The 128,286-nt window shown below is 33.5% G+C and overlaps 3 protein-coding genes across 6 annotated transcripts; 1 reads left to right on the top strand and 2 right to left on the bottom strand.

Annotated features, from left to right (window-relative positions):
- Window positions 1–10,100: 10,100 nt before the first annotated feature.
- LOC124359121 (homeodomain-only protein-like) lies at window positions 10,101–19,847 on the bottom strand. The gene is made up of 3 exons (XM_046811585.1): window positions 19,710–19,847; window positions 14,648–14,829; window positions 10,101–11,205 (listed from the first exon to the last, which is right to left on the bottom strand). The coding sequence occupies exons 2-3, from the start codon at window positions 14,819–14,821 to the stop codon at window positions 11,134–11,136; spliced, it is 246 nt and encodes an 81-aa protein (XP_046667541.1). The 5' UTR covers window positions 14,822–14,829; window positions 19,710–19,847; the 3' UTR covers window positions 10,101–11,133.
- A 13,225-nt stretch (window positions 19,848–33,072) lies between these two features.
- LOC124359120 (FACT complex subunit SSRP1-A-like) lies at window positions 33,073–66,047 on the top strand. Of its 2 annotated transcripts, none has more exons than XM_046811583.1 (5): window positions 33,073–33,295; window positions 37,624–37,833; window positions 39,643–39,754; window positions 52,348–52,527; window positions 65,057–66,047. In XM_046811583.1, the coding sequence occupies exons 1-5, from the start codon at window positions 33,164–33,166 to the stop codon at window positions 65,794–65,796; spliced, it is 1,374 nt and encodes a 457-aa protein (XP_046667539.1). In that variant the 5' UTR covers window positions 33,073–33,163; the 3' UTR covers window positions 65,797–66,047. The 2 variants fall into 2 exon arrangements, with proteins under 2 accessions (XP_046667539.1, XP_046667540.1); XM_046811584.1 differs by having other exon boundaries at window positions 33,076–33,295; window positions 37,624–37,814.
- A 9,787-nt stretch (window positions 66,048–75,834) lies between these two features.
- On the bottom strand, window positions 75,835–122,035 carry LOC124359119 (putative aminopeptidase W07G4.4). 3 transcript variants are annotated; one of them, XM_046811582.1, is made up of 13 exons: window positions 122,014–122,035; window positions 117,304–117,377; window positions 109,734–109,872; window positions 106,613–106,755; window positions 103,569–103,677; window positions 99,542–99,666; window positions 98,426–98,604; window positions 96,131–96,321; window positions 93,000–93,182; window positions 91,934–92,038; window positions 82,094–82,220; window positions 79,319–79,431; window positions 75,835–76,632 (listed from the first exon to the last, which is right to left on the bottom strand). In XM_046811582.1, exons 2-13 carry the CDS (start codon window positions 117,312–117,314, stop codon window positions 76,507–76,509), a joined length of 1,551 nt encoding a protein of 516 aa, XP_046667538.1. In that variant the 5' UTR covers window positions 117,315–117,377; window positions 122,014–122,035; the 3' UTR covers window positions 75,835–76,506. The 3 variants fall into 3 exon arrangements, with proteins under 3 accessions (XP_046667538.1, XP_046667536.1, XP_046667535.1); XM_046811580.1 differs by lacking the exon at window positions 122,014–122,035 and adding an exon at window positions 121,834–121,971; XM_046811579.1 differs by lacking the exon at window positions 122,014–122,035 and adding an exon at window positions 121,641–121,703.
- Between the last annotated feature and the right edge of the window lie 6,251 nt (window positions 122,036–128,286).

Below are 128,286 nucleotides of genomic sequence, written 5' to 3'. Positions count from 1 at the left end.
ACTGTTAATAAATGAAAACATAGTACTGTACTGTACTGTATTTATAATGTACAAACCCCTACGCAAGGCTTAGCAAATAATTTGTACTTTAACTTGGACACAATAAGGGATAAAAAACGTAAAACAAAACACTGCAAAACCCAACACTTTCTTAAGACTAAAGTCAGTGATCTTCTTTTGACGCAACACACTAAAACGACGACTGGACGATGCAATGTTGTTTCGCCAACGCCGAATGAACATTACGTCATTGGGAGAGTAGCAGCGGCATGTTGCTCGACGTAGCGTTTAGAGCGAGGTCAAAGGCACTTGCAGCTGCGCTGTGTGGAACACAATATCGGTAGTTTGGGCGTCTCCCTCATCCTCACTGCTACATGAGTCATCAGCTGGGACTCCTTGCACCTGTGCCACGATGTCTTCGTCTGTGTACTCCTCGAAGCCTTTGTCATCTACAGCCGTCCACTCATCAACACACACTCCTTCTCTACATTTTCGCATCCCGGTATTTTTTTTACAAGAGGAAGAAGTTCGCATTCATTTACCGGTGGAACAACCTCTTCAACAAACTGCAGATCAGGCCAAAGATTTTTCCAAGATTTCTGCAGAGCTCCTACGCTTGTGTTCTCCCAAGCCTCTGCCACCCAGAAAAATTACATCTTTGATCGTGATTTTCTTAAGCTTTTGGAGAATTGTGAGGTCTTCATTTTCCTCAAGCAGGCTTCGGAGCAGCTTTTTCCGATAATTTTGCTTCAACGCTTGTAGAAACTCCTTGGTCCATTGGTTGTATGATCGAAGTAACGTTCGGTGGTAGAAAAAATGGCTTTTATATCACCAATAACCAGCTCTAAGTCATCCGGATGGGACGGAGCGTTATCTATGAGTAACAACGCTCTATCAGGCAGTCCATTTTCTTCATTGTAGGCTCTCACGTTGGGCACAAATTGTTTCTCAAACCATTCTTGAAACAAAGCACGATCCATCCAAGCTTTCTTTTGGTTTTTATAGTAAACCGGCAGAGCGTTCATATTCATGGTTTTTTAAAACATCGAGAGGTTTTTTGGATTTACCGATAACCATCAAAGGTATCTTATTGGTGGCGGAAGGGAAGCGTTGCTGCATGCTAATACGGTTAGTCGTTGCTTATCCATTTTAAATCCTGGAGCGGACTTTTCTTCCTCTTGAAGCTAGGCTCTTTGTTGGCAACGCTTTGAAATTTAGCCCCGTTTCATCAGCGTTGTACACTTGCTGGGGTGAGTAGGAGGATGTAATTTCTTTGAACTCCTGAAGATTACTCTGCGGCTGCGTTGCTGTCTGCAGGGACATCTTTTCGCCAGTTACAGTCAGTTGCCTGATACCGTGCCTTTTTTTCCACCGATCTAAAAAACCGCAACTAGCCGAAAATGACGGATCGCCTCCCATAAGGATGTTTAGTAGAAGCGCCTTTTCTTTAATAAGAGGGCCGGTAATGGGAATGCCTTTTTGTCTCTCTTGAGAAAACCACAAGTAAAGTGCTTCATCGAGTTTGTCATACGATGACACAGTAGTAGTTTGACGTTTTTTCTAGAGTGTTTTCACTTGTAACAGAGCAAAATTGTTCGATTTTTGCCCGCTTCTTTTTCCAGTCACTGATCGTCGCTTTACCGACACCAAATTCAATTTGAAAGTTGAGTAGCACTTTCACCATTGTCTAGTCTTTTGAGAACTTCGAGTTTTTCTTTTAAACGTACACGAGTTGTGTTTTACGTTTACTAGCCATAATGATATCGGATATACGCACAGAGCAGAGCAAAGAACAAAACAAAACTGCAAACCACAAACTACAGAATACACAGTAAGAGCACGTGCTGCACGTATGGAAGATTGCACTAAACTGTCGTCTCGCCACTCGTCACCGGGGTGGGTGGTGGAGGGGATAGGGGTGAGGTAGTGGCCAGTCCAATAGTTTTGCGCGCCACACTGTTTCAAGGTCACCGACCAACTCGCCCCGCCCACCACAGACAGGTGGCTTCTACTAGATTCATTACGCACAAACAATGGCACTCAGTTTCGACCACGCGATGTTACGTACAAAGACAGGAAGCTGTAATATTATTATTACGTTTAATACGTACTTACTATTGTTTATTGCATTTGATTATTGTATGCATTTAATTGTTTTAAAACCACGTAAATTGCACTTGAAAGTTGATAAATGGTACTATTTAACAAAAATCCGCCTACCTAGTCCGAATTTCCCGTCAAATCGAACAAGGTTCGGTCCCAATTAGTTCGGATTGGCGGGACTCTACTGTAGTCACGAAGACATCAGTCAATCAAATGACTGTATTTGTATCATATACATAATGTACAAAAGGGCGAATGACATGACATGAGGGACAACATATGTATTAATAGACTATTGTCATCAAAATCTGATGCTAACATTAAAAAGATTGGTAACCTTAGTCGACTACATTACCGATAATAGTCAGAATTACTACATTAGCTGTAGTGACTACTCTACGTAAATCTGTACAGAGAAACAGAACCATTTGCGGAAAAACCCGTCATGGGTCCTTCACCAGTACAGTGCTCCAGCTGATAATCAAGACGTTTTTGGCCATAATATTCAGCCTTATTGCATTCATTCTGTGGCTCCGCCAATACTAATCCTGTTATTTTCTAGCCACACGTCATAGTTTATATTCAACAGCACAACACTGAGCCATCCCTGACCAGAAGAGTTGATATGTGCATGATGCATCACTGTAGTGACTGGCTGGGCAAATAACGTCCTTTAGATGAGTCACCCTTCCTTTCCTTCAATGGGGCGCGCCAGCCAGCCGCTATGCAGCACTGTGGCCACGTCAGTGCTCGCTGCTGTGCTGGCTGACTCATGTTGCTGCTAGCCATCTCCCTCGTTTCTGCCACTATTTCTAAATGCATAAATTACAAAAATTTTTTGTACATAATTCATTTACTCTATGCCTCCATTCTAATTGGTTGTTTTTAGATGTAACTCGGTTAACTGAAAAATGTGTTATCCAAAATGGCTGTCCCTTCCGCTTTATTTTGGTTAAAAGGGTTTTACTGTACTTGAATAATTTATAGTGTCTGTCAGATGATATTTGTTCCAAAAATTATTAAATTTAGTGTGGTGTAATAATTTATTGTAGAATATAAGAGAATTAAGAGCACAAAAACAATTATTCTTTCATTAATTGTCTCAACACAATCTATTACTTCATAATAATTAACAAAGAGAACGGTCATAATTTATTTAGGTATTTTTTATTGTTTTCCTTTTATATATAGTTGTAATAGTGATAGTTTAAGTGGGTTTTTTTTATTTAGAATTCTGTGATAACTTACATTTGGTATAACCATCTCATTTTTTTTTAATTTTAAATTTATTTTTGTGTACTTTTCTTACTACTAAGTTGATCTCATTAAATAACTGTAATACTACAATTTAAAACGTTAATTAAGATCTATTATGCAGAGATTGTCTATTGTTTTCTCAAGACCACTTATCTCATTTTCCGTTAACTAATGTCTAATATAAAAATATAGTTGTATGTGATTCAGTTTATGGAGCTTCATTTATACAATCTTAAAATTAATTCAAGCAAATATCAATGACACAACAGTTAGCTAAGAAAATCCATTGTTTGGGGAGAGCGTGGTGAAGTTGAGACAAATTTTAGATTTATACTTTTAAAATTGTTTTACAATCCTAGGTTGAAATTTTTCTTAATGGAAAATTAGCAAAAATTTTAAAGTGAATTATAATATTGATGTTATACACTTGAAGGATCAAATTTTTTATCATAATGTTAGAATCACAGATTACAAAATAACATGAATACAAGTACAGATTTTATTGTTTTTTCCGCATTCAATGTGGAGCCATTTTTGCATGACCGGATATGATCTTGATACGACTTGGATTTGGAGGAAGGCTCCAAACATATGAGACACAAGTCATCGTCCCCCTCCTCAGACTTACATTCAATCTTCACCAGAATTAATTATTTTTTGTGTAACTCATATTTAATCTTCATCATAGTTAATTTTTCTTTGTGTAATTCCCGATTATTTTATCTATCCTTCTTTTTTAACTTTTTCTATCTAGGCATTCTGTTTGGCTTCTTTCTCTTCAGCTTTCTTCTCCAGCCTTACGGGTGTGCCTGTAAGGATAGTAGATTTCATGGCTTTCTTTTTTCTTATTTTTACACTCTCCAAATATTTCTGGAGGACTCATCATGGATAGGCTTAGGGAAACATTCTTATTTGTAAGAAGAAATTGATTTTGTTTTAATTCTGTGTACCTGTGTCTTCAGCGTTGCTTGTTCCATTCTGAGCAGTTTCGACTGTGTTGTTTTGGCAAGTCATTTCTCTAGTCATAACTGATCTACATAAGAAGTTAGCGTCAGTAAATATGCTCTGTTGTAGGTTTGTGATTCTTGTTCCTTAAAATTCAGAAATAATATATGTAGGATTTATCGCTTTAGGCAGTGCCAATTTTACAATGCCAAGAACACAATAGTCAGTTTTTTACCTGAATATCCATAAAATCATTGACTGCAGTATAATAAATCTTTTTCCTTGGAAATCTAAACAAAGTCATCTTGTCCGTCTCGAAAACAACAGCGGCTTCTTGCAAAGACAACAATTGGGCCTTGCAGGTTTATAGTCTATTCAAAAATTCTCATCTGGAATTCTTCCTTCATCCATCTTCCTAGTATAGTTACGCACATTTTTTATATAAGATCATAATTTTCACAATATTGGGGTAAGTTGATACATCATATCAATATTTCCCTAGCTAAGTCTGAACTTACCCCCAAAGAATATTTGTCTCGCAAACCAAACTAACCTATAAATTAAGATGAATAGAAAATTGAAACTAGCACAAAACACTCACGTTTAGATTTGCAGTAAGTTATCCCAGCAGTGAACTTCTTTGCAGATATCCTCTTGATGGTGTATTAACTCAAACACGACAGACAAAAATTACTTGGAACTAATGAAAATAAACTTACACATGTGTTTAGGCTCACAGCCCCATCTGTACCAACTTGTCCCACTCTCCCCCACTTGAAATATTTTATTTTCTTCCCATAGTTTTCAACTACCGTAATATAAATCATAATTGGAAGCATTTAATTCTTGTTGAATAAATATTTTTTATTTTTCCTTTGCTTCACTTCCATTCATTCCCTTGTCTCCTTTGCTAAGTTGTACCTAAGGTATATATGTTAATAAACCAGTGAAAGTAAATCAATTTGTTTTAATTATTATTGTTGGAATATTTAAACACACAAAATATTAAAAGCTACTACTTCTATGGCCTGTTATTTTTAAAGTGTTAAAGATCTCACATACTTTTAAGTTAGTTATAATGTTAGCAATTAGTGTACAATAAATAATTATTTATGTTGAAAAATATATGCACTTTTTGAGGCACTAAAGTAGAATGTAAAAAGGAACTTCAACATTCTGGTTGTACAATCATGTTATGATCCGTCCATTTTAGATAATATTGTTTTAATACCTTTGTATTGTTAAAATATAGTTGAATATTTCATTAAATGTATTTTTGAAACTGTAATTTTGGCTTTCATTAAACATGGCTTACTTTAATATTTATTAATAAATTTAAGCCTATACTAGACATTCTCAAACTGGATATTCTAGAAATTATGTCTGACAGAATGGCAAAGGTTATGGACTGGGAAAAACCATTTCAAGTCAACATTGTTGAAAGGAAGGAATGGTCAAAAGGTGAGCCTGACTACATGAAGAAGGCTCTAACCTGGTACACGGACGGGTCAAAGACTCTGAAGGGTACTGGGGCAGGGGTCTGGGGAGTCAGACCTAGTGTTAACTTAAGCTTAAGCTTTAGCCTAGGTAAACTGGCAACTGTCTTTCAGGCTGAAGTTACAGCCCTTGCAGAATGTGCAAGAGTTAATGTGGAAAGGGGCTACAAAGGCAAAACCATCTACATTAACTCGGACAGCAGGGCTGCTCTACAGGCCTTGGCCAACCATGACTGTAATTCGAAGACAGTCTGGGAATGCCGTAAGGTCATGAAATTGCTGGTGAAAACCAATAAAGTTATTCTAACTTGGGTGCCTGGACATAGAGGAATCACAGGTAATGAAGGGGCAGACAGTTGTGCTAACTTGGGAGCCAACTGTCCTCTTACCGGTCCTGAACCAACGTGTGGGGTCTCATATAACTTAGCACGTAGATCAGTTACCAAGTGGATGGCTAACAAACACCTACAACATTGGAGAAATACTGAGGGGAATGTACAAGCAAAGCGGATGCTCAAGGGACCATCAAGGAACATTGCAGCAGATGCCCTTAGAATGAGTAGAACGGAGATCCGAAAGGTGACTGGTTTTATTACAGGTCATTGGATATTCCGAAGTCACCTGAACAGAATAGGTATTCCAGTTCAGGAAATACTGTGCAGGAAATGTGACGAGGCTGACGAAACAGCCAAGCATGTCATATTTGAATGTCCGGCATTACAGAGCAAACGCTCAAGATCCCTAGGTGTTCTTATGCATACGGAAGAGGGGTTGGAACAGGAAAGCATTGTTCAGAAGATCTCATGGTTTTGTAAAGGCCTGGGATTTGATACAGCTTAAACCTGGGAGAAGGTGCACAATAAGCCTATACTAGGTTAGTAGGCAATTTCGACATTCTCACTATAAGTTTTTGTGTACAAGGCACGTTTTTAAAGTAAGTACCGTTTTTGTGTATAAAAAAATCAAGTAAACTTTTTGTAACAATTTTATTTTGATATGAAATCCCACACTTTAATTTACTTTTGTACATAATTGTCATCAATATTTAATATACAAATATTAAATATTGTATATTTAATATACACCTACTGTCGTCGGTGCAGTGCTGACCTTCAAAATGCTTCTTCTGATAAAACCATGAATGGTAACATGGGAGCTAAATTGGGGATGTTAGGAAGATTAACAGATTGTTCCTAGCAAAATACTGTGATAAGATCTCGAGTTTATTTTGTCGCATGTGGATAGACATTATCATATAGGAAAACATGTTTTTCAATAAACATGTCATACAGAACACTTCTTAAAAATTGAGTAAACTCTTCTGATAATGAAGAAATTGTGAATGTCACTTCACTGTTCATTTTAACTTTATCATTAACTTTCTAAATCAATTCGTAGGTGATAATAATTGAGGGTTGTCCATTGCATTTCTCTTCATGAATACTTTTTGTTGTCATATTTTAAAGTTCTTACCCATTATAATGCCATTTTATCAATCATAATGTTTTCCCATACACTTCACAGTTCTGACAGTGAATTTCAACTACTTTCATGCTGTTAGTACAAAGAAAACAAATAATAGCATGTACTTCACAGTCTGCGGGATTCTTAATTGAAGGGGGCATTTTAATCATGCATTAAGAGAAAAAAAATCTATCGATTTTTGCCGTAATTGCGTCTAGGGCTTGCTAACAGAAAAAGGTAGATAGTGTACTGACCGTAGAGCTGCAGCAGCAGAATTTTAAAACAGTACTTCCTTAAAAAAATACCTCATAGTTTGTGCCATTATTGGTCTGCCTTAACATGCCAACTACATTTTCAAGGTAAGTCCTTGTAGCAATAGTACAATGCCATGTACCAGGCAGAATATTGGAAATCAGAAATGTGGTGCGACTGATGTTTCCAGACTCAGAAAGTACTCGTAGGTATTACATTTAAAATATTCTATCAGTTAAGGATATGAGATTGTTCATTAATTAATACAATGTAAGTTATTGAAGACTTCATACATTCTTAGCATTTTTTCATTTTTCAGATACAACTTACACAAAAATAGTGCTCATAATATAAAAAAGAAAACAATTTTAGATATCTTCCAGTGGTTTGAACCTAAGACCCACCTATGTTCTAAATTTAAAATCTCTAGCTGTTCATAAAATGGCCAAACATTTTTGTCATGATGATGATAAATCTAACACCTATACATTTTATTTTATCTCAACAAACAGACCATACATAACTTAGAAGGATACAGCTTAAATTTTAGTTATATTTCATTACTGTAATCAAAATTAGGTAATGTAAAATGTTTATATTTAAATACCCAAATATTTTTTATAATTTACACTGAATTCTTTGTTTAAGTTTGTTATTGACGATGGAAGGTTTAAAGGATAACAGGATTTCGGACATTTGATATCGTTATGTTACAAAAGGTATAACAAAACTTTTCGAGGACTGGAATTTATCCTCTTCATCTGGTGGGGGAGGTATTAATACATACAAAAATCAAGAACAGAAAAGGGTTCAAACCAATCGTCAAAACTTTGTTTTATACCTTTTGTATCTTATAACGATGGCAAATGTCCGAAATATTTTTACACTGAATTATTATAGTTTTAAATTAATACTCATGTTACTAATATATTTTTAATCATATATTAATGTAATGAAGCATGTAATAAACTATTTTATATAAAACTGGTAATTTCATACTTTTAATTTTCTGCAATGATATTGATTCTAATTTTAACTGGTTCATAATCTGGTATACATTAGAAGATTTAAATACCAACTTAACAATTTGTAAACAAACATAATACAATAGTGTTGACTGTGGGTGGTGTCACCTGCTGGCATTAACTGTTGGCAGGAGTGAGAAGGTCAGAGAGAGGCTGCCAACTGGTCAGGAATAGCTATCGTAACAAACTTCGTCTTTTGATATGATAACATAATTTGGTTTGAGCCTCATAAACGGTTGATCCACTAATATAAATAGCAGTATCCAGTAACTCTAGTGTTTTATCAGAGACCATAAATACCACTTGTTTTATCTACTTACTACTTAATCCAAACTGTTAAACTTGAAAAAGAGAATAATGTTTTGAAGAATATATACTTGTTTCTCTGCTTTTAAACTCTGATTTAGGTAGACATTATTATTTACACAGATAAAACTGATGTTAGATTCACTAGTTCATCAAACAAATAATTTGTGTGTGTTTCAAGTCATTGTAGACTGTCAAAAATGTTCATTTACATAAGTACAATTATTTAGAGAAAATAATATTTTGATAGACTAAAGTATGTTTTGTAGTAAAAACATATTTAATGTTTTGATTAAATATAAAATATTATTTTTAGTTAAATCTTTTTGTCTTGCTTATTTTAAGTTTGGTAATGAATGTTTAGTTGGCATAAACAAGATGTATACTACTATTATTGGCATTGTTAATCCTTAATTCTGGCATTTTGAATAGGAATGAAAGTAATGTATATGTGAGGTGGAATAATATAACTAAACTATAATAATTGAGGCTGACTGAAAGAAATGCAAAACAACATTAATGCTGATACTACCTACTCCTCCCTCAGTCACATATGGCTTCCTTTGTTGTGGCTTCTGGATAACTGCCACTGTCAACGTTGTCATTCTCTACGTAAATCTGTTAACACGTTCACAACGATGGCTTATTTCCGTATTTTTTTATTTGCCGTTGAATTTTTCAATAAAGTGGCAAAAAACTGATCTTTTTATGCGTTTAAACGTCTAAGTATAATGAAAAATGTATGTAGGCTTCACAATTTCACAAAAAAAAATTATTTCAATATGTTTTTCAATGTTCTTCTTCCGTGTTCATAAAAAATTAATTCACCTTAAAAATTAAGCAATCGTGCACCCGACGGGGTACACAATAGTCTAAGGTATTTATTTATTGAAGTACAGGATCACATTTAACCAATCATCGGGACAGGCAAACAATAAAAACGCTATAATGAAATGCATAGCAACGTGTATCTTATCAAGTACACAACGCGCTTTAAGAAAGCCCGGTGTGTACCCAATTGGGTATACAATGGCAGTTGTGAAAGATCGCGTGTACCCGATGAGGTACTCGTTTGGGATATGTGTCATTGTGAACGCATTAAATGTGTATTGGGAGAAAAATGAATTCTGTGTTTTAATAAAATAAAATTTTTATTAAATACCAACAGTATATAGTTATTTACATATGACTATAATAAATATCTATTACAAATGGTAACTTATTATATTTTTTGTTTAGCTTACTAATATAAATAAAATAACATTCAGTACTGGTTAGTGGAGCAGTCGTATGTAATCAACAGCATCTGAGATATGGGTTAATGATGGTGCAATAGATTTTTAATTGTGATACTTTATCTTTTTAAATCAAGATATAAAAAGTTAAAATATATTTTCTTGATCACTCTTTGAGAAATTACAGTCATTTAAAGTAAGAAATGTTGGTAATGTCTTAATCAAGCCAAATACAAATGGTTTAAGATAAAAACGTGTTTATATAATACATACATAAATTATAGCTTTGGGAGGTGACAAGTGGTTTGATGATTTGTGACATAGAAAACTATATTTTTTATAATGTATTATTGCATGTTTTAATAGAATCTTTCTTTAGGAAATACATTTGTTGTGAAAATTTAAAACATGCCATTCTCTCCAGGCATCTTCCACGTATATTCTGTAAAAAATGTATATCTTTAGCTTTACCGATTGTGTCTTACTATAAGGTGCCCCTAAATTCTGCTTCAAATGTTTACCTTTTCTGGAACTATCAAAACATTTTTTCTGTCCAGAAAAATTATCTTATAGAGCTGTGACCAACATTTTTTAAGAATTTTTTAAATTATCCAACCGAAAACTAATAAATTGCATTACCTTAACACATTGACTACGGCAGATGCCTTAGGATGTGCCAGGTTTTTAGAGTACTTAAGATCATTCAGAATAAAGCCACAGTGAATGCATTAAAAACAAGCTAGACTAAAACATTGTCTTTTTCATAAATCTAAATTTTATTATCCTCATCTATTGAATTTTATAAATAAATGCTAATGAATATAAGGTTGCTTTCTTTAATTCTGAACAAGAATTATACTCATTTGTCAACATGTTCATTGCATTCTTTGATGAATAAAAATGTCAGACTTGTTCTGTAATTGAAAGGAATTATAAATAGTGTAATTATTAATACTGTTAAAGTGGATAGACAAACTTGAGGTTATGTTTAGTACAACAATGACTAGATTTAAAAGGAACATAATGGTTATAGTGTAAGTTTCACAGCACCTAGATCTGCCCAAAACAGTCAGACAAGCCTTGCTCTCTTCTCCAAGCTGCAACCCTCTGAGTGTACCAAGCCTGCAACATTGTGTCACTGTACTGAGAATAATTCCTGATTCTGTTCATGATAATTAGATTATCAGATTACACCCTGGCATAGATATGGTTTTGGTATTTTTTTAAAACTTGAATATTGGGGAATCATTAAACATAATTTTTTAAATGTCACTGAAATAATTATTAGAAATTCCAAAAATGATAGTTATGACTTATTTGCTGCAAATGGGCACATAAGAAGAAGAAAATGTTTCCTGCTTTAGGTAAAGCTTTGAAGATCTTTTTTACTGAGATCTCACTTATGATACATGAATTTTCAGCAGTTCTAATATCGTAAATGAATTTTTTGAACTGCTTTTCATGAACTTTACTTATGGATTTGAGTTTACTTAAACAAATTCAACACGATACAATAGTTAATTAGTTAAGTAGCGTATTTTAAAATTATTAAAAATAATGTTATACGAGGGGTATTAGAAAAATAAGGTTCCCTATGCCGCCGACACAGAATGCGATATGTTGGGAGTAATCTGGCAACACTGTCTTACTCATCAGCTGTCCCTCTCTCTATCCATACCACTCGCGCCTCGCTACTTCCAACAGTGCAGACATAGCTGCCTTCGAAGATGGAGCTCCCTATCGTTGTTACCGCCAGATAAGAAATTCGTGCTGTGATACGTTTTTGAAATGCAAAACAGATTTCACCTATTGAAATTCATCGTCAGTTAATCGAAGTTTATGGGGAAACATTAAGAAAACTGAGACGCGCGATCCAGAACCCTCGGAGAGGAAGATTGTCCAGTGATGTAAGGCTTCTCCGTGACAACGCTCGACCTCATGTTCCACGTCAAACTCAAGAACTGCTGACAAATTTTGGCTGGACTATTTTGCCCCATCCCCCTTACAGCCCAGACCTAGCCCCAAGTGATTATCACTTACTCCCATAATTAAAGGAACACTTGGGTGGCCAACGCTTCAGCACCGATGATGAAGTCAAGGAAGAGGTTAATCGATTCCTCAAAGGATTGGCGGCAGAATTCTACAACATGGGGATAGAAACGTTGGAGCATCGTCTACAAAAGTGTTTGGACAGAAACGGCGATTATTTGGAAAAATAGCTTAACTTTTAAGTTTTAAATTGATGTATAACACTAAGTAAAAATATAGAGCTGTCTATTTAAAAAAATTAAGGAAATCTCATTTTTCTAATACCCCTCGTATTTTTCACTATTATAAGAAGAGAATAGGATTTCGAACATTTGCCTTTGTTATGTCACGAAAAGTAAAACACCTAATACACAAACAAGTGATTTTTTCCACATAGATATAATTTTCCCTCCATTCGTCTACCATGGGGCTAGAAGTCCAAAAAAACTCTTTTCTGGATGTGTTTTGTAAGGAATAGAAACATCTTTAAGACAATACTTTATTACAGAATACACACACAGGTCAATATCTAAATTTTCAATCAAACCATAAAATATCTCTCAAAGAAGGAGTTGCATACTCTTTGTTTAGCAGTCATATTCATAATTTCTTTATTTTTAAATGAGTACAGAGTTGAAATTAGAGCCACATAGCTCTTTCTTATATTTAACACACAAAAAAACTACTAAATAGATACATAACTCCGGATAAAAAATGATCCACTTAAATCTGGCTACTGTTTTTCAATCGTTTAAAAATTCAAATAAAATCTAAAACTAATATTACTTTGCATAATAACATATATTACATAACAAACAAAAATGTACTTTTAAACTGATTCACTCAGTCATCCATTCTGTCTGTTTAAACCCATGTCAATACCATCGGTTTCTGCAGCCACGGTCCGATCTAAGAAGATTTTTTCAAAACTGAATTGAACCCCTCTAAGCAAAGAGCTTGTGGTCAGACAAAAATGGGTTAAAACAAGAAGTAAAATCTTTTAATCAGATCTTATAAAAAATGGATACTCTCAGTCTGTAATAAAATAAATAATTGTCAAAAACACAAGAATTAATACAAAACACCCTGGGTCAGAAAATAAAACAAAGAAAAATTCACTTACATGTAAATCCCTTATTTGCCAGTATTATCAGATAAAATTAGAAGAGTAGACAGAAAATACAATATTAGGGCCAATCTTGTAACACAAAACACTCTTAGGCAGTTTTGTAAAAAACAAATAAAAATGGCTGTGATACCACAAGAAATGTAAACATTGATTTTCTCTGCAGTCTTCTACCTCCAATGGTATACATGATGTGATATTTATGCTCTTGCTTCTGTGCAGTGACATCAACATTGTGTTCATTGCAGGAGAGGTGACTGGGAGCCATGCCCCCCTCATAGATTAAAAAAAGAATTTTATGAAAAAAATGAATTGTTTGCACCTAAATTTAAAAAAATGATGTGTTACAATTAAGTTAATGGTAAATTAACTCCCCGAAAATTAGTACTGGGTCCGACCTTGGTTTATTCTGTCCAGTCTGAACTTCCTTCCGTTAGTGTACCAGTCAGGTATTATGAGAATATTTGAGTACAAGGTCCATTGCCGTACTTTATGGTTTTTAGTCTTTTTGTGCATGTTTGTGTACAAGAGATTTTTGACACCTGAAGAAGATATTATATTTTAATCCTCAAAACATATTGTTATATATTTTTTACATATTGTACTGTATTGTGTTATTTCATATATTTATCCACCAATAAGTAAACAAGAGCTTTAAATATGAACTTTTTACAGAAGAGTGTTATATTAAATTTTATATAGTAGAATTTGAGATGTAAAGTTGACTTACCAGAAGTCAAAGAATGGTACACATGACCAGCAAGATAAGTCTTGTTCTTTTTATTTGAAAGTGTCAGCAAGTTAGGCCTATCTCTTGCCCTCAGAAAAGGTAAATTGTGAGATAATACATATTTGAGTCAGTTGTCATGTGTATCTACTAAATTAAAGTAAATAGGGCCAAGTTAAGGCAATTGGGCTAGTTTTAGAAATAGTTATATCAGCAGATTTTACAAAAACTTGTATTTGACTGTGCAGGGTTATTGACAGGGATGAGTCATGGGGAGATTTTAGGATGGGGTTTAAAGTACCAAAATTATAAAAATATCATATTAATAGAAGAGGGACAACAAAGTTTCAAAAGGATTTTTAGTTAATATGTATTAATCATTATATTGTTTGTTACGTCGGTGAGCTGAGTTGGAAGTTGATTTAAAGTTATTCTAATTTATTACATTAATTTAAATCTCATGTGTGTTCACATTCAAAATTCTCAACTATTAAATTTTAGTAAATAATTAAAATAGTAGTTTTATGTGACATGATATCTAACACAGAAAAAACAGGTTTGGTTCTTGGATACAATATAACAATGGCAAATGTCTGAAATCCTATTATCCTTTCAAACAAAGAACTATACAATTTTAAACCTCGTAAATCCATCAGGCTGAATTATTTTCACATCTATTTTACCTGTACATCCTTCTCATTGACCGCCATCTCAGCAGCCAGCAGGGAAAGATCTGTAGAATGTAAAGTTTTGACCTTGGTGAACTCTGCCTCCAACATTGCTACCTGCTCAGGAGATAGACGGCCAGAGTACACCAAGGGCTGGACCACAGAAGATTGTTGAGCAGATCTCAGCATCCTGCAGCCTATACAGCAAGCAACAAAGATTGATAATTTAAACCTATCTGTCTCATTGTAGTCAATAACTAGAAACAACATCTGGAAAGTTGCAGAATGTTTTCTAGAGACATCTACTTAGCGCAATTTATTTGTGAATATAATACAAAGATATTGTAAAATATGTTAAAAAATAACATGTTTGTTGTTTAAAATGCAACAGTTTGATGTTAAGAAAAACAATCTCAATTCTTTACATTGCACATATGCGTATGTTATCATATTTAAACAAAAATCAAATTACTAATACCCCGCCTTTTAGTTTCAAAGCTTCAACATTTCTTCTTATTTATAAGTTTTTGGATTAAATGAATAAAACCAAAACCATTAAAATTAGTTGCTGTTTTCTCAAATTTTGTACATTGATGAATTCATAAATCACAATAGTAATAATATACATTATTCAAATATTTAATCTCAATTAAATAAGAAATTATATGTAACAAAAGAATTACTTCTTTTTTTCACAGCTTTTGAAATTAAATAGGAAAATTCTACCCTTAGCTATACTACAATAAACTTTTGTCGCAAAGTAACCCACATTACTAGTCATATTTTTTATTTTGTAATGACTCATTTCATACACCCATCTCACATTCATTTCAATATTTAATTTAATTTAGAAATGTATTAGTAATAATAATTAAATAATTAAGGAATAATTAATTATAAATTGTCTCAAATTTTAATACAAACAATAATAAATACAAAATTAAACATATAAAAATTAATCAAAATTCACCTTATTACATATAAAACTCAAAAGTTATAAAGTGAACTAAAGTCAGTGATACAGTGTGCAGAAATGATTGTTGAGTGAAGAGAGCAGAGGTTTAAAAGTTTAGAGGAGAGAGGGATATAGAAGAAGTGAAGCAAGATTATTATATTAAATAAATAAACTGGTTACATTTTTATTCAGCAGTATTTGTTTCAAAAGAAAGGTTAATTTATTAAATTCATATTATCACTGAAGTACAGAGAAGCAGAAGACAGACATTGGGTGAGAAAATTCCTTTTAAGTTTAACAGTGATCCATTGGAAGAACATAAAACCTAGGAACATTCGATTTGGCTAACAATTCAAAATTAATATAATTAAAATTTAACAAAATTATTTTTCAAATTACAATATCTTTTATTAAAAACAATACCTAATATTTCTATTTCATTAAGCCAGCACGACCACCCTGCCCTAAAATTTAAGAACTGTATTTAAAAAAAATTTACCATTATTGTATCCTCCATCTTGTTTCAAAATTCAAACTTGTATGTCAATTAATTTATCATCATTAAAGTTCACATTTGTATCATACTGAGTTATTTATTATTTCTAGCTATAATCATCAGAATACAAATTAAGTTTAACCATTTATTTAAAGTGTGTAGTAGTAGTTTATTAAAATTTTCTCTATAGTAACTAAATCTAAATTATAGTACATATCAACAACATTCATAACACTAACTGCTGTCTCTGTGAATAAAACGATTGTATTGTATTAGTTAACACATTTAAAAAAAATATATAAATATGTGAAAATGCTGTATTGAATTTTCTTTAATGTATATAGTAAAAGCTAAATGCTCATATAATAAGAGAGCTGCACAGCAAAATGTATAGTACTATAAATCTGGTTTTACACCAGGAATATTTAGATATGCATGGTTGGTGACAAATCTGTGTGAAAGGAAACAGGTCAGATTTGTTGTGTGAAAATAGACTTGGCACTGACATCAAGTAAAATGTCAAGCTGTGGAATTGTAAACCTTTGTTACCTACTTTTATTTAGATCATGGGCACAGAATGGGTTTATGAAAATCTGCCTTACATTTGTATTAAATGTTGTTTTGTTTTACATTAAAATTGAATTTGTTTTAACATTTTCATTGTAAACAATTTTTAAAATAGGCAACAGAAATGATCTATCAATAACTAATATAGTTTTAGTTAATATAGTGTGCTGAATATAATTTTAGACAGTAATTTCACTGTTTTTTTTTTATAAATAGTACTGAACGTAGAACTTGACTCATACTCTGAACCCCAGATGACAATTTCTTGGTACAGTACAGTAAATGCTGTACAAGCTTGTCTGTATGTTTTATAAGGTAAAAAAGAAAAGAAAAGCAATGTGGACTTTTAGAGCAGTATATTTAGGAACGAATTTTAAGGACATTTAATTAAGAATAGTAGCTTAGAATTCAACAATTACATAAAGTTACTGGTCACATACTTTTAAGTTGAAAGATAACATTTTTATGCAAGCTGATTTGATTTTTATTTTATAATCACAAAATAAAAATTTGTATGCCAGCTCCCTTACATAGTGTAAGGAGTTGAATAATTCTTCTAGGTCAGTTGGAAGAAGTAGGTAGATTTTGTAATGACTTAAATATATATATATTTTTTAAATATTATTATTAATAAATATTAATTCAATCTCATGGTATTTATATGTAAGTCGATATCTTGAAAGCTATTCGAGATACAAAAACTTATTTTATTACAAAAGTTTAGAAAATATAATAAGCATTGCAGGACAGTTTTATCTCTTATTAAGTTTATAAATACCAGAGTTGTGAATTTTCTTAAATTTGAATGCCAATCACAATTGAAACAAAATGGTGTACTAAGCTGGCCAAGACATTTGTATGATCTTAATTTTTTGTACCAAGTTTGAACTTGTTTTAGCATTCCTATCACTAGTTGTTGATGATAGCACAATTCTGATGGGACTTAAATAATCAATATCTCCATCATTTATGGACTTAGAGAAAAAACAACAGTTCTGGAATGCCTATAACATTTCCTATGCATTCTATAATAAACAATTTTCATGTATCTCAAATGGTTTTTGAGATATTTCTTATAAGTAAATTCCGTAAGATCTTTCGATCACCAAGGACTTGCAAAAGGAATGCTGAAACAAGTTCAAACTTTATAAATGATTCATCTTATAAATAAATCGGCTATGTTCATTGGTGAGCTTAAGTGTGCTATTTTTCTCTTCAAACACTTCAAAATGTCACAACTCCGTTATTTATATACCTAGATAAAAAAAACAAGCATTGTTGTCGAATTTTTATAGCATTTCTTAAGCGTTTTGTTGAAATGCTGAAACAAGTTCAAACTTCGTAAAAATATTGATTTTATAAATATTTTTGGTAGTCATTGGCCTGCGTGGTTCACCATTTAGTTTCGATATGCGGCCTATTAAATTGAAAATTATTCTTAAAAAAAATGTGTTTCGAACGGTTTGCTATCAAATACCCAAAAACTCCATGAAAAATAAATTATTAATATTTCAGTTTCACAAAATCGACCTACTTCTTCTGTCTTGGCCAGAAAAACTATTTAAATATGGAATGCATAATTTATATCAGATCATCTAAAGGCAATAAAAACAGACAGGCAATGGACGAGGACACATCTGCCGGTGTTTGGAGTGATCAACTCAGGTGGCAGGTTGACGTGTGCAATCACATTCATTGCAAGAACGAGTAAACGAGCAGATGATTACAAGAGAGTGGGAAAAACAGCTCTTGGAGAAAAAAATTAATTAAAAAAATTACGATAGATATTATTACAACAAAATTATATTATTTAATATAATTTTAACTAACCATTTCATTGAACCTAGTTTCCAAAAAAATATATTGTATGCTTTTGTATTATATGCTGATGACACAACAGTGTATATAAGTACAAACACAACACATTATTTAGAAATAAACATTTTTCATGAATTGAAAATTTTTACATATCTTTTCCAGAGTTGAAAAATTAAAATTAAACTCGTAAAATGAAGTGCTGTAAACTTTTGTTTTAACTCATATACCAACCAGCTGAACGAAATAAATGTTATGGTTGATACCTTTGTAGAAGAAGTGACAACCGTAACATTTTTAGGTAGTACACATATAAATAAATTTTTAAACTAATCAATTATCAATTAGTTATGTTTGTTCCGATGTTTCCTCTATATACTATATGGCCTAAGAAACCCTGCAATAATCACCAAACAGATCTTTGGAAAATAGATTATTATCGATTAATATATTCCCACTGTTTGAAAGAAACCAGTTTACAACATTTTCGTAATGCATTTTGTGCATTTTGAATTTTAACAAAATCAAGAGTCCCATATTCGGATATGAATAAAATTAGTCTCATAAATTCATCGCGTCAGAATCATAAAATGTTATTAGTTAATGAGGAAATAACACAAAAAAAACCTCCCAATTGTGCTTGTTGGGAATAATAAAAACCCTGTAGTAAAATGGTATAAACATGAAAGAATATACCTATATAGTATATAATAATCATGTCCTTAAATTTTAGTGATAAGATCAAAACGCATCAAATATTTCTAATTGGTATTAAACAAAATATTTATCATGTAACTACCTAACCCATGAGCCCATTTTTGTGGACAACCGAGAAGAACGAAGTTACAGAAAACGTTACTCATATCCTTTCGACTTGAATAATTTATGATTTTGGAGTAAAATTTCTGATGAAATTAGTAGATACAACGTATAACAACAGTTATATCTCATTATTTTCTCAAATTGTTTGATAAATTCATGTTTGGAAGTGAATTATTTTACACTTTTAGCCAATTATTATCAGCTTAATGTAAAATTTGTTATTCCCTATTTTCTTCACCTTATTGGAGTGAAATAAAATAATAGTCGTAAGATAACAATTAGTAATATTTTGCATTGAATGTACAGTAGCAGTTTATGTCACAGGACTATTGATAATAATTTCATGTAAAGATTTTTTAGTTAAATTCTTGCCCTATTATATAATTAATAAATAATCATGGTGCAAATATTATAATACGTACTAAGAGATATAAATAAATAAACGGAAACACTATACGAAGACTAGGAGAAACTCCAGCAAAAGCCGATCACACTCGCGCAGACAAACGCAAACTAAATTTAAGTATCTCTGCCACCGCGGATCTCCGTTTATATTCTTAACTGCGCATGCTCGCAAATGTTTCATTTCTTTGATTCGCTTTTGAAAACTGAGAACTCTTAAGTTGTGTCAAAAAAAGTGGTTAATACAACGCTTGAATAGTTTTGATCTGTTTCTGTTCGTTGTAGTAGTGACGAATTTGACTTAAGCCAGCTAAGCTTATTACAAGTATACATATATGTATTCTACAGTATATATATATATATTCATATATGTTTAAAAAACATACACACACAAACAGTTAAATACAAAATAACTGAATCGTAAAAAATAAAAAATAAGAGCTCTGTGTTATAGAGGTAACATGTTCGCCCGGCAAGTGAGTACCCGGGTTCGACAGAGGGCAGGGGAAATCATGAGTCCAAATTAAATCGTAATAATATGTTCTCAGAAAATACCATAACAGTTTCATATCAAGTAAATTATACATTATACAGTTGGTTTCTAAGTTCACATTCACTCAAATCCAATTTAAAAAACATTTTTCCTTGACTTCAACTTTTCTATACTGCAATACTTTGATCAACAAAGCTCTTATTAGTTGTTTTTATTATTCTCTATTATGGTCACTACATCAAAATTAACGTACATGTAAAATATTCATAGTACAACATTACTGTCTCTATGAAGTTATGCCTGAATATATATTTAGGTATAACTTTGAATACGGTATGCTTAAAATAAACATACTACTAGTATGTAGAGTCAATTACGTAATTACAATATATTACGTAATTGTAATTTTGATCCAGGAAGTTTCACTTTTGGCTGTTTTTACCTTCCAATAGAACTTATAATATGAATAGAGTTCAGCAAATACTGTGTCATTTAAATCAGGGCAGTCCAGTGGATTACAAGAGCGGCACATTACTAACAGTAAATGTCGCGATATAGGGGTAAAAAGGGTTGGAAGGATTTGGTGTGAGTGGGTGGGACTCATTTTATGTTAAATGTTTTTTAAAGCCTGAGCATAAAGGAGTAATCCAAGATCTTCTGTCCGCTTTGACTGGAAGAGGCTAGAACAGCTAAACTCCCATTCTTCTGATGTGACAAGAATAATATGGTGCCCGTTTTCTCTCCTCATGGGATCTCGACTGGAGGTGGACCTTGACCCCAACCTTACCAACTCTATGAATATCCTGTCGCTTTGGATGCAGCGCAAATGTATTAGAAGGCAGTAAGGTATTATTAACCATAACATTAGTTTCGTTTCATTTGTTGGAATGCGAGTTAAAAGCCAATGTTTATAAATCTAATTTTTGCTAGTTTTTAAAATACATTTCTGTAAATATGTGTATATATAGTAAATCTTGAAACATATGGATTTCTAGTAATTATAAGAAATTTCATATCTTTGTATTTATAGATATATTGCTGTGTTATCAGCATATTGAATCAACTTTCCAATCTTTGTGGATTAACTACATTGATTAATATTTAATTATAAATAGTATTAGACTAGTCATTAGACCTTGTAGAACTCGAAAGTGTTACTGATTCTAATAATTTTAGAGATATCAACTTTTTGAGTTCTGTTATTAGTAAGAAACGATTCTAGTGATTTCTGTCTTAGTGCACAAACCTATATTTGTAAAGCATATACAATTTTTTAATTGTTGTCAATAAAGTATTTTGGAGGAGATCTAAGAAAATTCACATTGTAAACAGATAGTTTTCCAATACAGTTATCATGAAATGTATTATACAGAAATCTCTATCAACTTTTGAGCTTCTTTTTTTCTAAATCCTTTTGGAATAATTGATAAATAATTATTATATCTGTCAATATAACGCATTACAGACAAAGAATAGTTTCACTAATTACCAGTACAGATACTGGGCGATAATTCGCAACGTCCATCCAACCTCCCTTGTAAGTATTGCATTTCACAAGCTTTCACAAGATTAATAAAATTTGGAAAAACGTCTACTCTAAATTACATGTTTATTAAAGTTTGAGATTCAGTAATCTGCCTTGAACTTAGTTTAACAAGCCATATAAAGATGCTATCATATAATATCTGTTGATTTTATAAATTCGTATGTTTAACAAATTGATAATAATTGAATTGTAGTGACTTGTAATTGGTTAAGCGTCTGCGAACTCCCTGACAGGAGAGATAGCCTACCTAGCTGGAAAACATTGTCTTCTGTCTGTCTGACCGTCCGAGAGAACGATATCTCAAGAACGAATTGGACTTTAAATTTTCCACCAATATCCATTTCTATACAGGGAAAATAAACATCCATGATGGTACATGTCCATGGGAATTGGTTGAGCGTTCGCGAATATTTGTACATAGATCTGTAGGTAATCAAGATGGCAACGAGAAAATCATAGCATAAACTGAATTGAAAACAAAATACAATCATATGACATAGTCACATAACCATGCAATGAAGTTAATTTGTTAGGATGGTTGGTAAGACCCATTACGTTATATTGAATGCTTTTTATACTCTGGTATATCGGTTATTACTATATAGACAAGGTAGAGTTTCATGGATGTGCAAGTCCCTTGATGAGATTTGGCTGAGAGTTACAAAAGGCCCGTTACTTTCTATTGGGCGTTTCTTTTTACTCTGGTTTATCGGTTATTTCTATTTAGACGAGGTAAACTTTGATGGATGTACATGGCCCTTCGTGGGATTTGGCTGATAGAAAAAACTCAGGATCGAGTAATTTTAGCTATAAACTTAAGTTTTGATTTATTCTGCCATCACTAAGGGTTCTGGCCAAATTCTCATTCAGTCTGTCTCTATGTCTATCTGCCTGGGTGTCTGCCCTCCGTTAGTCGATATCTCAGGGACAAATTAAGATATGGAATTGAAATTTAGCATATAACTACATTCTATACAGCTATAGGCAACACACGCAACGTCGTGTTTTATGATAAGCGTTGTTCTATGTGATTTGAATGAACACTTCTTTACATATCTCGAGAAAGAGTTCATCTGTAGGCTCAATTTTGCATGAAACTTCATTTGTACATAGACAAGAATGATTTAAATGATGGTAAATTTCCATTCTTGGGATTTCGCTGGTATTCATGAATCTTATCACTCAATGGGCTGGCAGAATACTGTACCTCTTCCGTTTGCTTTGGGCCTTGATTATGGATCCTTCTGAGTGATCAAGGCTTTGGGGGCTGTAAAATGTCTCTTCTATCTGACTGTCTATCTGTTTATCCGCTGAACAACTCGAGAAAGAAATGAGCTAGTCTTAAGGTTTGCAACTTCAGCGAAATCTTAACGTGAAATGTGATCTAGCGTAGCCTATTGTAATTTGGAAATCCAAATTTAAAGCTGGGTTTTTGTAAAGAAAATTTATCAGGTAAAGATTTTAATGATGTTATTTGATCCAGTACTTGAACGAAATAAATGTTGAAAGCATAGACAATATTTATAGGATCTTTAAATGTATTTCCATCTATATATATATCGGAATATATTATATATATGAACTGGTGGATGGCATTTAGAAGTATCCTGTATTTGTGCTTATGACATTTCGATAACTCTTGGGTAAATTATTTGTAGAGATGTTTTTCTTTATCATACGACGGTGTTGCTCTGACTACATTTCTGGAAATACGTTTGTAAGCGTAATAGATGACTTAAAAATCATTGTTTGTTGTGGGTTTTGCTCTGTAATTCAGTTTAACATTTTCTTACGTGTAAATTTTGGTTAATAATATTAAGTAGTTAAACTGTAATACAGTTTTTTTTTTTAATAATGTAGGGTTTCTGACTTTTTATTGAGACTAATTAAAAATATTGGGGATTTTTGAGAATTTTTAATCCCAATAGATAGCGTATTCTAAAACATAAAATAGTTAGCATATAAGTTGTATTGGAGGATTAATAAATAAAACAAATACGTTATAGTGGACAGGTGTCATAGTCATTTTATTCCTGAGATGTATCCATAAGCTCTATCCAAGTATACATTATATCCCATTTGTTCCTTTTTACTCTTTAGCACTATAAAAAAATATAAAACGCAGAGGGAAGGAGTACGAGCTCCTTATGGGCCACCTGCATGGACTGATCATACACCTCGGAGAGAATGAGTGGTGATGGAGGGGCCCCTCCTGCCAATTACAGATATCCCGTGTATTGGAATAGTGGAATGAGCAGTCCGCGCGTTCTCGCTTCATGCTATTCTGGATTTAGTTTAGTTCAGTACCTGGCAAACCTATTAAAATGTGCCACTGTGTTTTCAGCTTATACTCTGAGTTGAACATTTTTCAGTAGTTTGGTACAGCATACATATATTTAAATTACATTTTCAAGCTGAATGTTGAAGGATGTAGTACAATTACATTTATTTAATCAAACCTTGATCTTAAAACGTAATTAATATTTATAGCTTTAGAGATCAGTAGGACTAAAATACTTTCACCATACATATGGTGAATATATTATAATATATAATACATATTATATATATATATATATATATATATATATATATATATATTTCTACGTAACCATAAAAGTGGTGTTCAAAATATTGCAAACCATACTCATACTCGTATATGTATGATCTTAAACTGAATTTGTCAGTTATATTACTATAATCTAATTAGAAAAATGTTGCATTTATTAACGATGTCACGTGCTATGTTAGGTATTTAAGTTAGGTAGTTGTGATTGATTTTCATATTTCTATATATATGTTTTCGTTGAACATGTTCTCGCAAGTTTGTTTTGTAATCCACTTGGTTTGGTTTCTAATTCTTAACACATCTACTGTGATAACTTTTTATTACAGCTTTTGTAGCGTAATTATTAATGTATGTACTACCAATTAAGGACTCTATATTAAAATATGTTACAGTTATGCTTATGAATGTGTTGCTTTGCCCTATTAATTTTAATAGCTTTCCAATTAAATTAAAAATATATATACCGTCGTTTTAAGCCTATATGTAAAATATGATGATATTATGACAGTATTCGTTGTGCACAATGTCACATTTTGTCAAGTGTCTTTAGAGGTATAAAGAAAGTTCAATATTAATATAAATAATTGAATAAAAATTATTGTTATTTATTTATTTATTTCCAACGGACATACTCCATTTTTACATTCAAGATCCATAATTCAAGATCAATAATTACAACTTAACCTAAACCAAAAAATTACCTCAACAAAAACATGTGAATGACTGAAAGGAAATATTACATAATACTCTAATGCAAGGCATGATATATGCTAGAATAAAAACTTATTTAAATGTTTTAAAAACTATAACAATACCATAATGAAAGAACGCAACAATAAATAAACTATAACAATAGAAATAACATAATAACAGAAATAACTTAATAACAGTAACAACAGAAAAAACATAATAAACTATAAAATAATATAACAGGGATATTCGTAACAGTGTTTCAAAACAGCAGACAGTAAAAATAGCAATGGTAAATAGACAAACTATGACATACAATAAACCGAGAAAATGAACAAACATAGACATTAAGTGGAGGCATTTACGTTGGCAGCACTGCACCTTTCACTTTCCACTTCAATGATATTGTGGTATACGTTCTATATAATTTCTATGTTTTTCAGATATGTTTGGATACAAAACGACTCATTCATTCTAATAGATCATAGAAATCATAAACGTTCCGAACTGAGGTCGCTGATCAGCCGTATGTTCGGTAATTGTCGGAGCTGCTCAGCTCAGCCCCACTCTTTCTCTCCGAGGTGTATGGTGTACAAGTATGATCAATGAGTGTATGATCAAGTCCATGTAGGTGTCCCACGAGGTGCTTGTGGGGAGGGAGGAGTATAGTGTTATACATAGTGAACATCGGGTCTAAATGACAGGGGGCAGCTCTTTTACTCTACGAATCGTTGTCTCAACGACCCTATTTTTATATTTGCAATATCAGTGTTGGGTCTTTTACACTACTAATCGTTGACTCAACGACCCTTTCTGAAAAAATAACAAAATAACAGAGGGTCTTTTACTCTACGAAGCGTTTGTGACAACGACCCGATTTACTAAGAAAACTAAAAGTTCAATCCAATGGTTCTTTGTCACAACGACCCATATACCGAATATAAGAATAGAACTACAAGTGGGTTCGTTGACACAACGACCCTTTTTCTATATTTTTTATCTAATTCATTAAATTGGGCCGTTTACAACTACGGATCTTTGTATCAACGGCCCAAATATAAATTAAAAGTTGAAAAGTAGAAAAAAGGTTCGTAGAATCAACAACCTAGTTTTCAGAATAAGTTGAAATATATGTATTAAGGGGTCGTTGACTCAAAGACCCTATAATGCATCTAACCTCAAATAAGACATTCTAGGGCGTTTACTCAACTGATCGTTGTCTCAAACGCCCCTCCGTCCCAAACAAGCACTTTCAAAACGAAACAGGGTCAATCAGTCAACTCCTAGCCCGGTAGGCATGGAAGGCGCTGCGTCTGTGCCGAGTTTAGTCCCTAACATCTGATATAAGGGTAAATACTTTGTATAAGTATTATATCTAAATATTTTGTTTATTATACGTATATATATTATTAACTAGATTTAAAGTCTGGTAACAGTTGTATTTATAAAATATAAGAAATATTTTTAAGACATACATTTCTAGTTATGATTCCCATTTCTTGTTTATTGTATTAAAATATATTTTCACTCATGTACATAAACTGAAATAATGTAACTGTCATTCATATTTCTACTTCTGTCGGAAACAGGTTGAGGTTTCTAATTATTATTAAATGGTTAATCAAACAGTACCCAACGTTCAAATTAAAGTTAAAATGAAAACATTGCAAACAAATGAAAACACTAATACTAAATTTTGACAACTACAACTCCAAACATGCACTATGAGGAATTCGATTGACAGTGCCGAAGCCACTCATCTGAGGAAGGACGAAAGATTTAATTTCTGTATGTCTGTATGACCGCACAATATATCGAAAACGAATTGCTGACTTATATATGGTTACTGATTTATAGCGATCACTTTTAAATTGCTATTGCGGTTAACCGTACAGTGACGGGAAAATCGCAGAAGAAATAAATTTGTAAGCAAAACTGTGTACAGTCATTATGACATTTTTAGATGTGGCATGGTAACACAAGTACCCTATCCATCCGCAAGATATTTCTAAAAATGTCTTTTTTGTGTGCTTTAAATTTTATATGAATCTTTTATTTATACATAGACAAGAAGGAGCTCCATTTTGGCGCATGTATACTCATTTTTTCGGCTGAGCGTAATATATTAGGTATATTGTAAACATATACGTACTTGAATTCTGTGCGCTCCACTACCCGTATGTTATTTGTATTATATCTGATTGAGTTCATTTATAAGTCTAGGTGAGTTACTGTAGTCGACACTATATACATCATCTGATATCAAAACTTTCTTACCACTCAGTAGCTAATCCATCGTGTAACTGTAGAATATTTAGCGTATCAACTATACCATGTAATCGATTTGTTAATTACATGTATAAGTTGTTAAAAGAGGTTTGTTTGCATTGGATAGTTTTAACAGTTTAAATTAATCTATGGTCAAATATCAATGGAATGAAACTTAAATATTCTAACTACAACTACAGAAACAACAGTGAAGGTAGTCCCTCAGGTAAAGGCTCGGGTGAGGTGGTTCCTTCCTCAAAATGGTGTCGTTAGCAGACAATGCAATAGTTTTATTGGCAACCGGTCTCGAGTTTTACGTATATAAAATATACGTACATGTATATTTTGGAAATTTAACATCAGAGACACACCTTTCTATAAATAAGTTGCCTGGTAGCAAAATAGTTAAACAAATTATTTAAAAATACTAATATTAAAAGGAAGTAGTTTTGGTGAAAAGGTTGATTGGCTTGCCGCAACATCTCCCTTTGATATATATTTTTCATATAAAGCCATCCTATAATTGACAACAATGACTGTAATTCTAAAAATCTAATATACCAAATAAATTGCAAGTAATGCTCCATACAATACATTGGCCAAACATCTAACCATTTATGAATCCGTATGACAGGGCATAGGTTTGATATATTCATAAAAATAAAGAAAAACCATTAGCAAGACATGGTCTAGAACATAAACAAGAGTGTTTTACATTAAAAGGAATACACCAAACTACCACCATTCCCTGATGAAAAATTACAACAGATTAAAACTAAAGCACGTAGAGCAAACTCATTAAATCATGTTGAAGACAAAAAAAACCCATTTGGTCTAAATTTAATACAAATTTTTAAAGACATAAATTTAAATTATTGTTAAAGATTAAAAAATTTGTCAAAATTAAAAGTTTTATTCCATCCTTTCTAAAAATCAACTGTTCGAACAAGATTAAATAAGAAAAATTTTACGTCAGCTGGACTTTATCAAATGTTATGCACTGTGTTTAAATTTATCATTTCCATGATTCTTGTTTACGTTTTATAGATTTGTATTAACTTAATTTAAAACTTCCTGAAGACGGTATTAAATCCCCTGAAATATAAAAGTGAAAAATGGTTCTTTTATTTTCTTCTATTTAACACAGTGACGATAAATATTATTGAACACTGCATAATTTTGTTATAGGTGAAAAGGAGATTATATATTTTACAGTATTTCTTTAAGTGCAATAGAGTTTTTTAAGTCTCCTAAAAGACAAAATTATAAGATGCAGCCTATTTTAGCTTTGTGAAATGCAGCCAGAATAAGAATGTTTTGTAAGTTTTATTGAACATTAAAACCAGCTCATTCACAATAGTGTGTTATCTTTTTAAACTATTACTAAGGATTTTTATCGTTCATTGAAATAAAAAGAAATATTTTCATATTCATTTACAACTTTATTTCACAATTGACCCTCCGCCACCCCCCCAAGTACAGACAGTACCTGAGACTACTAAGCTGTTATAGAATTTGTAACTACTGTAAGTTGTTTAAATTCAAGAATTTGTCAGATCCTACAATGTTCAAGTAAGAAGGAATGGCCGGTATCATTTATAAGGAATTATTTTCTTCAACTAGTAATTTCAGGGTCATGGCTTGCCATCTCGATTGACAGGGAACTGTGTTGTGCAATCCGTAATAAGATTTCTTCCACTGAGATCTTTAATGGCGGTATTTCTAGATCTTATAAGAATGTGGTCGACAAGGAATTTTCTTCAACTAGAATTTTAGGTCATGGCTTGCCATCTCGACCGCCGACAGGGAACTGTGTTGTTGGCAATCCATCAATTTGATTTCTTCCTCGGAGATCTTTAATGTCCAGGCTTGACATCTAGACCGCCGACTAAGGAATTTTGCTGTGGCAGTCCTTCAAAGTTGTTCCGCCTCGGAGAATTTCAGGTCCAGGGCTTGACATCTAGAGGACAAGGAATTTTGCTGTGGCAGTCCATCAGAGTTGTTCCGCCTCGGAGAATTTCAGGTCCAGGCTTGAAATCTAGACCGCCGACAAGGAATTTTGCTGTGGCAGTCCATCAGAGTTGTTCCGCCTCGGAGAATTTCAGGTCCAGGCTTGACATCTAGACCGCCGACAAGGAATTTTGCTGTGGCAGTCCTTCAGAGTTGTTTCCGCCTCGGAGAATTTCAGGTCCAGACTTGACATCTAGACTGTCGACAAGGAATTTTGCTGTGGCAGTCCATCAGAGTTGTTCCGCCTCGGAGAATTTCAAGTCCAGGCTTGACATCTAGACTGTCGACAAGGGAATTTTGCTGTAGCAGTCCATCAGGGTTGTTCCGCCCCGGAGAATTTCAGGTCCAGGCTTGACATCTAGACCGCCGACAAGGAATTTTGCTGTGGCAGTCCATCAGAGTTGTTCCGCCTCGGAGAATTTCAGGTCCAGACTTGACATCTAGACTGTCGACAAGGAATTTTGCTGTAGCAGTCCCATCAGAGTTGTTCCGCCTCGGAGAATTTCAAGGTCCAGGCTTGACATCTAGACCGCCGACAAGGAATTTTGCTGTGGCTGTCCATCAGGGTTGTTCCGCCTTGGAGAATTTCAGGTCCAGGCTTGACATCTAGACCTGTCGGCAAGGAATTTTGCTGTGGCAGTCCATCAGAGTTGTTCCGCCTCGGAGAATTTCAAGTCCAGACTTGACATCTAGACTGTCGACAAGGAATTTTGCTGTAGCAGTCCATCAGGGTTGTTCGCTCGGAGAATTTCAGGTCCAGGCTTGACATCTAGACCGTCGGCAAGGAATTTTGCTGTGGCAGTCCATCAGAGTTGTTCCGCCTTGGAGAATTTCAAGGTCCAGACTTGACATCTAGACTGTCGACAAGGAATTTTTGCTGTAGCAGTCCATCAGGGTTGTTCCGCCTCGGAGAATTTCAGGTCCAGGCTTGACATCTAGACCGTCGGCAAGGAATTTTGCTGTGGCAGTCCATCAGAGTTGTTCCGCCCCGGAGAATTTCAGGTCCAGGCTTGACATCTAGACCGCCGACAAGGAATTTTGCTGTGGCAGTCCATCAGAGTTGTTCCGCCCCGGAGAATTTCAGGTCCAGGCTTGACATCTAGACCGCCGACAAGGAATTTTGCTGTGGCAGTCCATCAGAGAGTTGTTCCGCCCGGAGAATTTCAGGTCCAGGCTTGACATCTAGACTGTCGACAAGGAATTTTGCTGTGGCAGTCCATCAGAGTTGTTCCGCCTCGGAGAATTTCAAGTCCAGACTTGACATCTAGACTGTCGACAAGGAATTTTGCTGTAGCAGTCCATCAGGGTTGTTCCGCCTCGGAGAATTTCAGGTCCAGGCTTGAGATCTAGAACCGTCGACAAGGAATTTTGCTGTGAACAATCCATCACAACTATTTTCTTCCACTAAATTTTTCATACTTTTGAGTTTAGGTTCTTGTAATGAAATCCAGACAGCTAGCAAAATATTCAACTATTAGTTTTCAGAAAACGTTTATTTAAACTTACGGTTTCAGGTACTTAGGAAGATATCCTGGTCACCGACAAGGATTCGGAGAATTTTATCCTTCAAAACTTCTGTTCCCACTGATGACTTGGTCCTTGGAAGGCATTGTGGCAGCCGGTACGGATTTAATCATAGTTTTGTTTCCTACTGAAGATTATGACTATTGAGAATGACATTCTTGTTTAAACAAGATTTAAAGTTGTAGGCATGAAATTTTACTTGATAATACATTGATCCACTGTTTTTATTTAAAATGATGATTATTGAAGTGCAGTTTTGAAAATTTTACAGTAGCTTGGTCTGACTTTAAATTTGAATGAAATTACGTTTCACTTTCCATAACCATAGTTACTGATGTCAACAATAAAAAATTAAGAAGTTTGACTATCCTGTTAATTTTAGCACCTTTATACCAATTGCTTGCTAAATAATCTTTAGTACTACTATCGCTAGCCAGTACACACTATGGTGTCACCCACAATCAACATTTTAAACGTTCAATAACTGTCCACTTTGAATCCGTGTCCACAGTAATCCGAACGCACGCTAGTCCGAACGACCTTCAGTCTGTATTTTTAGATTTTTTATGTTACAATTTTAAATCCAGTGTGAGCCACCGAGCATTATATCATTAGTTGTAGAGTGTTTCTGATAGTTTATTAATATTTCCTCATATAAAGCAAACAATCGGATCAAAGGCACGCCTTTACAAGTTGCTAACCTTTACCTTCAATATACTAAATTATTTTGAGTACTCCCAATGTCACTCGCAATGTCAGTGTATCTCTGAATATCGCCATAATTTCAATTCAACTGCCATTCAGAAAGTATTTTTTGTAACGAAGTTATATAAAACTCGAAAACTTTATGTACATTTAAAAGATTAATATAATTATCTTTGTAAATAATAAGGCAATGCTTTTATTTTCGGAAGTTCTTATCTCCCTATAAATTGTATTTGTATTTTTATCAAGCCGCATATAAACATTGTCCCGTAACTCTTTTTGCAAAAGTGTTCTACCAACAGCACAGTAAAACTTTATTTCAAAATTTAAAAATTTTCAAACCAGATACAAATGTTTGAAAATTTGACCAAACATTTGATACAAAATAATAGAATACAAAATGGTGGTAAGGAAACTTTTAGGTGCATGTAATAATAAACAGTTGCAATTTACCTTATGCTGGAATCTCCGGGAGATATTTAGGATTTTCACGATCACAACCCCCAGAATCCATAACCACTACAGACCAAAAATGTATGTAATATATATATATATATATATACATATATATGTGTGTATATACATATATATGTGTGTATATATATTTATTTATATATTTTATATATATATATATATATATATATAATATATATATATATATATGGCTATTTTAACAACTACCAACCATAAATAAAAGAAACAAGGTTTTTGTTATTCCAGGTTTTTATCTACTATTATTAATTTGATCTATATTCTTGATATTTAGAATTGCTATTTATCGTTACAATTTCCATTTTTAATATTTATTTGCATTCCATTTTTATCACTCTTACTTGGTAATGTCTTATCATTACTGCTTATAAAGTATATCTGTATCCGGTTAAAAGGGGTTTATATTAATATAATTTTAAATGAATACAAAACAAATTATTACATTTGTAAATTTATAGTGGCAAGAGAATAATGTACGCTACATCAATACGAGCGCAACATTCAGCGCCGTACGACTGGTGCGCAGTAACATCTCGCCACAATGTCCGGCTGCACGCAGTTGACACAAAGACCCTAGTAGACTAAAAGAACCTCTGAACAGTTTAAAAGTAGGTCGTTGTCTCAACGACCCTCTTACTATATTTTATCCATTGAGTTAAAAATGGGTTGTTGTCGCTACGACCCTTCTTCACAATTGCTTATACATTTCTCCATTTTGGTCCGTTGACACAAAGAATGGTTGAGTAAAAGACCTGGTTCTTTCAATATAAGCATTTAATATAATTTAGGGTCGTTGAGACAACGGACCCATCTTTTGAAATATTAAACTAAACTGGCAAAAAGTGGCGTTGTTGCTACGAACCCAGTTGAGTAATTGACCTTTTCATTCATTTTACTGGGTCGTTGTCACAACGAACCTATGTAGAAAATCTTAAATATCAAAATGGGGTCGTTGTCTCAACGACCTGTAGACTAAATGACCCTGTCTTATTTGTTATTTTCTCAGAAAGGGTCGTTGAGTCAACGATTAGTAGTGTAAAAGACCCCGTCACCAAATGACAAAGTCATAGCCTTTAAAAAAAAAAGGAGTATAGTGGAAGGAAGTGGACTGTGAAATGTGAACTGATAATGTTGTTGAGGTTAGGTTGATTAAAAATTTATATCTCAGATTGTCAGTATGATATCTAAAAATTATACATGTAAACTCCCAGTTGAAGGGAGTGAGTTTTTAGGTATTTTGAATTCAGATTGGACAAATTCAAATATAAAATTACTGTTGATACATAACAATCAAGCTTGGAATGGAATGGTATGAAGTTTAGTAGGAATTATTTACGAATGCTTTTGCCTTGTTTTTTAACGCAATTTAATTATTGATATCAGTAGATACGTAATAGAATATAATCAACTGTAAGATTTTTTCATTTGCAACAAGTTCTTAATTATTTTATCAAGTAGGTAGGATAGGTTATGTTGTATCATGTCATTAATTAAATGAGGTTATGTACGTTGTCAACTGAAATAGATTATCTCGCCTATAGACTATCATTATCAAACTGTGTTGTCAAGCAGTTGAGAAAATTGATCACCAAAATAAATAAAATTACACAACACAAAGGAATAAATATAAACAAATACAAGCACAGAAACACTCAACACAAGAAAGAAATAGGATTATAATTTAGTTTACACATTATCTGATGTGATGCTTTTAATTAATGTGAGGTCTAAGTTTAAAACACCATAATAAATATTTGTAAATTGTCTTAAATTCATGGATCGTTGAAGTGAATATAGTTTGAATATTCTACTTAGTACGAACAAGTTCAACTTAAGTAGATTAACACCATCATGAAAATGGGATGAATAAGAATAAGCTAATAGGTAGTTTGAACTAAGGCTGGTCGGAAAAATCTAGTATATATGTACGTTCTAAGCCGTTAGAATATTCTAAGATGGCTATATGATAAACGACCACCACTACTATCCAGTTCGCAATATTCATGACTAGGCTTATCTGAAATTACTGAAAACAAAATGTCGAACCCAAGTATGTGATAGGTATTTCGAATACCATAATAGTTCAGCTCGTTTTACACCTTAAAATTAATATATTAGCATTTACATAAAAAAGGGTAGGGTACGATAAGTGGATCCGGTTTTTTATATCGATATTGGCAAACGATATTACTTAATCATAACCATCGATATAATCAATCAATACTGATTAATTATTTTGAACTATTAACAAATAATCTATATCAACAGCTGTAAACACTCTAAAATAATACACATAGGATAATATTTCAATTTTACATAAGTAATTCTGGTTATTAAAAATGGCAGTCAATCTTAGAAAACTACATGCCGTTGCTTTTTCATGGCTTCAACGTGTGTTGGACTCGTACCGAAAAACCCATTATGTGAAATTTGTGGGAAAGAAACAACTGTACTGTGATAGGAGTAAATATGGTCGTCTTCAGTTTTCCTAATTTTGGTTATAATAATTTGTTTGATCACTGTAAATATTAAATTCATATTTTAATTAAAAATATATGATTGTTATTGAGGACTATAGGTACTTTTATATCGATTGATAGTCTAGGATTTGAGATGCGAATATTAGGTATCGATGACTATATTCTTCGATATAAAAAACCGGGCCCGCTTATTGTACCCTACCCCATAAAAAACTATCTAGAATATATAATATTTATAAAATTGTATTAAAAAAAAATTTACTTACTTTTTACTATTTTCAAGAATAAATGTGTCTGACTCCTTGTGACACAAAAGAACACATGTACATCGCCATTATAATTACAGAGGGACAGTATTTTGTAATAGATTATTTACAAATAAATAAGTATTTCCCGTTTCTAGTGGCCATTACTCAAATACCATACACATGATTTAACTTTGAACTAATTTGGAACAATAATGTTGAAATGAATTATGTTATAGGCTTTAAAAATTGCATTATAGTGAGTCAATATTTTTATATTTCAAAGAAATATACGCATTTTAGATTATAGAAAATAACACAACTTTAGTTATACTGTTTGAACAGCGTAGTATTTACAATTATTATTTTACAGGTTAAACATGGCTGACAGTATTTAAATCGTGGCTGCTTATTATATTGCAGCCTCTAAAGCTATCAAATTACGCTTATTGTCTTCGTCACAACAGGCAGTCTTTGTCACGTCCTCGTCTCACTCTGTTATACTTATCTTTATTTGTTGTGCTATTCTATCTTTTATATGCTCTGTTAGGTTTAAGAATTACTTACAGCATATCAGTTAATTATTTGCCTGCAAACATAAAGAGAATTTTTTTCATGTGTTTAGAAGTTGATCATATGAACATGTATATGTTTTTAAATTATGGGCGCATTTGCCCATGTGTCAAATCTTTTATTTTTGCATTGTTTAGTTTGATTTTGTGTTCAAAGTTGTCTTTTTTATTTTCTGAGATAAGTTGGAATTGATAATAGGTATGTACTTTGCTAATTTTTGTGTATTACATTTTTCTCTACAAATGTGATGCATCACATGTATTTACATTTACATATTTCTCTTTTCAGTTAAATATTGTAACACCTCATTGCATTTCATTTGTCCTCATTCACGTGTGGCAACAATTTTGTTTTGTCCATGTACATTTCCATTTTTGTTTTGTTTTCTACCTTATATTCGTCCTCCTCAAGTTGATTGTTAAGGTGTTTCACCACATTATGAAGCACTGAATAACTTGATCTGTGGAATGTTAACTAATGATATGCCAACACAGTTTGTTAATATTGGACACCTTTACTTGACCTGTCCATGTACCGTTTCAATTTTGTCTCAAGATCAAAATCATTTCTTTATTGCTTTTAGACAATATATAACATTGTATAGCAGTCGTCATATATTCAAACAGCAAATACTCTACACATTCACACACAGTCAGACTTACATTTCACTCATTCACACTATCTTTGGATCCAAATTTTAAATTTTGGTAATTTAAGATATTTTTAGATATCCCAGCTACTCATCATAAACTCCTCTAGCGAATAAAATGCTTTTGACACCAACAGGCATTTGAGACGAGTTTTGAATTGGTTTTGATTAGTTGCATTTTTTACACTTTCAGGGAGCTTGTTGATTAAGCTGACGCCAACCTGATGCGGTAAATGCTGAGATACCGCCAGTCTATGACTATGGACTCTAAAGTTGTCCCTGGCTCTAGTTTCATACTGATGAAAGTCCCTGCCCCGGACTAAAGTGCACTTCGATTGACAGTACAGGATCACATCAAACATATAGAGACAGGGCAATGTCAGCAAACCTAGCTCCCTAAAAGAGTCCCTACACGACTCTCTGTAATTCAACTTTGCAATAATTCTAGTTGAATTATTGCCTTTAAAGATAAAGAGGTGCTGAAAAGGATTTATTAGCCCGGGAGAAATGTACTGCTGTAATGAGAAATAACATTTCTGATAGTGCTTCTTCTTCAGATTCTGACATCATGCACACTGTACAATCACTTTGCTGAGACTTTTTTTTTTTTTTTTTTTTTTTTTTTGTATTACAAGTTAATTGTATTGTTATGCCACATAGAAACCTGAAATACGAGTTCTTAAATCTGTTCAAAACTTTCTGTTACAAACTTAAACAAGGGTTTGATAAAAAGTAATACTAAAATTTTGTTGTATAACAATTATACAAGTATGATAAATTAAAATCATCTTAACCTCATCATCAACATCAATACTTTTGTGTAATAAACTTTACTTGGATCAACTCAGTAATATTTCTATTTATTGCTGCCGGGATAGTGCTCCACCTCGTGTTTCCTTTTACTTAGCCAAAAACCATGACGTTAAAAAATCTGCATTTTGGTTTTTAAACCTGAGTAGTTGTTTATAATTTTCTTTTTCCCTACTCTCATGATAGGCCCTTCTGCTGTGAACTTACGAGAACATTGCCATGAATCAACTTGCCATGATTTAAAAGCTCTAGTTAAAATTACTGAGATTTCTTTAATTATACAACCAAACATTCAGACTGGTGTCTTTTACTATAGTATTAACAGATAATCGTATTTTTAACAAGTTCATTAGCATTGAGACACTCAAATCTGTTTCTCTATTGAAAGACTTATGAATTTGAGACGAATTCCTATCTATATCACAATTATAAATTTTAATCCTACATTAAAAGTGAAGCCTCAAATTCGTGGCAGGCTCTGCTTCTGACTAGGGCTCCTTCGTAAAGGTCAAAGCATACTTATTTTACTTAGACACATTAAACACAATAAATAAATCAGTAATCAGGCAATAAAACAGTTTTATTGTTTTCTGCCTATTTTGTCACATTAAACAAGATTTTAACTCGTGCTTTTGGTCTTTAATTTCAATTATGTATAAATTATAAGAAATGTAATTTTTTGTTATTTCGAACTTTGAGGATTTATCTGCTGTTTAATAAATACTTATATTTTCTCAGGCCTTTAATTATATGCTCTGGCCAATGCGTCCTGTACTAATGAGAGTTACTTACTTTTTAAATAAAGATGTGTTAACCAAGTGTCTGTGATTTGTATAATTTTTAAAACCTATTTATTTATTAATAAACTGTTTCTAAACAGTTTCAGATAGACGACAATGAGGATGTGGCAGAGCTCTTAGATCAACTCTCTTTGACTGAAGAATCATATATGGAGGAAACTAGCAATGCATTGACAACTCATGGTGGTGCTCAACAATTCGCTTACATGATTGAAAATGACACGTTTACATGGAAAAAGTATGTACGGACAAATATGGCGGTCAAGTTTGGGTATGTTTTGCTTTCAAAAGTAAGTTTTAAATTTATCAATGTATATTTCTCCTAATAGTCGAGTAATTGGTCATGCAGTTTAGGAAAATGCCACTGGCGTTTATGGGATAATACTGTAATTTATCTAGTGACCAGTTAGTGGCAGATGCTTTAATATTTGTGGTTATTCTTAGTTTTGTGATCCAAAAATACATTAATCTAGATATAGCCTTGAATTATAATTAGTTTGTGGTTTAGGCCTACTACTGTAACCCGATTTGAAATGGCTGTCATTGTCAAAAATCAGTAAAACTAACAACAAACACTCACAGTAACAAGCTGGTTGTTGATAAATATATACTACTGCTTGAACTATAGAATGACATTTGAAACAGATTAGTAAAACAAAGTGTTCACTGGATGTGTAGTTGCTGTGTGGATAGTTTTTCTTTCCTTTTTAGTAAACCTAATTGTAAAACATACCAATCATATTTTTCTCAGAAATTCATAGAATTTGGAAATAGTTTTGGTTACTTTCTGAGTAAACGTAGACCATCCATTCAGAGCACCTGTAAGTTTCCGAAAGTCAGAAAATTAAAAGTCCTCATAAAACGAACAGTAATAGTTGAACAGGCTGAAAGTAATGCCTTCAGTCATCAATGCGAAGCGGCACCAAGGACGATGAATGAAAAACATCCTTCAAGATAGTACTGATCAGTAAAATATAAAAGTTCTAGAGGGTGTGATCACAATTGCTTGAGAGATCTAAAAGATAGTGCAAGATAAGGTGTACGGGTCTTGTGAGTATTAACAAACCACATATACAGGTGTATGTGGACTGCTGCTACATGGGCCAATGGCCTGGGCATTGACTGACTTGGTGTGTGCTGCCAGCCAGACATAAGGTGTACGGGTCTTGTGAGTATTAACAAACCACATATACAGGTGTATGTGAACTGCTGCTACATGGGCCAATGGCCTGGGCATTGACTGACTTGGTGTGTGCTGCCAGCCAGACATAAGGTGTACGGGTCTTGTGAGTATTAACAAACCACATATACAGGTGTATGTGGACTGCTGCTACATGGGCCAATGGCCTGGGCATTGACTGACTTGGTGTGTGCTGCCAGCCAGACATAAGGTGTACGGGTCTTGTGAGTATTAACAAACCACATATACAGGTGTATGTGAACTGCTGCTACATGGGCCAATGGCCTGGGCATTGACTGACTTGGTGTGTGCTGCCAGCCAGACATAAGGTGTACGGGTCTTGTGAGTATTAACAAACCACATATACAGGTGTATGTGGACTGCTGCTACATGGGCCAATGGCCTGGGCATTGACTGACTTGGTGTGTGCTGCCAGCCAGACATAAGGTGTACGGGTCTTGTGAGTATTAACAAACCACATATACAGGTGTATGTGGACTGCTGCTACATGGGCCAATGGCCTGGGCATTGACTGACTTGGTGTGTGCTGCCAGCCAGACATAAGGTGTACGGGTCTTGTGAGTATTAACAAACCACATATACAGGTGTATGTGGACTGCTGCTACATGGGCCAATGGCCTGGGCATTGACTGACTTGGTGTGTGCTGCCAGCCAGACATAACTTCTTTGATCTTGAAAACTATCTTAAAAAAAGCAAAGAATGAATATATTATTGTATGTTCACTGTGAATTCACCTAACCATAACAGCTGCAGCGTGCTCTAAGTGGGTGGCCTCTGTTTAATCAGAAAGTACCCAGTTTTGTATTCCATGTAGTAAAATTATTATGCTAGTTAAAGAGTAACACAGTTAAACTATAAGCAACAGCATGATTGTAATATACACTGCTTCTATTTCAGGTTCCAGTATTTGAGGCTTTTGAAACAATAATTGACAATACCCTTCATTCAAGTGTAAAAACAAATGAAAGACTTTCCGATGTCAATAAAGAAATAAAGACTTTGAAGGAAGGTAAGCGTATGAAATTATCTTTTCTTAATTGCATTTTTTTTTAATTATTCCAGAATTAATGAGTTCAACATCCAAAATAAGTGAAGGTATCCAACATACCATGTACTGGTTTATTCTAAGGAAAAACAAGATCAAAGGAGACAGGATTAGTTTAAGTTTGTTTAAAGTTAAATTTTTTTCTTAGCTGTTGCAACACTAGTAGCCTTTATTAGAAATTTTAAATATGATGCAATTTTACTACTAAATTTACAGAGTTGTGACACAAAGTTTTAGATAGTTTTTCTTGTGTAAAATGACAGACATTATGTAACACAGTAGAGTAAAGAGTAGCTTTGTTGTTCTGTTCATGCCAATCCTGAAAGGCCCATTTCGATTACACATATACGAATTGGTACTTAAAAGATTAAAATGATTGAAGAAGAAAGTGCTAAACTTGAAATGAGATCCTAACATATATTATGTAAACAGAATTTAAAAGTTTGTACTTAAATTAGAAAGCGTCTACCTATTTTTAACTAAAGGGTACTGTCAAATAAAACATTGATGTTTAAACATTTGAGAATATACAGGATTCCCACCCAATGATGAAAACCGTGAATTTTGTGCACCATGAAAAAACTTAAATAAGCCGTGAGTTTAATGCAGAAACCGTGAAAATCTTTACAACTTGCGATTAAATGAATCAACATGTGTCGGCGCCTTGACTATGTCTTAAGCTCAATCACGGCGATTGGCCCTGGCATGATTTAGAAATATACCAGATTAAATATATAGTGGTTTACTCGAGCGAGCACGAGCTGACCACCCGTTGCGTGCAATAGCGACGTTCGTAAACAACCGCTGTGTAATAGATCACAGCTGACAGCGGTTTATCACAGTTCCAGCAACATAGTACTGTTTGGGGGAGCATTGAACGGTTCACACTGACTATCAGTGATCGAAGTCGATCTAATAACCTCATGGGTGTGCCAATAATTCTCAAAATATGGATATCTGTGGATTTGGTTGGCGAGGAGTCCATAGATGCCCAATAATGTATAAACATTAGTGTACTTTTTTTACATTGTAATGTAAATATTTTATTGTTTTTATTTGCCATTTTCATATACCTGTGGACAAACTATTAAATCTGAACTTTGATTTTTATTTGTTTGTTTCTGTAACGTATAATAAGATATATCACCTTAGAAAAATAAAGCTATATTTATGAATAATTGTTTACCTGACAATTCATTATCGTTATTTTTAAATTAACTTTGCATTGCAAGTGCATTTAATAAAGATTTAGTCATTTTACTAAAGGGAGCATGTAAAAATTACACCTAAATTTCAGTACTAATTTCGCATGATAAAATGTTACTGTGTTTGCTGAGAAAAAATATTACTGAAATATAAACTTCTTGCTTTATTCATAGCTTAACTCGAGTCAGCAGCGATCCTTTAGTGGTGACAGTTGTTTGTGATTGTCGCATCTGCATGTTGCAGTCGACTGTGATTGGCCAGCTCGCGCTCGCTCGTGTAAACCGCTCCATAATGTGATTCAATACATCACATATCACTTAGGCCAATTTCACACGGGCCACAAAACGCTGAAGTCAGCTTTTCGCTCTCTATTGCTGACTGCTTGCCTTTTGGAGTTGCAAACAATGGGTGAGCATCAGTGCTTTCACATGGAGTGGCCGATGTCAGTTTTTGCGCCAAAACGCACGTGCTGGCACTCGGAACTTTTGGCGTCTGTTGATGGAACCCAGCTTGAATACAACAGATGTGCTTCATTTCAGTTATGATATTAACAATGTTTTACTGTTAAAAATATATGTTTTAAACTTTGAATGGCTTGTAATAGAAAAGTAGAGTGTAGTACTGTGTTGTGGAATCAAGAAATAATTTAATATTCCACACTTGTTCATTGAATAATTTGTTTTGGACATTTGGTAATAATTAGTTTACCTTTTTTTTTTTTTTTTTTTTTTTTTTTTTTTTTTTTTTTTTTCCTTCTGAGGGAAGAGGACACTTTGTCCCCGCACTTAGTCCTAAAAGGACCTTTGCGCCTCCCTTACTTTTATTTTTTTGCCCTCAAAAACCGAGGCTTTTGCAAAAACCAATCAGATTTAAGGGCTCCTGTTCTTTGATGTCCTTGGGGCTGAGGAGGTATGCTCCCAGGTATCTTTTCCTAGTCTCTACGATGGCAGGACAATCCAACCAAATGTGCTCCGCTGACTCCTCCTCCTCTCCACAGAGTCTACATTCGCTGCTCCGACTAAGGCCTACCTTCAAAAGGTGCCTTCTCAGAGGGCCATGTCCTGTCAACATTCCTAATATCAGTCTTATATCCTCCTTATTCTGGTCTAGGAGAGCTGTCCATCCTTTTGCATAAGGAGAGATAAACATTTTGGATATTCTTAAACCCGAGGCTCTGCTCCAATTCTTATATCTTGTCCTCTTTTCCCAATCTTTAACCAGAGCTTTAATGCTGGAGAAGGATATTCCACATCCTGGCTCTGGCCCCACCAATATGGATTCCGCTCCCTTTTTGGCGAGGATGTCCGCTTTTTCGTTTCCATGAATTCCTTCATGACCCGGCACCCATCCGAGTGTTACTCTATTACTTGTTGCTAGCTCTGCTAGGGCCTTCCTGCATTCCCAGACCGCTTTCGAATCAATCGAACAGGTATCCAGTGCCTTCAGTGCAGCCTGACTATCAGAGAGTATAAGGTATGATAATCCTTTAGTCCCCAACTGTGTGAGTCTTCTAGAACATGAATCTATTGCCATGACCTCCGCCTGAAAAACTGAGGCATGTCTTCCCAGGGGCACAGCCATGTCAACTCCAGGTCCATGTATTCCATATCCTGCCCTTGAGTCTAGGAGTGAACCATCGGTGTAAAACTTCAGGACTCCTTTTTTTGGGTAGGCCTCCCTTTTAATCCATTCCTCCCTACTTCCGATAGAGACCGTGTATGGTTTTTCAAAGGAGTATTTCTTAACCATAGTATCAGATACTTTGGTTAGCATTTCAGCCTCAGGGAAATTTTCCAATATCTTCATATGGCCTTCTAGGGAGGTAACATTTATTACCTTTGTCCCTAGAAGCTTCAATTGCGCTCATCGCAGCTGTTCTCATCACTTCCTGGCCAAGAGGAGTATAACCCAGAACCGCTTCCATTGCTAGTGTTGGGCAGGAGCTCATTGCTCCCGTGATGCTTAAGCAAGCTAACCTCTGAAGACTCTGTAGCCTTTTTTGCAGCTGTTGTTTGTTCGACCCTTCGGCCACCATACTAAAGCAGCATATGTGACCATTGGTTTCACTATGGTTTTCGTAAATCCAATAAATCATTTTGGGTTTAAGTCCCCATTTAAATCCAAAGAGTCTCTTACAGGCCCCAAGGGCCATTATTGCTTTGGATATCTTGTTTCTAATATGGGGAGTTCCAAGTGAGCTTCTCATCCAAGATTAAACCCAGATACTTCACTTCTTTTGTTTGGTTTATGCTGATTCCCTCCAGGACCGGTTTAGCTAGCTGGAAATTTCCTTTTCCTGGTAAAGGTAATCATGTTTGTTTTTTGATGGGTTTTGATCCGCAGACCTTCCCCATGACACCCAGTTTTGCTTATGAAGTTCAGTTCTGTTTGTAATTGGGCGTTCCAGCCTGCCAGTGTTTTTCCCTTTAATCATAAGCACTAGGTCATCCCGCATAACATAGTAGCCTTATCCCCCTCTTCTCTGCTTTTCTTAGGAGATCATCCACTACCACGCCCACAGGAGAGGAGATAAGACTCCCCCCTGGGGGCAGCCTCTTTGGGCCGTGATCGCAGCCGATTCGTCCCCGTACTTGGCTTTCACCTGTCCTGCTTTTTAGGAGGGCTACTATCCATTTGACTACGTCTGAGGAAACTCCAAAACGTTCCATCGCAGTCTTCATGGATTGATATGCTACTCGGGTTCGAAAGCTCCTTCAATGTCCATGAAGACGCTGACTAGGGCTTCCTTTTTTTCGAAGGTATTCTCCACCTCTCTCACTAAACTGTGGAGAGCAGTGGTGGTTGATTTTCCTTCTATGTATGCGTGTTGTGTGGGACTAAGTGGGTGTTCCAGTAATATTGCGTCCCTTATGTGTCTATTTATTATTTTTTCCATAGTTTTCACCATGAAGGAGGTTAGGCTTATGGGTCTATACGAACTGGGTTTTGTTGGATCCCTGTCATTTTTTCCGCAAGAACACCACTAGTGGCTATCCTCCAATTCTTTGGTATATATCCTAGGGCGAAACTGCTTCTAAATAGAATGCTAAGGGTATTTAGTAGAATGTCCAGCCCCTCTTGAAGCAGGGCTGGAAAAACTCCATCCGCCCCAGGAGATTTAAACGGCTTGAACGATCTTATCGCCCATTTAATTCTTTCGTGTGTGAATAGTCTGTTAGACACCTGTCTGGCTTTTGCCCACCTCCCGACTGGAATTCCCCCCCATATAGAGAATAAGTATCCTCATTACGAGTTAGTTGACCCCCCCGGGAAGTGTGTCTCCAGAAGTAGTTCTAAGGTCTCCTTCCTGTTCATTGTTAGGTCACCGTTGTCCTTTACTAGAGTCCCCATAGGATTTGTATGCTCCGTTTGGAGAGTTTTTTGAAGCCTGGATGCCTCGGGAAGACTGTTGATATTTTTACAGAAATTCCTCCAGGTTTCTTCTTTTATTTGTTCTTAGTTCTTTCTTATATTCATTTTGGGCCTGTAGATAAGGGAGCCAGTCGTCTGTCCTTTTTGCCCATTTTAATAATTTCCTCGTTTTGTTTCTTAATGTTTTCCAACCTCCCAGGTCCACCACGGCACATCCCTCTTCAACCGGTTTTTGCCTGGGAGGACAGTTTTTTCTCGTAGGCCTTTATTATAGCTTGCTCTACTAATTATTTGTGCAGACCTTTCTAATTCAAATTCATTTTCTCTGCAAGGGTCCTATTTCTTCCAACTCTTCTGCCAGGGACTCTCTGTAACCTCTCCAGTTGGTCGATTTAGGAACCCTGTGGGTCACGTATCTTTCCCCTGGTCTCCTCTATGTCGAACCTAATTGGACAGTGGTCCGATAGTGAGGCCTCCTTGGAGACGTGCCACCTTACTATATTTATGTTTTTTTAGTCCTGTAGATAGTGTTATGTCCAGGACTTCTTTCCTATTTCTAGTTATAAAGGTTGGGCTTGACCCTCTATTCTCTAACACTAGATCATTGCTGAACATAAACTGTAGAAGTTCCTCACCTCTCTTGTTTGTGTTCGTACTTCCCCAATACGTGTGGTGAGCATTGCAGTCGCAGCTGAGAATGAGGGCCGAGCCTCTGTCTCTGCAGCTCTGCAATAGTCTTTCTAGTTCTTTTGGTGGGCAGCTTGTTGACGGGTTGGGGAAGTAAGCTGAGGCTATAGTAACCTCTCTGTCCCCTTGCAGTGAAGTCACCTTCACTGTAGCCGCCACCAGATCCCTTGTTATTAGATCTGTAATCGGAAAGACTGTTATTAGTTTTGAAGTTAGAATACAAGTTCTTGGGTTTTCAATTGTTCGATCATAAATGAGATTACCTACCTGAGTTGTCAGTCCTCTGATGCAACCTCTATAGATCCAAGGCTCCTGGATTAGGGCGATATCCAGGCCTGTTGAGATAAACCTTCTTCCCAAGATGTCAGTTGCGCCCTTTGCATGGTGTAGGTTTATCTGTATTAGGCGCATACTTACGCCTTCTTCCCACCTCCCCCAGGTGGTCCATCCCCGTCTCTTCTTCTGGATTGCTTGGAGACTTTATCCCCTTTTCTTCCTCGAGCCGAGACGGATGGTCCTTTGAGTGAAGGTCCCTTCTTCAAGAAGAGAGAACAGGTGGGTCTTTCTTCTTCGACCGCTGCTCTGGCTTGTGGAGTAGACCTTTTAGGTAAGGTATGTACAGATTGCTCTGACACCTTCGTGGCCTCCTCCACTTCCATCTCTTCAGCGGTCATTTTTTCTGTGGTGACCGTCTCAGATTTCTCTGTAGTCCCCTCTTCCCTTGTGGGTTGTTCTATGTTTTCTTGATGTTTTTTTCTTCAGTCTAAGCTGAACTTTCCCAAACTTGTAGCCGATCCATGGACCTTCCTTCTCAAGTTTGTTCGCTGTAGCGCAGTCGACTGCCAGGGTGAGTAGGACAGACTTCCCCTCGTCGCTTCTCCGCAGAACATTCCATTCTCCGACAGATAGCTCTTTGTTTTGTCCTTTTAAGAGCTTCATTATCTTTTCGGTTGTGTCATGTATGCTGTCAGGAAGATAGACAGTCGCGATTCTCGCACGAGGGATTTCTTCCTCTGGTACTATCCTTAGACTGGCCTCTTCCCAAGGCTTTAGGGAGTCTTGCTTTCCTTTAAGCCATTCTGCTGTTTCAGTGTTTTCGCAGGTGAAGATTAGAACCCCTTGTCTCCTGTTGATACCGTAGAATCTTGGAGAGTAGGGACCCTCCTGTTCCTCCACGATAGCTTCCAGGATGAAGCTCTGGATCTTCTCCATCTGTTCAGTTGTGAGTAGTGTCTCGGGAAAATTGGAGTGCAAGACCCCTACCCTTATACCAGCCACCGCTTGTTTGTATGAAGGTTTCTGGGGTTGTCCAGATTGCTCCTTGCGTTCCCCTTGATTTCCTTCGTTCTTTGTTTTCTTCCTCTGATGGGCCTCCGGAGTGGATCCATCAGAGTGAGGTCTTTTCGGTTTCTTTCCCTCTTTTTGTTTGTTCAGTTTCTTATTTCTTTCTTCTGGGATTGGTTTTAAGGCCAATTCCCTGGCTTCTTCTTGGGAGTACCCTCTTTTTCGGAACCAGACCATGCGTTTCCTGGCGGCTCCACATAACTTAGGCAGTGCTGGGAGCTGTCTCTCGACTTTTGCTCCCTCTTCCTTCTGGTGATCGCCCTCCAGTATCGCATCTTCTTCATCTGTTTCGACTCTGACCGAGTCGGAGGCTATTGGACTTCTACTAGGAAGTCCGCCTGTTTTTTGGGTTTGGTCAGGATTGCTAGGGTCAGAGCCCATCATCAATCCCTCTGTGTTTCGTGAATTTTCATCCACTTTTTGAGTGCTACAAGAGCTCTCTGGTTTTGTTTGTTTTTCTGTAAATTCTGTACTCATTGTGTTCCCACGAGTAGCGGAGATCTAAAGGTCACCCCAAGCATTGTCCCGCTCTACTTGGGGGAAGGCTAGGTTTAAACTGGAGGTCGCCAGGTATCCAGAGTTCGCATATTTACGACCAAGCTCTCCCTTGATCACGCAGCCCTCGGCATATGCTGTTCCACCTTGGCTTGGATTAACAGAAGGAAAATTAGAATTAGAATAGCTTAAGATAGATTGTTGGGAAGATTACCCGACAGGTGAGAGTAGTGGGAAAAGAAAGTTAAAAATTTGGATAGTTTCAAAAGAAAGCCCGCCAGATCAGCTCAGCCTGATCGGAATTATAAAAGAAGACAAGATTTGGATCAGGCAGTTCCCAGGTGCACGCGCACGAAAAGTACAGCACTCAAGAAGAGAGAAGGTGGCTGTGCGTGTGCTTCGTGGACGCTCTGGCTTGGCACATGTGTTGGGGTATGAAGACCCCGCCACTTCGCACCCATTAGTTTACCTTGAAAATTAAGCAATCGTGCGCCCGACAGGGTACATGATTTAAGCACGGAATAACATTTAAGAAACCACCAAAACAGGCAAACAATAAACACAATAATGATATGCATAGCAACTTGTACATCAATGGGCGTACAACACCCTTCACAAAAGCCCGATGTGTACCCGATCAAGTACACAACGGCAGTTGTGAAAGATCACGTGTTAAATCATGAAAGAGCAAAGCACCATAATAATTATGAATTATTAGCTTAATTTTTCTTTCATCAAGAAACTACTGCAAAATTAGGCGGGGAAGGGAAACTTGAATCATAACAGAATGCCAAAACTGGTGTTAGCCTTGTAAAAGGGACCCGCGATTTCGCTGCCACAGCTAACAGCTTTTATCTGCGTTCCATCGATGTTTTGTGGCCTGTGTGAAACCGCTGTAAATCGTGCCAGGATCGATCGCCATGAGTTGCCATGATTAGGCATGTGCAATTCTCGCTCGTGTGAACCGCTTCTATGTGCCGATTAATAGTAAGAGTTCTGATATGATACTAACGGCAAATTCTATCTCACTTTATGGTTATTATTTAACAAACAATACAGTTGGATGCATACTACCCTATACTTGTGTAGTAGCCAATGGAATCAATTCATATTTTTTAGATGGATTCGTCCATCCCTACAGAAATTGTCAGCATTGTTAGTAACATAAGGAAAAGTTTAAAATAGTTTCACCATTTCGCAGTGTCTGAGAAGCTGAGTTGAGACGCGAGAACTGGCAAAACACGTCAGTGTGCTGAGTTATGGGCCACTGCACATGCTCGTGGTGCATTTTGGCACTAGATACTGATATCAGTCACACCGTGTGAAAAACACCACCATCTTTTTCTATTTTTATTTGTAATGTTTAAAAAAATAATCGACTGTGAAATTACTATTTCTGTACCATAAAAACAATGAAGGACCTGTGAATTTGATGATTGAAGATTGGAAACCCTGATATAGTATTTTATCTTAGTCATATAAAGCTAATAATGAATAAAAGGAGGAAATGAAATCAAGTCAATAAGTTTACGCTATACAATAACATTAGAAGTATTAACGCAATTCTGGATGTTTCGAAATAAAAATATTTACTACTAAGTTTGAGTTCTTAACTCAGATACCTATATATAGGTTATCATTATTATATATAAGTTGTCTGATTTTGGCTGCAATATTTTCTAAAACTAGTTTGTAATGTCTATTTTCTAGAAAGTACACTAACGATGTTTAATCTTTTCAAGTTGCTTTGGTGAGGAGAGAAGATCAGAAAACATCGCCATTCTCTGAAAACAGGAAAACAAGATTCACGATTGTCCAGTCTTATTATGATTTATAAAGCATACTTTTGCTTTTGTAAAAACCTGTTCCATTTAAGTACTATTTCCCCATAACACCATATATAATTTGGGATTGAAAAAAGCACAATAAGCATTAATTAATTAACATATCACAACACTCAGTTTTTTTTTTTGTTAGTAAATAAATGAGTTTAGATAGCTTTTATGCCATTTCAAACTGCTGTATAAGTGTCTATAGGCCAATTAGTTTAATGTGCTCTGGCCTCAATTAATTTATTTACTGAAAAAACTTATTCTATCTAATTTTTTATTAATATTTAAATGATTTGTTTTAAATTAGCTCTCTGCAATACTCACTGATATATTTTGATCTATTTGCAATTTTCCAATTTCTTTTCCACTCCTAACTAAAGTAGTATCGTCTGCAAATAATACTGATTTGCATGGTGTATTACTTAGGAAATAATTTATCGCAATTAAACATTGGAAATGTCCCAAGACAGATACTTGGATTCTGGGAATACACCTTCAGCTAAAGCACTATTAGACAGGAAAACCAATGGCTTGATTATAAAATCAATGATTTGTTTGGTTATTCTAATTGATAACCCATATATGTCTTTACTATTAGATGTGCTAAAACTACTGACAATCTTTGTTACTTGTTGTTCAATTTTTGCTTAACAAAAAATGTTTACCTTTGCATTATTAGATTATTACTATGTAAGTATTGATTACAAGTAAGGATGCTCTCATGACATCAATAGGTTTGTTAATGTTAATTTCTGTTGGTGCATTAATGAAGTAGTCATTAAAATCGTTTTACTTGATTGGACACTCAAAATCTCTACTTTTTTCACCAGATTCTTCTCTGACTACCTTCCATGCTGTTTTGCAATAAATTTATTATTGTATAACTTTTTAGCCTCATTAATTTTAAATCTAGTGTTTTTTTCCTCCCGACACAGTTTTTTTTGTGTTTTTTTTCTATACAAATCGTCATTACTACATTGGACATATACAATTACTTTTTCTTTAATTTCTTCAATTCATCGTTGTACCACTTTTTTGTTTACTATGTTTTATTGTGCTTGGGGTTTATTAGTTTTTATAGGACAGCATTGCTCAAAGGAATTTCTAAGATAACCCAACACTTTTATAAATAACGTTACACCATAACACACACAAAGCATACAGCTCCAGTCTTTCTTACAAAACATATATTTAAGAGAATTTACTAATAGAACCCTAAAACTACACGGTGATAACTACAAGGTGCCTTTCTATGTTCTCCCTAACAATACAGGCCATCATGATCTGAGATATGGGGTTTGAAAAGTTTGTATTCATTTACATCATGTACGATGTTAGTTATAACGTTGTCAATACAAACCAATCAATCCTCTTGTAGGATTGTAGTAGGTTTAAACAAAATAAATAATAAGATGTAAGATGATTAAGAAAATGTTGAGACTCTTGTGAGTTTTCTGAAATATTTACATTGAAGTCTCCTGTAATTTTCAAGTCATATTCAGGCATAAACTTTTTGGTAAGAAAACAAACAATTTTCTAATTTTGTCAAAAATAAGTTATTATCAGACTGAGGAGTGTATACTAACTAAAACTATTTGGTAAATTTATAAAACAATAGCAACTACTTTAAAAGTATTTAAAATACATAAACAATTAATAGTTAATATTTCAAAGTCAAGACTTTCTTTAACAAATATGGAACAGCTCTATGAGGTTCTTTTCTACATGTCAGCCACAACAAAACCTTCAGGTACATTAAGTAATTTTTCACAGTTAAGACAATGTTCATTTAAACAAACTACATTACAGTTAAATTCATTCAATATTAGTTCTAACAAATATTTTTCTTAATGACTGAATGTTTAAGTGAACTAAATTAAGAGGTGTTATGTTTACTACATTTTTACTACTTACATAAGGGGTTCATGGTACTCCCCAAAGGGAGGCTTTTTGGATGTAGTCAAAGCAGACTTCTGTGTTTATGTGTAGCCTACATTTTCATTTCTGTGGAACTAGTACCACCGTAACCCTTGTCATGTAGTTGGCAGGGTTCTCTGGCCAATCTAACTCTTTTTGGACAACGAATATATTTGTAATTTTTCTGGTACACACTTTTGGAGTGACTACTTTATTCTCAGTGGTGTACTTAAAGAAGACAAAGATGAAAAAAAGAATTCACAGTAAAATTGTTTACAATATAACACTATTTAATCATATTTTGATTGGGTACAAAATTAAAATACATATTTTATTTGATCTTTTTATGTTTTAATTACTGTAAAAAACAACATTTCTCTTTTTTTTACTTTATTTTCTATAAGGGTAAAAACTTTGATGTTAATTTGTTGCATAAACAACACTAACACAAAAAAATAATCACCATAATATTGGGATAAACAATCATGATTTTGCGATTTTTCTTAACCGAAGAACATTAAAACAAAAGCGGGCTCATCTTTTTCGGCAATACTAGTGCGGGCTACATATAGTCCACATTGTCCTTTTGGACAACATATTTTGCAGGCTATAAATATGGTTATCCTAAAATGGATAAATAAATTTGGAGGTGAAACATTTTGGTGTGTTTTCTTGAAAGTAGACATTAAAGATTATTTTAGATTTGATCAAAATCAGTCAACGTTCATAAAGGGGGGAGGGGTCGTGGTACCTCCCAAAGGGGAAGTCAGGAGTAAAATGTATGTTTTATATCTGCTATTGGGCATAGGAAAACATCTATAAATTTCAAACAAAATTGGATCATGGAAAATGGGCCAATTCCCAGAGTCTGGAGGGTCACCAAATATTCTATGTATAGCTTTTATTTTTTGTTGTATTAGGAGAGTTTGAAATTTCTTGGAATCAGCACCAAATCAGTTTTAGCAAAACAGTTTTCCACTTTAAAATGTGTTACCAATTGTAAAAATAGAAAACATTTAATAATAATAATACTTTTATATAAAAGAACAAGAAATTAACCCTCCATTAATTCATCTATATAATTAGTAAACTGCCAAATAGTGCATTTAATTGTAACAGATGACTTCTAAGAAATTATTCACATTGGGTGATCCCATGCTGCAGTGTTTAAAGAAGCATTTTCTTAAATGGAAGTGTTCACAAAGGCAATGCTGGTACAATTTGCTTTTTGGTCAGTGTGATGTATTGCATGTAGTATTCATCAATTTTCCCATCGCTATCTTGAGTTGAAAAGTATTATTTCAAATTAATAGCAATATTTGCTTTAGGTAACTATACATGTAGGTAAGTGTTAAGTGATGCTATATTTCAATATATATATATATATATATATATATATATATATATAATAGAAATAAAAATAAACAGTGTTTTCAATTTTTACTTTTGTAAATATTTACGGATTTCTCCCTCACTATTAATGTCAAAACCAGCATCGATAACCAAAGGTGCTGCTGATCCACACTTCAAGCCATGATGAAAATGATTCCTTGTTATATTATCATAAATATGTGAAACTTCCAGAGTGTTTGATAAAAAATACTGGAGGCCTTGAGACTTGTGATATCAAGGAAAAGCACTGAGTGTTATTTTTTCTATACTTAGGTGGAATGTGAATAACAAACGCAGTATATATTTTTTCAGAGAACCTCTCATTAAAAAACAAATTGCAAGATGTGATAGAAAAAAAGAATGAAATGGAAAACACTCTTTATTGCCAGTTTTTGAGTGTATTAAATGCAAAGAAAAAGAAAATTGAAGAACTCAAGAAGAAAATAGGTAACACCAATGAAAATGGCATCAATGAATATCACAATGATTCAGGTAAATTCAAACCTTATGTTGTACAACATTTTATATCTCTAACTAACTCTTAAAAAGAGGGTTATATATTTATATATTTACAGAAGTAGACTGATACAAATCGTTGCATTAAAAGTAACTATCTGCACAAAAATTATGAATCATTAAAAAACTTAATACTTGTGTTGTTTTGGAGTTTAAACTTATTAATGTTCAGAACGACCTTCGTAAATTACTTTAACTCTTTGAGTGCTGCGGCACCGGCATATCAGTGATGGTTAAAACTTTGTAACTTGCACGCCGATAGGCGTGACGATCTGTATTTAAGTGATGATATTCAATATAATACTCAATTGAAATATCTGAGTAACCATTCAGCTGCATTGAATGTTTCGATTTAAAAACTGCAATAGATAAACTGCTGTTGGTCCTAAAAAAATGTATGCAATATTTTAAGTCGATTTCTGACAGCATATTCAGGGTTTCCATAACCTTTTCTTTCATGACTTCAATTGTTAAGAACAAATACTATTCCTTTCAGTGTAGATTTCACATTTGGGAATACTAACAAGTCACAGGGAGTAAGTCTGGTGAATAGGATAGATTTTCTAATACAGGAATGCCATGCTTGGCCAAAAACTCATTTAGACAGTATGGAATTAATCGAATGTGTTTTTGGTGAAGGAACCATGACCTGTTTTTCCACAACTCACATTGCTTTCTTATTACACATTCATGGAATATAGATAAAATTTCAAGATAATAGTCCTTATTCATTCCTCGACACCCAATTCCAACAAAAGGTGACATAATGTAGAATAATATTACAATCATCATTACTGTGAATAGAGCAGTAATTTTCTTCTCATCCTCCTTGTGCTACTGAACTGCTTGGTTTATAGTTTAAAAGACAATAGACAATAGACAATAGATAAAAATTCTTTATTAACATGCTCATTGAGAACCAGTATTAGCGTCATAGTAAACACTACAAGTGTTTTTTTTTACAAAATATAAAGTTTTGTAATGATATTAAAAGGTTACATTGTAAAATTTAAATGTCAAATACTCTTTGAAAAAAATTCTTCTATGGAGTAGAAGGGGCGGTCAGCAAGCCATTTGTGTAGTGCTGGTTTGAGGTTTCATTCTCTCCTTTGTCTCTCAGCTCTGATGGCAGGTGGTTGTGAAGCTTCCTCCCGATGTATGTAGGCTTCTTTTCGAACTGTGACAGTCGGTGGGCTGGGAAGGTCATACAAAGTAGTGTCTCTGAGGTTGTACTGATGAACTTCACCCCGCTTTGGTAGGCCCTCTCTTACTGCGTGCATCACAGTTTCTTGAATGTATAGTGATACGATAGTGAGGATCTTATGGGTTCTAAAGGCTTCTCTACAGCTGTTTGGTGGTTGCAGCCCTGCAAGTGTGTTCTGACTGCAGTTTTTTGTTTTTTGAGAACCCTTTGAATCTGACCAGCTGATGTTCCTCCCCATGCTACTAAAACCATATCTTATGTGAGCCTCAAACAAAGCGAAATAAGCAGCTCTTGTAGTTGTTTCATCAGTAGAAGCTTTGATGTTTTTAATTGCATAGAGGCTGGAACTTAACTTCCCACAGAGTTTGTCTACATGAGAAAGTCCAGGATAAGTTTTTATCCAGAGTTATGCCCAAAAACTTGACTTCGTCATTCATTGCAACATCTGGTATACATGGCACACATTCAGATCTCCTTCCAAAAGCTATTTGGGCAGTTTTTGGTAGTGTTTTACTGCTAAGTCATTGTTATGACAGTACTGATAGGTCATGTTGAAGGGATAGGTAGGATGTGATTGCCATATTTTCAGTTGAGGTTTCACTAAACATCAAGGTTGTGTCGTCAGCATACATCAAGGTTTAAGCATGCATCACCAATGTATTGAGGTAAGTCGTTAGTGAAAAGGATGAAGAGTACTGGTCCAAGAACAGATCCTTGGGGGACACCTCGGTTTACAGGTAGGAGACTAGATCTTACATAATTGGATATTCCATTTTCTGTTTTGCTTAGCTCAACCAGTTGTTTTCGTCCTCCAAGGTAACTTTGGAACCAATTTTTAGCTGTTCCTGCTACTCCTAAGTTTTCCAGTTTCCGGATGATGAGATCATGGCTAAGACAGTCAAACGCTTTACTAAAGTCTAGGAAAAATTCCAGTAGTTAAATTCCCTTCTTCAATACTATCTATAAGAGACTCTACCATTTTTATTATTGCAGTGGTGGTAGACCTGCCTTTAGTAAAGCCATGTTGACAGTTTGTCAGTAGATTATGTTTTTCGCAGTGGTCCAGTAGCCTTCTGAGAACAATTCTTTCGCACAGTTTTGAGAAAGTGGATACAAGAGAGATAGGTCTATAATTACTGGGATCTAAGTAGCTTCCATTTTTATATTTTGGATACACTTTTGATAGTTTTAGAGCTGAAGGAAATTTACCACTTCTGAAAGACTTATTGAATATGTCGACGAGGGGCAGTGCAAGTTCTTCAGGGCAAAATTTGAGTATTTTTGAAGAAATCTCATCTAAACCTGATGAGTTTTTTGATTTGAGGTTGTTAATGATTGTTCTGACTTCATTTTCATTTGTTTCTCGAAGGTTTATGAGCTGTTTGAAGTGTTGGCTGTACAGGTGGTAAAAAAGTTTCTTATTATTCCATTATTTTTTTCTAACGTTTTTTCAGCTATGTGTAAAAAGTGAGAGTTTTAGATGGTCTGCTACTTCTACAGAGTTGTCAATGATTTTTTCCATTAACTTCTAGCTTTATTTCGTTCACTGACTTTCCTTTCTTGGACCATGTTGTGTTTATAACTTCCCACATAGCCTTGGATTTTATTGTCGGCACGGGCAATGTGGTCTGATGCCGCTTGTTTTCTGAGGAGTTTCAGTCGTAGGTCATAGTTTTTTTTACATCTTATTGACTCTTCCTTGTCATCAATAGATCCTGGTCATTTCATATTTACTAAGGGCTATCAGGTATCTGTCCTTTAGCCTATTGGCTTCTTGGTCAGCAAAATATTTAGGTTTTAGTTTATGGCGTGTTTTAAATTTCCTCTGAGGGCATGCTGCATCCATGGCAAGTCGTAAGAGTAGAGCTCAATCTTTCAAAAGCTTCGTCAGCATCTTCAGTTTGCAGAATGTTTGACCAGTTCTCTTCCCCAAGTATGCATTTGAGCTCTTGAAGATTTTTTTCTTCTGAGGCAGCGACTCATTCTGAGTGGATTATCCTGTATTATTACTGCGAAGTTGACCTCACAGCTTTGGGCAGTATGGTCTGAGATGCCAGCATGGATAACCTTTGTGTCAAGCTTCTCAGTGTCAATATTAGAACAAATCCAGTCGATAGAGGATTGTGTAGTTGGGGTAATTCTGGTCGCTTGGAAGTTGTACCCTCTTGCTGTTATGAGAGGCCAGAGTCTCATCTAATAAAGTACTTCTTCTGCCAGGTTTTAAATGTCAACGTTTATGTCCCCCATTATGACCAGAGGGATAGTAGTCTATTCTTGTACTAGTGATTAATATTAGACACTGTTTCTAGCGCTAAATCAAAATCTCCGTTAGGAGATCTGTATGTACCAAGAATGTGGATAACTGATTGTTTAAGCCTGATTTTGATCAGAGCAGCCTCAAGCGTAATCTCTCTGCAGAACTGGACAACAATAAGTTCTTCTGTATGCCTCACAAGGTTTTTGTCAACATAGATAGCAACCCCACCTTTCCTATGTTCTGTTCTACAGAAGTGGGCCTTGAGATAGTATCCTGTGATTACGGTGTTTTCTATTTGGTCTCGTTTAAGACCATGCTCTGTCAGAATTAGTACGTTTGGCTTAATTTTTTGAACTAGATGTTGAAGTCTATTAATTTTATTTGAAATTTCTTGTGTGTTTTGATGCAGAATGAGGAGACTTGATGGATTTTAAAAAATATATTTTTGTGTGATGATCCTGGGATCTCTCTGCTGTGCTACACTAATATTTTGTTCCAGAATATTTTTGTTTTGTATCTTTTTCTTTTTTTTGATGATTCTCTTCTAAAAAATGAGAGTTTGGATGGACATTAACAAGTTTATTTGGTGATAAAAAAGGTGATCCTGCAATGTTGCTGGAGTCACTGTCATAATTGTCATATTCGGTAGTATTGGACAGTTCTTCAGTTGGAGTTTGACTTTGGTTGTGCAGTTTTTTTGACGGAGTAGTTTGTCTGATTTTCCCTGTTGTTGCATTAGTCGAGAGTTTTATTGTTGGATCTTGACGGGTTTTCCCAGCTGATTTTGGTTAGATGTGGATTTTACTGGGCTAGATTTTTATTAAAAAATTCTTCTATGCTTTCATTTTTGTCTCGGAGTTTAGCAGAAGTAGGGGGGAGTTTGTCTATCTTATTAGTGTTATTAGAGATCAAAGGCATGGATTCCTTATTGGTTTCCGAGCTCTGTTGAGTAGATATGCTGGTATCATACATGGTTGTATAGATTGTGGGGGTTGGGTTTTGAGGTTTTCATTTTTTGAACTTGTAAGGAAATACTAAATTTGTTTTGGATTTTCTTAGCATTATTTGTTCCCCCAAAAGGTTTTTTAAGAGGGGTACGGCAAGGTGTAGAATTCTTTGTTTTTCCCACTGTTTTTTTACTAATGTTTTGTCCTCCTTGTCTGCCAGATTTTTCACCTCTGCTTCCAAAATTTTGAGTTTTTCTTCAAATAAATTCTGATTTTTCCTTAGAAGTCCTATTTCTGTGGAAAAGAGAGGAAGGGTTCGAATTTATTGAGTTGGTGTTATGTTCTGTTTGGGATTCAGCGTTTTTCATCAACTTTTCCTCTTTATAACTTAAGTTTTGCCTATTTGAGAGTTTTTCTTTTCAAATTTATAATTTCCTTATCGAGTTCATTTATTTTTAATTCATATTTATTGAGAAGTTCTGCTTGCTTTCTGTCATGGTCTTCAAAAATACTTTGCACTTTGAGAAGATTTTCTTTATCCCTGATTCCTTGTGATTCCAGTTCAGCATTTTTTTTCTTGAAGTTTTTCCATGGCAAACATATATTTTTCATCACAGTTTTCTAATTCTTCAATTTTGGCCTCCATGTTGGTCAGCTTACTACTTAGTTTGGTATTTTGTGATTTTAAAAAATTGTTCTCGTCTAACAATGCAGAACCAATTTTAGCAGCTGCAAGTAAGTTGTCTTCAGTATTTTTCTGGGTTAAGTTCCCATAATACTTTGTTCAAGTTCTTGGATTGAAGAGTTAGAGCTATTTATTTCCATTTGTACAGGGAGTTGCGTTTTCGGACTACATATCTGTGAGGAGCTGCATTTCTTGCACATCCAGTTTGTAGAGTCTTTTTTTGAGAGAGATCTTTCAATTCCTTACTTGATAGGTTGACACAGTCTGCATGGTACCATGTTTTTACAATTGCCATTACAAAATATTCCTTTATATCTGACCCCTATTGTACAAATTCCACAAGGATATATTGGCATTTTAAATTCCACAGTCTCTACAGACTGTTTGTGTTTGTGAAATATATTGACATATACACATATACATGTATATGGTCAAATAGTAGTAAGGTTAAAATGATAAAATTTCAGTTTTTTTTTTTTCTTGAGAGTTTGGCTGATTTTCAAAGTTTAAATCAAAAAAATTCCACAGATTGTCAAGGATAATATTAGTGCTCTTGTATAGGGAGATTGTCAGAGTTATGATTTATATATTAATGAAACTATATAACAATGTTCAAATTAGTAAGTAGGAACAAGTCGTCAGATTGTTTAAGAGAGTCAAGGTTTAGAATCAAGGCTGTTGATTGCTGACGGCTGTGTACACACCGCTGTCAGTAGGTCAGGTGTGGAATGTGACGCTGTCAGCACTATCAGCACTGTTTCCAGTTGTCACCATATGGTTTGAATTTATTCAGTAATTCTAGTAAAGTTTCTTGGTTACATAAATGTAAACTTCATTGAAAATACTTTGTAGTGTGAATAAGCCTTTTTAATACGATTTCATCAGACTGTAGTTCTTTAAAATGCTTGAGATTTTGATTGCAGGTATGTTCATTGAGTTACAGCTTATTATTTCTTGTCATGATATTTCTTGAATTGATTAGTTTTTCTTTAAGTTTTATTGTGAAATGGACTTACAGTATTTCCAGGTAAATTGCTGCACAGGTGAGTAAATATTTGTTGTTGAAATACACACTTATGAACACTTTTAACTGGGAGCCACTTCACTTTGACTGTAGTCAGTCAGCCATTTTTTTTTCTATATGAGCGCATGACAGCTTGAGTGCATGACAAATATTCATCACCATACACCTGTTTCAACAAAAAGTGGGCCTCTTTGGTGGACTTTCCAAGTTTCTTAACTTAAACATTAATTTGTTACATTTTTGCTCTTTTGAAGTGGTAATTATTTTTCTGACAGACAGCTGATACATGATTTAACACAAAATATTTCAGGAATGCCATGTTTAGCCAAAAACTCTCCTTAATGGAAAAGGAGAGTAGAGGTGGGTCGTTGCGACTAGAACTGTCTCTTCGTGGTGCTCCTTAACTGAAATGGTAATGGAACCATGACAATGATAAATTAAAAGGTTTCGCTGGAACTGTGATGACAATGCAACTGTTGCAACGGAATAGTAGAAGGTTCCACTGTTGTCTGGCCAGAAAATAAGTTATTTATTAGCCAAAAATCATATATTAACAGCTTAATCTAATCTCAAATCAAATCAAAATCTTTATTGTCTTTAGGCATATAGCAATCGACATAGTCATCATTTTATGTTACAAATCATAACTTGTCATAGTTAATGTTTATACTACTTAGGTAGGACTAACTATTGTAAATTGATAATATAAAACATTATTTTTGCTATACCTAATTCTTGAATTAAAATAACATTGATAAATATCAAATAAAATCTTAAACTAAATAATAAACTAAAATAAATAGTCAATAAATAAAATAAATAAATCTTACATATACAGGGTGGAAAAAAAGTATGGAAAACGCTTTCACTAATTTTGTATGGCTTCACTTATACAAATTTAAATTTTGTACATCACCACTTGTATTAAGAACCTAGTTTTTGAGACCAGTGGGGACATTTATCTTTTCAGGGGGACGGCCCGTGAGGAGTCGGACGAAAATCTTAAATGTAAGCATAGGCCCGAGTTTGGTATCAAATTAAAGGTCTAGTAAAGAGAAACTCGTTACCGCAAACCGCACTTAAAAAGGTTGACCCTATCCAGAGTACGGGGCCGTTTGAATTTCATAAGTAAACGTTTGATTAATTATTATTTCTCCGCAATTTCACAGTCTCAAGTAAACTGTTCTGACTGAAAATGACACTGTATGGAACACAATTATCCAAAAGAATTAAATTAAAAATTATCTATGTATTACAAAAAATAACCATACCTTTTAAATGAGGTGCTCAAACTGCTCTCCGAACACTTGTTGGCAATGAGCTTGTCTATTATAAAAACCTACTGCAGTCACATTTTGAAGCATCTCGAGTGTAATTCTTCTTGCTTCTTCTAATAAACGATTTGTCAGCTCCTCAATGTTGGCTGGTTTAGTTTTATACACATTATCTTTTAAGAAGCCCCACAAAAAGAAATCTAGTGGATTAAGATCCGGTGACCTAGCCGGCCACTCAACGGTACCCCTGCGACCAATCCAACGGTTAGGAAACATTTCATTCTAACAGATTGCGCACCCGCAAATAGTAATGGGGCGGTGCTCCATCTTGCTGAAACCATACTGCATTAAAATTTGCCCCAAGAAGAGCATGCACTGCTGGCAAAATGTTATTTGTCAACATATTGAAATAAATTTCGCCTGTTACATTTCCATCTATCACAAATGGTCCTACAATGTTATTGTTTATTATTCCAGCCCACTTATTCACTTCTCTGATGCCTTTGTGTGTGGCCTTCTATCATCCAGTGTGGATTATGGTCGGCCCAGTAACGGCAATTATGCCTATTAACTTGTCCATTAACAAAGAATGTAGCTTCATCTGAAAACAATATCGAACTTAAAAAATTTTGAATTTCGTTACATTTTCTCATCATTATTTCGCAAAAATTCAGTCCTTCGATCAAAATCATCCCCTGCAAGTTCTTGGGTTAGGGTTACTTTAAAAGGGTGATACTTGTTTTTGTGTAAAACATTCAACACTGAGGTATGGCTCATATCAAGATCTTCTGCAGCCACTCTGGCCGAGGTGCTGGGATTTTCAAACAAATGTTTGGAGTACATCCAAAGATTTTTGTTCATTTGTTGCCGATTTAGGCCTGCCACTTCTTTCGCGATCTTTGGCTGTTCTAGTTTCTTCAAATCTTTTTACTGTCTTAAACACTGTTGACTTACTAATTGGGGGTCTATCAAGAAAAGTGTCATCAAACAAATGCGCTGTTTCTTCATAGGGACGAACTAGATATCCATACCTCCCACGCATCATAAGCAGCGTGATTCTCTCAAACTCACTAAGTGACATTGCTTTTAAAACTAGTAGAATAAAATGTAAACACTTAAGTAAAAAAAATGTATAACTATCGCAGTACCTTCTAGTGAAGACTTTCAACTTTATCTTACGTGGACGAAATTATAACGTAGACTAAAAAACCAAGCTGATATTAAAAATACAAAACTGTGTGAGTTTTGCTGTGACAGTACTGTTTGTATTGCCTAAACCAGTTTATGTTTGCCTGAGATAAAAGGGCTGGAGGGACTGGACCTTGACCTCAATGTTGATAAGGAGTTTTACAGTGGTATTATTGAATACTCTCAGTTTCTTGAAGACAAGACAGGAAAACCCCTATTTACTGTTATCCAACAAATTTAGAGGTAAAAAAAAAATAATTTTTTGTTGGAAATTGTTTTTCAAATTTACATAACCGACATAAAACATACTACTGAAAGTAAATTAGTTACTTCACAAGACAAAATTACTAAATTTCTTTGTCATGAAATTCATACGGCCCGTACTCTGGGATAGGGTCAACCTTTTTAAGTGCGGTTTGCGGTAACGAGTTTCTCTTTACTAAGACCTTTAATTTGATACCAAACTCGGCCTATGCTTACATTTAAGAATTTTTCGTCCGACTCCTCACGGGCGCCGTCCCCCTGAAAAGATAAAATGTCCCCACTGGTTTTCAAAAACTAGGTTCTTAATACAAGTGGTGATGTACAAAATTTAATTTGTATAAGTGAAGCCATACAAAATTAGTGAAAGCGTTTCCATACTTTTTTTCCACCCTGTATAACAAACTTACAAAACATTAATTTCAGAATTTGGCATGTTTAAAAATTCATCGATACTATAGAAGGGATGAGCAGCCAGCCATCTATGTAACTTACATTTAAAGAGACTAAAAGATAAATCTTTGGTTGAGAGTGGTAACTTATTATATAGTCTAATACACATTATAGTATGGCTAGATCTAATTTTTTCCAATCTTGTGAAGGGTACATCAAGACGATTACCATGCCTTGTAAATCTTTCATGGATTTCATTCCTTACATTATATGATAAAATATCTTTATGAATATATAACAACAAATAAAATATATAGAGATTAAAAACAGTTAAAATACCTAAATTAATAAAAAGTGGTTTACAATTAGTCAGGTAGTGAGACTTGGTAATTATTCGAACAGCCTTCTTCTGTATTACAAGGATATCTTTAAGGTTGCTGGAATTGCCCCAGAAAATCAAACCATAGCTTATTATGGACTGAAATAGACCATAGTAAACAGTAACAATATAATGTTTAGGAACACACTCATAAGACGTCTTAATAGATAAATCACACGAGATAGCCTAGTTGATATTTGTTCAATGTGTTTTGCCCATGACAGCTTACAATCAATGTACACACATAAAAACTTGACACAATTATCAAACTCAATATCATCTTTAACAGGCCTAAGACTAAACAGAACTGATTTAGTTTTGTCATTATTTAAAAGTAAGTTATTAGCTGAAAACCAATTTGAAGCTAGTTCTAAGGTATTATTGACTTGTAATTGTAAATCAATGAAGTTTTTATCAATAGAAAGAAAATTGGTGTCATCAGCATACATACAAGTTTTAGACTGTTGAATATTAATAGGTAAATCATTTATTGCTATTAAGAACAAAAGAGGGCCCAATATAGACCCCTGTGGAACACCACATCTAAGCTCCCTAGCTGAAGACCACCGGCCATCAAGATAAACAGCTTGACTCCTCCTAGACAGATAAGATCTAAAAAATTGTTTTGCAGATCCACTGATGCCATACTGTTCCATCTTTTCAAGCAACAAGCTATGATCAACACAGTCAAAAGCACGGCTTAGGTCAATAAAAGTGGCCCAGGCATACTCTTTGGACTCAAAAGCGTTGAGAATCTCCCTTACTACAGTATCAATGGCAGATATTGTTGATCTACCTTGCCTAAAGCCAAACTGTTGATCAGACAAAAATCCATGCGATTCCAAGTACAGGCTTACCTGCTTATAGACAATGTGCTCAATTACTTTACCAAAGACTGGAATAAGCGAGATGGGACGGAAACTTGCTGGACTTGTTGTAGGCCCTTTTTTAAATATCGGTATTACTTTAGAAATTTTCAGACTATCAGGAAATACACCCTGCTCAAGGCATAAATTAATACTAATGGTAAGTGGTTCTGCAACATGATCCACTATTTCCTTCAACATATTGCTAGATAGGCTATAGAAATCCTTACTATCTGTTTTTTTCATTTGACTTATAACAGACCTTATTTCAGAAACTGACACTTGATTCCACTTAAAACTATCTGGGTTTGCAAACATTGGGCACATTTCAGTAGCCAAAACTGAGCTAGGCTTTTTTATATTAGACCTTATTTCAGTTATGGAATCAATAAAATAATTATTAAAACTATCAGGGTTTAAGTCCCAGTTCGACTTATATTTAACTGTATTGTTAATATCATTACAATATTACCAGGCAGCTTTACACTTGTTATTTGAGTTTTCTATAAGATTAGCATTGTAATTTATTTTTGCTTCATCAATGGCTGCTCGATAAGACCGTTTAAGTCTGGTATAACAATTTTTATCACATATAGACATAGAAACTTTGTACTTGTCATAAGCAACCATTAACAAAGATCTAAGATATTTTAAATCGTCATTAAACCAGTTACCCCTGTTTTTAGTTTTATTATTGGGCATACAACTTAATTCCTTAAGAGGAAAAATATTATCAAAGATATACATAAATACCCTAAAGAACCTATTAAAAAAGGCATCAGCATCATTAAAACACAAAACACAAAAACATAATGTATGATTCCAGTTGATCCTTGAGAGTTCATTCCTTAGTTGAAAGGTTTTGTCCCGTGAGTAAACTCGCTTCTTCACCGGTTGACTCCTTACAGGTGCTGGGTGGACAGTTGAGGAATTACTGGTGACATAGACCCTGAACCATAGCGCGTTGTGGTCTGAATATGGGAAATGTTCCACAAAAGAAAAATAGTTTTGAAGTGGGATATTTGAAAAAACATTATCCAAACACGCATTAGAACGAGTAGGTTCAGAGTTATGACAATACATATTGAATTGTCTCAAAAGATTTAGAAATTCTTTGACAGACCTTACATCTTTGGTTACATCAAACTGAGCATTAATGTCACCACCACACACCAGTCTATAATTAGCCCACTTATCAGTCAAAAATGTCAAGAGACTTTCAAGTTTTTCCAAAAACAAACACTCATCACTTGCAGGAGTACGATACAAACTTATAACAATAATCTTGAGTTCGTCAAGCAATAAAGCACATGCCTCAAAATGATTGTCAACACAAAAAGACACAATATCAATATTACAACATTTTAGCCTATTAGAAGCATAAATAAGTGTACCACCATAATTATTAACTTTTCTCTGATATATTGAAACTAAATTAAAGTGTTTTATGCTACAGGCATTAATTTCAGAACTGCTCAGCCAATGCTCGGATAAACAAATAATGTCACAGTTATTATTCATAATCACAGACTCAAGAGCGTTTAGCTTGCCAAGCAATCCACTCTGAATGTTTAAAAATAAAAAGGACAAAGGAAAACTGTTCAAAAAACTAGACTCAGAACTAGTTGTTCCCAAGCCTCCTGACCCAGGGCCTGTGTTAAGCTGTAGATTTCTTATAACATTGGGCTCAGTTCTTAATGTAGTCTTAGGTTCTACCGAAGAGGGGATCTTAGAGGACAAGAAGAGTTTCCCAGAGACATACATCCAACGTCTTTTTGTGACTTAAGAGCAGGACTAGAATTGTCCATCGGAATAAACTTAAGTTCAAAATCTTCTACCGCCTTAATTATTTGATTAGACAACCATTTTTTCCCTCTAAGATTAAAATGCATCCCATGCCTTGTATGAAGAGTCCTTTCAGCCTTACTAGCCTCTACTAAAGCTAAATTTGGATTTTTGCTACATAGTTCCGTAAGAATTGAGTTAGTTTTATTAACTTCCATCTAATTATATGCATCTGATTCTAGATTTAGACCATCACAGCAGTGATCCATTCAATTCAGATACAGAACTAGATTCTGAGGAGGAAAAAGAAAAGCATTCACCAACAAAACTAGAAGTAGTAGGAAACAGAGATAGCCTTGAAATCGAAGAACAGAATATTTACATTCCACCAAAGAGATCCAGGAAACGCAATGATCAAGAGCATATTCCTGGTCCCAGTGGAAGAAACATACAAGGTAGAAGTACCAAAAATGTGTCTAAGTGTAAACTTCAAGCTAAAAAAGATATGTGTACCACTAATAATAAATCAATAGAAAAGAAATCTATCGGAAGAAAATCAGATAGAAAAAGTTGTGTGTTGGGAACGATACAAAAGGAAAAAGATGTAAATAATTCAGATGATGATGATGCTTTTATGTTCCCAAAACGATCAAAAAAATCAAGTAAAGAAATAAAACTAGCCAAACCTTCCAGCAGTAAAATAAATTATGAAAGTAATGATGAAACATATTTAGATACATCTGTAAAATTAGAACCCTCAGATTCTGATAATACTCCTAGTGAAATAGATATAACAGAACAAAATGTCACTGTGAAGACAGAAAAATCTAACAAAACTAATATGAATAGGAGAACTGATGATCAGAAAATGGAAGCAGAGAATGACAGAAATAAACATTCTAATGAATTATCACAACCAGTAGCTACAAGTTGTAAAGGGTATTCTTCATCTACACTTGATATATTAAATCAGTTAGTATAATATAGTTTGCAATTTTACTTTTTACCAAACAAATCTATTTCGGAGAATAGAGCAGGCAATAATTAGAATTTTATAATATAAAAAATTGTGATAATGCATAAAATAAGGAACTTGTAAATTTTATGATTTCTTGAGTTGAAGTTGCATTTTGTAAATGTAAACTATTTTTATATTTAATGGTTTTAAATTAGGCTTCCAAAATACAGTTTAAGTCAAATTAAAAAATATATTTATAAAATATAAGTATACATTTAGTAATGAAAATTATATATAAAGCTCAAATATAAGTAAACTTATTTTCTATCAGGATAACTAAACACGCAATAATAATGTACTTAAAGTATTATTGTTTTCTAATTATGTGATAAAATCCCATATAAATTCCATGAATTTTGTAGTTATTATATTGTCACATAGTAACTGGTAAATGCATGAAGTTATAATTATTTGTATGAATACTAAATGTTTAATATATAGTTCAAAATAAACTTTTATGTTTTTTCAATATTTTTGCATGTTTTATAAGTTTTTGTCATTACATTTTAAATAGATTTATGTCAATTGTTATATTCTTATTTTGTATTACTGTATTTTATTAATGTTTTTTAAATATTAATAAATAAGTACTAGATTTTGTTTTTTTTATTTACACATACTGCTTATAACAGTTATACAGTATTAAATTAATTAAATGTCATTAATGGAACCAAGATCATTAGGTTGAGCAAAGAGATGGTTAATTGAAAACTGTAGCTACAGGAAAGTTATTAGAAAATAACTTCAATATACTGTACAGAGTTATTCACGCAGATATGCAGAAACTGTGGGAGCTCATTCTACATGTAAAAATAAAGAAAGGAATTATATAAATATGGGTACTGAAATGCTTTGTTAACGAGTTACGGTTAGTGAAAGATTTCGCCTGGATTCCGCTCACCATGTAAAACAAGGTCTTGCTAAAATTCTGGTAAGGTTGATTAAGGGGCGAATTCCATCATTTCTTTTGTGATTTTTACCTGATAAATCAAATAAAAATACAGCCCAGAAGTGTTAACCCTTTCCGAGCCAATGACGTTACTAGACGTCATGCCTAAACTAGCGCTAAAAGCCAACGACGTCCACTGACGCAAAATCAATTTAAAAAAAAATATTATTTAAAAGCATTTCTGGGTAACAAACTTAGTAAAAACTGTTAAACAAGGTTTATTTAAACAAGGGACAACCGTTTGTGTCTATTTTGAAGGTCACGGCTCTTGTTCGAGCGGCAAAATGGCGGGCGGCCGGATGTTCATAGTCTCCCGCAGAGCCAACGACGTCTACTGACGCGCGCGCTCAGTCTGCCTGTAGCCTTCCATGGGATTAGGTGTTTATTCGCCCTTCCATTTTCGAACCGCGTATTTATCTTTCCAATTTCGATGTTAATCAATATTTTTAATCAATGTACAGTGTAGTTTATGTATTATTACATGACGTCAGAATGTCAAAATAACATTTTTTCAATGAAATTATGATTTTACCATTTTTTGGCTGTAAATTAACAATAAAGAGTGAACAAAAATATTTTGTGGTTTTTTTATATTATAAGAATTATAAAAACAAATTGGTTTTGATTTGTGGGAATTTTTTTAATTTTTAAGGTGTATGGCTCTTAGGATTAGTTATGATTATTTATTTGTGGCTCACTAAGGGTTAATAGTTTTTTGAGAAAACCAATGTCAAATTCAAAAAAGGAATGAAAAAATACATTTTTTAATCTTTGGGCAACAGTGTTGAAAGAGGAACATCTTCAAGCAATGTTGGTAATTCTTCTTGAAATAACTGTATGTCTGACCAGTTAAGCGCTCTTGAAAAATAAACTGTCCATTGAAGCTGGTCGTGAATAATACCACACCATACGTTAAAGCTAAAATGGTGTTTAAAGTTACGCTCAATTGTCGCATGAGGATTAACTTCTGCCCATGAATGTTGGTTTTGTAAATTGTTGATACCATCATGAGTGAACTGTGACTCATCGGTAAATAAAATATATTTAAAGAGTACTCCAAGCAATGGGCATTGTTTCCTGAATGTAAATGCTGTATTTTTTGTTCACAGGAGGGATAGAGCTTGTATATTATTGAGTCTTCTCTATACTTTACTTTGTGTAACCATGAACTGTGTAGAATTATGTCTTGTACTAATACCTGGATTATGCTCAACAGCAGCAACAATGTTTCCTCTACAATAACATCATGTTGGGAACAATGGTGATACTGGAACTTTGCGTGATCGTGTTTCCCGTAACATAAGAAATGTAACACTTATTGTTTTAGCATTTGGAATTCTGCGGTAAAGTTAACGTTGTCTGTATTCTTCAACAACAGCTGTAGCACTGCCTTCACATATACCTTAAATCAGCGTATTCTTCACTTGTAAATAAGTGTGGCATTAGTACTCCAATAATTTAATAAGTTGTTGCTCTCAAAATTATTTGAATTCTACAACTCAAATCATCATTGTTGATCAGTTGCTTATTGTATTGCTAACTTATGAAAAAGACATTTCCCATGTTTTTAAATCAAGCCATACACTATATCAGCAGCACCTGAATGCACTGCTAAAATTCAATCTACTCAATAAAATAATTTTTTATTTGAGTATTAAAATTCACAATTTTTTGGTAAAAATTAAATTAGCTTAATGCGTAATTGAAAAAGTTATTGTCAGTAAAATTTAAAAGGCGTGTTGTACAGAAACAGAGTTTCAGATCGATGATTAAGGGGAGCACAAAGGCAAAAAATGAAAAAATTGATTAATTTTTTTTATAATTCTATAACTTATAACGAGTAATTTGAGTATATTGTATAAAACAATATATAAAAACGTTTTGAAGCGTACATAATTAATTTTTGAAATTATTTGTGCAGTGCTTAAATACGTAAAATTTGCCATGTGTGATTTGAATTGGAATGGTATGCTGTCCAAGAATTGGAACCATATGGTCCTGATCATAAAATATCTAAACTGGAATGTCTGGGACATGTCCAGAAAAGAATGGACACAAGATTGAGAAGACTAAAATCAGAAAACAAACATATTATTTTGTCTGATTGTAAAGGCTTAGGTGGCAAGAATAGGCTATCTCAAGCTGTCATTGATCAACTCCAGACCTACCTGTGTTATTTGTACTTTTCACTGGTGACCTGCCTGACTACTTGGGGAACCACTGTTACCCTGTCTCTTATGCAGACGACACAGTTTTAATAAGCAACAGCAAGTCAGTTCCAGGACTAGAAATGAACACCATAACATCTGTAAATATGGCTCAGGAATACTGCCTTAGGAACGATTTAATTTTCAATGCATCAAAAACAAAATGCCTTACTTTTGGTAAAAATAAGGATGAAGTTCATGCTCCATCCAACCTTGAAAGAGTACGAACCACAAAACACCTTGGGGTAGTGATCGATGACCGGTTGACTTGGAACTGCCACATAGACGGCTTATGCAAAAAACTCAGCTCAGCACTCTTTGTGCTAAAGAGGATAAAATCAATTGGTACACCTACTGCAACAAGAACCGCATACCATGCTCTGTTTGAGACCCACATTCGTTATGGTATAGTACTGTGGGGTGGATCATCTGCAGGGAATCTCCAGCGAGTGTTGGTTTTACAGAAGCGTGCAATACGAATCATGGCTGATCTAGACTTTCGAGATAGCTGCAAAGAGGCTTTCAAGACCTTGGGAATTCCTACAGTGATAACTCTGTACATTACTGAAGTGATTCTACACGCCTACACACAACGTCCCAAGAGGAATGGTGACATCCATGATTACAACACAAGGCGGGCCAATGACTTCAGTCTTCCCTTACATCACTCAGCTCTTTTTGCCAAGAAGCCGTCTTATGCTGGAGCGAAGCTTTATAATATGCTTCCGAAGAACTTCAAAACCAGCACTCCGCAGGTTCTGAAGAAAAGACTTATTAAGTGGCTTGTTGGAAGGTCAATATAGTGTTGAAGAGTTCAAGAATATAACCAATGTAACTATGTAAATTATATGTGTATTTTGTAATTGTTATTTTGGTAAAACTTTTATCATGTTTTAAAGAAATAGCTACCTAAACTGTGTCAGTTAAACATGTTAATTGTTAATGTAGTTAGCAACTTTTATCTACAATTAATTGACTATATGTCTTATCATATTTGACGCCATTTCTGTTCTTAATGAATACGAAAATAAAGCAATTGTCTATTGTCTATTGTCTACTATGGTTTAGCAATAAGAAGGAACACAGACAGTCTCGACAACATGGTAAAAGACATTTGGGCTTTGTACTTCCACAAGATTTTAAGTGACAATGACCCACACCACGGTTTGTCCGAAAGGCGAGACAAGTTGGTGCGGATACCAAAAGGCAAATGCTAAAGGTGAGACTTACAGCCACAAAAATAGTATTCCTGTGGCTGTAATGGAATTTATAAAACCAGTTTTAAAAAGTCTATCTGACTAAGAACTGTTGCGGAAATGTTTACATGGCAAGACACAAAATCCAAACGAAAGTGTGAACGCGGTTATTTGGTCTAGGCTACCCAAAACCGTCTTTGTTGGACTGAAAACACTACATTTCGGAGTGTATGATGCTGTGTCAGTGTTCAATAGTGGTAATGTAACTAAATGCAAGTTGTTCCAAAAACTAGAGATGAACATTGGAAAGTTTACTGTTCTTAGCATGAAACAAATGGACCAACACTGCATCAAAGCATCGGAACATAATTCTTCAGATTTCAAAAAGCCAAGTGAGGCAAAAGAAAAGACAAGTGAAGATAAAGCTGGAAGATAAGGAAGAAGACCCTGATGACCCAAGCTATGGAGCTGGCCAGGTTTAGGTACTTTAAACTAAAGTTTTTGCTTTCAATTTTATGTATTCATCATTTTTTGCTGTTTCCCGAAAAACAGGTCTTTTAAACTTTGAACGCAGATTCCTCAGGAACTACTGTATTTATTTCAACCAAATTTTTACCACAATTCACACACATATTATTAATTCGCACACTTTAACACAGGGAAATATAGATATCTATAATAGTTCAAAAGAAAAAAATTAAATATTTTTTTGAATTCAAAAATATGTCTTGTAATATTAAAAAAATTTAATAAAAAATATTAATACATATTCTTTTAAATCCATATGTTAAGTGTGCTTTAACATGTCTAGAATACCTGATAAAAATTTGGTTCAATTATCTTTAATGGTGTCTGAGAAAGCTGTGCTCAAAATATGCAAAATTAACATAGGAAAGATACAACACTCGTGCTCCCCTTAAACTGGTTTAGTATATATTGAATTTATCATATAATATGATGCGATTTACAAAATATACAGGGTGTCCCATGAAGAAACGGAGAAACTGTCAGGACTTGTTCTTACACGGTGAAAATAATGAAAAAAGTTCATATACACATAGGTCCAGAAACGCTTAGTTAGCGAGCTATACAGGGTGAAAGATTTCGCCCAGATTTCAGTGCCACCGTTAAAGGGAGCCCTATTAAATTAAATTTTGGGCGTTACCCAGGATGTAAAATTTAATGTATATTATGCAAATTGAACTGAAAAAATTGAATAAAATTGGTACCAGACCTCTAGCTGCATTAATTTTTAAGATATCTGAAGAAAATACGCAAAATTCGGTGTCCAAAAACAAGTTTTCATTTAGGTTTCAAGTAGATTAACTTTGTTAAATGTGTAACAAACACGTAAAAAATTCTTTAAAACAAAACTTGTAAAGAATTAATTCTTAAGAATAATGATGTAAAATAAGCCAATAAAAATTATACATAAACTTTAAGAAAATCAATTTTTAATTAAATAAATAACGTACGAAGAATAGACAAAATCGGTTACACTTTTTTTTCTTACTGAATGTACATTCTAATATTTGTAGAAAACATGTTAATTATTGAAAATAATTATGTATAGATTTTATTTATAGAAACATTCTTCTATTTTTTCTAATTAATTACATACTAGTAAAAAAACTTTAGTGTCATAAAATCTGAAACTTAACAATAATTGCGAATTCATTTACGTTATTAATTCATACGTAACAAAAATATTATTTTCATAGTTGGCAGTACTAACAGCTGTTCAACAATCACAATTACGAACTTTTTTTGAATATTTTATATTGAAGTGTCATACAGATAAGTTAAGTGTAAATATTGATACAGTATAAAAAGTTAATATGCCGTTTCAATTTTCTAATGAATAGGCCGACATAATGTTCTGTTACGGATATGCTAATGGAAATGCGGAAGCTGCTCGACGTGAATATCAGGAAAGATTTCCTGCAAGGCGGATTCCGAATTCGAAAACCTTTTCTTCAGTGTTTTCAGTTTTTAAGAACGAATGGATCATTTCCAACAATTTCGTTTTTCGGTTGAACAGCAGGCACATCATTGCGTTTAACGATGAACTTCAAGTGATTCAACATATTCATCGTAGCCCCGGGTACTAGTACAAGGCGAATTGCGTATCGCACTGGTTTTATCGAGAAACAAAGTGTGGCGCATCTTGCGTAAAGAGAGACTTCATCCTTTTCACTTGCAAAAGGTACAACATTTGCTGCGCCGACAGATTACCCTTTACGGTTAAACTTTTTCTCATTGGCTTCTAGACAATGCTGATAGGGTGAATTCAATTTTATTTACTGATGAAGCAACTTTCATGAGAAACGGGGTCCTTCAATTGTAGAAATAGTCATTTATGGAGCGAAGAAAATCCTCATGGTACCGTAGAAACCTTTTTCCAACACAGATTTTCACATTAATGTTTGGTGTGCCGTTATTGATGACAAAATTCTAGACCATTCGTTTTTGAAGGAAACCTTACAGGAAATATGTACGAACAATTTCTGAAAAATGATTTACCGGCTCTTTTGGAAGATATCCCTTTACAAAAAAGATTAAAAATGATTTTCCAACACAATGGTGCAACTCCTCATTTTTCTTTAGTAGCTAGAAATCATTTGAATGCTAATTTTCTTGAACTGGATTGGGCGTGGTGGACCAATCAACTGGCCACCACGATCGCCTGACTTATCGCCTCTTGACTACTTCTTATGGGGACATATCAAAGCTATGGTGTATAAACGTAAAGTTTGATACCAAGGAAGAATTACTCGTTAGAATTCGCAACGCATTTGACAGTATAAGAAACAATCCAGACATAATTCGCAGAGCCACCACAAATATTTTACGTCGAGCAGAGTGCTGTGTGCATTGTGAAGGAGGGAATTTCGAACAGTTTTACTAAACTAAGGTTAGTTATTTTGTTAGCATTTATTTTTTTTTGCAATAGTAAGTGAAAATAAAAGTTTATAAAAACATGTACGTTTAGCAAGAAAAAAAGTGTAAACCGATTTTGTCTATTCTTCGTACCTTATTTTATTTAATTAAAAATTGATTTACTTAAAGTTTATGTATAATTTTTATTGGCTTATTTTACATCATTATCTTAAGAAATTAATTCTTTACAAGTTTTGTTAAAGAATTTTACGTGTTTGTTACACATTTAACAAAATTAATCTACTTGAAACCTAAATGAAACTTGTTTTTTGGACACCGAATTTTGTGTATTTCTTCAGATATCTTAAAAATTACTGCAGCTAGAGGTCTGGTACCAATTTTATTCATTTTTTCAGTTCAATTTGCATAATATACATTAAATTTTACATCCTGGTAACGCCCAAAATAATTTAATAAGGCTCCCTTTTAACGGTGGCACTGAAATCTGGGTGAAATCTTTCACCCTGTATAGCTCGCTAACTAAGCGTTTCTGGACCTATGTGTATATGAGCTTTTTTCATTATTTTCACCGTAAGAACAAGTCCTGACAATTTCTCTCTCCGTTTCTTCATGGGACACCCTGTATATGTCATGCAATTGAAAAATAATGTACATTTTTTCTCATTTAGACATAACTAGGTATACCTTGTTATGAGATGTAGTAAAGCTGCAGACCATCAGCCTGTTGTGTGTTTTGTATACATCAACATACAAAATTATTTTTTACATATATCATATTTACAATATTTATTGAGAACCGTATTGCCAATAAAAATTTACAATCATTAAATAAAATCAAATATGATAACTGTGGGATTGTCTTGTCTGATATATGGGAAGAGGTTGGATATGATTAATCATTTAAGAGCTTTCTTCACCGTAAAATCTCATCCAGTGAGTAGAAGGTTTCATCAGCAGCTTCTCACTTAGCTGTAGTTTTCATATGTGCTATGTGTTTTCATACAAAGTAAAATAGTGTAGCGGAAGAATATATACTGAAGTGTGTCTAGTATTAAAATTATGTAAGGAAATTGCCATCACCAGGCCCGTACTCAGACCGGTTTTTTTGGACAATTTTAGAGGGGGCCAGGCCTTGTCACACATCTATTACAAGGGACTGTGTCGAGTGATGGGACATGACGGAGCCTGGCCCATCAAAGCTCAGTACGGCTCTGGCCATCACTTTACATTTTCTGAAAGCCTCTCTGTAGTTAACAGTGATTTCTAATCCTATAAGATCCCTAATAACTCATCATAGTTTAGTTCATTTGAATTTATTTATTGAATGACTTGTAAAATACTTTAGTACACAAGTAGAACTTTTTTTATGCTCATAATTTTTTTTATGCTCATAATTTTTGTATTATTTACACTTTTTTTAACTCAACATCTCTTTATATATAAATATAAATAAAATATACTGTACATTTAGTTTTTAATTTATTATAAATCTTTTTCTAAAATATGTAGATTTAAAAAGCATTTGTTTTTTCTCAAGTTATGGGAATTTGCTTTAGATGGTATTTCATTCATTATTTTAATACATAATTAAATTTAAAATATAAGTATAGCAAGATGTACAAAAAGTTAAAGCTTTTAATTTAATTTATACAAGTTAATTAAAGCAGGTTAAGTATTTTGTATAAATTGTTTCATAATGACAAATTTATTAATAGAGCAGTGCTTTAATTAAGTTTTGAGTCAAGATTTATAATTTTCAAATTTCATTTGGTAAGAAAGATGAAATAAATAACAGTACAAAAGAATAACAATACAAGCTATTTATTTATTTGGAAAATAACATGATTCTCTAAGCTAATAATACAAAATATAATAATATTGATATAAAAATATTATTATTGTAATGTTCCTTCAGTATATGTATTTCTAACAAAGTACATATTAATTAAAGTAAATGTATGAAGTATAATTATTGTTACAGTGCTAAATTGGTTTTTCTTTACCTATAAAATCTTGCTAAAAATAGTTACTTGCATATCTCACTGTAATTATTACTGAAAGAGATCATGTAGTTGACACATATTTGTGTCATCAGTCATTATGATCCTGTAGTACTAATTATTAACTCCTTGAGGACCAGTATTTTGTAAATTATTTACTGCCAGTCTTAACAATAATTTTTGTAACAATGTACAAAATAACAACTACTAACATTGCTGTTATGCAGGAGTTTAGGATAAAATTAATAGATTCAGTAATATTTGTCATAACTTGTTTTGCTTCTTCAATTCCTTGACTTAGAGCTCACCCAATCCAATCACTTTGGGCCAATCAAAGGACTGAATTTATTCAGCAAAGTTTACCACATACAATACAACTTGGTATATGAATTTTTAAATAATAAAAACATCCTCGGGACCAATTTTGCTCATTTAAAAACTTGAACAATATTTTAGCCCTACTAGCAAAATATTTAAAGTTTTTACCGTAATTGTGAAACTAACTTAGTCCTGTAGCTCGATTAATCATTGTTTAGCAATATAAGACTACGACTGTTTCTGATATATTTGGACTATTTCCAAGAATTTAGTTTAGGTTTTTAGTTTATTTCAACTAGAAATTTGAGAAGCAAAGTGGATGACAACACATTTCATAATCTTAGTCTAGATATTCCTTACTGTATCTTTGTGATAGGAAAACACACACACACACACACACACACAAGGAAACTAATTTGACAACAAAAACATAAATAAATTAAATATGTATTTATTTGCCTTTAGTTAGCAGTCACCAGAAAACTGAGTGTCTGGAAAGACATAATGATCAATATTTTTTTTTTAATGTGGTCATAAATAAAATTATAATTAAATTTAAATGTACTATATATAAGATTTTATATAGGAATCTTTTACCACAAATACACTTGGCAAAACAACAATATTGCGTACTTCCACAAGTTTATATTGTAGTTATAACCAAACAGCCTAATCACAATGTTTCTTATTTAATTTGGCCAATTAATTATAGTATATCATATTAAAAAGTGTGGTCAAATTTACAATATATATCTTCTTCATTCAGTCATCTTTTAATTGCTTAAAATGTAATCAATGTAGGTATAACTTATATAAATTCTAGGTAAATCCTAGGTCCTAATTTAGGAACACTGTCTAAAATCTGGCCCTTTGTCCTCATGAGGTTAATAATGAACCAGATGAAACAACAATAAAATTATTTTGTTGTACAAAATATAATAACACATTGAAATCAAATATATTAATAAAGCAACTTGTTCCTGGAATAATTACCAACTTATAAATATCTTCTAACAATAATCGATAATGTAAATTTTTGATAGTGCTCATAGAATAACAGAAAATACCACATAAGAAGACCCCATATAACAATAGAAATATTATCAGAGCAAGTAGCGGTGAGCCAAAGCCAGTACAGGAGAGGCTGTGGCGGGTTTAGGAAGACTACCAGCTCCTCCAGCTATGTCCAGATGGGAGTACTTGATTGGTAGGCTGGAGTCCAATCCATGCTGTAAACACCATCCACATTAATAGCCAGATACTGCACTCCAGGAGACGAGAGCTATTGTATGAGTACCACAAAGACATCAGCCATCAGATACAATAGTTTTAACATGTTAACTGCCACCATAAAGAATTCTAGAGTTCCCTGTATTGCCAAAATTTTCTGTACTCGTTTTCTATGTGATATTGTTTGTGTGGTGAATATAACGGTAAATGAAAACGATTTATGCAAATTATATGATATGGGGTGGGGGCTTAAATTTGGACCGATCGGGTCGGCAGATTTATTTTTCAACTTGCCTGAAAAAATTTCTTGCCGACCCAATCGGGCCAACATAGAAATTTCAGTACACTTTGGGATATTTAGTTTAAACGGTTGTGAAGACAGCGTGCACTCCTTTTTTATTACTCTATGGTGCGTGTGCAATGAACGGCTGACTGAACAAACATTCCCAACTTCTACCCGCTCACAGTCGATACGTCACGTAGTTCGCGCCAATTTATGTAACCTCACTTGCACTCGCTGCTTTCATTGTGGTTGTTCGTTACATAGTTGTAAGGTTGTTTATGTTAGTCTAAGCTTTATTAAATATCAAAGATGAGTGGAAACCTGGATAAAAGTCATATAGAGATGTTTTTGGACGAACCGATGAGTAGCGAACGCGATAGATATGTAGGATTATGGTAAATTGGAAAATTATAGTGGATCTGAGTTTTCTGATTTAGAAGACATGGAGATTTCATCACTGTTGATTCTGTATTTAGTACTGACGATGAAGATGCTATGGCTGAGAATGAAAATGCTGTTTTTGATGGCAAATTGGAGGTAGGCCTAGATGGAAATTCTGATACGACTGTAACAGCAGTGTATGTGAATGAAAACAGTGGAAATGAAAATGCTGGTTTGAATGAAGACTCGATTAATGATCTTAATGAGATCGAGGAGGCCTTAGATACTGAAGAAGGAAGGAGATCAAGGAAAAACTGAAAGATTTGCTACAAGGCTATGCGTGAGGGAGGTCGTCAAGCATCAAAAAATCTGAAGAAAGTGACAACTTTCTTTGAGCTGTGCCCAGGAAAGCCCGACCTCTGCAAAGACTGTTTTAAGAAAATCTACAAGTAAACCTTAATCTGTGTAACAGAAGTATTAATCCTCTTTTATGTATCCAATTAAAAATAAACTTTGTTTTTATAAATATTTAAATATTAGATATTATTTTATAACCAATAATTCCAATATAACCGCTCCCAAAATAGTTTTTCTAATTTCATTCACAACGATAATGAGGTAAATGAAACGAGAATAATTGATAAAACAATATAATCACATAATAAAATCAATTCACGAAAGTATAGAAGAAAAATATATCAACAATTGGTAAAAAATAAATTTGCCGACCCGATCGGGAGATAAAGAGTTTATAATGTTTGTTCAGTGGTGTTTTAGTGAACCTAAAAAATAACGAAACAACTTCAAACGATGTTCTCTGTTCATTCTTGTATCTATTTAAAACATTTAGTCCACTGATTTGCCACCAGAGCTAAACGCAATGCTCGTAGCTGCAATTAAAACTATGTTATCGTCATAGTGCGGCCCAATCGGGTCGGCAGTGCATACTAGCAACAAAATATTCGCCAACCCAATCGGGCCGGCATGGCAGTTAACGTGTAAAAAGGGCTGAAATGTAATAGTTAAAACAAGTGGAAAAACAACATGATTTCTATTGGAAAAAGACTATAAAAATATGTGAAGTATATTTGAAGCCTGAAATATACAAACTAACAGGTTTTAGGACACTCCTTCATATGAACTTTTTTGCTAATTTTTATGTGTAGAAAAAAATCCCAAAGTATTGGAACACTTTTACTGAACACCCTGTTGATATCACGACAATAGTTTAGTCCAATCATTTACCACACCAATTTTAATTGGTTTTTTAGTATTTTATTACTTATCTTGTATATACCCTTTATTTTACCACATAAAGAAATCACTTATATACAAATTATATTAATTAAATGTCTGGATAATAACAGCAATGAATAAAAGTAAAAAGTCATACCATGATGTTGTATTGCTATACAAATGACTGTTGTTAAGAAATAAAATAGAATTTAAATTTTAAATACAAAAAAGATGAATTTTAGTCTCCTGAGAATATATTAGTCAGCTACTGAAAGTTACACTAATAGCTTGGCACATTAACTGAATTGCTAACATATGGAAATGTTTGTACCATCAGAATCACTCTAACCGCAGCAAATGGACATATCCAAATTTTCTAATATTAGTTCATTGTATGCATTACAATTCAGTTAAGAGCTGCAAATGTTCAAGAATGTGTAAAGGTTTGAATGAAATGGAAGGAAACCGGAGTGCGTTTTGAACCCACAATAAATCAATAACCAATGTTCTTCCCACGAGTTGTTTTGTTTGGTGATGCAGCATTTAGATTTAAATGTACATTGTGACTTGTCAGCTGGCCACTAATCAGTTGGGTTTTTTCAAAATTATTTTGTTATTTATTATTTTAAATACAAAAATATTAAACTTTGGAAACAACATTTTGTTTAAATCATGAACCGCTCACTGTATCCAGGTCAAATTTCCTTCAGCACTTTAACTAATTTGTATAGAATATAAGTGATCACTTGATAGTTACGGATAATTTAAGACTAGATATATGATACCTTGTCTAGGCCTGAGGCCATTATGAGGAAAGCTGCTGGGCCCTGGTGACCCCTTGGAGTTCTAGTAGATGGTTCGTTGTTGGCTTGAAACACATCATCACCCTCCGACTTGCCTGCACATTACAATAAAAAAATGTTGCCTCAAAAACAATTAAATAATAATTCAATAAAATTACTATGTTTTTGGATTTTGTAAAAAAACTACATTTTTGTTTAATTAAAAAACATATCACTTACCTTGAAGTTAGAACTCATTTATATAGTTTAAGAACTTAATTTTTTTTCTTTTAAGTCGTTTTTAGTTGGATCTAATTACAAAATTTTCTACTTTAAATGACTTTATTTCATTCAGAGTGATACAATAATTTTTTTCTATTTTTCTGTGTTCAGGGGAGTTGTCTTAAACGGCTATGAATTTAACATAAAAAATTTCCAAACCCCAAAATTGATAGCACATTCTTAATTAATTTTTATGGATGAAGAATGCTTATTTAACCACACAGAATTCACCGTTTCTATATTCTTTAACTAAACAGGCAGCACTGCTTTATTTCTCCTATCAGCTGTTATTTTCTCAAATATGAGGGTTATCCATAAAGCAACCTCCGTTTTGAAATGAAAAATAAACCAGTTGAGATACAAAAAGTTTATTATATAAATGTTAAAACTACAGCTTTTCTACATATTCACCATACAAATTCAAGCACTTATCATATCTTTTACAGTTTTTAAATTCCGTCTTTAAAAAAATCTGTCGCCTGAGAACGTAGCCAACCTGTCACAGCGTTTTGAAGCTCTTCATCTCTCGCAAACCTCTGAGATGCAAGCCACCGCTTCATGTACGGGAAAAGATAGAAATCACTGGGAGCCAAGTCCGGGCTGTAGGGGGGGGGGGGGGTGTTCAAAAACGTCCCATTTGAACTTTTCCAAAGGTTCTGTTGTTCTTTGAGCTGTATGAGGGCGGGCGTTATCATGGACAAACACAACACCAGATGTCAAAAGACCATGAAGCTTGTTTTGAATCGCTCGTCGTACCTGTTTTAAGGTTTCACAGTAAGCTGCAGCTGTAATGGTCGTACCACGTTCCATAAATTCAACGAGCAAGATGCCCTTAGCATCCCAAAAAACTGTAGCCATCAATTTTCTCGCTGAAAAATATTGGAGAGCTTTCTTTGGCTTGCTAGGCGAAACGGTATGACCCCATTGCATTGACTGTTGTTTTGTTTCAGCATTCACATAGGCTACCCAAGTCTCATCTCCTGTAATGATCCTGTTCAAAAATGTTTCTCCTTCAACGTCATACCGAGTAAGAAAGTCTATGGCAGAACTCATTCTTTTCATTTTGTGATCATCGGTGAGCACTTTAGGAATCCAACGAGCACAACACTTGTGATAGCCTAGTTTTTCTGTCACTATCTCACGCACAAGACTTTGAGAAATTTCAGGAAAATGATCTGAAAGTTCCGAGATTGTGAAGTGACGGTTCTCACTAATTTTCTCATCCACTTTGTTCACCAAGTCATCACTGACAAGAGATGGCCTACCATTCCGGCCTTCATCGTGAACGTTCGTTCTTCCATTTAAAAAAAAAACGAACCCATTGACGGACTACACCTTCGCTCATAATGTTTGGGCCGCACTCAATTCACGATGAATTTCAGCTGCAGTGTAACTTTGCGACCACAGAAATCTTATTACACCACGCACTTCACACTTGACGGGATTTTCTATCACGGCACTCATGTTTTTACGTTGTAACAAAAGAACGCGTGATCGCATGATACTCTCCCTAGCACAGCTAGAAGCGTACTGAACGGCTGCGCACACCAATGTAAGAATGGCGGCGCTACCCCCACTACTTATCGCACCACGCCCAAACGGCGATTACTTTATAGACGACCCTCGTATTATTCTCAGAAAACACCATTTTATTTCTGTGTTTAGTATTCTTGTCATTTTTGCCTACTTTCATCCAGTCAGATTTTTATCATTGTGTTAGTCATGGATACCACACAATGAAAGAAGGGCAAGCTACTGTAATATTGAGTGAAAACCGTTAACTCAAAGGGAGATTGCTAGCAAGTGAGCAACATGAGCTAGATTTTGAAGTTAAAAAAGACGAACTCATTTCCCCCACAAATAGATGGAAAATGAGGAAGAAAAACCCAACTACTGTATGTTGGAATGTTTTCTTCATCAATTTAAGATTGATCCAGCCAAAATAGCCAAGGACTGAGCTGCAGGAACTCAAATTTATGATTCAACAGTCTATCGTCACTTATTGGAAGAGGGTCAACCAGTAAAGGGAGATGATCTAATCCTATGCATAAATGCAGCATTTGTGGTCATTTCATATCACATACAATAGTTTATTTTTCAGTCTATTATATTTTTGTGGTTAGTCAAGTCAGTACAAATATAAATAATTATTGGCTACAATAACATTTAAAAAAAAAAACTAGAGGTCATGTATTAGGAATATTTACAGCAATTTTTACATCATAGCGGATTGGCAAAACAGTTTTCTTGTTTAATAAAACTAGCATGAATTTGTTAATAATCACGATGATGTAGGATTTTTACTGTAAAGGACGTATACCAGGAAATTCTATTGAGTTTAGATTTTCTCTAAAATACCATGGCATGAATTGAGAATTAATCATATATTTCACAAGGGAATGTGGAAATTGCAAATCCATTATTAAGATTTACTCTATTCCAACAAAGCATAGATATTTAGCAGTAAACACAAAGAGAGTTCTTTGAGAAATGTACCCTTGTGAAAGGTGAAGTCCTCCCTGCGCAGTCTGCTAATATCCACAGGATCACCCACAGCCTCTCCTGACTCTTGTAGTTTTCTGGCCTCCTGATCCTTGTGTGCAGGTCCGTTGTTCATGGCCAGCTGAACAACAAATTCAAATTTACTTTATTTGGAATAACTTTTTTATTGAGAGGGACTTACCTTACCACAGAATGCCTCACAGCACATAATGACATTTTTATTGATAATTATCTGGTATAACTTACATCTTTGTCGATTCATACAAGGGACAGTTTAAAATATCAAGGTATTTTTTGCAAATTTTAGAAATTATTTTAGCCTATTTAAGTGGTGTTTTCTGTCTGATAAAATATTGATTAAATACATTTAACGAAGAATTGAATCAAATATTTTAGACTTTGAAATAAATATCTAAAAACCACAGAATCTAAGGAGAACCTGCCTATCCTTTTATACCAGCAACCTCTGTAAGTAATACAGTAACTAATAAATTACTAACAACTAAATATGTCTACAAAAACTAAATATGTCAAAAACAAAATCCAACTCATTAAAATACCTGTGTGGAAGTTGCAACAAAGGAATAAAATACTCAGCCATCTACTGAACTGGCCCTTGCAAGCTTTGGTATCATAATACCTGTGTAAGCATCACTGATAAGCATCTCAAAAACTAATCAAAGACGAAATTAGCAACTGGACTTGCAAGAACTGTATTACTACCACACACACTACTAGCTAAGACTGTGACTGCGTCAGAGCTAGACAAAGAGATGGATGACAGCATCTGACACAAATCTTTCACTTCTGGAACATTCAATCTGCTTTAAAAATATCTAAAGTTTATCCGAAGCTCAAACAAGGAAACATAAAGCTAACTACCGGACGATATCACTAACACCAAATTTTTCTAAAGTTATGGAAAAAATGTTTTTAGAGATTCTACTCTAGACTTTCAAATGCCTTAGCCACACACATCTTTTAGACAAACTGACAAATCTTGGACTAAAAAGACAATCATATGATTGTATAAAAAGTTACTTAGCACAACGAAGACAAAATGTCAAAATAAACCACACCAGCAACTGATTAACGCAACAGATAAAATCATTGCCACAGATCACTAATCGCAGTGTACCACAAGGATCCGTTTTAGGTCCTATTTTATACACAAATGACTTCCCTAGCTATATGCAAAACTACAACCATACATTGTTGTATGCCGACAATACGGTCCTTCTGAAAAAAAGAACTAGAACAACTTGAAATAGCGGCATACAACGCTCTAAACATGGCAATACAATACAGCCAAGGAAATTATCATGTTATAAATGAGAATAAAACAAAGCAGATTGTTTTAGGAAGGCACAAAGAAACAGCAGGAAGACTATTAAGTCTGGAGGAAACTAGTCATTCAAAGTATCTGGGCATAATAACTGACTGTCTTGCTTAGACTAACCACATAGATTCCTCTATTTGCAACAAGCTCAGCACAGCATTTTATGTCCGCAGAATAAAATGGCTACAAGAACATCCTTTCTACCAGCTTAGTTTGTAAAAGTGCTCCTACATATTGTGATGTGTAAGTGTAACAACTGTAAGTGTAACTTAATTATAAAAATAGGCAAGACTTAAGTGGCCAATCAAGGATTCAAAGAATTTAACATGACACCGCAGTACTGACCTACTTTGACGGACAGGTATTACTTATATCTATTTTTCTCATGTTATTTTAAAAATAAGATATTACCTCAACAGTACACATTTTGCATTAGTAAAGAAAAAATAACAGAGGAATGAAGAATTCCATTAATCAATATAATACACTGGAAGGATAGACAATCACTTTTGTGACATCACTCTGCAACTTCCAACTCATAGCCAGTAGTGACGCAAGATTTAAGACGTAGCAGTGCTCAACACCTGCTGTCAGAGTGCAAGAGTGTCACACATTTTGGGAGTGTTGACCAGCAGTTGCTGACACTGCGGCTAGACATCTGGCAACACACAGGCCCACTGACTCGACTACATTGTCATACATGAGCACAACTTGTTTAATATTCTGCACAACTTGACATCTACAACATTTTCATTTCATTTTCCCACACCAACTAAAAACTGCTAAAGTTTACCCAATGTATAAAAATGGACCAAGAGAAAACACTGGCAATTACAAACCAATCTCATTAATCCTAACCTTCTCAAAAGTTATTGAAAAGATTGTCCTCGAAAGACTGTTTACCCTCCTGGAACATATAACCTCTTCATTCGTCAATAACATGGTCAATCAAAGATCAATCAACAGCTACAGCACTAATCCAACTCACAGAACACGTAATAGACCACTTGCAAGAAGGCTGCTTGGTTCTATTCCTAGATTTTAGCAAAGCTTTTGACTGCCTCAACCATGACAGGCTACTCCAAAAACTCAAGAGTCCTAGGAATAAAAGGAATGGAACTGAAATAGTTTGAGAGCTATTTAAAAGACAGAAAGCAGATTGTGGAGATCAGCCATACAAATAGCTATACAGAAAGCTCACTCCAGAACCTAAGAAGTAAAGAGGGATGTTCAGTGCTTGGACCGTCTTTGTTCTTACTTCTCACCAATGACATGCCAGATCAACTTCAAGGCACTTGTAACACAGTCATGTATGCCGATGACACTGTTTTCACCACATCAGACAAGACAATAGAAACAATAAAAATAACACTATTACATACTTTAATTTAACCAAACAGTACTGCTAAAAAAATGAATTATTCTTTAATGAGAAAAAACTGGACATAAAAGAAAAAACAAAAGTACCTAAGAATCATAATTGACCCAAAACTGACATGAAAACCAAATATTGACCAGCTTTTCAAGAAATTCTCCCCAGGAACTTATGCCATTTAAAGAATATTAAAGGTAGATGGTCTGGACACAGCCAAAATCACGTATTTTGCACTTTTGAATCCCACTTACGATATAGCATAGTGACATGGGGAGGCACTTTTAACACCAACCTAGAGCGGGCCCTAATACAACAAAAAAGAACAATCAGATGCCTAGCAGGATTACACCACCAAGAAATTTGCAGAGAATCTTTCAAGCAACTCAAAATCATTACAGTAGTCTCACTTTACATCCATAGAACTATCCTGCATGCCTTAACACGTTCAATGCGGTTGCGGTAGATCTACTGCAAACGGCTGCCTCGCGCCAGGCGCGCATGACGTAGATCTACTGCACAGCGCCATTGTTTAGAAACCCAGTCAGTGTGCTCTCAGCACTCGTCGTGTATGGTTGTCCGTTTTTGGCCGCTCGTGGGGATATACTTTTCCCGCGTTTTTGTGGTCGCCGTTCTCAGTTAGCGTTTTGTGGTTAGTTTTTAGACTACTTCAAATTTTACCATTTTTGTTGTGTGTTTAGTGTTATTCTTATAATACAATAGACATGGATTTGCCTCCTGGAACTAGTGGGAATCCAGAATAGACGTCAGTTTGTGGCTAATAGTGATTCTGATTATGAAGACGACCCTGGTGTCCCTGGTTATGCTCCGGACCTCGACGATGAAACAATACGAGACTGATGAGTCAGAGGTCGAAGACCCAGACTATGACGTAAGACCACCACAATGGAGTCCTCAAACTATAGGTATGAAAGATGTACCGTTTACAAAAGAGGAAAAGTTTTTAGTCCCTTTGCCTAATGAGATTACCCCAATCAATTTTTTTCTTGTTGCTGGTGGATGTGATTTTTTTGGAGGGCATTGTGGCTACTACGAATAGATACGCGTTGGAGTTATTCTGTGGACCTACTACAACCCCAGGCTCACGAATCCATAAATGGAAAGACATTACCGTGGAGGATCTCAAATGTTTTATATGGCCTATTGCTGCACATGGGAATATTACAATTACCCCGAATACAAGACTATTGGAAAACTTGTAAGCTGTTTTCAACGTGCTTCCCCCAAATTCATGGCCAGGGACAAATTCATGCTTATTTTGCGATGCATTAATTTTGAAAGGTACCCTAACCCAAACAACAAGAGCTTCTAAAGTACAGTTTCTAATTGACTACTTCAAACAATAAAATGGACTCAATTTATTATCCTCAAAAAAAGTTGTGCATTGACGAGGGAATGGTTTTTATGGAGGGGACGGTTGTACTTTAGGCAATATATAAAAGGGAAACGCCATAAGTACGGCATCAAACTGTACAGTTTGTGTGACCCCCATGGCCTAATACTTCGTTTTTTTATGTATTGCGGAGTTTTAGATGATTACGGTGGTAAGGGGCATGCAGCCAATGTTGTATTGAAGCTGATGCAAGGGAAACTCAATTGTGGCCACAGTTTATTTATGGATAATTATTATAATAGTTTTACTCTTGCCTCAAGCCTGCTCCGTAGGAATACATATTGCACTGGAAACTCTTCGGCTGGACAGAAAATACGTATCTCCTGAAGTCAAATCGGCAACCCTGAAAAAGGGTGAAAACCATCGCCCGCTACGCCGAAAGTGTTGTTGTCGCCAAATGGAAAGACAAACGCGTTGTCTCTTACATATCCACTGAATTTGAAAATGACATGGTGAATTCAATTAATCGAGGTGGTTTGGAGAGACTAAAACCACTACCAATTGTTCAATACAACCATGTTATGAAAGGCGTGGACCGCAGTGACCAAATGATGTCATATTATCCTTGCGAAAGGAAAACACTGCGGTGGTATAAAAAGATTTTTGTCCACGTAATTCAGATGATGTTAGTGAATGCACACTATCTCTATAACGAAGTTCGCACATCAAGTGGAGAAAACAAAATGCCATTGTACGACTTCCGTCTGGAGGTTATTGACAAGCTACCTCCCGGACGTTCCCGAGCCTCCTCGACCTCTGAAGCGCCGCCGCGTCCCCCATGTACCCTCACGGATTACAGAAAAAGTGGCTTGTGGAAAGAGAAGTAAACAAAAGAGGTGCAGAGTTTGCTATGCAAATGGCAGAAAGAAATACGTGATGTGGCAGTGTTTAGAATGTGATGGACAGCCTGGGTTGTGTGTCCCACATTGTTTTGACCAATTCCATGACTAATGAAGCGTACCTTGGGGAGGATGGTTTGGGTTGTAAATAGTAGTTTTTTAGTGTTTTTTATCAATATATTTTTAGTTATACTAAGTGATTTTGTTCCCAGTATTATTATAAACAATCGTTAGTGGTCTGTTTTTCAAAAACAATAAGGAAAACGGTGCGCGCTTCGAAGAGAGACTGGCCCCAGAGCGTGTGCGGTAGATCTACTGCACGTTTTCAAAATGGCGAAATTCGGCTCTTTTGGTGTTTGATGACCTTTCTGTACCAACCCGTGTCACAACAACTAAATTTGGTAAGTGAATACTAATAAAAAAAATTAGCCTCTAGCAACATACATTACTTAATTTTTAGCAGCGAACGTGTTAACCACCACAACATCAAAGGTATCAGGTATACATCTGTACACCAGACATGCTTCAAACTTTGCCCTCTCACCCCACCACATGAGTCTTTTTGAGAAGAATCCCTCATACAATGAAGCGATGTAGTTCAACCACCTGCCTGAGAAGTAAAACATCTCACAATTCAAAAGCAAACTGACGATGTGGCTTCAAGAATAACCATACTACACAGAAACCGAATTTTTTAAATAATTGCACTGTATAACCTTAAAATCCTGTAATTATGTTTTTCTTGGCATCTGTACTATACTCAACGAATCTTAATTCATAGATCCAATATTTGATTCTTTTTTAACTAGCTAAAAGATATGAAATATAAGGTATTTAAGTATTGTTAGAAAGATTTAAAAACAAAGTAATATTTTTCCTTAACCCTTTAAGGAGTGCGTGTAAACTCTACATAACGAGTAAGGACGTCATATGACGTATACTCTTATAGCGGCCCAAAGGAGTACAGACGTCATATAACGTTTAGCCTCTGTATGTTTGTATTATCGTAAATGCATTGCTATTACTGATTGCCTTTTAGTAGATTAGTCTCTAAAGTGGTTTCATCTATCGTCAACATACGTAACTTCCATTTTTTGTGCTCGGATTCACTTGTAACCTGATTTTACCACCAGATCGCAGTAGCCACCTGGTAGAAGCTACTGACTCAAGGTCACGTCGTGTCGGAATATGACGCCACATTATACTTGTCATTCCTTGTATACTGCATATTGTGGCCATACTTAGAGTGACATATTTGTTGAGCAACCATCTAATTTGTTACTGTTCAAATGACATCCAATATTGAACGAGTCTGCCTTAGTGAAGAAATAAGACATTTGATTTTGAAAAAGTACTGAAATATTGACTTGTAGAACACATAGTCCTTTTTTTATTAAGCTTTCAAATATAAATAAATATTTTAAAGAGATTTTAAAGACTAATTTTTTACTCCTTTTGGTAATTCTTTGGATTCAAGATTCAAGATTTTATTCATCATTAAACATACAGTGATGCAATAGATTTCGTCAGTCGTAATATAACACAATTTACTTTATCATTGTTTGTTGAATTCTGTTTGTAACTACTATATTTCAGTGAAAATTAAAATAAATATAGAATAACATAATAAATAGTTACAACACTATATACACTACACTGTAATAGTTTTAACATTAAAAACATAAATTATTAATAGATTTAGAAACATACTATATAACCACTATATTTAAGTGAAAACTAAAAACAAACATATAACATTATAAATAGTTATAACACTATATAAACTACATATTAATTCTTTAACATTAAAAACGTAAATTATTAATAGACTAAAAGACATATATTTACAAATAAATAATTAGACAACAGTTAACAACATAAAAAACAATAAACTAATAAAATTTAAAACAATGTCAACAATGAATAGCCTATATACATTACATCAACATTAAAAATACATACATTTAATTATCTAATCTGAATTCAGCTTCCAATTCAAAATTAGTAGAAGATGTCCTTAAATTTACCATAATCAGTAGCTAAATAGTCATCAACCTTGTAGAAAACTTGTTCCTTTAACCATTTTTTTAAGCAATATTTGAATTTATTAATAGTGGCAGTGTGAGCGGATTGTGGCAATTTGTTAAGTAATCTATTTTTCATGCAAAATATGCTGTTATTTGTTTTTGTAAGTCTAGCAGGTAGTAAATCTAAGGCATAGTTATTTCTTGTGTTATAATTATGTATATCAGATCTAATTTTATATTTATGCAAATTTTCTTTTACGTTTATTAGACAGAAATATATATATAAACATGGGAGTGTCATTATTTTTAATTCTTTAAAAATGGGAAAGCAAGATTCACGATTGTCCAGTCCTTTTATGATCCGTATAGCATATTTTTGCCATCTAAAAACTTGTTCCATATAAGTACTATTTCCCCATAAAGTAACACCATATACAATCTGAGAGTGAAAAAAAGCATAATACGCATTGATCAACATATCACTACTAACACATAGTTTAAGTTTTCTTAGTAAATAAGTGATTTTAGATAGCTTTTTGCAAAGGTATTGTATATGTACATCCCATTTCAAACTGCTGTCTAAGTATAGGCCAAGTAGTTTAATAGACTCTGCTTCAGTTAATTTAGTTAGTGAAAACATAATTGATTCTGTCTTTTTATTATTTATATTTAAATTATTTGTCTTAAACCAGCTCTCTGCAATATTCATTGATACATTCTTATCCACTTTCAATTTTTCCATGTCTTTTCCATTCCAAACTAAAGTAGTATCGTCTGCATATAATACTGATTTGCATGGTATATTACCTGGAAAATCATTTATTGCAATTAAAAATAGGAATGGTCCCAAGACAGATCCCTGGGGAACACCAGATTTAATTAACTGAAAATTAGATCCATCATTATTTTGATATACCATTTGTTTCCTGTTACACAAGTAGGATGTCATTAAGCCAAGTTCCTTACCCCCCAAACCATAACATTGCAATTTTTTCAATAATATTTCATGAGAGACACAATCAAAAGCTTTGGTCAGGTCAATCAGAGTAGCACATGTCAATATTTTATCTTCAAAACCGTTCAAAACATAATTAACAACACATTCAACGGCCTTAATTGTATTCAAGCCTGGTATAAAACCAAACTGTTCAACACAAAGCAAATTATTATTTACAAAGAAATTATATAATTGATCTTTAATACATGCTTCAAAAACTTTACTTATTACGGGGATTAATGATATTGGTCTGTAACTTGATGGTTCAGACTTTGTTCCTTTCTTATAGATTGGTATTACCTTTGTAAATTTTAACACATCTGGGAACACACCTTCAGTTAAGGCTCTATTGAACAAGAAAACTAATGGCTTAATTATAAAATCAATGATTTCTTTGATTATTCTATTTGAAAACCCATATATGTCTTCACTATTAGATGTGCTAAAATTACTGACAATCTTTTTTACTTGTTGTTCAGTTATTGCATGCCAGAAAAATATTTTCTTTTGCATTATTAGATTGTTACTATGTAAGTATTGATTTACAAGTAAGGTTGCTCCCATGACATCAATAGGTTTGTTAATGTTAATTTCTGTTGGTGCATTAATGAAGTAGTCATTAAAATCGTTTGACTTGATTGGACACTCAAGATTTCTACTGTTTCCACCAGATTCTACTCTAACTACCTTCCATGCTGTTTTGCACTTGTTTTTAGAATTTTCAATAAATTCATTATTGTGTAACATTTTTGCCTCATTAATTTTATATCTATAATGTTTTTTTTCCTTCTGATACAGTTCTTTTAATTGTTTTTTTCTATCCAACTCATCATTACTACATTGGACATATAAATTATAGTGTACAATTACTCTTTCTTTAATTTTTTTCAACTCATTGTTGTACCACTTCTTTCTTTGCTTTGTTTTATTATGCTTGAATTTATTAGTTTTTATAGGACAGCATTGCTCAAAGGTATTACTAAGATAACTTAACACATTTGTAAATAGCAATTCTACATTCCGCTCACAGAGCATATAGCTCCAGTCTGTCTTACTTAACATGTATTTAAGAGAATTGATAGCCTTTACAGATAGCACTCTAAAACTACAAGGTGATGCATCTTTCTGTTTGCTTTCTATATTCTCCCTAAGTATCTGACAATAAAGGCCATCGTGATCTGATATATGTGGTTTGAAAACTTTGCATTCACTTACATTATGTACATTATTGGTTATGATGTTGTCAATACAAGCCAATCCTCTAGTGGGATTTTTGTTTAAACAAAATAAATTATAAGATGTCAGAAGATTAAGAAAATTTTGAGACTCTTGTGAATTTTCTGAAATATTTACATTGAAGTCACTTGTGATAACCAAGTCATATTCAGGCATAAACCTTCTGGTAAGAAAACCTAAAAAATTGTCTAATTTTGTAAAAAATAAGTTATTATCAGACTGAGGAGTACGATATATACTAACTAAAACTATGTGGTAACTTTTTAAAACAATAGCAACTACTTCAAAAATACTTAAAACACAAAAACAATTAACATTTAGTATTTCAAAATCGATGCTTTCCTTAACAAATATGGAACAGCCCCCACCTCTATGAGGTTCTTCTCTACAATACATGTCAGCCACAACAAAACCTTCAGGTACATAAAGTAATTTTTCATATGAGTTAAGCCAATGCTCATTTAAACTGACCACATTACAATTAAATTCATTCAATATTACTTTGAATGATTTCATCTATTACTCATTTTAGCCCATAAAAAGAAGACGTCATATGACGACCATACTCCTTAAAGGGTTAATGAACCATGAGAATAGGAGCTATACTCACATTATAACCAGCACCCACTGTCAGAAAAGCATGGCCAGTAAGAGTAGCAATGGTTATCAGATGAGGGTTGACAGCAGCTTCCTTCTTTTCCACCAACTCCTTCATCTGAAACCAAACATGCTCTTCCATCACACCCTAATTTCTAATTATAAATAAACCTAAAACTTAAAAATATTCAATTTAGCTCTCAGAATGGAAAATTTTTTAGAACTCAGGCCCAATACAATTTGATAGCATGGTTAGACTGTAATCTCTTGTGCAGTCATATCACTGGGCCTATGAGTTGGTATTAATAATTGGATATTTTGAGAATAAGTTTTCTAAGTTGAGAATGTTTCAAAAACAATACATTTTTATCAGCCTTAAGATCAAAGACATTGTACATTTTCTATCCTGACAACCAAAGACAGATTTCCAGATCAATTATAATTTTTCATATTCATTTTTGCTTATTAATGAAGAAGTCCTTTTAATACATGGTTTTGAATGAGTTTTTTCGACAGTAATGTGAATTCCTCAATAGTTGACCTTGTTCAAAGACAGTTAACTAGTTGCACTCTACATTTCTCCAAAAAGGATCACAATAGAATTCACATTGCTCAAATTAACACGTGGGAGGATTCTATATCAGCAAAGAGGTTAATACAAATTTAAAGGAAATCAACTTCAACAAAATCACCTAAATGGAGCAATGGAGCTAGTCACAAAAACAATTATCAGAATAAAATATTTACATTTTGTCATTATGATTTCTTCAGAGCAGTTGAAAGAAATTAAGTTTTCAACGCAAGTATTTATATTATTTGCTAAATGCATTCATCAATCCAGCATTCCATTTAGCTCAGTCCTGCTGGCATTCTTACAATTTTTTAAAAATAACTTAACTGTAATTCGATTTGCTTTGTTATTGTGATTTGTAATATTTTTATTATTTGTGCAATTTACATTTAATATGTATACTTTTGAGAAAATCAGTTTTATTTTATTATTAAAATATAGAAAGTGATAAATTGAAATCTTTCAGCTATTCTAGTAATAAAAACAAAGACACTACTGGTATACTCACATAGCACAGTACATCAGCCATTATCATTCTACCTTCGGCATCAGTGTTGTTGACTCTGACCCTAACTCCAGATCTAGCCCGTATCACCTCATCTGCTACGTAACAGTTCTCTCCCACACTGTTTCGGACCATGGACATGGCACCAATCACTTTTAGATTCTGTGGCTTCATCTCTGCTACTACCTGTAATATGCAAAATTGATCAGGGGATTATAAGATGATTTATTACAATTATCTTAATTTTAATTTATGTGTAAAATTTTTGTTGCAAACACACTACACTATTTCCTTTAATGTAGTACGCAATTGGATGTAATAACTCGTCCAAATTTTACACAATTTACAAAAATATGGACTTATTGCACGATTAAAAAAAAGAAATTTTAATCTATAGGTGCAAACAAAAAATACAAGGTTTGTCTCTAAAAGTATGAGACTAGCCACTATGCAGTGCTTCAGTTGCCAATATGGCACTCTCCGGTGCTGAGATTTGTGGTACAGGATAGTAGTCGTGTTCGAGCTCTGACAGTAAAGAAAATAACATTTGGCATGTAGCTATTTTTGAGTTATTGTCAGGACAAAAAACATCTAAGATGAAGTATTCACTGGAGCACCACTATGCAATAGCTTTCACCTTGGCCAAACCACTTTCGATATCATTGCCTTGGTTAAGGACACTTACCAACAAACACCATTTCAAGGGTTCAAAGTTTCTGGTGGCTCAGAGAGTTAAAGAATGGACAGGAGACCATTGAAGACACTAAGCAATCTGGATGGATTTCAACAAGCGAATCGGACGAAAATGTTACTAAAACAATAGCTCTGTACAACAACAATCATTTTAGTGCAAGATTAATCACCAAAGACCTCAACATGTAGAAAAACAACGTCGTCAACTTGTTTACTGACTGTATGAGTTTGTGCCACGAGAGGGTTGTTGGTGGGTGGTTAGGGACGGCACTGCATACATGAATATTCCTTGGTTCGTGCTAGCTGTCTCCCTCAGTAAGTCAAATGAAGACAACTTGGCCTTCTTTATTGACCCAATGAAGACTTTTTATGTGGTCGACCATGATATCTTCCTGCAAAAGCTTTATAAATATGTTATCCCAGACAAAGGATTAAGTTGGTTTTAATCTTATCTGCATAATCAAATTGAATATGTTCCAATTAATTAAAAATAAAAAGTTTACATCCTCAATTTTTCATTGTAAAGACCGGAGTATCACACCACACCTTGTTTCGTGTAACAGGTTTCACTGAGGTTCAATGCAAAATCATACGGAAAATAAAATTTTACATCCCACAGCAAACAAAAGATATTGTGCCAGTCTACGGAATAATAAGTTTCAACATTGCTCAGGTGTCAAGAATGGTGTCAACAAATTTTCCTTTAAACACAGTTTTTAATTTTTGAAAGAGCCAGAAGTCGCACGGTGCTAAATCAGATGAGTATAGCAGATGTGGACAGACAAGAACACTTTTTTTGGCCTAAAACTCGCGAATGAAAAGCAAGGTGTGACACAGCGCATTGTCATGATGAAGAAGAAACTCAGTTATAATTTATGTATTTCCACGTTTCAGTTAGCTCCTTGGTCCCTTTTTTCAAATCTGTTTATAGGATTTTTTCATAATCTGCATGATACTATTGGTCATATTGGTCTGTACATCGAACTCCTGAGAATTTTACACTAATTCCAAAGAAGCAGCACGGATATTTTGTGGGCATTTTGTTAAGTTCTGTTAAAATATCAATGTGGTGGAAAAATTTGTTTTATAACTGTAGATGGCAGTATTCTTCAAGTTTTCATGTCAGACTGAATTTTAATCTTATTATTGTAGTCTTAAAATTTAAAGTACAGTATTTCCAGCCAGGTTTGCCTGATTCCCATTATTATGATCTTAAAATGTAAAAAATGTTTCTTCAGCCAGGTTTGTCTGGTTTCTGTTGTTATGAATTTTAAATGGAGAATACAGTTTTTTTTTAGCTAGATTTGTCTGATATATAGAAATGAACTTACATGCAAACTTTTAAGTCTACAGGTAATTTCTTCTGTAATCAGTATTCTTGTGTGACAAAAGCTTTTTATGGTTGTGTAAACAAATGAATTAAAATCAATTTGTATGTTATTGAATGAACCAATGACATTCAACTGTGATAATTTAATCTTTTCTAATGAAATAGTGGAACAATTTCTTCATTATCTTCATTGAAAATAATTGTTTGTTTATCACCTCAGCCAACAAGAATTACAATCGGAGAAGATAACACTTAATCTGTTGTAACTGCTTCAATTACCAGGTGCAATTGGAAACCCCTAAACAGTTTGAAAACAATTCAATTAGTCAAAAGAGCTAATAGTCTTCCAAATTGTTATAAGCTATAAACAATCTTTGCTCAAATGTGGTTCCAAGGAATATTCAAAAAAACATATAGCGTTCTTGATATTAAAAAAATGTTATCTAACTAACTAAGAATATATTATTATTAGTATTGTTTTTTTCTATTTTTTTAACTAACTGATGTTTTAGTTATAAAACATTAGTTACAAATACAAGGCCAAAATCATCAAATTGTAGTATAATATTTATATCTTTGTAATTTTTAAATCGGAATGAATATTGCTTCTGGATAAATTTAATTTTTTAGAGTTAAATAATCGAGACTATAAATAATACATACTTATTTACAGTCTGTACTACATTGCAATACTAAATATTAATGTTTGTTGTAAAAGAACATGTATAAACCACTTTCAGCCACAATATGACGGTTTTACTTGCTAATTTTAAATAACATTAGTCTGAACCATTTGCTATCTTCACTGATGTTAATTTCTAACCATCACAAAAAATTGTTAACTCTACAGTATGGTTTTTAGTACTGTGCAATACTTACTAATAATATTTCTCTTAAAGTAACTGGCCTAATCGAAATAAGTATAATTCATTACAATTTGTGACTTCTAATCAGGTAGATACATATGTGGATGTGCTAATTTTATAAATATTTTACATTTATACATTTCCAAAAAAATTGTAAATAGGAAAACCAGGCAACATAGATACTAATGGTACATCAAACGTTGTAAAAGCTATAAGAATGTTAATACTTGATGACAAAATGCTACCTTCATGAAGCCTGCTACAGCAGCAGCTCCACACTTGTCTCGGGACATGCCCGCCATGACACCCCCAGCCTTGATGTCTGCACCACCAGTGTCATAAGTAACTCCCTTGCCCACCAGTAGCACAGTGTCCTCCACAGGTCCAGGTGGGTCGTATTGCAGATAGATTATTCGTCCCTTGTGGCGCTCAATCACTACCACACACATCCATCATTACTCAAACTGTCTAACTACAAAATATAGTGCTATGCTTTACTTTAATATAAAAATCTTATCAAATTGAGCATTATAATACTGGACTAACAATAGACAGTTGTACTTTTTTATGAGGTGTGTTCATAAATATTATCTTATTTTATTTTCTATTATGCAAGAAATTATGGCTTAAAGATACAATCAACTATAGTTTGCATGTGCAGACCAGTCACATTAGTTTAATATTTAATTCAAATTGTTCAGTATATTTAATTTTAACAGAAGATTTTGTTATGCAGAGTTGCAGAGTCTTCCCAGCGGAACATGAAACTTTATAAAAACGCATGTCAAGTTTGAGGCAAAACTATGCTGTGTTTATTTTACTGCAATGAAGTACTTCATCATGAGTGCTTACCCTAGGGTCAGACTATCACTAAAGAGTACTACTTAGAAGTTCTACATCGCCTACGTGATGCAGTGTGGCGATTTTGCAGTCTCTTAGATTAAAATTTATAACTTTTCATAAAAATTAGAGAATGACCTAAAAGTTGCACCAAATTACTCGTATGGATATATACTATCAACAAAAAAATATATAGATGTAGTTTTAAGTAATTTAAAATTTAAAAAAAATAATGTTTTAATAGATTACATAAAATTTGTTTTGAATTTTTTTTGTAAATAACTAAAAAAGGAAAAATAATTTTACGGTGGGAAGCTATTTTATTATATTGTACATTTAGAAAGGAACAACCATACAAAATGTTGTAAGTGTTATTTCTCTCATAAATAAATTTTTTATGACACATTTTGTATAAATATGCATAATTGTACTTAGCAACAAGTGATAAAGCAACTGACTCTTACACTGCAAGAAACTTAAAATAAATATTCACATTATGGATGTACCGGTAAACAGATGATTGTAGGATCCATAAACAGTTTCAATACAGTTAAAAACACCATTTACCAAGAAATATTTACACAATTTTATTTGAAATTTATTTACACTTTTTCTATTTACAAATATGCTACTTACAATTTCACTCCCATGAGATCGCAAATTGTCAGTCATTGTAACTACTACACACAATAGCTAAGCACGTAACTACTAACACTACTAATATTTACAACCACAAAATAAAATAATGAAGAAGAATCCAGCATACAATAGTACGATTACACTAAAGCATAAAGAATTAACAACAATAGATCGAGTCAGCTGATAATGTCATGTGACAATTACGAAATAAAAATGCATAGACCTCCAAAATAAAAATGATATTCATATTAATTATCTACAAATATACCAGGGAATAAAAAAAACATAAAACTTTAATCATTTGACGTCGTATTTATTTAAGAAAACGATGAATATGAAGGTGACTATATATTGCCGCCTGGTGCTTTTCACGTATGTCACCGACGGCAATATATTGCCGCCTGGCACTTTTCAGACGCGATCTATGGCGGCAATATATTGCCGCCTGGCCCGGAAAGGGTTGATCAAGAAAACCTGCAATATATAATCATTATACAGTAACACAATGCCACAACATAAAACAGTCTGGTTTGTGATTATACTTCACACATCTCCTGCAACCAGTAAATTATAATTCTTTGACAGTTACATTATGTGTTTTCATTATATTTATACACAACCAGACAACCCATACTTGCAGCAGGGGTATGCTGATGGTATCTAGTGTTCAACCCTGAAAAATGACTAAAATTATTACATTAGAATTTACTAAAATTGGATCAAATTATCTTGTACTCATTCCATTTTGTCACAAAACTGATAACAGCTAAGAGCACTAATGTGCTACATCCTTCCAGTTTTTTAATTAATATAATACCCAGTAGATGGGAGCTATCCAGTACCTACTTATTAAACACCTAGTCTGTATGAATAATCAACCATATAAGTAGCACAAATGGCGTGGTTGTTGGCATTGACTTATGCTTATAATACTTTTTATACTGACATCATGCAAAATTTTTCCATACATACTGCATACAATACTCAAATTCAAGTAGCATTCTCGGTTTTCATAACTAAGAAAGAATGCACCATGAGGAGCTTATTGTAAGGTAACTGACCACTGGCAGCACGGTTGACAGCAGCATATAGAGGATAGTCTTTGGTCAGCTTGCCCTCATCGCTCACAACGGACACAGAGATTCCACAGCCTGAGGGGAATGTCTGTTTCACATACTCCTCCACACGAGGAGGTGCCATCCTCTCTGGATCACAGTCTGCGATGTCTCGGGCCACAATCCTAGCAAACAGATTAATACAGGTGCAACAAACATTATAATATGTTTATATATATGCATGTTGATTCAAGACTATTAGTTGTAAACAGTTATGAAATACCAAATGTTGTCTTTCTTCTCCATAGTTTGAAATAGTTGATCTATTATATATTAGTATTGTTTTCTTTAAAATAAGTAATAATCATAAAATTATTTTTTTAGTTTGAAATAATTATCATGCTTCATTTCTTTGCCAGGAGTAAAAACTTATTTACTGCTTTCCTTTTAAGCTTACTGAGATTTTTAAGATGTTTTGGCGTCATAGGGAAATCAATGGATTTATAAGTGGCGTGCAAAGGGTTAAGTTTGTGTCTGATAATGCTGTAACAGTGTGAAACCACGTCAGGCGATTAGCATTTTGACAGATAAACACGTCAAATGATTAGTACTTTGATAAATTATTTAAAGCAATAAGTAGAATATATTATTAATACCAGCAATTCCAAAACCAAATCCAAATAGAATTGTTAAATAAATAGGTATTTTTTATTTACTCCAAGCATTTAAAAAAATAATAATTAATTAATCTCCGTCAATACTTGTTTTTAACATAGTTTAATTTTTAAACCTGATTTTAGGAAAATTTATTTTTGTTATAATTGGCTTTGTATAAGTTAAATTAAAACCATTACTCCGAGAATTTTCAAAATGTTGGTTGTTGCTACCATTGAATATAAATAAATAAATTGATTATTAAAACTACCAAAACGGTTGATACAAAAAATCTACTAAACAAGAACTTAATACCAATCCTTGTGGACGTAAAAGATAATACAATGGTAGTTTTGACTATCCTAAGCAAAAAAGACTATGTCACCAAAATAACAACAAATCATTCTAAAAATACTGAAAAAATAAGTAACTGGAACGCTTAAATATTTGTGATGCTAAACATTCTACCTTCCACTCTCCAACTTTTTGGCTAGGTCTACAGTCTCCACCAACTTGCTATGATCTTGACTCCACACTCCCAGGTTCTTCACCTTAGGACACTTATCAGGACAGTCTTCTCTCCATTGGATGTTCTGGAACAACAGTCAAAACATTTGGCTGGGGATATAAACATAAATGTATTTAAAAAAGATATTAAACTAAATTTAGTAACATATTAAAAGTGTATAATAATTTATATTTTGTGGACTTCCCAACTAGAGTTACAGCTGATTCTCTGACAGCAATAGATAACTTACCATTAGTTGTAAGAGACATTTCATGTAAAGATTTTAAGAATTCAATGACTAAATGGTTAAAAGAAAAACCTTTTTATTCTGTAGAAGAATTTTATTCCTGTAGTATAAGTGATTGCATTTTCATGTAAATTTTGCTATGTTGATTTTTATGTGTCATGTGATTTATAAACTGTTTTGTTGTAGGCTATTTTAATTTTAATTTAATTTTAAATTTTTAATTTTAATTTTAATTTTTAATTTATGTGCTCCTATATGTTGGTCATATTTATATATTTATTTAGGCCTACTAGTGCTATTCTGACGTTGTCAATACATTGTTATGTGGGATGACAATAAAGATTCTTGATTCTTGATTCTTAAACTTCATGACGAATATAGATTATACAAAATTAAATATACCATGTATCATAACTCACATATCCGATCATGATGCTCAACTTTTAGAATTTTTGAATTAAAGTGTATTGATTCAAGCAAAATTAACATAAAAAAACTATTTAGAAGATTTACTTTAAATAACACTGATACATTTTTAAGAGATATAACAAGGGAGACTGGATAGACATTAATCAAGCAGCGGTAGATATGAAATATCAACTATTTCATAGTATTTTCAGTTATATTTTTGAAATACATTTTCCTAAAATTAGTCAAGCATTTAAAAACCTTAGAACTAAACTGATATTACATTATGATATACAAATTAAAAAGAATAAAATAGTTGAACTTGAGAAAAACTTTGAGAGTTTCCAAAAACAAAAGTTTTAAAGTAATAATATAAGAAAAATGTAATGAAAGAGTGTGTGAATAGAAATAAAAATATTTTGATGATAAAATTCTATACTCTAACAACAAACCACAAACAACTTGGAAAATAATTAAATATGAGGTAAACAAACAATCCAATCTAAATCATAATAAAACTATTATTACAAATGGAAAATTAATAACTAATCCTGTTACTGTAGGAAACACTTCTAATGTTTTTTTGTGACAGCCGATGACTTGCTAATATTATATAGCATACCTCAGCTCAACTCTATGTATACCAATAATGAACATCTAACCTGTGATACGACTTGTTTCAGATTTCAACCGGTGTCTGAACATCAGTTAAAAACAGTTGTTTTGAAATTTAAAACTAAGTTTTCTATGGGGCATGATGATATACCAATTAATATTGTGAAAAAAGCTTTTAACTTAATTTTAAAACCTCTTACCCATGTAATCAATCCTCCTTTAATTTCAGGAATATTTCCTGATATTTAAAAGTTGCCAAAGTGATTCCTCTCTTTAAAAAAGGTGATGTGACTAATCCAGCATGCTATAGGCCAGTGTCTTGCTCCCAATTTTTTCTAAAATATTTGAAATGTGGTTTATGATCAACTTTTAAAACATCTAGCCTAATGAACTGTTGGACAAACAATAACATGGCATTTGTTGTGAAAAATCAACAATAATGGCCGGTATACAATTTACCCATTCGATTGACCCAGTTGATAAAAGAGAAAAAGTAATTCGGATTTGTTTAGATCTTACCAGAGCATTTGATAGTGTGGCATGTAAAGTTAATAAGTTTAACACTTAAATTAATATATTTCCCATTGATCCACTCACATTTAGCTTACAGAGTAAGCATTTATGAAGCAACAATGATAAGCAATTTAGATAGGCTATTAGTCCTACAAAAATAATCTTTGAGTTATGAAAAGCATTTAAGATATACATATTCTGGTGAAACATTTTTTCTCAACTTGGAATTCTGACAGTATGGTTTACACATATTTGAATAAATAATTTATGTAAAACAATTTTTTGATCCTATACTAAAAGCTAATAAACATACATATAATACTCGTTTTAATAGACATAATACTAGTTGTAATAGACATAACGATCAACACAATCTTGAATTTTACAAAAAGAAAACATATTACAGGAGTGTGAGATATTTACATCATTTATCAACAAAATTTATAATGGAAACAGATCTGTTAAAATTTAAAAAAGAAATAAAGATTATTTAACCAAGTTTTCTCTATATTCTTTTGAGGAATATTTCAATATAAAAACCAATTAATTCATTTCAAGAAGAATTTAAGATAAACTGTAAGATGTAAGTTTATTCATTTAAATGAACTAACATTTCGTTTTATTGCAGTTACACTATTCTTTGCACCTTGTACATATTATGGAATAAAGTGGTTTGACTATGATTACCAGCATTTTAGAAATTGTAAACACGTTACCCTAGAAGTGGCATTCATCAAACTTTCGGAATAAATAAATTTGTACTATGAGATTTTAACATGTTACATTTTTATTTACAGAGTAAAAATTAAAAAAACCAAACAAAAAATAGAATAGAAAGTCAAAATTAATGTTAGGTAATAAGATTTATTTCAGCACACTCTTGCATTGTAGTAACTCTATGGCTAACCGGAACTTTTTTTATTTGAATACTGCTATGAAACATAACTTAACCCTCCGGCTGGCAACGTCGTAAATTACGACTCATTTTTTCCCGCCGTGAACTGGCAGAGTCGTAATATACGACTTATTAAACATCGTCTACTCATTACGTCATAGTTCCGATAATTACGGCTCGAATCGCATAAAAGTTATATCACTTTAATCACAAGATCCCAAGCCTTCTAATAATGTATTCACTTTTATATATATATATATGAATATTTGTTATTTTACTGGCCGCTAAAAGCTCCCGACTACTTCCGCGTGACGCGACTCGGCAACTGTCAGTGCTTGTTTTTTTCAATTGTAATTTTATTTGTAAATAAAAGTGTTTATAACTATGTATTTTCTTTTTTTTGCATAAGTAAGTGAACATTATGAATATTTTAGATTTTTAAATAAAATTAATTTTGAGTTTTTTTTTTTTAAAGTTTTGACTTCTGACCATCAAACATCCACCATTATTCAGGTAAGTCAAATTAATATTATGTTTATATTGTACAACATATTCTGCAGAGTAATTTGATGTATAACACTTTTGTGTTTTTCTCCAATAATTAATTGTACAGGATAAAAAATTAAAAACTCTGCACGAAGCTTCAAAACAGGGTGCCAGTCAAGGCTCAAATGCGCGCCAGCCGGAGGGTTAAATAACAAAAATTTTAATGTGTCATGTTTCAATATATCTCGAGAAAGATTTAACTTATGGACTGTACATGTTGCATAAAACTTTGCATCTTGGTATATAAACTCATGAACACATCATTAATAACACACAAACTGCAGCAACCAAGCGCTGTCGGCATATACTGTAAACAATTCATCCATACATCATCGATCTTCATTCATAGTTAAATGGATCACAGAAGCGTAAATTATTGTGAATGGGATTAATCAACTCCCAATTCAAAAAGCTGTTCAAATTATTTCTTGATTTTATAAACTCTTTGAGGCAAAAAAATTTATTTTTAGATTTTCTTGAGTATACAATGAGATTCCAAGTGTATGTCTCATTTTCCCGGTATGTTAAATTCCCGGTTTCCCTGGTTGGATGGCCTCCCTGATGCGATGTTTCGGGATTACCCCTTCCACCCCCCTCATTTTATCCGGCACTGATAAAACTAACCGGCACTAACCCAGTTAGTTATGACCTTATTTAAACTTGTTAGTTGTAATTTAACACCAAATCATGTGGTGAAATATTTGAATTGGTGTAGTTGGCATAGTAGACTTAATAAACAAAATATATACTTGTTCAAACTTACCATGTACAGTGCCTCCATAGCTCCAAGAATAGTAACAAGATCACAATTCGGAAATTTGAGATTTTGATTGAGAACTAGCAGTGGTGATTGAAACTCTGCTTTCAAAGATCTGAAAAATTGTGTATTTTATTATTTTAACTTAGATTCAGTGAGTAAAATAGTATTAATAATATATAAGACCATATTGCCTTATTACTATTTTATATCAGTATTGGCTCTTTAATTTAGTTTTGAATATTTTGTGAAATTTCATCAATGGAATATATTTAATACTGTAAAAACTTTTATTCCATAGTAGTATTTTACTTGTATTACATTTAAAATAAGTACAGAAAGATGGTTCATAAACAAACCTTTGTATTGTATGTATAGTTCTTTAAAATGTAATTATTATGTATTATTGTAATTATGTGTTATGTTAATTATTGACCTGAAGAAGAAATCAGATTGCAGATCTCGAAACGTAGTGTTACTGACTTTTTGTATCACTGAACGATGGCAAATGTCCGGAAAAATCCTGTTTCCTTAACCCTTTTAATGCCGACGTGCGCCGCGAGCGCACGTCATTAGGTTTTACGAAAAATGCCGACGTGCGCTGGGGGCGCTCGTCCGGTTTTTGTTATATTGTAGTTTTAATTATTGACTAAATGCCACTAAACTTTGCATACTGTATCTAGACACTACTACTATTGATACAAACTCAACATGTGATGACGTTATCAGCTGTTTTCAACCTCATTTACGTCCAATCATTCAGTGAGCGTCTGGTTTCTGTGGTAATACGTTGTTGCTAGGTTATTATGTTTTAATGGGAATTATTCGTGCTTTTCTTTTGTTTATTTCAGTTTGCTTATATTATTATTAGTTTTGTGATTATTGTAAATAGATTTGACCATGAGTAAAAGAGGGGGATTCATACTTTGTGCTTCGGCAAACACAAGTGTTAAAAAAATTTTAAATTATGTACCCTATATTGTAAATAATTAATTTTAATTTTATGTAAACTACTTTCTTTAATATTTCAACAAACAATTTTATACATTGGGCTAAACAACACGTGTAAATAAAGTGATTTTGAATGAAACTGACCAAAATATGTCTTACTGAATTTTACTGTAAAATGTGGACTTTACAAGGTTTTCAATAAAACGCTGTAACTTCACTATTTTTCAAGGCAAGTTCTTCAAATTTGGTGTGTGTGTTAACAATTAAATATAGTACAATTGCCAGTAACTACTTTTTAGTTAAGGCTAATAATAAAGGTACCTTTTTATATGTTCAAACTAATTTTTTTTTAAGTTTTTGTTTTTTTATTTTTTGTTTTTTACAAATATAAATTATATAAATTTGTAAAAATTTTAATACTCATTTGTTTCAAACACTTCACATTATGACATAAAAAACAACACCTCAATGGATAATTTCCTTCAATAAATAAAAAAGTTATACATTTTTTTAAAATAGTTGTCAAATTATGGAAAAAGGGCCTGGCATTCTTCGCATGTACTTTTTGAAAACAGGTTGGCATTTTTCGAATGGTCACTGAAAAAATGTCTGGCATTAAAAGGGTTAACATGTATGTATTGATGTTTACAGGGTTAATGAAAACTCTGGAGACCCACTGTTCATATTGTAACAGCTCACATTAGAAGAATTAAACTGAAAATTTTTATGTCATGTTATGAAGTACTTTTTGGACATAATTACTATTTTGTTCACAAACCCCTCAAAACCCTCAAAAAATGAGGGATTTTGGGGACAACTCAAAAATTTCAAATGAAGACCAATCGAGTGATCCCTTATTTTAAAGGTCCTGATAAAAGGAAGTGGTCCAAGATGGCGACGTTGTGTTTGGCTAAAAACTTCTTGACTGATAAAGCATTGTGAGCTGGGGCATTGTCCTGGTGGAGAATGCACGACTTGTTTTTCCTAAAATCATTCCGTTTCCTCGATACACAATCACCTAGGGTAGTCAAGACGCTAATGTAGTTATGTTGATACACTTTTTGCCCCTCTGGTACCCAATCAATGTGCTCACTCTCTTTGATATCAAAAAAGACAATTGTTATTAACTTGAATTATTATTTTTTCATTTATTCTTTTTTTTAGGAGAACCAGGGGATTTGAAATGCATTAACTGATGTTTTGTTTATACCACCATGTTTTAAACCATGATGAATCGCAAGTAATAACGTTCATTAAGACTGTAGGCTCATTTAACATTTTTCTAGGCTGTCAGAACAAATCATTCTTTGGTGATCTTCTGTTCAGGTGTGATTCTTGTCTCATGAAGAGTCTGCGTAACACTTTCCTTGTCAATTCCTATTAACTCAGACATTGCTCTATTAGTTAAACAGCAATCTTGTCGAACAAGGTTATTAATTTTGCCAATGTTAAGATAAATGCGAAGGTATGCCAGTGTGTGTGTCATCACTTGTTTCTTTATAGCAACCTTTAAATTGTTTAAACCACTCAAATACTTATGTTCATGATAAACAATCTTCACCACACGCTTGTTGTAACAATTGAAATGTTTCACTTACAGATTTTGCCAGTTTTAAAAGAAAGTTGATGTTCACTCGCTGTACATTTCAAATCCTTCCGATGCAGGGACAAAACATTAACTGCTTATAACTGGTGCTACTGGTGGAATGAGGTAAAACCCAGACAAAATTAGAGCAACGAGCAGTGGGGGAGTCAAACCATAAGATATTCAGCCATTTTGCATTCAGTCTGTGGCTACAAAAGTACTAATCCGGTTTCTTTCAAGCCAAACCTCATATTTTCTTAAATCTAATGTCCGATCCATCAGTTAGAAAATTGACATTTTAAGATACACAAAGCATTCTAGCTGAAAAATCATATACTACACAAGGCCTGTCTGTACCTGGCCGTGGTATTTTGGTTTCTGATAGGTAATCCCTTGTATTAAATAACTTCTAAGAAGTGTATGACTTTTTTTTAGTTAATCGTCTACCTGAAAATGGTGGCTTTCATCTAATTTTCATAAACATTAATTTAGAATATATTTTTTAATAAATTACCTCAATATGCCTTTCTTGGCTGCTTCTCCAAAACTTCGGACATCATGGTAGTCAGAAAGGGGTCCTGTTGGAGAATACACCATACGCCCAGCTGGCAGATTTACCTCCATCACCCCGCCTTCTGAGAATAAGGCTGCATCAACCTACACAGATTTCAGCATCCAGTGATACAATATCTGATTAAAATTATACCTATATTCATTTACTTAGGATGCTATGGAAAAAATGTCTCTATTAGAGGTGAAGTTAGGACCATAAAGTCCTCTCTGTCACTTTACCTGTTATGGATTGAGTGCTTAACAGTATAGATAATAATTATATGTATAAAAACATATTCTTAGATAGATTCCATAGAGATTTGCCTTTTGCAATCTCCATTTGAATGCCTTATAGTGTAAATATAAGATTTGTAAATTGGGACTTTTTCTTTGTTTTCTAAAATATGTTTAAATGTACGTAATATATGTATTTTCTAATTACAAATATGGTAATTCTAAGCAATATATGGGTCAACCTCGATTTTTCTCATATTACAATATATTGTTCCAATAGTCAATTAGAGAAGGAAATGACTAGAATTTCTTGCCGGAAAGCAGTTATAGGGAGCAGGCAACTGCCAGACGGTCATATATTGCTTAGAGTTACCTATTAGTGATCAGGGGCACTGACGTGATCTGGGCTTCAAATTTGGAACTACTCGAGTTAATTTTTTTTCTAAAAGAGCAAGCAGCGCGAAGCGCTGCGCAGCGGGCAGGCATCGTGCGTGATCCTTTTTTTTATTAAAAATTTCTGATAAATTGTTATTACATATTACAATATAATGTAGGTAATGTATGTAAAACAATTTTAAACACATAATTACATGCTGGAAAGCAAAGTAAACCAATATAATCCGCCCAATACAAAATCTCCATAAAAATCTGGTAAAGTAATCTGTGTCATTCCTTTGGCCTGAATCAATTCAGTATAGACGAAGATCACGCACGATGCTTGCCCGCTGCGCAGCGCTTCGCGCTGCTTGCTCTTTTAGAAAAAAAATTAACTCGAGTAGTTCCAAATTTGAAGCCCAGATCACGTCAATGCCCCTGATCACTAATAGGTAATTCTCGCAGTTGCCTGCTCCCTATAACTGCTTTCCAGCAAGAAATTCTAGTCATTTCCTTTTCTAATTGACTATTGGAACATTATAATGTAATATGAGTTGCCTGCTCCCTATAACTGCTTTCCGGCAAGAAATTCTAGTCATTTCCTTTTCTAATTGACTATTGGAACATTATATTGTAATATGAGAAAAATCGAGGTTGACCCATATATTGCTTAGAATTACCACAAATATTTCCCCTTTAAACATTATAATATCTTAAAAACAAGTAAAAGTTTTTGTTCCTGTCCTTTTATATAAAAAGTAACTTGTACAAGTTGTATACATTATTAATTTCCAATAAATTAATTTGTCTTTATTTTGTTTATTTTGAATTGTTATTAGTACAGTGCTATGCCCTACTAAATAAGTAAAAATGGAACAAAAAATTATTTCTCTAAAAACAGTTACTATCTTTTTAAGATGCAATAGTAAGTAATTGTAATTATTATTTTATTATCCTGTACTTTTTGCTGAAAATAATATATATAGTATGTTACACTTTGTTAATTTCTATATACTTCTTATTTACTTTCATTATATGCTTGTAAAAATCCTAAACACATGTAGCATTAAAGGTGAATAGATTAACCCTTTAAGCGTCATGAAAAATTACACCTGATCTTTGATAAAGTTACAATTTTTTAAATTTCTAATGTGTAAAGTTAAATTTTTTTTCGTTTCTGTATGTCAAAATAGAGTTATTTAACGGAGAATAAAATTTGTTTAGCCCTTTTTGGATTTCCTAGGCTAATTTTTAACTTTTGAAAATATCGTAGAGTAGCAGTGTAGTTGTCACTAATATTTTTTTATTTATTTCAATTTGTATGGGAATGAAACACAGTTTTATAGATAGACATATACTATATTACAAACCAATAAAATTAGAAAAATACAAAAGTAGACAAAGAATGTTTATTTGGTGGCGGGCTGTCACAACTGACATTCCGCGCGTCTCCCGCAAGCCACTGTTATCGCGTGGACTTTGAACCTTCTTATCGCTCGGCAACCTGTAGGACAGCCTTGCGGGGCTTGAATTATGTTTCTTGCTTTCTGATAACATCCTTATGACCGTAGTAAAATATGGTTTATGGTTTGGGGTTGACAAGTAATTGCTCAAAATTACCGAATCTTCAAATTCCGAATCGTCTGGATTCGCCATTCACACGAATAATGGTAAAAAACACTAAATAAATACTGGAAACTGCTGTATATAATATGAATAATTTACTTTAAAAAGAATAGGACACAACAGAAAATTAGCGATAACCGAAATACATATGCGCGTACCGGACGCTTCCCACTAACTGGCTAGATGCCTTGACGGGAGCTCCCGTCAATGACTTTGTGAAAGGCGCGGGGCCACGCCCGCTAGACAGTGTTTGGCCAATTAGAAGCAACTGCCACTCCCATTGTAACAGAATTCGAGGCGGGGCAACCCGTCTGTATGTCGCATGACTACTAGAACCATCTAGCAGCGAAATATTCAACTAACATAGCAGTAAGAAAATAAAGAATGCAAAAACGCGGATCCACAGCAATAACGTTTTGAGCTTGTAGTGGCCCTCCGCGGATCCGCGTCAATGACGCTGGAAAGGTTAAACACTTAGGAGTGTTAAGGGCATAGCGGTTAATGTTGGTAACAATTTTAATGAGCATACTAAAGTAAATGTTTGTTAAGTTACCAACTCTACAGAGTTTCAAGATTTGAAATTTCAGGACACTCAAAAGTTGTAGCAATAAAATTGTATATGATTACAATTGGATTATTTTGTATTTTAAAAGTAATATGAAATAACGTGTTTACTAGCATAGCTTACACAAGCTGAGTATGTTGCATGTGTAATTTAAGATAGCACTTTGACTTCAGACCAAAACTCTACATTAACATTTTTGGATTTTTGTACCTTAAAAAGGATATTAAAGTTAAATTAAACTAAAACTAAATACTATATAAAGATGTAAAAGTTAAGAACTCACTTTGATAGCTCTTGAGAGAGCATCCTTAATTGCATCTGGAGCAGACTTGTCGAGTTCTGGAGGGTTGCTGGATACATAAACGATACCATCATAACCAGAGGCTGACAGGCTGCTTTCCACAGAGATAGAGTATCCTAGTCTGAAAAATAAAAAGGGAACTATATAAAACATCAACTAATTCATAACTATGTCTCAGAACACATTTCCAGTTTTCTGAAGGTTTGCTAGCTGTAAGACATTAGGTCGTATGCATAAAACTGAAGGAAAACCTCGCAATTATAAGGTAGAAGTAAAAGGTAATGGTTTGAAGGAAAAGGTAGAAGTAAAAGGTTTTGCTTTTTTCCATATGTATAATGATTACCTTATACTTGCAAGGATATCCTTCAGGAAAAAGTAAATGGATTAACCGTAAACAGTCACGACAGTTAAATAAAAATAAAACAGTTTGATAAGATATATAACAGTTCTCATTTTCTTTAGTTAGTCATTAAAATTGTTTATTAATAAACTCAAGTTTCTCCTTATTTCTTGTCCTTGTTGGCAAAGTGGTCGAATATCTTCATCATCGGTCTGATCATCATTTTCATCATCATCCACTTCTTGCGGTTCCCAGTCAGGATCACCTAAGGTTTTTGCAACATTATGGAGTACAATACAGGTAACTATTACTTTTGGCACTTTTTGTAGTTTTACACAGCAGACATACGGTAAAATAGCAAAACGACGTTTCAGTTGTCCGAAACATCGTTCGATTGTTACTCTCTCAGTCTTTAAAAGTTTGTTAAATTTCAATTCAGCACCAGGAGTAGGATATGCAAAAGGAGTCATGAGACAAGGTTCTATTCCATACCCACTATCTGCAAGTAATACATCATTTCCTTTGTTTGCCAGTACTCCTCTTACATGAGAGTTTTTCCAAATCCTTGAATCGTGTACTGATCCAGGCCAACTCACTTCAACACTAGTGAACTTTTCACTAGCGTCACAGGTAGCTTGTACATTCAGAGTAGGTTTTCACTTACGGTTAATGTACTCATCTCCGTGGAGATAAGGTTTTTGTATACCTACATGAGTACAATCTACCACACCAATTGCCGTTGGAAAGCGAAATTTTCTCTGCCACAGCTGTTTTGCCTCCATTATTTCATTGTTGGTAGTAGGAAACTTTATCCACTGGTTCGCTTGTGCAACTATACTGTCAACAACTTCACTCACCGACCAAGAAACTGTTGCCTAATCAATACCAAGTTCCTGTCCGAGGCTACTATCCATTGATATTTTGTACTGTAACGAGATGCAAAGATGAGAGATTATCAAAACTTAACAAGAACAAAACCTTAACAGTCTCTGAAGCTTGATACATAGAAGAGCTATTGTAGCTAGGGAAAGTCAGGCTACTCAATGTTGATGTAGTATATACTGTTTTAATACAGAGTTAACAAGAATTTATGTCTTAAATTCATTGGTGGGAGAAAATAAAAGATAAATATATAAGACATTTTTTTAAATTTAACTTACTTTTATATAGTATAAGAGAACAGGAAGTAAAATGTGTATTCTAGGATGTAAAAAAACCTGTAATACTTAAGAGTATTTCTGCATTGCTACTGCAAAAATTAAGTATGAATATTTGTTACATGATTATTATTACATAAAGTAGTTTTACTATTTTAATAACCTTTCCTTTGAAAATGGAATATTTCCTGAAAATTCTTCTGACATTATAAATCACAATTTGGTGTTCTTACTTTCAACTACAAAATTGTTGAGAAGATTTTCTTTCTTGAACTCAGTCAACCAGTTCCTTTTTAAAACAATGTAATATTTTGTTTGATAGTAAATTTGCTTACAAAAAATGGAAAAATATTGGAATCATTAAATAACTCCTACACATCTTGTAGATAATAAATACAAAATATTCGGGTTATTAATAGTGAACAGGAAACTCGATACTGGATAAAATTGCACCTTTAAATTTAACATTTTTTAATAAATCTGCAAAGATGAGCATTTAACAATGTCCCAAAGAAGAAATAATGTTTTATAGAATTGTTATCTATATGCAGTAGCAAAAAATATTATTTCATAAATAGATCAAAGATTTGATTTCACTTTGGCTTAGTTCCAATTCCACAACATAACCTAACAATTACAAATTAATAATTATCATTTACATCCAACCCAATTAATATCTGGAATAGCAAAGATGTCTATTTTTGGGCCAATTCTATTATTAATACACCAAAGTACTCACATACTAAGTGTGTATAACAGTACCACCTTGTACAAACTGACTGACAGAGCTGAACCTTAATTTTAACATTATAAAAGATCCAATTATTGTCTTCTTGTCAACCTAATGGATTAGGAAGATATTTTGAAACTAAGGAAAAACTGGGTTTCTTACAAAATTTAAAAACAAATATTTATATTAGTTTTACAGCACTATGTCCCTTCCTATGTTAATATTTTGTTTGGCTATGCCAATTTAACTTTTTTGTATTTTTGAAAGTTTTTTCCAGAAACATGTTTTATGAAGTGGTTTTGAGGTATACTGTTACAAGACTGTATATTGTAAAATTAATGTACTAGTTTTAAATACAATACAACCTGTACGTAACCACATTTAGTATCATTTTAAAACATTATAAACTTGTTCAATACAATCTAGCCTTAAACATGAATTATAGACAATTTCTTCATTTACATAAACACAGAGATCAGTATTAGTGTCATAATTATATTTATTTGTGAAAGCAAAATTACCATTGCTATACAATCAGGTGATGATTCCCTTCAGTGTTCGTTCATAAGTATTCTTCCAGCAAATGGGAAGATCTCAAGCAACTGGTTAGGCAGTATCCTTTAATAATTGTTATGCTAGTTTGTTATGTAGCTTTTGAGTTTTTATATGTATTAAACACAGTCAGATGGTGGGGTTGTAGGGAAAAGAATTTAAGATGTTGTATATTGTAATTATGAATAACTAGGAGCCATGTATGAATCATGGAGACTGCACGAGCAATTACCTCTTGTATTACCACTGTAGGAATTCTAAGTTTAACAAAGGGAAATCCTTTTTGGGTATCTAGTGAAAACATATTAAAATATTTGTATATATCCTCTCCAGGACACTACCCCACATCTTAAATCAACTTCAAGGTAGACAATGTAAATGTTGTAGTTGTCTCTGAAGTACTTGCTAGACTCTAAATTGAGATCTGAATCTGAAACTATTCGTTTGAAATACACCTGTATTTTCAGAAAGTTAAAGATATTTTTAAAATTATAATTTAATTGATGCAGGAGCCCTTCTTATTGGAAAACACTATTTTATATTATTTGATAAAAGAAAAGTCACAATCATCCAATAATTTTATTTTTTCACACGAGGCCTTTCGACATCAAAGATGCCATCGTCAGGTGTGAATCGATTTGAGATAATATAAATATTTTACAATTTAAAACAATTATCAGCTGAATAAAACTTAATACAAGATTTGTTTAATTAAAAGTAAAATAAAATAAATATTAATATATGTATAAAAGTTTGGATAAAAAGAGAACTCAATGTAACACACTCTAAAATTTAGAATATTACGTGAATAAATTAATTCTATAATTTTTCATGTGATATCCATTACATAGTTTTTTTTTTAGTATAAATAATGTATACTCTGATAAATTTCCTTGTTCTTCTTATCTCCCTTAGATAAACAAAAGAACATTGTTTCCATAGTGATAAGATAATTGGATGTGACTCTTCAAAGATAGTGCACAGAGTGGAAATTTAGCTTAAGATTAAAAACCAGCTCCAACAGGCATATTTGATAAACAAGATCAAAGTTCCTAGTAACCTAGTTGTATTATTAAATCTTCCATTTATTTTACTTTGAGCAGATCAGATCAAAAAGGCAACTTAGGCTACAGATCAATATTAATATGCATCCAAATGTTCTTTTAGTTTTTCTTATTACACGTTTGCTTTTTTTTAATATCAAACAATGAAGTACAACATTTTTTAAATTCCTAAATAACCAATAAAAACATTTATTTACTTAAAATTCCTTTGATATATATTGATTATACCTTAAAATTAAACATCTTCCATAACTCTACAATTTAAAAAAGGACAAAATATCTGTGATGCTTAACATTATCCCTATGTGGTTAAAATAGACATCCAGCAACTAGTACAGCCAGCTGTTAATTTTTTACTTTAATTAAATAATTATCAAATTACCAGTAATTTTATATTATGACAGGCTTAAAATAATATCTTACTAAAAAATATATATATTTTTAATTGACTTACTCGCATTACTTTAATTTATTCTAATCATATTATCAAGAAACCATGAATCAGATAACCACACTTATAGGGTTATTAAGGCAACTAAATCAATTATAAAAAACTAAACAGTTATTACTATCAAAATATTATCTTCTATGAAATAACCCTGAAGTGGGGTTGTGTACCAAGTGATTATTATACAAAGAAATTTAAGATAGCATTCAAAGGTTGTTTAATTAAGTATTTTGATTCAATGTTTACAAACACCTTCACTATTATACTACATTAAATAATTGGTAAGAGGGAGAGAAGAGATTGACATTTTTCCTGTCAATGTTGAGAAACTTGATTTCTGAAATAAAGTGGCTTTTGTAAATTCATACTCAACCCTACAAGCGACAAACACTGATTATTATCAGATGAAATGAGTATTTCCATATAGCATCAACGGTTTTCATTCATGTTGAGATTTGCCCATTTACCCTCTATTATAGAAAACAAACATGTTTAACCCTTTCCGAGCCAATGACGTTACTAGACTCCACTGACGCAAAATCAATTTTTTTTATATATATATATTATTTAAAAGCATTTCTGGGTAACAAACTTAGTAAAAACTGTTAAACAAGGGACAACCGTTCAGGACCATTTTGAAGGTCACGGCTCTTGTTCGATCGACAAAATAGCATGCGGCCGGATGTTCATAGTCTCCCGCAGAGCCAACGATGTCTACTGACGCGCGCTCAGTCTGCCTGTAGCCTCCGTGAGGTTAGATGTTTATTCGCCCTTCCATTTTCGATCTGCGTGTTTATCTTTTCAATTTTGATGTTAATCAATGTACAGTGTAGTTTATGTATTATTATCGTGATGTAGGGCTTTATTGTCAAGTTTTTTTTTAGTTTCATTGTTTTTATTTAATTTGTATATATATATACATTTTTACTATATTCTTTATATTTTCTCTAAATAAAAATTACTATATGCTTGTTTTTTTTGTAAAATATTACAATAATTGTGTTCAACTATTATTAATTTTATATATGAACACATAGAATGTCAAAATTAAATTTTTTCAGTGAAATTATGATTTTACCATTTTTTGCTGTAAATTAACAATAAAGAGTGCAAAAAATATATTTTTTTCGTTTTTGTTATAAGAATTAGTATTTTTTTTTAAATTGGTTTTGGTATGTGAGAATTTTTTTATTTTTAAAGTGTATGGCTCTTAGGAGTAGATTTGGTTATTTATTTGTGGCTCGCTAAGGGTTAATAACATTTATGTATCAATGTAATAGCAGAATAACTAAACCCATTGTATAATTTTCTTTTTTTGAAACCACTACATGACCTATCTCCCAATAATAAATAACGCCTGAAACTAAGAGACAGTCTTATCAGTTTTCACCTCAATATAAATTTCAACCGGAGCTGTTCCCTTCACGAGGTAGCAAATTTCGCACTTGGGAGGAGATACGATCGACATTTTTCGCGAGAGATGCTACTGCGTCTAGAGTTTTCAACCCACTAAACTCGGATTGGTCTCATTTTCAAGGGGAGGAGTCAGGCTAGGCGGCAAAGTTGCCAACATGTCAAAAAAGTATTCCCTACAGCTGTGAGATTACCAGTACACTTACTTTCTGGAAGCGCCTCGTTCATTCATAAACAAGAACTCTTTGTTTCAATTCCAAATCAAAAAATGTTTCACTATAGAACCTTTTGTGTCTGAACGCTAACGAGTAATGAGTAATTAAATATTATTTACATGCTCTATAATGTAATATATATATATAGGTACTTTGGGATTATACTGACCACACCAGTATGAAGAACACAAAAATATAAATTTATAGAAACAAACATGATAGAACGAAAAAAACAACTCTTTAATTACAAAATTACAAACTTAAAAGCATTTCCAGGTATTATGATCGGTATTGTTGTCGCTGTTATCTTATCTTTCTCGAGAATCCCGATTACGGCAGACCGCGCCGCATCACATGATTATTTAAGTTTTTGCACGGTACATAATTGCCTTTCCATTACAGTTCAATTTATATTTCTGATCAGCCCCTCTAGAATTTGATATTTGACTGATAGGTACTATCTCGAGGGATGTTTTTCTTTTGTTGACATCAGCACAGGGTAGCACAGGGCAGCACCGAACCGAAGCCCGTGCTGATGGCCGGAGACACTCGCATTTTGGGTGGCGGAGTGTGATCAAGAATAAAAACGAGTTTTTAATGTTTTTTTCAATAAAGAGTTTAGTTTTTGTTTGGTAATGTTTGTTTTTGTTGAATTTTTGTGTTTGGAGAAATGTAGGGGTAAAACACGGAGGAAGTACAACAAAGCGACGCACCAGCTGAAGGGGAGGCGAGACTCTGCAATCACGTTATTTACTAGACCGCTCGACTTTGACCTCTGTCTGAGGATGGGGAGGGGTTTGCGACAAGACAATTCCTGTTTTATATTGACGAACTATTGTTCTACGCTAATCTAGTAACAGTACAAGCAAAATCTCAAATAACGATTCATGTCTGGGTGTGGTCGGTATAATCCCAAAGTACCTATATATATATATATATATATATATATATATATATATATATATATATATATATATATATATACACACACACACACACACACACACACATGCACGCACACACGCACGCACGCGCACACACACACACACACACACACACTAATGCGGCTTGTGGATAAGATAACTGTCCTACTATGACACAATTTAAAACTTGAACTTGTAAAAAATATCTCTGTAAAGTTCATTGGTCAGCTTGGCATGCCATTTCTTTTCCTTATTTATGAACCTAGAGGGAAATTGTTCTGGAATGTATTATTAAACATGAACTAATACTTTTGTAGTAAACAGTTTATTTGCATCTAAAATAGTTTAAATATCAATAACATATAAATTCTATATGAATTTTTTTATTATCAAGAGAAATTCTGAAACAAGTTTAAACTTGGTCAAAAGATTTATCTAATAAATATCTCAGCTAAATTCATTGGTTAGCTTGTACGCCATTTTATTCCAATATGACGGCTCTTGTAACTTAAAAAATTATTTCTCTTTTATTTTAATGAGCATAGAGAAATATTGTTTAAATAAATACATAGTTTAAATCCTGTATTTCTAAAATAAACCATATTATTAATATTCCAGTTGTCACAAAATATATCTATTTCACCCAACTCAGCTAGAAGAATATTTTTGGACTAAGTTAAGCTATTCTTATATTAGGATACGGTACTCACAATGAAGACATTTTTCTTCTAAGACACTTAATATTGTTGAGGCCTAAGTTGTCTACTGTAGTGGTGACATTAACCTGAAATAAATAAGAAATTATTGGAAACTGAAAAAAGGCCTAAAAAAAAGATGGAAAGATCACAACAGCCACACAAAGAAAGGTTTTCAGAAGAGAACATTAATCTTCATCAGAAATAACAGTGAAGAATTTGAGAATAATCAACCAAGAAGTCTAACCTGGAGATCTAGCAAAAGAAATAGTTATTGAAGAAGAAAGGAACACCAACAAAAGACTTGTTATCAGCAGTAGCATCTTAAAAACTATTGGTATCTGGCTTTTTGTTAAGTCCAAATAAAACCTGATAAAACGAACAAACCTAAACATTTTGTCAGATGAAGTATCAAAATAGACAAACATTCTAATGAGCTTAATGTTAAATTTATCAGATAAAAGTGAAGGTAATAGAAATTCAACAAGTTCTGAGTGGCCAATAAAAGATTTTCTAACGTATCTGATAACAGTCACTTAGTGTTCCTGGAAGAGTTGAGATCGAAAAGACGTCGAGAACACATTTAAATTTAATTTAAGAAAACTTGTTTCAATATTTTTCTTTATGTGGACATGGCCGACTTTAAAAAGCGACATGAAACAAAGAAACAAGGTAGTTTAAATATCAGAGTGTAATTGTGTAAGCAATGTTTCGACACAATGTTACAAACAAATAAGTAACAATTATTAGGAGTCCCTTGTGATGGTGAAATATAACTTTTTCTAGTACTCTAGTTAGTTAATTAAAATGTCAGAAATAACTTAACTGGGCTTTTATTATCAACATATTAGTATCTGAATGTCTAAACAACTATGTATCAAGTGCCAACGTCCTGTTAACAGATGTTCTAAAAACTAAATTACGTCTAAAATGCCAACGTCTAGTTAACTGGATGACACAAACAAAACTCATTGAAAATTCTAAATAAATCTTTTATTAATTCAGAAACATTTTTATTTTTAAATAAATGACACATGAAAACTATTAATAATATACTGTTCATGTATATATTTTATTACAAAACAAAAATAATCTAAAGTTTTATCTTTTTATCAATGGTCAAATTTTTAAGGATTTTGTTAGTGGGAATACTTAAAAAACTTTGATAACTAATAAATATATAATTTAAAGTTTATTTTTTCTCGTTTTAGTGTTATCTACATTTTCCTTTAACTTTATATTTTGATTAAAATCATGAGCTGTTCATAAAGCTTTAATATTTGTGCCAGTTTTTAGATAAAAACAAAATTGCTGTAACGTTTTTATTTGTAACATTTTATTGTGGAATTTAGGGAGACTTTAATAAGCGGCCTAAACTTGTTTTTCAGTTGTTTTTATCGAACAATTTTATATATTATCTAACTTCGATATGTAAAAATAGTACAGGTAATTCTAAGCAATATATGGGTCAACCTCGATTTTTCTCATATATATAATGTTCCAATAGTCAATTAGAAAAGGAAATTCTAGAATTTCTTGCCGGAAAGCAGTTATAGGGAGCAGGCAACCGCCAGACGGTCATATATTGCTTAGAATTACCTATTAGTGATCAGGGGCACTGATGTGATCTGGGCTTCAAATTTGGAACTACTCGAGTTAATTTTTTTTCTAAAAGAGCAAGCAGCGCGAAGCGCTGCGCAGCGGTCAGGCATCATACGTGATCCTTTTTTTTTTATTAAAAATTACTGATAAATTGTTATTACATATTACAATATAATGTAGGTAATGTATGTAAAACAATTTTAAACACATGACCGTCAGGCGGTTGCCTGCTCCCTATAACTGCTTTCCAGCAAGAAATTCTAGTCATTTCCTTTTCTAATTGACTATTGGAACATTATATTGTAATATGAGAAAAAAATCGAGGTTGACCCATATATTGCTTAGAATTACCATAGTACAAAATAACAGTAATAATAAATTACCGTAACAATAAGAATCTCGTACATTACCGTACAAGTTTATAAATTTAACACTAACATTACAAAACAATAAAATTAACTATGGCCTAGACTTAGATATAAAAAAACCTTACAATATTCACAACTTGCCCAGCTTAATATCAGAGTAACCGCATTTGTGAAATGGAGGACAGTATCTCCCCATGGGTTACCAAGAGCCAAATCCACATGAACAACTTGATGAAGTCACTTAAACAAATCCCGTCACTTGTAAGAAATATCTCACACATTTTTCTCATATTCATCGCCATTTTCAGTTTCATAATATTAATTACCTCTTGCTGTTTATTGTTTACATTACAATTACTGTAACTAATAAGTTGAAATCATATGCTTGAGTTATTTATTTAAGTTAAATAAATTGTAATATCTAATTAATCCTTCGGATAAAAACATAAAACTATTCGATAAAAACAACCGAATAACGAGTGTAGGCCGCTTATTAAAGTCTACCCAATTTTTTAACAGGATATTTATAATTTAATGATATACAGTAAAGTAATTGAATAGATCCTAGCTATTTTTTACATTTTACTATGGAATTTTTCAACAGGATCTTTATAACTTAATGGTATACAGTAAAGCAATTAAATAGATCCTAGCTATTGTTTTACCATAAATAAGGTTCAAATATAACTTCATTTTTACATAAGTATATCTTTGTGTAATGCCACATTTTTATTTGTGAACATTTTACACAAAAATAGAAATGGTGTTCATATCGTAATTATGGTCTTTAAAGTGCCACAGCGTCGCTAATTTTGAGAACGAAAAGTGCATAAAGTGCCAGCGTCGCCAATTTTGACGTTTCTTAATTCGATAATATTTTATATAGTACAAGATTATTTTGGCCAAATAATCAACGGCTGTATTCAATAGGTACCAAACTATCAATAAATACGAGTTTTATTGGTTGTCGCTATTTTATCTGTGAAACTTATGTTACTTATCGAGAAGCCCTATTTTTGGACGGCAGTTTTCCTTATCGCGCGGTCAAAATAAATTACAGTATTTGCAACTGACTTTATTTGACCTATTTTGGAATTTACAAGTTATTACGACAATCAATTAAATAAAAAACTATAAGAACAACGTGATTGGAGCCGATATGGAGATAGGAAGTATGACTCATCGAGTATTTTTCTATTCATTATGGAAGAAGGAACGTATAATGAAGTCTATTTGGATCTCTGATAAGGAAAACTCGTCCAAAACATCAGTGGGCTGTGATAAGTACCTGTACGATGATTCTGTCTTCCAGTCACGCGATGCGGACGAGTACCGTGTTGCGTAACGGCCTTTCTTGTTGTTTATGTGCGATAACCAAACATTTGAGTAAATACAAGAATAAAATAGTAACTTATACAGCATTTTACTGTATTTCTTTACATAAAAATGTATGATTTGAGTTGTGTCAAACGAAGTGAATTTTTAGTGTAAATATTATTAGGGTTATTATTTAGTAAATGTAAACTTGTATGTAAATATGTTAGCAAGTATTTGTTTCTAAAATGTACTAATCATATTTATTTGAGTTGTATTAATGTTTTATTAGATTTATTGGGAAAACTACATCATTAATAAGTAATTTCTAAACTCTAACAAATGAAGTACAGTTTATAAAATGTCGGTACCGGGCCGCATTTTGCGATAATACATATAATGCCATGTTTTTAAAATTCTAGAATAAGATATTACACATGGGTTTTATTTAGAATCATATGGCCTTTATCATGGTAAAAATAAAAAAAAAATCTTAAAAATACCGTATACACACAAATAAGGTTCAAATATAAAACAAATTCATTTTTACATAAGTATATCTTTGTGTAATGCCACATTTTTATTTGTGAACATTTTATTTCCAAATTTCAACATGGTGTTCATATCGTAATTATGGTCTTTAATAAAGTAGTTGAATAAAGTAGTAAAGTTATTGAATAGAGAGAGCCCAACTATTTATTTTAAATCACCCTGTGGAGGTCCAAATGAAAAAGAAATGCAAGAATATAAACTTTGTTATCTTATAATAAACTATTCCAATTTGAGTAGTTATTTATTGTATTTAATTTCAATACACTGACTATTTATCTATAATTCAATATATAAATCATTAAATTTGTATACAAATGAGAAAGATGCAAATTATTTTAAAAAACGTTGCAAAATTATATAGAAAACCTCAGGCACTGGGCAGCTGTATACTTTTAATACCTAAATGATTGACACTGACAGAGCATTTGAAAAGTTCTTCTGGCACTAAAAGAGTTAGGCTTCAAATAATTCATTATTAGTATTAATATAAAAGTGTGGGTTAAAATATAAATGTACCTTCAAGAATGTTTTTAAGTAAAACTTCCTTACTACTTGGGAATACATTTTTTTAAACAAACAAGATAATAAAAGATTAAAGACATTGAATTGATTCTAACCTATAGATGTAAAACAAATAAGTATTTTTTAAATTGAAGGTATAACTCCCACTATGATTATTTATTATTGAATAAAATAAAAATAATATTACCCAGTCACCGGTCTGATTGTTAACTTTAATACCTCCAACTACGTCTAGTGCTAGTGGGCAAAACGAAATGACAAGTCTAACAAAAGCAGGGCAATGAAATACACGATGTCACCATATCACACAATATACGAAGTAGGTAGAGATACACTATACACTACAATACGTGCAGTTGGCCCCTACGTGTAGTGTGATGGATGTAAATGTGGCAGAGACTGGTGATAGCCTTGATTATATCAGTGACACAAGAGAATAATTATTCATATTCATTATTCATATGAACGATGTGTACCAAAAATGACTGAGAAGTGAGAAGCAGTGTTTCCAGCCCTAAATATTATCCCCGGCATTACACAAAATTACTCCAAACTAACCTATATTATCCCAAACATTTTTCCAAATTCTCCCAAAATTAGTCCACGTGTTTTCACTAATTTACATACATTAATAGCATAGTGCATGTTTTTTTACATTAATAAATTCACTGAAAACTCTATATCGAAGCATTTGAAGAAGGGAACACCAGAAAGAGTTATACAACTATTTCCAGATTTTAAAATAGAAACAAACCACAGCTTGTTTTCATTTTAAGATCGTGTGTCCACTGCCCAGTGTTGTTTTACTGACTTTTATTGATCAAAACTCTGTTTAAATTACCTAAGATCGCATGCGATTTCTAATTCAAATATGAAACTTGCAGATCAATTTCATTTAAAGACTACTGGAATACATTACAACTTTAATTTAGCTAGAAATGTTTAATTTAAAGAGTTATTATCAGGAGGATTACAGCGCACTTTACCTTAGCAATCTGATTTTTTTGGTAAGATTGGAGGGATTCTGTGAGTGCAGAGAATGAGGTAGGTATAATCTGTAAGGATATGTAGTGGAAGAACTTGGATTTCAACGATTCCCATAGTTCTTACAATGGTTTTGGTCCAATTCAGAGATCAAATTCAATGTTCACTGTTTATGTAATTTACTAAATACTACAACGTATAATACTGTAGAATTATGTTCACAGCAATAAACCAATGAAAGCTTATCTCTAGAAATAACGACAGTTATAATAGGATTCATAGAGAGAGTTATCAGGTTATATTTTCGTATTACCCCAAATGTCATGCTACCCTAAATGGGCTAATTTTATCCAACGATTGGCTACACTGCTGATGATTGAGGTCCGGGGGTCCAAGGGAGAGAGAGAGAGATAATGTTGATTGAAGCTATGACTGCGCATTTTCGGTTCCTTCCTTTATAGTCGCAATTCTTCAAGAAAAACAACCTCCCTGGTAATAGTTATAAAGTGTCACACCAAGTGACAGCGCTACCATTGTGATCGCACCTCTTCTACTGATGCTGCCACTACCTGCAGTGTTCTCTTTTTGCTCCTTGTCTCTATTACAGTAGCTTTGGATCTGCTGACGCATTAGCGACGTTATGTTTAAGCATGGCGCACACTGTAGACGCGCCGCGCCGCGCCGAACCGCGCCGCCTTTTGGAAATAATTCCGGCTTAATAGTTTGCATGTGTTCAAATGGGAGTGCGCACACTAGAGCGCGCCGCGCAGCCGCGTCCGCCGCGGAATAATACCGCTGTCAGAACTCTTGGGAGAAGTCGAGCGGAATTTGTTCCGCTGGGGCGGCGCGTCTATAGCGGAACCGTTTCTTAGCCGCGGTTACCTTCGGGTGTCTTCGTACTACCTCTGCCATCGTCGGTGAGGTATAGCAGTCGACTTAAAAAACAATCTGCTTTTTTGATCGCAGATGTGTAATTTTTTTGTTTCAGGCGACAATTGTAAGTCCAAATGGAAATCATTGCGGGAGTGCTATAGAAAAGCGTTACTAAAGAGAGAAACCAAGTCTGGTCAAGCAGCGAAAAAATTGAAACCTTGGCGCTTGGACCAGCAGATGGACTTTGTGAAGCAATGTGTGAATGTTCAGAGGGAACAAGAAAGTAATTTTTTCGACGACTAGTCTTCTATATGTGAAAGTACCCCGGAACTAGAAAACAGTCAGGTTACCAAGACACCTTCGATACCTGGACCTGAACCTGAGTCAGCCTCAAATGAACCTGGATCTGCCTCCGCTACACCTGTGTCTGCCTCTACTGCGCCTGTGTCTGCCTCTTCAGAAGGCTTTAACAATAAAGAAGTAGGCCTAAATTCAACACGTAAAAGACCATGTAATAAGCTGTCAGGCGCTACATGGAAAAACCCAAGACTATGACAAGCTGTATTTCAAGAATATGTTAACTTAAAAAAACAACAACTTAATAATAAATCACTCGAAGTTACTCGTGGTGACCATTTGACAAAATATTTCCAAGGAGTAGAGGAAACTGTACGAACCTTGCCACCAGAGTTACAAATTAGAGTGAAATCTAACATTTCCAGAATAATTCATGATGCAGAGCTAGACGCCATTTCTGGATCATATAACACCGCTCATTCATTTCTACGCGCAGATCCTACACCCACAGCACCAGTTCCTTTTCAGACAACCCAATATATGCCGCAACTACCAACTCCTATTGGTCAGATGGGACAATACCCAGGGGCACAAGAGGGACGGTTTGCTGTTTCACGTGATAGATCCAGTAACTTTCCCGTATTTTTTCCTTTTCTCATTTATAGGATGAACCCACATTGTTTTTTGTCTCTTCTCCTCCTCTTCTGATTGAAGAAGACAAAATAAAAACAGATCTTCAGAGCTGCTCATCGTGTAAATTATTAAACAAAACGACACAACATAACCATACGACTGCATACTAACTGATAGCACTGCAGCTGTGGTGAGTTGAGGGAAGGAGTTCGGCGCGCCCAGCGCGCCCAGTATGTGCGACGGTCAGCGGAACTTTCCAAAAGGCGGCGCGGTTCGGGCGGCGCGGCGCGTCTGCAGTGTGCGCCATGCTTACTGGTCGTGGTTCATTCCACTTTATATTGTAGAGCCATAGTGGAGTGGTATGCCATGATTTTCACTTAAAAATGCAGATATGATTTTGACTAGATTCAATAAGTTTTAGTAATGACTTTTTTTAGTAAGAATTAAAATCACAAGAAAACTTATACTAACGATTAAAATACTATAAAAACAAATTAAATATTTGTTTTTAATAAAACATATTTGTAGCGTTTGACAGTTATGTTACAAGTTCAAACAAATTAATAAAATAATAGTTAATGTGAACTACACGCATTGATGATTCCGCCACTACTACGCCGTTAACAAACACGATAGTCATATGTCTAATCCGTAGATATTATGTAATTTGCACAATAATTTTAATACATCTGTATCATTTCATGTTATTATAATTATTACATATTAAATGTTATTTTATAATTCAGTGTATATTTACATAACTTTTTATCTATATAAACAAAAAGTATGTTGAGGTTTTAGTTTAAAAAGTTCATTTCTTCATACCAAGTGAATAAATATTTGGTATTTAAAACTATTTTTAACACTTTGTAAAACACACTTTTAAAACGTATTTTATGTTTATAAATACAAATATTACACATTTTTAGTAAAATCTGATTGGAGTTGTGAATATTTTTGAATATAGGAGAAATGATTTTACTCTTTAGTCTGGGTTAAAACGTGTTAAACGTGTTTTTATTAATGTTCATTTTTGTTTTTATGGGCCATTTACATAGTCAAAAACTTTGCTAATTAGTTGCGGCACTAGTACTTCAAGATTAGTCTACTACCATTTTGAAGAGTACAGAGTATTAGAATAAAATCTTCAACATACTAAGAAAATAGCTTTAAAGCCTACTTTAAAATTGCTTACGTTTTAATATCTTTATAACATCATACAAATTACATTTTATAATATTATTATAAACTTGACTGTACAACATTATTAAGAAAATGTAACAATTTATAATAATAATAAAAGTGTGGCCTATATCAACCAAGAAAATAAATACAACATCCATTAATACAATTGTCAGCTGCTAATATTGTTAATAACAACTGGTCTATCTTATCGTCGTTTATAAAAAAAAGATAAGGTAAAAGCGGAAAGTTTGATTGAAGATAAAAACTTGCTGTCGTCAAATTATAAAAGATGGGAATTATTTTACTGAACTTCCAGTATTCTACCTCATTGTTACATAAAAGTCATCCTGAGAACATACTTCTCTATTCCTGTACAGGTAGTTCACAATCGACTGGAAATGCCAGAATCGTTACCTTTTGTGTTTATACTATAAATACACATGAAACATTACATCACTGAAGTTATAACGACGATAGTGTCATTAGCACAGTTCATGTCTATACAGTCTGATGTGATTTATGAAGAAGACTAGTATTATCAAACAAACATCTCTTGTATCATTCTATTTCAATATGTTGGGAACAATAAAATTGACGATTTAAATAATTTTTGGCCAGTGCGCGCATACAAAGGTTGTAACGTATCACTAAGTTTTGGAAAATTTACCTTTAACTACCTACCTTATTTACAAAAGTAACAGATCAATATAAGGATTAACCCATTGTTAAATATCATCGCCTCCAATGTCACACTCCCAACTCTGCGACGTATTTTTTCCACCCTAAGCCGAATAGTCAGGTACATTGATGGTGAAGGTGGTGCATATTGCGAGTCGGTCAAACTTCAGTAAAAAATCTGATATAAACTTGTTCAACTCGGAGAGGTTAACGTGAGCAAATGGTGACTTTTCAGGGACAGTCAATGTTCGCCGACCGTTACTTTTCAACTTAAACTTTATGTTGTCCCGAAACATTTGTTTTTCGGTACTAATCTGAAAATTTTCAGTCTCAACAATTTACGTTATTAGTCTATCGGTGTCTAATAATTCAAATCGAAATTTAGAGACTCCACTTCGTTTTATTTAGTGGGGAACACTGACTGCTACTGAAATGAACGAGTTTGAATGCATGCATTAGAAATCTGCATTAAATAAATTGATTTAAAAAAAAAGTAAAACAAATATCTATGGCATTTTGTCATTTGTAATCATTTAGCTTTCTTTTAAAACAAACTAACGAGAACTTTTCCTGTACAAGACGTTTTTAGAGAGTTTATTACGTAGTTGTAACTTTTTCTTCTACATGATATGATAAAAAATCAAATATAAAAGCAACACTTCTATCGTTATTTATATTCAATTAAACAATGCTGTATTTAAGTGATAATACACCATGAGGTTAAAGGATCTCTTAATAGAGATCCTTAACCAACCAAACCTTAGAGATCCTTGCAATTAAACTGTTAACAAAAGGTTCGTAATTTTAAATTCATCGTTAAACTATTAAGTTTGAAGAAACCTAATCTGCGCAGTAATGTAGTAACTTTAGTGACAAATTAGTCAATTTTAAAAATGGTAAAAAGTTATTATTAATCTTAACACTATTCTTATGTTTGTTAGGTACTTGACGTTAGTATTCTGAGAAGTATCATCAAGTTGTAAGGCTAAACGAATGTTTATTTATCATTACCCTGGTGAACATCCAAACTTATCTAAAACTGTACTGATACGAGGTTTTTAATTTACATGTAACTTGAATCGAACCCCCTGTAAATAAATGCGATAGAAAAATTGATATTACAAATCAAAAATTATGCAGTACTTATCATATAATTTCGTATAATTATATATTATTACGATACGTAATTAATAGAAAATGGTATACGTTTAGTTCCAAAATGAATATTCATGTTTTTTGCAAACTAAATTGTTTATCTTGTAAATAGGGTATTACAATGAATTGAAGGGCTCAGGGGGAGAACATAATAACTCCATTTTTCAATTTGCAGTTTTCTAGCCATGTACAGTTGAGATTTAAATGGTAAATAAGAATATAGGGAAAAAGTTATATTTGAGAAAGAAAACTCCATGATTTGGGTTATAACTTGTCTAAATCCCTCTGGGGAAAAACTTGATAACTCCAAGTTCATTTTAGAGCTACCGTTAGCCCCACTAGAGTAGGTAGATTGTTTGATAACTGCAGCTAAGTTTACGAACGAGGTTATGTTCAAAATGGTGCAGGTGGTGTGATTTATTGTTGTTAGTTTTATAAAGTTCAGTGCTGTATCTTTTGTCCTACAACAAGATTATCTTTGATTATTAGGTTAATGTCAGATTAGTTCAGTTTGCAATATTTATTGCTTTCAACAAGTGAATGGTTGTGTGATGAAAGTGAAAGCCTAGGTCTTGTAAACTAGAGCCTCTTCAATAATTATACTTTATAACAGATGAAGAGCCTCCAGATGAAGACGTTTAGTTTAAATATACTAAACCATCTTCAGGAAAGACATAAGCATGTGCGGCTGAAAGAAGGCAACAAGAATATTAATTTAAAAAGCAAAGGAAACAGGCCATTGTAAATAATGTGAAGAAAGATGTTTTGACAAAATAAATCCATAAGAAACAGCAGAAATTTAAAGTAAACTAGTTTCAGAGCCACGATGAGGTTA

Source organism: Homalodisca vitripennis, chromosome 4, assembly GCF_021130785.1.
Source record: "Homalodisca vitripennis isolate AUS2020 chromosome 4, UT_GWSS_2.1, whole genome shotgun sequence".
Classification (NCBI taxonomy): Eukaryota; Metazoa; Arthropoda; class Insecta; order Hemiptera; family Cicadellidae; genus Homalodisca; species Homalodisca vitripennis.
This window is presented reverse-complemented; position numbering and strand designations above follow the sequence as displayed.

Excerpts from the sequence above, each read along its gene's own strand:
- LOC124359120 (XM_046811583.1), top strand. The coding sequence starts at position 33,164 with ATGATATCTAAAAATTATACATGTAAACTCCCAGTTGAAGGGAGTGAG. Across the intron at positions 37,834-39,642 it reads GGTATGTTTTGCTTTCAAAA|GTTCCAGTATTTGAGGCTTT; the intron begins GTAAGTTTTAAA and ends CTTCTATTTCAG. Across the intron at positions 52,528-65,056 it reads TGAATATCACAATGATTCAG|ATTTAGACCATCACAGCAGT; the intron begins GTAAATTCAAAC and ends ATCTGATTCTAG.
- LOC124359119 (XM_046811579.1), bottom strand. The coding sequence starts at position 121,688 with ATGTATTCCCAAGTAGTAAGGAAGTTTTACTTAAAAACATTCTTGAAG. Across the intron at positions 106,756-109,733 it reads CTCTCTCAAGAGCTATCAAA|GTTGATGCAGCCTTATTCTC; the intron begins GTGAGTTCTTAA and ends AAATCTGTGTAG. Across the intron at positions 92,039-92,999 it reads TGGCTGATGTACTGTGCTAT|ATGAAGGAGTTGGTGGAAAA; the intron begins GTGAGTATACCA and ends GTTTGGTTTCAG.
- LOC124359121 (XM_046811585.1), bottom strand. The coding sequence starts at position 14,821 with ATGCTGAGATCTGCTCAACAATCTTCTGTGGTCCAGCCCTTGGTGTAC. Across the intron at positions 11,206-14,647 it reads TCAATGAGAAGGATGTACAG|GCTTGGTACACTCAGAGGGT; the intron begins GTAAAATAGATG and ends ACAATGTTGCAG.